General features: G+C 39.0%; 1 protein-coding gene and 1 long non-coding RNA gene across 4 annotated transcripts; one reads left to right on the top strand and one right to left on the bottom strand.

Annotated features, from left to right (window-relative positions):
* Nucleotides 1–16,931: 16,931 nt before the first annotated feature.
* Nucleotides 16,932–19,039, bottom strand: LOC125169522 (uncharacterized). Its single transcript, XR_007153715.1, has 3 exons — nt 18,026–19,039; nt 17,280–17,407; nt 16,932–17,188 (listed from the first exon to the last, which is right to left on the bottom strand). It is a non-coding gene; the product is annotated as an uncharacterized LOC125169522 (long non-coding RNA).
* Nucleotides 19,040–93,710: 74,671 nt separating this feature from the next.
* On the top strand, nt 93,711–143,066 carry KIF5B (kinesin family member 5B). 3 transcript variants are annotated; one of them, XM_047866416.1, is made up of 26 exons: nt 93,711–93,844; nt 101,230–101,317; nt 110,095–110,168; nt 111,057–111,161; nt 111,850–111,898; nt 112,445–112,500; nt 112,790–112,877; nt 113,038–113,162; nt 114,262–114,366; nt 114,669–114,814; nt 115,518–115,666; nt 116,112–116,305; nt 119,906–119,974; nt 122,348–122,554; nt 125,266–125,409; nt 129,950–130,138; nt 130,668–130,785; nt 131,317–131,378; nt 131,475–131,584; nt 132,594–132,695; nt 134,054–134,114; nt 134,226–134,297; nt 134,468–134,572; nt 135,864–136,080; nt 136,815–136,965; nt 140,435–143,066. In XM_047866416.1, exons 1-25 carry the CDS (start codon nt 93,719–93,721, stop codon nt 136,943–136,945), a joined length of 2,892 nt encoding a protein of 963 aa, XP_047722372.1. In that variant the 5' UTR covers nt 93,711–93,718; the 3' UTR covers nt 136,946–136,965; nt 140,435–143,066. The 3 variants fall into 3 exon arrangements, with proteins under 3 accessions (XP_047722372.1, XP_047722375.1, XP_047722373.1); XM_047866417.1 differs by having other exon boundaries at nt 93,791–93,844; nt 107,928–110,168; XM_047866419.1 differs by lacking the exons at nt 134,226–134,297; nt 134,468–134,572; nt 135,864–136,080; nt 136,815–136,965 and having other exon boundaries at nt 141,829–143,066.
* Nucleotides 143,067–144,179: the final 1,113 nt, after the last annotated feature.

Genomic DNA, 144,179 nt, shown 5'->3' with positions numbered 1-144,179 from the left:
TTGCTATATACTTCCCTTATGACCTCCCTTACTGTGTCCCAGAGGTTTTGGGCTGTGGTGTTATCATTTTCATTAGCTTTCATGTAGTTTTTAATTTCCTCTTTAACTTCTTGGTTAGCCCATTTATTCTTTAGTAGGATGTTCTTTAGTCTCCATGTATTTGTTACCTTTCCAAATTTTTTCTTGTGGTTGATTTCAAGTTTCATAGTGTTGTGGTCTGAAAATATCCATGGTATGATCTTGATCTTTTTGTACTTGTTGAGGGCTGATTTGTGACCCAGTATGTGATCTATTATGGAGAATGTTCCATGTGCAGTGGAGAAGAATGTGTATTCTGCTGCTTTAGGATGAAATGTTCTGAATATATCTGTTAATTCTGTCTGATCCAGTGTGTCAGTTATAGCCATTGTTTCCTTGTTGATTATCTGTTTAGATGATCTGTCCATTGTTGTAAGTGGGGTGTTGAAGTCCCCTACTATTATGGTATTATTATCAATAAGTTTCTTTATATTTGTGATTAATTGATTTATATATCTGGGTGCTTACACTTTGGGGGCATAAATGTTTACGATTGTTAGATTTTCTTGGTAGATAGACATCTTGCTTATGATATAATGCCCTTCATCATCTCTTATTACAGTCTTTATTTTAAAATCTAGATTGTCCAGTGTAAGTATTGCTACTCCAAGTTTCTTTTGACATGATAGATGGCTTTCAATCCCCTTACTTTCAATCTGAAGGTGACTTTAGGTCTAAAATGGGTCTCTTGTAAACAGAATATAGATGGATCTTGTTTTCTTCCCCATTCTGTTACCCTGTGTCTTTTGATTGGAGCATTTAGTCCATTGACGTTTAGAATGAGTACTGAAAGATATGAATTTATTGACATTATGTTGCCTGTAGAGTTGGAGTTTTTTATGGTGTTCTCTGGTCCTTTCCAGTCTTTGTTGCTTCTGGTCTTTTTTGTTTTGTTTCATCTTTTCTCCCCTCAGAGAGACCCCTTAAAATTTCTAACAGGGCTGGTTTAATGGTCACAAACTCTTTTGGTTTTGTTTGTCTAGGAAACTTTTTGCCTCCTATTTTGAATGACAGTCTTGCTGGATAAAGAATTCTTGGCTGTATATTTTTCCAATTCAGCACATTGAATATATCCTGCCACTCCTTTCTGGCCTGTCAAGTTTCTGTGGATGAGTCTGCTGTGAACCTGATCTGTCTTCCCTTGTAGGTTAAGGACTTTTTTTCCCTTGCTGCTTTCATGATTTTTAACTTGTCTGTGTATTTTGTGAATTTGACTATGATATGCCTTGTTGATGGTCAGTTTTTGTTGAATATAATGGGACTTTACTGTGCTTCCTGGATTTTGATATCTGTGTCTTTCCCTAGGTTAGGAAAGTTTTCCTCTATGATTTGCTCACATAAACCTTCTACCCTTATTTCTCTCTCTTCCTCTTCTGGGACCCCTATGATCAGGATGTTATCCTTTTTTAATGAGTCACTGAGTTCTCTAATTCTTATATCGTACTCTTTTGCCTTAGTTTCCCTCTTTTTTTCTGCTTCATTATTCTCCATAAGTTTGTCCTCTATTTTGCTGATTCCCTGCTCTGCTTCATTCATCCTTGTCTCCAGGGCATTCATTTGAGATTGCATCTCAGTTATATCATTTTTAATTTTGTCCTGACTAGATTTTACCTCTTTTATCGCCACAAAAAGGGATTCCATGCCTTTTTCAATCCCAGCTAGTATTCTTATTATCATGATTCTAAATTCCAGTTCAGACATCTTGCTTGTATCTGTGTTGATTAAAGCCCTGGCTATCATTTCTTCCTGTTCTTTCTTTTGGGGTGAATTCCTTCATTTGTCATTTTGGGGCAAGAAAAATAATAATGTAATAAAAAATATAGAAATTTAAAAAAATAAAAACAACACAAAAAGTAAAATAAAGGATGCTAGATTCTCAGTGTGTTTTGGTCTGGTTGTTGAAAGAAGCTTGACAGAATAGAGAAAAAAGGGAAAGAAAAGAAAAGAGAAAAAGGGGGCAGGGGAAGGAAGACATTTGAAAATTTTAAAAAATGAACATAGTAAAATAGAATAAAATGAAATGATGAAAGTAAAATAGAATTTAAAAATTACAAAAAAGTGGGCGCCTGGGTGGCGCAGTCGGTTAAGCGCCCGACTTCAGCCAAGTCACGATCTCGCGGTCCGTGAGTTCGAGCCCCGCGTCAGGCTCTGGGCTGATGGCTCGGAGCCTGGAGCCTGTTTCCGATTCTGTGTCTCCCTCTCTCTCTGCCCCTACCCCATTCATGCTCTGTCTCTCTCTGTCCCAAAAATAAATAAAAACGTTGAAAAAAAATTTTTTAAAAAAATTACAAAAAAGTAAGAAATATAGTAGATAAAATTAAAGAAAAATCTTTTTTATAAAAATGGAAAACAAAAATAATTTTTTTTCTTTCTGTAGTCAAGAAAAGGAAAAGAAAAAGAAAAAAATTGAGTAGATGGACTAGTGAACTGAATGAAATATGATTGAAATTACATCCAGTTTTCCTAGAAGTTAAACTATGAAGCACTTTATAGTCCGTAAACTAAGCAGGCAGAGAGACTTGTGATGTTCCTCTAGAGCACGGCTAGCACAGTTGGACGGGGCTTGACGTAACAGCTCCATTCTCCACTAGATGGTGCTGCTTAGTTTACTGGGGTGGATCATTAAGGCATGCTTAGGCGTGTATGCACATGTGCAGGAGGGGTAAAAATGGTGTCACCCAGCTACCCAGTCTCTAGTGTCAGAATTCTGCTGTCCCTGACTGGCAATCAAGCATCCCTCCTTTGTCTCCGGCTTTGTCCACTCCCCACTTCTACATTGTCCACAACCAAGCTGTCAGCCTGCCAGGTGGCAAGTCCCTCCAGAATTTTATGTCATATGGGGCTGTGTTTCCAAACCTCTCACTTCTGAGGGCCTGTGGCTTTGACCCGCTCAGACCCTCTGGGAGAGGGTCTCACTGAGCAATGGCCAGGTGCTGCCCACCACCAGGAACGTTCACATGACTGCTGCTACAGATGCCCAGAGACTGAAACTGGGTGCCAGCCTGCCCCAGAAAAAGTTCACAGGATCATGTAGCAGCAGTGTTTTAGGGATTATGGCAAATCACAACACACATCTGGTGCCAGTCTTCAACCTTAATGTCCTTGTTTCCACACCAGCAAATGTGACTGTTCTCCAGAGTCCACTGGGACCTTTGCCTGTGGGAAGGCCACAGCCTCTACCAAATGTCCTCTCAGCAGAGAACTGCCTCTCCCCATGTGGCCAGAGGATGCCTTGGACCTGGCTCCTCCTGAGGATTCACCCTTCCCACCAGAGTTCCTCCAGGTATGGAGCTGCAGAGTTTCAGACTCTGCACTCCCCTGTTTATGGAGTCTTAAAGGTATTTAAACCCCTTTCCTTTTTCCTTCTTGTTAAGTCTCTTATGGTGTTTCCACTCTTTCTCTTTCTCTCCAGCTGATTTTGTGGGGAGTGCTTTTCCTGTACTCTCCCACCTGTCTCTGTCCTCTCTCTGCAAGCAAAAACAGCTCCCTACCCTTTGATGGCTTCTTTCTCCCCCAGTTCCCCTCTCTGTGCCGTGTACCTGCCAAGTTCTGTGGTTCAAGTTGTGCAGATTATTGTGTTCATTCTCAGATCAGTTTTCTAGGTGTACAAGAAGGTTTGGTGTTGATCTAGCTGCATTTCAGGGATGAGAGAGGCAGAAAACGTCCATGCTGTTGCACCATCTTGGCCCCTCCCTGCAAGGATGGCTACTATTAAAAATAACAATAACAGAATAACAATAACAGAAATAAGTGTGGGCAAGATTGTGGAGAAACTGGAACACTTGTGCACTGTTGGTGAAAATGTAAAATGGGGTAGCTGATATGGAAAACAGTATGGTAGTTATGGTAGTTCCTAAAAAAATTTAAAAAAGAATTGCTATATGATCTGGGACACCTGGGTGTCTCAGTTGGTTGAGCTTCTGACTTCAGCTCAGGCCATGATTTCGCAGTTTGCAAGTCTGAGCCCCATGTCACAGCTCAGAGCCCGGAGGCTGCTTCAGGTTCTGTGTCTCCCTCTCTCTCTTTCCCTCCCCGACTCATGCTATCTCTCTCAAAAATAAATAAAAAATATTTAAAAAATAATTACTATATGATCGTATAATTCCTCCTCTAAGTATGTACCCAGAAGAATTGAAAACAGGTACCTGAAGAGATGTTTGTATAACCATGCCCACAGCGGCATTATTCATAATAGCTAAATATGGAAGCTACTCAATTTTCATCAATGGAAACAAATGTATGTGTGTGTGTGTGTGTGTGTATGTATATATATATATATATATATATATATATATATATATATAGGATTATCATCCAGCCTTAAAAAGGAAGAAAACTCTGACACATGTTACAATATGGATGAAACTTGAAGACATTATGTTAAGTGAAATAAGCCAGTCATTAAAAGACAAACATTGTATGACTCTACATATGTGAGGTAACTAAAGCAGACAAATTCATAGAGACAGAAAGCAGAATGTTGGTTGCCAGGGCCTAGGAAAGTAGGGGACAGAGGAGACAGTGTTCAATGGGTACAGAGTTTCAGTTTGGAAAGATGTTGGTTGCACTTAAAAATGGCTAAAATAGTACATTTTATGTAGGTATTTTACCACAATTTTTAAAAAAGAATAATGAGTTGGAAAAATGGTAGAAAGTTTTGTATTAAAATTGCCTTTCATTACCAAAAATTTTAACAGAATAATGTTTGCTGTAGGCTTTATTCAGGTGCTCTTTACCAAATTAAAGAAGTTTCCTTCTATTCACAGTTCACTACAAGTTTTTCCTTTGAATATATGTTGAATTCTGTCAAAGACTCTTTTGCACCTATATTAGAAAATTATATAATTTTCCACTGTTATTACCTTAGTACAGAAAATTACATTGATTTTTCAAATGTTGAACCCATGTTGCAATTTTGGAGTAAACATAAATTGGTTGAAAAAAATATAATACCTCCAACTTATCATTGGCTTACAATGAATAGTCTTAGCATAATAACTGGCACATAGTAAGTGCTCAATAAATGTTTTCAAACATTATTTATTACAAACTTTGGAGAAAATCCCAGTTTCCCCACAAAATCTTGTTGAAGTTCCTGTACTCTAAATTCTTAGGGAAAGATATCTGAATGATCTCTGGCAGCAAACTCTCCAACAGAATTATCTCAAAGAGTATATTGTTGCACATATGGATAATTTTTTTAAACATTTATTCATTTTTAGGAGTGAGAGAGACACAGAATGGGTCAGGGAGGGGCAGAGAGAGTGGGAGACACAGAATCAGAAGCAGGCTCCAGGCTCTGAGCTGTCAGCACAGAGCCCGAGGTGGGGCTTGAACCCACGAACAGTGAGATCATGACCTGAACCAAAGTCAGATGCTTAACTGATTGAGCCACCCAGGCACCCCTACTCTGACATTTTAAAAGCCACCATAAAATACAGATGGAGGGAACCCAAGAAATAGTTTAAGGTATGTATTTGTCTGTAGTTTTTAGACCAAAATTCTGCCATCTAGTGGCACAAATGATTAGCACAGATATAGTCTAACAGGTTGCAAGGAAAAGAAGGAACTAATATTTATCAAGTTGCATGCCAAAGATTGCAATAAGTCCTTTATTTCTTTACATCTTTTAGTTTCCTCTAGTCTTCTTTGTAATGAATATGTCAGTGTTATAACTCTTCACAAGCAGAGGATGAAAAACAAAAGAGAAGCTTCTCTTAAATTTACATGCAGGTACAATAGGAAAAAAACCAAGGGAGGGGTACAGAATTAGGAAGTTCAAAGACTTACATATGTGAGCACCTGTTTCCATAACCACGTAACTTAAATGAATCAACAGATGTAAACGTTACCTGGAACATAAGAACTCCATTAAGGGTAGCTATAATGATGATGATAATGCTAATTGTATTATAATGTCCCTCTACATTCCCTTGCAATAGGGAATTACAGCCTCCTGGAGGGCCAGGAATAAAAACATATAATTAATTTAGAAAAAATAATATTAGTATAGTGTTCTGTGAGGCCCAGACTTCACAGGCAATTAGCCCTGCTGGAAGTGCCCTGGAAGACTTTCTGGATGGGAGAGAGTCCAATCTAGGACTTTAAGGATGACAGTGCAAAGGATCAGTGTTCTGGGAAAAGAAGACAGCACAATACAAGGGCAGTGACACTATTCTGTAGAATATTATTATGGTAGATCCATGTCATTATCCATTATCCATCTGTCCAAACAAATGTGCAACATCAAGTGTAAACCTTAATGTAAAATTGGTGGATAATGATGGGTTGATGCAGGTTCATTGATAGTAATACATGTACTAGTCTGGTTATGGATGTTGATAGTGCAGGAAGTCATACCGGTGTGGAGGAAGGACATCTCTGTACTTTCTATTCAATTCTGTTGTAAACTTAAACATGCTTTAAAAATAAAATCCACTAAAACTGAAAAGTGTAAGACACTTAGACCCTTAAAAGAATACAGTTTCTTAAGTGAGAGGGGAAAAGAAACAGTCAATGATCACCATGTTTATTTAGTGAGCAATCAGTATGGCCCGGCGCTGTGTTAGATGGCATGAGGGATATAACTGATTGTTACAATAATATCCCTGAAGACTCACTCCTGTATCCATTCCCTGTGAAGTCCTCACTCTCGTTGATTCTGGGCTTCTCAGGGTCATTTGCTTTGACCAACTGGATATTAGCATAATGTGTTGCTGACAGAGGCTTGCAAAACTCTTGCATATTAGGCTTACACTCTTGGGCTTACAACTCTTCCGACTATGTGAGGAAGCCCAGGCTGTCCTGCAGGAAGATGAGACACTACAGGAACAGGGACTAGCTGTCCCGGTTGAGACCCTAGCTGAGAACAACCAGCCTGACAACACCCAGATATCAGGCAGAAAGCCATCCTAAGGTGTCCAGCCCAAGCTGACGTGCCAGCTACATATAATAAGCCAAGGCAGTCCGGTTCAGAATCACCACCTCGCTGACCTAGTATTCTGCTACTCACTCCTGCTCACTCAGCTCTAGCCACACTGGCCTGCTTGTCATTTGTTCCTCAAACTTCAAACATGCTAGGCATGCTCCCACCTCATGGCCTTTGTACTTGTTGTCCTCTCTAACTCAGATATCCTGCACATCTTTGCTTAAATGTGACCTTCAATAAGACCTGCCCTGACCATCAAAGTTAAAATTCAGTTCCTAGCTCCTGACACTTCCTATAGCCCATCCCTGCTTTGCTTTTTTCCAATGCCTTGATCAACTTCCAATAGAATAATATGATGGATTATTTTTTTTTTGTTTAGCTTCTGTTTTCTTCCACCAGAATCTTAGTTCCAGGGAGCAGGAGCTTTATTTTGTTCATTGCTATATCTCTAATATCTAGAACCATATTTGGCATTTTAGGTGATCAGTAATTATTTGTTGAATAAATAAATAGGAAATTCTGATCACTGCAAATTTAGAAATACCTCTGCCAGACTTTAACCAAATTATCATAAACCAATGTGGATGCCACTAAAATTATAAAACCAAGTATGGGGCTATTTAAATCCCAGAAAGCACACTGAAATTGGTAAGAGGAAAAGCATATAGAATTAGGGGTCAGACCCAACCCTTACCACTCTACTGTGGTCAGTTGTCAAGATCCATCATGGTTCCATATATTTTGCTCTGTTGTTTCTGCAAATGTACTCAAATTTGTCAGAAGAGATTCCCAATTTCTGGAAAATATGGTCCCACCCAGCAAAAGCAATTTTGCAAATTAAAAACTGTGACACCAAAGGAGACCCTGCTGGTAATATTCTAGAGGGTTTTTAAAGCCACGTGCAAGCCCCCAAACTGAATATACAAGCCCTCCGTATGCAGTTCTCCCTCTCTTCTTCTTTCCTGCTTCGTTTCTCCTCATGTCCCACCACATTTCGTGTGTTCTAGTCAAGTGGACCCACTGGGAGTTCTTAGAACACTTAGGGCATTTTCCTGCCTCTGGGCTTCACACACGCTCTCTCCTCTGCCTGAAAGGAATTTTCTACCTCTTAATGCCTCCATTGATTCCACCCCATGTTTCTGCCTTTCAGAACCAAGCTCAAGCAATGGTTTCTTGTGGACTTTCTCTGGCTCCCTCCAACCCAGTCAGACATTGTTCCTCTGTGCCACCTATACCAACAATGATTTGTACTGAGCCTGTTGATTTACTTGCTCATATCTCTGTGGACCATAAGCATCTTGAAGAGAGAGTCTCTGTGTATAAGACTTCCTTTTATATCTCCAAGACTTAGCAGAACAAACAAATATTTGTTGAATGTAAGAGTAAATGACCAAATATGGTCACATCATAGTAATTATGTTCAATGGATATGATATTGCATTCCTGGATCCTGAGAACATTAGATATAGATATCTCTTTCTAGAACTGACCTCAGGTTGGAGAGAAATGGGAAAGAGCAGTTCCCTTTAAAGGATTAAGCTGCAAGGTGGAAGCTTTATCTTTGAATTCCAGAGAAGTCCAAACTGATGTTGCTATATTTATTTGGTATGCAGACATGTAGACACATTTAAACTCATGTCAGCCAAAATCAACCAGACTTTAAAAGTAAGGAAAGGTCAAACACACAAAAAAATCCGAGTGAGTCAAGAGGGAAGGGAAACAAATACAGGGTAAGTCCAACAGAACCTTTTCTTTTCTTTTTCTTTCTTTCTTTTTTTTTTTTTTTCCATTTTAAGCAGGGAAAGGAAATCAGCAGGACAAAGAAATTAATTCCTCTGAGGGCAGGAGAAGGACAAACACTCCAAGAAAGGCTTGGGCCTGCACCCAGACTGCTGGGGAGGGTATCCAAACTGCCTCATTAAAATTAGCTTCTCTACTAATAGCAGATTCCCCAGGCACCTTCCAAGAAATGGTCTGTTGTCCAGCAGGGATGCAGGAAAAAACTTTTACAAAAAGAATTTTTGATCAAAGGAAGCAATAGTCGCAGTTATTTTGAACCCAAAATCATTATTCAGGTAACTGAATTACTCTCAATCTGACTTTTCTGACTTGATTTCAGAGCCTTGTAACAGGCTGGTGCTGGATGCCTGTTTCTCAGTTTATTCACTCGGTCAAGGGTGCTCTACTCCCTGCAGAGCTTTCCTGATCGTTGTATGGAGACACACAGTTTCCAGAAAGTGAACCAGGAGGAAAGAGTGGGACTATAAGCCAGGGCTTTGCTAGGTCTTTCGTCCTCCCCTGTCCACATGGCTGTTTCTTATTTTCATTAATTTGGTTCTTTTTATCCAGCAGCTCCACTTAACTTTATCTCAGAACTAAAGATGTTGCCTTAAAATTTTTTAAAGAAAAAGAACAGGTTTCTAGAAGTCAGTGGCCCCATAGCTGGAGTAGGGGCTTTGATTTTTGTCAAGTTAGGGTACCCCCGGAGTAACTGGGAAAAATGTTGTTCTCTCCTCAGCTGAAACAGATATTTAAGATGAGAAACGATTGGCCACAAAGTTCTTTGGTGTTTGTCCAGTGGCTTTGCTGATAGGTTGAGCTTGGGCTCTAGAAAGGAGATACTGGCTGGTGGGCTGCTTAGAGGTAAAGGGGAGAGAGGTAACCTGAAATCTTGTATGATTTCCTGTTTGAGCCACTCAATAAATATTATAGTTAATTAATTAAAAGGGACTCATCCTATTTTTTTTAACTAGGCAAAGAACTTTATTTTTTTTTTTATGTTTATTTTATTTTTGAGAGAAAGAGAGTGCAAGCAGGTGAGGGCCAGAGAGAGAGGGAGACAGAATCCAAAGGAGGCTCCAGGTTCTGAGCTGTCAGCACAGAGCCCAATGCAGGGCTTGAACTCACAAACCTTGAGATTATGACCTGAGCCGAAGTTGGCTCTTAAACTCACTTAACTGACTGAGCCACCCAGGCACCCTGCAGATAACTTTATTAACCTGTTTCAAACTTTATTCCCAGGTTTCTTCAGCTTAATTAGCTGCAAAGAATTAATTGTGTCTAAGCAAAAACTGAGCAGAGTTGCAGTGTCCAAGGGGCTTGGGCTTAGGGATCTGGATTTTGTCAGATGCATGAACAAAATGTTAAAAAGTAGTCATGGGACATCTGGGTGACTCAGTCAGTTAAGCATCCAACTCTTGATCTCAGCTCAGTTTATGATCTCACGGTTCCTGAGATCAAGCCCCGAGTCAGGCTCTATGCTGACAGTGCGGATCCTGCTTAGGATTCTCTGTCTTCCTCTCTTTCTCTGCCCCTCCCCCGCTCCGAATAAATAAATGTAAAAAAATTAAAAACCAGTCATAATATGAAATAGCAGCTCCTAGTAACTTCTTTAAGTTCTATCTTCTTCAGAGGTTGACACAACTCTGTTCCATTCTTGGAAGCTTCAAAACATTCTCCACGAGATCTGGAACTTCTCCTCTTCCTCTCTGGTAGCAAGTGGTGCTTTTCCATCCACAGATTGTGTGAGCAGAGCTTCAGACAATCTCCTGAAATTAGTCAGACTGTCTGCACCAAATTGGTTTACCATACTGGGTAGCATTTCTGTCAGATGCTTCCTCTCAGCATGGCCTGTAATGCCTGAACTTTAGGGTTGTTAAAGTGGATCAATACCAGAGGTATTGTTTACCCCCAACTTCTTTAAGGAGAACTGAAGTTTTTTATCATCTGCTGTAACCATTCTGCAAACTACCTCCTCTTTCAGGGAGCTGCTCCTTTCCCACCACTGCACACCTGTGCTTGCAATTTGGCAAATTTCTCCGGGTTCACACCAGTTTCTTTCTGCTCTCTTGTTGGAGCAGAAATGGGACCTCGAGGGGGTGAGGGCTGGCATTCAAGGGGTCTCTGGGGGACCAGCTGAGATTAGGTCATACTCACAGGGACACAAGATGGCAGTTACACAGGATTCACCATATTTTAAAAAAACATTTTAAACAATGTACTTTGAAATAACTTCAAGCTTGCCGAAAAGTTGAAAGTACAGTGCAAAGCACTTTTTTTTTTTCCTGTTCTACTTTGGAGTAGGTTGCCAATGATGCCCTGCCACTCCCAAATTCTTGAGTGTATATTTCCTACAAATAAGGACATTTTCCTACAGAACAACACAACAGTTACAATTGGGAAATTAATGATGATATATTACTATCGTCTGATCCTCAAAGCCATTCAAATTTCACCAACTGTCCCAATAATGTCCTTGAGAGCAAAAAGATCTAGTTGGAACCCTTCATTTAGCTATCATGTGCCTATAGTCTCTTTCAATCTAAAACATTTACTTACTTTTTCTTGACTTTCATGATTTTGACACCTGTGAAGATGATAGACCAGTTACTTCGGGGAATGTCTCTCAGTTTGGGTTCGTCTGGTGTTTCTAATGATTATATTCTGATTAAGCAATTCTGCAGGAATATCACAATATTGAGACCATGTTTTTCACATTGCATTATATCAAGTGGTTCATGATTTTGGTTTGTCTCATTACTGGTGATGTTTACTTTGATAAGTTGGTAAAGGTGTTATCTGCCAGGCTTCTCCACTGTAAAGTCAATTTTCATTCCCTTTATAGTTAATCTATATTTTGTATTATGCTGTTCCTCATACAACTTTTCATTTATTCATTTATTCATCTATATTAGTATGTACTTAGGAATTTCTACTTTATTCAAGGGTTTGTGATCTATTCCTATCATTTTGATTTTGATGTTCTCATCAATGTTTTGTTGAATGAGCCCCTTCAAACAGCTCCGTATATTTTTGACATGTTCTCATCATTTAAAAAAAAATGTTTACTTATATATTTATTTAGAAAGAGTGTGTGTGTGAACAGGGAAGGGGCAGAGAGAAGGGGAGAGAGAGAGAATCCTAAGGAGACTCTGTGCTGCCAGTGCAGAACCCAATGCAGGGCTCGAACCCATAAACCATGATATCATTACCTGAACTGAAACCAAGAGTCAGACGCTTAACCAACTAAGCCACCCAGGTATCCCAACATTTTCTCACCATTTTCTTTCTTTCTTTCTTTCTTTCTTTCTTTCTTTCCTTTTGGTGCAAAAATGTGGTTTTATTAAAGCACAGGGACAGGATCCATGGGCAGAAGGAGCTGCCGTGGGGTTGTGCAAAGTGACTATTTATATACCGTGTAGTTGGGAGAAGTAAAGTCAAGAGAAAGTTTCCTAAAAGGACTTCCATATGCTAAAGAGGATTTGCAGATTACTGGAAGCCCAGCTATTGTCAAACTAAGGTTGTTTATCCCTCTAGCAAAGCATTATCATTAAGATAGTAGGGAGTTCCTGGAGATTAGGCTATTGATGAGACATTTGTTTTTTGTTTGTTTTTTTTAATTGTCACATGTTTGTTTTTCAGATCTAGTATTTTATATATATATATATATATATATATATGTATGTATAATTTATTGTCAAGTTAACTAACATACAGTGTATATGGTGTGCTCTTGGCTTTGGGAGTAGATTCCCATTATTCACCACTTACATAAAACATCCACTGCTCATCCCAACAAGTGCCCTCCTCAATGCCCATCATCCATTTTCTCCACCCCCCACCGACCCCCCACCTCTTTCCACCCTTAGCTTGTTCTCTGTATTTATCTATCTATTTATTTATTATTATTTTTAATACAATTTGTTGTCAAGTTGCCTAACATACAGTGTATATATACAGTGTGCTCTTGGCTTTGGGGGTAGATTCCTGTGATTCATTGCTTACATACAACACCCAGTGCTCATCCCAACAAGTGCCCTCCTCAATGCCCTTCACCCATTTTCCTCTCTCTCCTGACCACCTCCCATCAACCCTTAGCTTGTTCTCTGTATTTAAGAGTCTCTTATGGTTTGCCTCCCTCCCTTTCTGTAACTATTGTTTTCTCCTTCCCTTCCCCCATGGTCTTCTGTTAAGTTTCTCAGTTTCCACATATGAGTGAAAACATATGATATCTGTCTTTCTCTGACTTATCTCACTTAGCATAATAACTTCCAGTTCCATCCATGTTGCTGCAAATGGCAAGATTTCATTCTTTTTCATCAATGAGTAGTATCTTATATTTTATATATATATACCACATATTCTTTATCCATTCATCAGTTGATGGACATTTAGACTCTTTCCATGATTTGGCTATTGTTGATAGCACTGCTATAAACATTGGGGTGCATGTGCCTCTGTGAATCAACACTCCTGTATCCTTTGGATAAATTCCTAATAGTGCTATTGCTGGATCGTAGGGTAATTCCATCTTTAATTTTTTGAGGAACCTCCACACTGTTTTCCAGAGTGGCTCTACCAGTTTGCATTCCCATCTACAATGTAAGAGTTTCCCTTTCTCCACATCCTTGCCAACATCTCATTTCCTGAGTTGTTATTTTTAGCCATTCTGGCCAGTGTGAGGTGGTGTCTCAATGTGGTTTTGATTTGTATTTCCCTGATGATGAGTGATGTTGAGCATCTTTTCATGTGTCTGTTAGCCACTTGGATGTCTTCTTTGGAAAAATGTCTATGCATGTCTTCTGTCCATTTCTTCACTGGATTATTTGTTTCTTGGGTGTTGAGTTTGCTAAGTTCAAAAAAGATTTTCTCACTATTTTTTGAGCACTTCTTTACTACTTTCTGGTCAAAAGGCTGTTCTAGGCTCACCCAGAATCAATAATTTTTTTCCACGAAGTTCTGGTCTTTTCCAGATCAGAAAAGTGTTTACAAACCAAAATCTGGGTACTAGGTGTGCTGGTTGCTTAAGGATTCCAAGGACCTTTCAGGGGACTGAGACTAAAATCCTAAGTACTGTTTCTGAAAGATTTACTTCATACTTATTTCTGTATTTACATGGAAAACAATGGATTCACACAGTTATCTTCAATTTCAGTCAATGCTCTAAGGTTAATTCTATTTTTCTCTCTTTCCATATTTATAATTCTCTCCTCCAGCAATGAGTAACCTGGCTCCCATTATCACCAATATATTTACTTATTTGATGAATCCCTCTTTGTAAGCCAATCTTCCCACTATTGCCCCCTTTTTGCCAGCCAAATGCTCTCCCTGGTGGGCTCTGCCACTCCAACTAGATCACTACCACCAAGGTGTGACTTTTCTCCCCATTCCACTTAGAATTTGACACCCTAACCAAGCCACCATCCTGAGAAGATTCCCTCCTCACTCCAACTGGGCTCCAATATCCAAACCAGGTCATACTCCCACGTGAATGTCTTTCTGTCTACATGAGTACACTCCTCACCCTGCTCAGACTCTGATACCATACACCAGGTTACCCTCAATACAGATGTTTTCATTTCACTTAGTCTCTGCTATTCCATCCTGGGCCACCCGGCTCTGCTCCTGCACCTCACTACCATCATTTGCCTTGATGGTCTCTACAGAAATGTTAGGGCAGGGGGAGCTCAAGGTGTGTCAAATTCATTTCTTATTGATTCCCATATGCTTATATTCTGTCTTGGATAGATTTGGGCTTTCAAAGCAGTCATATTGAAACCGGTCATTTCCTTCTGGGAATGGATGGTCTGAAAGCCAGATAACTTCCCCAATCTCTGTAAATGATAGTGAGGCCTACTCCCAAGTATATGTAGCTAAAATGGTAGTAATTCAGGTGTCGCAGGTGTCCACAAGAAGAGAGCAGAGGCAAGATTGGGATGAGAAGAACTGGCACACCAAACAGTGTTGTTGGACCCGGCAGAAAGGATGGGCTTCTGGGCAGCACCTCCATTCCAATAAGAAACTACAATGCCATACAGAGAAATCAAGACCAACATCATTATAGAGATTAAACGCATGTATTAGGGTGTAAGAAAGGCCAAACCATGGCTTGTTATACAGGTGCCAGATACCAAGTCTATGGCAATAAAGCCAATGCTAGGTATTCTATGATGACAGGCCTGAGACTGTTAACCTGGTCACGGTTAGTGTGATAAGTAAAAGTGTATCAGAGATCTCACAACTTCCCTAAGTTCAAGAGCTAAAGGGCTCACAAACTCCATAGTAAGTACTACTCACAGCTAAGATTTATTACACCAAGAGATACAGAGCAAAGCAACCAGTAATAGTTGTGCATTGGTAGAGTCCAGAAAGATCCAGCATACACTTCTGATGTCCTTCGTCATCTGAGAATCTTAGGAGTGCTCTTTCTCTACCTGGCAGGGAACTACAGGGACATGTGTGAAATGTCTCTGTCCAGGGAAACCTATTTGAATCTCATTGTCCAAGGTTTATATGGGAGGCTGGTTATGCAGGCATATGGTTCTAGCAACCAACCATAGCAACCAAAATTCTGTACCCCACTGACAGCCTGCGTACTCCTCATTAATCTTGATGTTCATGCAAAGCAACCCGATGGTCTGGTATTCTGAAGTCCATTGCTCCTAGTGTATGTGATAAAATCAATTGCTAGCTTCAAAAACTCTGCAAGAGTCACATTCCCAGGGGTTGGACAAGAGTCAACCATGGTCCCTTGAGACACCCAAAGAGTATATAACCAGACTTGCTTGTTAACTCTTTCCTCTCAGGAGGGCAACAATAATTCCAACTGGATGGTGCCAGAAAGTCAGAAGTTTAAAATATACAACTAAGACCCAGATTTGGTTAATTATGTTTTCTTATAAAATTGACTATCAACTATCAACATAAATACTAACTAATCTCTAATTTGGATTCATAAACTGATATGAAAGCCCAAACAACATTAAAAGAAGTGAGTATACTTAGGCACAAGTACTTACTTTCCTCATCCTAGAGAAATTATAAATGGAAGGCATTTTGAAAATGATAAAACAGGGGCATCTGGGTGGCTCAGTCAGTTAAGCACCTGACTTTGGCTCAGGTCATGATCTCATGGTTTGTAGGTTGGAGCCGCACATCAGGCTGGTGCTGACAGTTCGGAGCCTGCTTGGGATTCTCTGTCTCCGTCTCTCTTTGCCCTCCCCCCATTTATGCTTTCTCTCTTTGAAATAAATAAATAAATAAACAAAAAGAAAGAAAGAAAGTGATAAAGCATTATGTAAGCATGACTGCTGTTAATGTCCTGCAGGAAAGGCTCAGCCCTTCCCCTGAAAGAATGCAACTTCCCAATGAATGATTTCCGATGCAGATAAAGGCAGAGGATGGTGCTGAGATTCCTCTTGGTTTTCTTCAAGTCACTTTGTAGTTCATCACTGAATAAACCTCAGGTCAGCAGAAATCCTTCACCAGTGGTTGTCTTCCTTTTCTGCAGGATCCTCACTTTAACCTGCCAATAGGGCACCTCCCCTCACACCCTGTGGGAGTCTGAAAGACACATTTGCCATCCATAAAGAGGACATAAAACCTTATTTAGCTACACAAAAAAGCTACACTTACCTGCAAAGGGCTGGACCAGATCAGTGTTTTGTACAAGTGATGCATGTTGAATTCATCCAGGGGAATTTTTAAAAAATAAAGACTCCAGGTATACTGAACCAGATTCTCCAGGAGAAGCACTACTGCAGATAGTCAGTGAAGAGGGCTTTCCTAACCTTCAGGTCCCTCCTGTTCCTCCTTTGTGCCCATTATCTAGAAGGCTCTGTGTGTGTCCTCCTTCCTCAAGGAGAGCCAGTCTCCTTCCTGTCAATCAAGAACAAGCCTGGATTCCAAAAGATGCCCCCAGGGTCTCTCCTGCTCCCACTAGTTGGCCTTCCAGTCTGTTCAAGCCTTGACGGATGTCCAGGGGTCCTTTCTTCCATGATGTCCTCTGGGTTTCCTCTCCCATCCCTCTGTCCTGCCCTCTACCCCACCTCGCTCCATCTTGACCAGCCCTCATGGTCAAGGCCAACAAAGTTGGGAAGACCCGGCTCAGGCTCTGTCCTAGGAAGGCATCAGAGGATTCTTAAATTATTCAAAGTAAAGCTTTTATCACACACACACACACACACACACACACACACACACACCAGCAGCAGCAACTTTCTCTTGGCAATATCAACCACCTCTCACAGCATAAATAACTTCAAGGAGGCATTACCTCCCCTACCAGGTAAACCCTCATGGTGACGAGCACACCTCAGCTAGACTACCCGGGTTTGAATCCCTACTTACCCATGGTATGACTTCGGTCAGTCACTGAACTTTTCTACACCTCAATTTCCCCATCTGTGAAATGTGATTAGAATAGTGCTTATTTCATGGAAAGTTATAGGATTAAGCAAGTTAACATCTCTAAGGCCCTTGAAAGGTGCCTGACCCTAGTAAGTGCTGTAGAGCGCTGGCTATTTTTACCACCAGGAATGCAGTTCCAGGAGGATCACAGGCAGTGAAGGGGACCAAGAGCTCACGCCGTCATGTAGCATTCCGCCACTGTTACCTAGTTTACTGCAAAAAGAAGATCCAATTTACTTTTATTATGGTGAGTGGTTCATGGTTCAGAAGGCTTTGACCCCTTGCCCCCACTGTCCCCAAGTCTAAACAAGCCAGGTGGGGATTTTCTCTCGATAATTCTTTGGCCCAAAACCATCCATTCCCCGACCAACTCGCATTACCAGCTGATGCTCAGACAAGGTGCCTTTCTCAGGGAACTGCGTTTATTTTTCAGGAGAGATTTTTGGGGCAATTTTCCTTAACCTCACTATTACTATAGCCTTTTTCCAAATCCAAAACAAACATTACATCACTATTTCCCAGTTATATATTTAGCCACTCTAAACATGCAGATATTTGAAATGATCTAATCTGGTTTCCTCATTTTATAGGTAGAAACTGAACCCCCAAGGACAACTCATGTATCTGAGGTCCCACAACTAATCGTTGGTATCTGCCTCTTGGCCTGCAGCTTAATGCCTGCCCTATGCACCTCACAGCCTCCCCTAGAATGCTGAGGCCTGAGGGAATTGCTCTCCTGGGCCCCTCACACTGGTGCAAGAACAGGGTTCCACTGCATTTTAATTATTTATTGATAAATTTGAAATCTTTAGGGGTAAAATCATAACGTACCAGGGGTAAAACCAATACCAGAAGGTTGAGAGCCAGAATCATAAATTCATTTCACTAATTTTTGGAGCAGAGATTCTTCTTTAAAAAAGTATTTGAGAAGGGCAAATGAAGAGAGAAAGACAAAAAAGCTCCAGGAAAATTAAAGTCAATTAGTTTAACATCAGGCTGAGAAAATAAAATGTGCATTCTGTATTCACCTTGGTGGGAACATCATGAAATGAAGGAGGCAGCATTTCCCTCTGAGATGATAAATCGAGTTAAATTAACCAGATTTCTTTGATAAGATTACAAATGTAATACATGGAATATTATGATAAATGTCGTATTTCTGTATACAGTGGATGTATAAAGAAACAAATGCAATTCTCATCTTTTCATCTGAATTTCAGCTAGGGAACCTCAACTCAGTCCTAGATAGGAATTGCTTGTATTCGGGTGATCCTTCAAATACACCCAGACAGTCAATCATGCCAATGCTGGGTGAGTTAAGTGATTAGCAGAAATGAGGAAGCCATTTCAATTCTGGGTTGGGCTCCCATGTCCATGGCTTCATAGATGCAGTGGGAGAAGTATTCCCTTGGTGCCTGTGTCCCCAGCCCTGCAGAAACTGCTGGGGCTGTGGTTGTGTCCGTGGAGCTGAAGCTTCCAGCTGGCATCTTTCCACTCACCAGGGGCCTTTCTCCTAGCAACAGTTTGGGCTTATCATCCTGCAGATCCCCATGGGCTGTTGTGAATCATCCAATGTTATGAAGGTTTTATTGATGCGATCCAACAGTGAGCACTGCTTGAACAGTTAGAAGTAAACCACATAACGCTGGGCGTGGCATGCTGTTTACAATCCTAACATTAGGTTTCCTGCTTTCCAGGTCTCACAGGTAAAATACACAATGATAGGGGCGCCTGGGTGGCTCAGTCAGTTAAGCCTCCGACTTTGGCTCAGGTCATGATCTGGTGGTTTGTGGGTTCGAGCCCCGCGTCGGGCTTTGGGCTCTGTGCTGACAGCTCAGAGCCTGGAGCCTGCTTCAGATTCTGCGTCTCCCTCTCTCTCTGCCCCTCTCCTGTTCATGCTCTGTCTCTGTCTCAAAAATAAATAAACATTAAAACATTTTTTTAAAAAATACGCAATGATACACTTTTAGGTTTTCATTTTCCAGAAACCACAGAACTGTGGATCCTCACTTTTCTTAGAATCCTCTTTTTGTAATTTCAGAGAAAAACAAAATCTCCCCTCAGGAACCTTCAATGCATATTACTAAGTGAAAGAAGTCAACCTGAAGAGGCAGCATACTGTATGATTCCAACTATATGACAGTCCTGGAGACGAAAAAGGTATGTAGATGGTAAAAAGTTCAGTGGTTGCCATGGGTTAGGGGCTGGGAAAAAGGATGAGTCGGTGGGCACAGAGGACTTTCACTGTAGTGAAAATACTCTACATGGAACTGCAATGATAGATACACGTCATTTTGCATTTGCCCAACCCATAGAATGTACAACACCAAGAATGAACCCTCAGGTAGACAGACTATAGGCTTTGAGTCATTATGATTTGTCAATACAGGTTCGTCATTGGTAAAAAATGCACCATTCTGGGGCACCTGTGGGGTTCAGTCGGTTAAGCATCTGACTTCAACTCAGGTCATGATCTCTCGGTTCTTGAGTTCGAGCTCCACATCAGGCTCTGTGCTGACAGCTCAGAGCCTGGAGCCTGCTTCAGATTCTGTGTCTCCCTCTCTCTTTGCCCCTGTCCCTGTTGCACTCTGTCTCTCTCTCTCTCTCTCTCTCTTTCAAAAACAAATAAACATTAAAAAAAATTTTAACAAATGCACCATTCTGGTGAGTGATGTGAGTCATGCGGGAGGCTAGGCATGTGTAGGGACAGGAGAGATATGGGAAATCTCTGTTCCTTCTTCTTAAACTTGCTTAAAAAAATAAAGTAAAAACAAATCTTCCCTCCATCCCCAATTTTTTCCCCAAGTCACATGAAACACAACTAAAATCTGATCCTGACTGACAACCTCCCTGTTTTCCCTGTTTCTCTCTCTCCTCTCCTCTCCACCGGGTACATTTCCAGACTTGTTCTTTGTGCACAAAGGAACCATTTCTGCAGATAAGCCCAGCTGGTTCCCATGTGCCAGATCTATGCCAAGCATGTGCTTCTCCCAAGAAATATGCCACAGTGCCAGGCTCTCAGATTCCCTCTCCCTGACTCAAGGAGCCTCTTTAGCCTGTAGCCAGCCCTGACAGTGCCCCACCCATCTCTCTCTCTCTCTCTCTCTCACACACACACACACACACACACACACAGAAGCCTGCGCTTCTCCAAGAGCTTTTCCTCAGAGTTAAACCCCAGGACCACTCCCTCAACCCATAATAAATGGATAAATACCCCACCTTCCTCACCCCTAAGGGTGACAATTCTCAGCCATATTCCACAGCCTCTTATGTGTCCCCAGCAGAACTGAGCCTCCGTGGCCCATAGAAATCTGCTCAGCCACACACTTACATGCACTAATTGCACCCAGATCCTTGTCTCGTGGTCTGTTTGCAGCGAAACTCAAATTAAAATGGACTTCTTCCTCTCCTCCTCAAAAAACTTCTGACTCTCCATTCTCATCTTCCTTACCACATTTCCATAGAGGCAGTGTCCTGCACAAGGTTAAATGCTGTTCCTTTCCTCTTGAACCTGACTGGGAATGTCCTACCTCCACCTCTGAACCCGAGGTTGCCTCTCTTAGTAGTTCCTGTTCCTCATGCTCAACATACAAATAGACCAACGAAAACCAGCTCCACAGGGTATCTTGTTTCTCTCCCTCTCCTTCCCTCAACTATGTGGTTTAGTGACTCAGTCTGTTTGCTGTTCTTACTCCCCCCTGCCACCCACTTCCTTCCTATGTCATTTCAATCCCTGTTCCTTACTTCCTTCTGGAAACGGTTCTCAAAACCAGCCTTCTCAGCCTCGTGCCTCTTTGATGTCTCTGTGCACTTGGAGAGTCGATAATCCCCACTTTTCTTACAGGATCTCCTTTCTTGGCATAGTACTCCACATGTTTTCTCAGCCTATCCATTTTACCTCACCCACCTCTTCCCATTAAGAGTGTACTCAAACTCAAGGCTCAGCAGAAACCCCACCTCCTCCATGAAGCCTTTCCTGACCACCCTGGTAGAAGTGACTTTTTTCTTCTGAATCCATTAAGTGCCAAATGTCTTAAATTCTGCCTCATATTGTAGTCATGTATTTTATCTCCCTGTCTACATTACAAGTTCCTTGGGGTCAGAGACTTCGTTGGTATCATTGCATGTCACATACAAACTTAAACAAGAAACTCAATAAATTTCTGTGGAACAAAATGCCTGATTTGCTCTTGAGATAGTTCAACTCTAATAAATTTAACAAATAATATCAAAACTTAAAGGCACTTGTCAGTGTGACATCTTCTCATGTTCTCTTTCTACTCTTTTCTCTGCTGTGATCAGAAACTTGTGATAACATTTACATGTTAAGACTGTTCTTGGGGCGTCTGGGTGGCTTAGTTGGTTAAGCTTCCGACTCTTTTTTTTTTTATTTTATTTTTATTTTTTTTTTATTTTGGGGACAGAGAGAGACAGAGCATGAACGGGGGAGGGGCAGAGAGAGAGGGAGACACAGAATCGGAAACAGGCTCCAGGCTCCGAGCCATCAGCCCAGAGCCTGACGTGGGGCTCGAACTCACGGACCGCGAGATCGTGACCTGGCTGAAGTCGGACGCTTAACCGACTGCGTCACCCAGGCGCCCCAAGCTTCCGACTCTTGATTTCAACTCTGGTCATGATTTCACGGTTTGTGAGATGGAGCCCCACGTGGGGGTCCGTGCTAATAGCAGGGGAGCCTGCTTGGGATTCTGTCTCTCCCTCTCTCTCTGCCCCCTCCCCCCCCCAGGCTCTCTCTCTCTGAAAATAAATAAATAAACATCTTTTTTAAAAGATAACATTTAAAAGACTCTCTATTCTTGCCTGGCTCTCTTTGGTTTCTATTATGACTGTCAGTAAATAGCTCTATTATTAAGTACAAATCGCTTTCTTTCTCATCAGTCTCTGGCCCTGGAGATCTGGCTCTTCCCCTGGGATGGGAGGTGCCCGAAGGTGTGACTAGGCAACTGTTCAATTTGCTTACATCATAGGAGATGCCCCGGGGCGTAGGGCTGTGTTGATGTTCAGAGATGGGGCCTCTAAGGAGATTATCTTCAACCTCGTGTTTGCTCACAGCTCTCCTCTCTGGCTCTTGAGTCCCCACGATTCACAGTGTGTGACTGCCAAGTACATCCCTGTAGACCAATGGGCTTCCCTCTGCTTCACAACCCAGACTATCTCTAACCTGGAAAAGAATCTCCATTTCCTCTCCCTAAGTGTCTCTCTTCCATTCACATCACTGACAATAAAAACTTAAGCGGCACCTGGGTGGCTCAGTCGGTTGAACGACTGACTTTGACTCAGGTGGTGATCTCGAAGTTCATGAGTTCAAGCCCCGCACTGAACTCACTGCTGTCAGTGCAGAGCCTGCTTCTAATCCTGTCTCCCTCTCTCTCTGCCCCTCCCCTGCCGGCATGTGCTGTCTCTCAAAAATAAAATAAAATAAATTATATTTTAAAAAACTTAAGTCATTTTATTGCATAATTGGAGATGACTTTTCAAATGCCAACAGAACCATCTCAGGTATACATTTAAAAGAATACGAACAGCTACTGATTGAGTGCAGACAAAGAACAGTCAAGGAGTCTGGGAACACCAAACCCAGTCTTTGCTCACTGTGGGGAGAGCAGCACCAGGTTTGGTAAGGGTGTCACTGAATAAGTGAAGGGTCAGAATGAAGGGCTTCAAAGGTCAATTTGGGATTTATATCACCAAGTATGAACTTATGAGAATGAAAGCAGGATGAGAGAGGGCTCCATGTGCTGGGCACAGTCCCTTCTACCTCACTTCACAGCCCATTTTCCTCAGTGTCTCTCTCTCTGACTTTCCTCTCTCTCTACTTCAGTCTTGGGGATTGGCTTCCTCAAGGACAAACAAATGCCCCTGGGACAGCCGCATCCCTGGCCTCCCAGTTATCAGTGGAAGAGTCGCAACATCCCTCACCACCTCCTCCCCAAGAAAGATAGCAAAAAAAAAAAAAAAAAAAAAAAAGACAAGCAAATCAGTAATGGTTTCTTCAGTGGCTAGGGTCCCAGCTGTGCCCTCATCCCCCATGACTCAGGGGTGACAGGACCTCACAGAAACAGGTTTTAGGCAAGGTTCTGCGATGGTTTTGCTGATGAAAGTCTCCAAGGACTTTGGCTTACTTCAGCTCTCCACACACCTATGATTTCAGTTCCTTCAAAAGCAGTAATTAAACGCTTAGGCTCTGACACCAGAAACTCCTGCATCTGAGTCCTTATTCCTCTACGTACTATCTCTGTGACCTTGGACAACTGACCGACCCACTCAGCTTCCTTCCCTATCAAGAGAGGTGGTAATAATACATACCTCATTCACTTGCTGGGAGGATTGAATTAAATAATCCATTTAAAGTACTTGGCACATTTCCCGGCACATAGCAAGCACACAACATATCTTAGTAATTAATTATATTATTTAGATAAGCAGGTTGACCCACATTTTCCTTCAAATTTCATGAAACCATATTCATTCTAGAACCTATCCACTCACCCAAGCCCCTGACCCCACCATGCAAATTTGGGAATGCCTTTTGAATCCAGTTGAGGTCCTTTGACTTTCTTGCATGTCATGGAAGTATGACGTGGAACTCTTTTGAAATTTTGTTCCAGTGTCTGCTTTTTTTTTCTGATCAAGATAGTTGACCTTGCACAGGTGGCCTCATGTTCTCCCCCAGCAAGCCCAGGGGATAGCATTGCAGCTATGGGTTTAGGTAGGGGAGGAGATGGGGGAATGGGGACAGAGGGCTGATGCTTGTCGCAGCATCCAGCTCTTGCCCAGGAGGTTCCCTCAGGGCTGATGCAGTTCTGTTGGAGTGGGGGGCAAGTCTAAAAGAAAAATTTTTGAGATTGTTTCTGATGTGGCCTGCCTAAGCCAATTTGGTCACCCACAATTATTGGGTCCTTTTAAGGATGAATGGATATGGGTCACCACAAGGTAAGTAGGTTTGTTACATGAAACTACCTCTCTTTTGGGCAGTTTGTTACAAATGAAAGCAAGTCTCAAGAGAACTCTGTCACACCTCCAGATATTTACTAGCAAGCTGGCAAATAATAGTTGTAGAGCCTGTTCTGTAAGTTCCATGAAATGGCAGCTCTTTGCTCTCTCCAGCCTGCCATCAAGAATCTTGCATGAAAGGTTTGCTTAAGGTGCACTCAACAATGTCCTCGAAGCAGGATTCAGCAGACGTGGTCAGGACTGGGTGAGAGAGACTCCTCTGGAAGCCCAGGACCCAGGACTTGGGCACCATTTCAAAGTATACAGACAGCAGGCTTGCAGGGGTAGGAGGATCACAACAATGTAACAATGTTTAAAGCTTGTTCACACAGTTTAAGCCCCTGTCATTTCACCAGTGTAAAATCAGTAAAGCTAATGGTTAAATCCTTGGTGATGATCTGAGATAAGGCTAACTGAAAGGCCCAGACTTTTCCTCTCTGGAATATGGGCTCCAATATGGAATAGCTTTTCAAATGCCAACTAAACACCCCTAAATTGAAACCCCAATTAAGAATGGGAAGACCACAATTTACACACACACACATACACAACACCTTTGCTTAAGTACTTAAAAGTAAATTGCAGACCATGTTAACAGCTTACAGCCTTTCAAATCTCTTTTTATGTTTAAAATTTCCTTTTAATTTTTTTTAAATGTTTATTATTGAGAGAAAGAGAGAGAGAGGAGAGAGTGGAGGAGGAGCAGAGAGGGAAAAATACAGAATCTGAAGCAGGCTCCAGGCTCTGAGCTGTTAGCACAGAGCCCCACGTGAGGCTCGAACCCACAAGCTGTGAGACCATGATCTGAGCTGAAGTCGGACACTTAACAAACTGAGCCACCCAGGCACCCCTCTTCTTGTGTTTTAAAAGTAAATTACAAGGGTGCCTGGGTGACTTGGTTGGTTAAGCATCTGATTCTTGATTTTTGACTCAGGTCATGATCTCATGATTTGTGAATTCGAGCCCCACATCAGGCTCTGCTCAGAGCCTGCTTGGGATTCTATTCCTCCCTCCCTCTCTGCCCCTCCCCCACTCACTCTCTCTCAAAATATATAAACTTTTTTTTAAAGTTTATAATAAAAAGTGAATTACTGCCAGTGTAACAGCTTACAGCCCTTCAAATCTCTTTTTGTGTTATCCAAATAGAAAAACACTAGACACAAAGTCATAGAATGAAGATCACACCCAGGCTCAGTATTGTGCCCAATAACATAGCTGGCTACGTGCATGACCCTCAATCCTCCGTCTGCTTACCTGCCATCTCTCTAGGTTTATCCTTCTGTTGGCAACCCAAACCATCTGGGGAAAGTGCCCCTACAATTACTACATGATAAGATATAGAAAAAAATCAGAGTCTCTTTTTGAGAGAGAGAGACAGCACAAGTGGGGCAAGGGCAGAGAGAGACATGGCAACAGGGGATCCGAAGTGGGCTCCGCCCCGACAGCAGAGAGCCTGACACTGGGCTCAAAGTCACAAACTGAGAGATCATGACTTGAGCCAAAGTCAGACACTTAACAACTGAGCCCAGGTGCCCCTCCATTTTTTTGAAATGGAAAAAAACTCAGCGTCTCTTAAAGGGTAGATCTTGGTGCCCTGAGCATCTACTGCAAATGGTTCATGGAAAGGTTACAGGGCAGGGGCCTGGAAGATGTCCCTGAGAAAGGAACCCAGAAGGACACAGTCCCTGGTCATGGAGGAGCCGTGAGTGAACAGAGATTAGACACCTGGATGTGGGAGGAAACTGGAAATCGGAAGTCGGAAAGGAGAAGTGCAAGACACAGTTGATTACATACGACCTTGAACATGGAACATGAACAGATTAAGTGTCCATCAGCTGCCTTTGCTATTCATGACTTTCCAGATTAGCCAGTTCACGTGTGGGTGACTTATTTTTTTATTTTTTTTTTTATAATTTTTTTTACATTTATTTTATTTTTTTAAAGACATAGAGAGACAGAGCACAAGTTGGGGAGGGGCAGAGAGACGAGACACAGAATCCGAAGCAGGCTCCAGGCTCCGAGTTGTCAGCACAGAGCCCGTTGAGGGGCTCAAACTCACAAACCATGAGATTATGACCTGAGCTGAAGTCGACACTCAGCTGACTGAGCCACCCAGGCTCCCCTCAAGTGTGGGTGACTTTTTAGTAAGTAGTGCTGATTATTCATTCTGGAGAACTTTGACCAAGAGGTTCTCACATTTTAGTTCGGTTAGGCTCACCAGGGGAATTTATTTGTCATGCAGATTCCACAGCCCCATGCCCAGATGTCCACATTCAGTACGTATGGAGTGGGACCCAGAAACGTGTATTTTTAAATACCCCAGGTGATTCTATTGCACACAAACCAACGGGTACCACTGCCCTAGGTTTAGTGTGCTTTTTTTTTTTGCAACAAGGAAAAGATCTCTATTAATTATTTAAGTACCACATACTCCATGTAAAATTTGAACAATTCCTAAGAGTGTAAAGGAAAAAAAAAATATCCAGCTGAAATCCTAGCACCTGAGATGTTTGGTTCTCTTATGAACATTTTAGAAACTATCACCTCAGGAAATGTTTAGGCATCAATGAATATATATACTCTTGTATAATAAGTAAGATCATATATATTTGGATGCATACATATTTAAATGCATTCTTTTTTCTTTTGTTCTCTTTAGTTACCCTCCCCCACTCCTGCCCGCATCTCTACACCTGTGATTGTGTGTCCCTTCATATTTTTCTCTGTTTGCATAATCATAAAAAAATATCTACATGAGATTTTTGTCATTATTTGACCAAAATATGTGTGAGTGTGTGTTTTAATATTCACCATATATGTATATACATACGCTGATCTAATGATTCCTTTTAGTGGCCCCGGTGCACGGTACTCCATGATATGGCGCAACAGGAGCATTCGCTGTTTCCCGTATTTTGCCACCACCAACAGTGCTGTAAGAATCATGCCCTGCCCTCAAGGAGTTTCTAATATTTTAGGCTCAGCTGTTGTGTTTGGAGGCGGATCCATCAGCTTTTTGTTGTATAACACACCAAAACTCAGTGGTTTAAACTAATAATCATTTGACTCAGAGTGAGGCCAGCTGGGTGGTCCTCCTGCTCTGGGCTGACTCAGCTCATATCTGTTGGACTCCTACATGCATTTTTGGTCAGCTGGCCTCACTCACAGGTTGGCAGGCTGTTTGGTCTGGGGGCAGGAGGGCCTCAGCAGGGACGTCTTGTCTGCTCTGTGTGGGCCCTCCTCCAGGAGGCTGGCCCTGGTTTTTTTCACATGGTGTTCACAGGGTTCCAAAGAGCAGCAAGAGAGCACAAGGCCCAATGTGCAGGTCCTTTTCAAGTTTCTGCTTGCACTTCTGCCACATTAACTTTTCGCTCCCAAAGCAAGACACATGGTCAAGCTCAGAGTCAGTATGAGAAATGGCTACTGAGGGGGAGCAGAATTTGCTAGCCCCAAACATTCCACTTTGACATTTTCATCTCAAGGCAATTGAGTGGAAGCAGATACAAGAGAAGCCTCTCTGCCCTCCCCCTATTTGCCTAAAAGCAAGACATAAATTTGTACAGAAGTCAATCACCGACACCCCTAGCCCCTTATCAGCCCAGAGAGGGCATGAGAAGACTGTCTATAACTTTACTGGCTAGACCTTACCTTCCTTCGGTGTCCTATATATTTGTCTTTTCATAACTTGCTGCCCGAGAAACTCCCAGTCTTTTTGTTTTGTGTTGTCACTTCTCTGAAAGTTTATTATTTTTGTTCTGATGTTATATAAGCCTAAATTCTAGCCACCTGTTTGAGTTACTCATCTCTGAGTTTCTCCCATGTGTATATGAAATATACATGTTAATAAACTTGTTTGTTTTTCTTGTGAATTGTCTTGTGTTATAGAGCCCCCGCAAAGAACCCAGAAAGATAGAAGGAAAAAGACTTTCCCCTCCCCTATACTACCCAAGAGTATGGATTTAAGGAGGGGAATTATGCTTGCCATTCTTGCTGACAACTTACCACAGGGACTGTCTGCTAAGAGGTTCTACACAGTTAATAGAAAACCAAAAGCCTTGGGAAATTGGCGAATCACAAGAAAAGAACCTATCATTTCCTGCCCAAAGATTGGTTCCAACGATGTGACAAAGTCAGCACATTTCTGATGATCTAAGTGTTGCAGAACTTCTCACTCCAGGACTCCTGGGACACAGTCTCCAGAAGAGCTGATTGACACTTTCTGGTCTGTTCTCTCTCCCTCTACAAATGGTCCCAAAGGAGAGCTGTCCTGGCAGCTGCTGTCTGCACCTGCTACTATGAGGCCTCAGAAAAGTTCCTTTTTCCTTGGGGCTCATGTATCCTGGGGTTGTATGTGTATATCCTGTGGAGTGACCCATTTAGAGCAAGTCCTTAGTAGAACACCAAGCTCCCACTGGTATTATTTTTCTGACTCTGCACTGCTATCTCTCAGGGTCATCTCTGTTGCCCACTTTTGACTTTGGTCTTGGGAAACTTGGATTCTAGTCATGTGCATTCTCAGGCAAGTCACTTTATCTCTCTGGATTTCACTCCTTCTAAGAGAAGCGAAGGTCAAGAATGGTGCTTTTCAAGATCTAATGTGTATACAAGTCACCTGGAGATCTTGCTAGAAATGCAGTATTTCAGGCCCCACCCTGAACATACTGAGTTAGCACCTGCTCTTTCACAAAATCTCCTAATCTAAGCAGTTGTTCTCACTGTTGACTGCAAATTAGAATCTCATGGGGAAGCTTTAAAGTAAGGGTGCCCAGTGCCCCCTCCTACAGATTCTGATTTCATTGGTTGGGGTGCAGCCTGGACACCGAGCTCCCCTGGACTTGAAGGAATTGGGAAAGGAAGGACAAGCGGGACCTGGAGAGAGTGCTGTAGGAGAAGACTCAGCCTTTGGTAGAGGAGGTCAGCCACTGCCAACCTGAAGCCAGCAGGGAAGCGGGCAAGGGGGGTTAATATCACACCCCCTCATTTCCTGCCAGTGCTTCCCATTCATTGAACCCAACTGGATTCCAAAGCACAAGGAAGCCCAGTTGATTCACGCCATAACTGTCAGCCTAGTTGAATGGAGAAGGATGAACAATGGGTCTCAAATGGCAAATAGAAATTACTCAGCAAAGAATGTTTCTCTTGAAATGCAGATTCCTGGGCCCCATGCCAGACTCATTGCAGTAGGTCTTCGGTCTGGAGCTGAGACCCAGAAATCTGCATTTCTACAAAGTTGCAGAGATATACACACTAAATTTGAGAAGGGCTGGGCAAGATAATCTCTGAAGTTCTTTCTATGCTATTACTCCTTACCTAAACTGCTCATTGTTCCCTTATACTCACTGCTACCGTACTTTGCTTGGCTTTTCAACTTGTGTGTTCTGCATCTCAAAGTCTGTTCATTAAAATGCATATGCTTAAGGAAATAAATTATGTTAGCTTTGTTAGGTCTGCTTTCCACGTTTACAGTCTCTGAGCTGAACCTTGTAAGCGGGATGCTCTGGTTTGCTGTTTGCCTGGTCACATCGTGGAAGATTCAGCAAGCTGTAGCTGGACCACAAACATCCAATTGTAGCCCTCTGATTTTCAATCTAATAATCACAGGAAATGTCAGCTAGAACTTCTATGTAACTGTTCTCTATCCTTTTCTCACAGCCATGATGAAGAGTAGCAGGGTCTCACCAAACATAGAATCTCATTTTGGAAGTCTTCAGGCAGATATTCTCTATCTGTTTTAACACATAAATATTAAGAATGATGGTTTAAATGTTTACCAGAGGAAAATGGGAGGAGTATATTCTTGAGAAGACATTTGACTATACATGACATTAAAAATTCCTGAGGACTGAATCTTGTATCACCTTTGTGTAACCCAAACATGCTATGCTCCACCACCTGTAACTACAAACAGAAGTCACATTTTATGCTGATGCTCAGCTTCACACATCACAGTTCTCCATTGGCTTGATCATAGAAAATGGTTTTACCTCAGATCTACTCTTCCCCTCCCCGAGGATTTCTAGAGGTCAGGGTGCTTCCCACGTGTCCACAGATGTTCTGTTAGCTGCAGTCGCCACGAAGTGTTCTCTCTGTCCCTCCTTTCTGGTTCCCATGGGTCCATAGCTGCAGCCCACACCCTTTTGGGGAGAAGCTTCACCACCACCACTGCCCTCCTAAGAAGGCCGCAAGCCATACCCAGGATGCTATCTCTGGGTGCTTCCAAATTTCCAGTCCTTGGGAGTATTAGATTTGACTTGACTTTCACGAAGAGGTGGGGGAAATGTCCACCTCCCTGTCCTGAAACACAGTTTTCATGGCACAAACTGTTAATTATTTTAATTTTTTTAAATTTCATTTTAGATAGAAAGAGAGAATGGGGGGGGGGAGAGGCAGAAAGGAAGAAAGAGGGAGAATCCCAAGCATGTTTCATGCCCAGCATGCAGCCCATGTCAGGGCTCCATCCCATGATGCTGGGATCATGACCTGAGCTGAAATCAACAGTTGGACACTCAACCGACTGAGCCACCCAGGCACCCCAAATTGCTATTTAAAACCACTGGGAGCTTCTGCCCACTGCTGGAGGTGGAGTCTCTATCTTGCCATTGTTGAAGCTGGAAAACAGCTGTATGAGAGTTGGGAACCAGGTGTTGTATTCTAGGGTAGAAACTCTCTCTGGGCTTCAAGGAGGCCTTCCCTTTGTTTCAAATAAGGACAACTCTTGTCTCATTGTGGAAACCTCAAATCAATAAAGTAAATCAAACGAAGATGTTTCAGACTGAGACGTTAATTAAATATTTTCAACTATGTCAGTTGGGTGGATCTTCAGCAGCACTATAATTTTGCTGATATTTTGTAAAATATGTATTTTGACTGGACCGTTCCTGAAAAGTATTGGATTTTTTTTTTGAAAAGTGTGTGTATGCATGTGTGTGTGCATGTGTGCGTGTGTCTATGTGACTTTTCTGCTCAAGTATTTGCTTTCAGGACATCATGAGATGAGACCTCACCAGGCATATTCTTCTTTTCATCTCAACTGAAGGAGAAAGAAGGAACTTGCCGACACTGGACTGGGCTTAGGGCGGAGCCGGCAACACCGAACGGCTGGAATTCCACACCTGGTGTTACATAGGACTAGTGATTCAGACTGGGAGAAATATATGATCAGCGCTTATGCCTGCCCCACCTGGGCCACACACAACCATCCGACACCCTGTGTGGAGGCTGAGTGATATCCCACCTTCAATTATCCTTCTGCAGAAAAGGAGGGTGGGATCCAGGGCTCTGGGCAGGGGGCTTATGCTCTGGGGCTTCCTGGAGGCTGGGGGCTACAGAAAGCAGCAGCCAGTTGGAGACTTCCTGAGAGAAAGCTCACTCACAGTTTCTAGGAGCAGTGATGTCTGATACTAGATTTTGAGGTTTTGTTTTCTGCATTGTATTTTCTTTCGGTCTCAAGCCTTCGGTCAAGTTGTGTTACCATGACAACCTGGAGTTAGCTATACTTCAGAGTCATGCCTGTCCAGCACTCAAGAGCATGGTGACAGCAGCACAGTGACAAAGTTAGCAAGGAGCGACGGCAAAGAGACAGGGAAAAGGGCTCAGGGTGGAAGCAACAACCAAAAAAGAACATTTTCAACACATATGGACTCATCATAGACTCTCAGAAATATTGGGAGAAGGGAGCCCAGCAGACTGGGCTTTCTGCAGTGAGGCAAATGGCAAACTGGGCTAGTTGGGTGGAAAAGTTTACCACCCTTCCACTACCTCATCACCAAGGCTGAAGAACTTGACATCTTCAGCCATCCTTGTTTCCTCACGTCCTATACAGCCCTGCTTCTGCCTGGGATCTGACAGAACCCTTAAGCCCAATTTCATCATCTTCTCACCATTGCCCTCTGCCCTGAATCTCATAAGAAACAAGTCCATCCATTTCTAACCTCCTGAGCACAGTCCAAGGGACGAAAAAGGGAGTGAGTACAATGGCTCTCTCCCTCCTCCTCCACTTCCTACCATCTCCTGGGATTATGCAAAACTGTCCTTCCTCTCAGGGCTACAAAACAAAAGTCCTTGTGCACATAAATGGATTCACACAGAAGCAGCTAGCCAGCTCAAAACCTTGTGTTGCATTTATCACTAGCTCTCTAATGGACTCTTTTTGGTGGCCTCGAGGGGAACTCTAAGGGCAGCTTCACCCCTTCACGTAAGGTACATCTTTCTGCCCAGGAATGTGCAAGAAGAGAAAGACCTTGTGTGGCAATTTAAAGATGAATCGCAGGGACCTATCACACCAATCACCTGTCTCAGTATGGACACCCCCTTCTCAGGCAATCCTCGTCTGAGCACCAAGCAGCTCTTCCCAGGGCGTCCAGGCTTCCCTCACTGGGCCCGAATCTCTACTGCTCCCAATCCACGAGGCCAATCTTGCACTATCCTGTCCCTGGCCACCACCTTAGATGTCATCTCCCACTTTCTCTTCCCACATAGTCTCATCCCCATTCTGCTCTGTATTTCCTCTCCAATGACCCTTGCCTTCCCCTTGTTTCTTCAGGAAACCCTATTCCCTCACAAACAAATTCTTTCATGTGCTTACGTGTTAACCCATTTATGCAGTCAGACAGCAATATTTTTAGAGAGTCCATAAATGTAACAGGCATTGCCTTGTGTATTGAGAATATAGTGATAAATAACATAAACAAGTGTCTGCTCATGGGGCTTACCCTCTACTGGGGGACAAATAAAATAAATGAGTAACAGTAAATAAATGAACAAGAAACTTTCAGACAGTGATAAGAACTTTGATAATGGAATAGAGTGATTGGAGGCACAGAAAGTGTGCTTTCTTAGATAATTTGATTAGAGAAGGTCTTTCTAAGAATGTGATATTTGAGACAGATCTAAATGGCGGGAAGAACTCAGCCATGGGGCAGTTCCAGGTTGAAGTTCTCACTCTATAGATCGGCACCACTATACATTTGTCATTTCTAACCTTGGATGTGCCCTTAGAACATTCCGACAATCCTTTTATGTATGCTGGCCATACACTCCTCACATGCACTGCTCACTGGATATTCAAAATGTTCTCAGAATCATATCCATCCCTGCCTTCTTATCTCTCAAGAGAGTCTGTCTTCTACTTCACAGAGACAACTTGAGAGTGTCAAGGGACATCTCTCTCAATGTCCTGCCTCCCCGTACCTGCAGGTACTACTCCTCTGAACCCATAGTTCTCCTTCCTTCTCATCTCTGTAAAAGTGTCCCCTCCCCCCTTTCTACATTCATTATGTTCTGGATCCCATATCCTCCCATCCCCTCAAGGACATCACCAACCTTTGTCTATAGTTTCAACTTTTCCCTCTAGACTGGCTTCTTCCATTCAGCATGAAAGAAATGTTCACATCCCTCTCTTCTTAGCAGGAATACATTCTCTCATGAACTGCTGATGGCCGTGTAAGTTGATTAAAATAAAAATAACAACAATAATACATTCAACAAGCATTTTGCAATACATTTCAAAAAACTTAGACTTTTGCATAAATTTTGAAGTTTAAAAATTTTTTAATATTTATTTATTTTTGAAAGAGAGAGAGAGAGAAAGAGAGAGAGGGAAAGTGTGTGTGAGCAGAGAGGGGCAGAGAAAGAGGGAAATAGAGAATCCAAAGCAGGATCCGCACTGTCAGCACAGAGCCTGACTAGGGCTGGAACCCACGAACCTTGAGATCATAACCTGACTGAAGTCAGACACTCAATCAACTGACCCACCCAGGTGCCCCTGCATAAATTTTGATTCTGTAATTTCACTTCTAGAATTTATCATGCTTGGGCTCAGAGACATAGTAATAAAGAGAACCATGTGAGTGCTATTTATAATATTGAAAAATTATAAAACCAAAATGTCCAATAATAGGAGAGATTTTTAAAATAAAAATTATATAGACGTATAATGGAACACTCTCCGTTGCCATTCAAGATGGCGTTGTAGAAAAAGTAGTTAGGACAGTATATATTCATGACATATGGAAACACAAAAAGTAGCCTACATTAAATATTACCATTTTAAGAAGTATGTTCCTGTTTTTAAAAAGACCATATCATATATGCCAAAATGTTAACAGTGCTAATGTAGGAGAGAAGGGATTATATGAAGCAGTTCATATTTTCATGTCCCAAATGCATGTTCTAAATTTTCTATACTAAGAATATAAGGGTTACTAATGAGGGGTGAATTTATTTTCATATTCCTCCTTTGTTCCTCTATATCCCTTAATCACTTGTCTTCTTTCAGCGATAAGCTTTTCCAGTGAGTAGCTTTCTCTCATGTGTCCATTTCCTCCTCTGCCATTCTCTTCTCAATCCACTACACTCTGTCTTCTGACTCAACCATCTCCCTGACATTCCAGTTGCAAATTCAGTCATTCCCTTTGCTGTCTACATCTTCTTTCACTTCTGTGCATCATTTAATATCATTATCTATTATCTCCTTGAAATTCTAGCCTCTTCGGATTCTGCAGCACTCTTGGTTTCGATCCCTTTTTTCTGGCCACTGCTTCTCAGTCTCTTTTTAGGTCTCTTTTCAGACACCTACCTCTTAAATGTTAGCGTTTCCTAGAGTTCCATCTTTGGTCATCTATTCTCATTCAACACATTCTCCTGGGTAATTTCAAAGGCACACACAGCTAACCGTTCCAACCATGTGCCTCCAGGTGATGGCACCAGCATAGTGTAAGCAACTGCCCACCAGATAGTTTCACCTGAAGGTCCCACACATTCCTCAAAATCAACATGTCCCTAACAGAACTCACATTTCCCTAAGAGCTTCCCTCGTCTATTCACTATTTTGGATAATGACTTACCATCTGGTCATTCAAGTCAAAAATCTATAAATGGCCCCAGGCCCCTTTCTCCTACATTTCCCCAACCCTACACACATTAGTCTCTTTTTTAAAGTAGGGGTTCCAAACCATCACCTCTCTTTCAAGATGCTTACTCCATATGACCTCTCTCAGTAACTGATCTTGCCTTCTCAGAGAAAATTAAAACTACCAGTTAGAATTCCTTCACCTTCCATGCATTCTCTACAGTGCTAGAAGCTGGAGATATAAACATGAAAAAAGCACCTGGAGCATCAAGTCTATTGAGCATTGGGGATTTGTTTGAACATTAGGAAAGATTTTTTTCCCCAACTGGTGTACGTTATATTAATGTTTAGATAAGACAAGGCGTAACCTGTTTGGTCAGATTCAAGGATAACTTTGAATTGCATGATTGAAAATGGCTAAAAGTCAAGGCAATAAAATGTGGCATAGGTATCTGAAAAAGTTTCTGTAAAAATCTTAATCCCTAAAAGTGCACAGCTTGCAACTTGAATTCTAGATTGTTAATTTATATTTAAAAATCCTATCTTTGGATCCACTCATCTAAAAATACATAGCAAATCTGAGTTCAGCCTGTTTTCTGTGAAGGCACACAGAGACAGGCACAAACAGCACAATACCATTGCTATGATGGACGCAGGAATAGAGTTCAATGATCACAAAGATGTGTGAGGAATGTGAAGGGAAGTCTCCACAAAGAAGATATCATTTGAGCAGGGACTTGAAGGACACCTACAGTTTATCTACTTATAGCCTTTCATGTTCCCAAAAGGATTAATATAGTTTTGAAAACAAATGCAGGACTCTTACTTCCAGAAAGATGGGGTAGACATACTTTTCCCTATTCTTCTCACCGAGTACAGCTAACACCCCAGACATTACATGTGAAACATGTAAAGACTCTGAAAGGTAAAGATAAGAAGGCAGTCAGGGACCTCTGGACATGAAGAATGACAAGGAATGAGTTCCCTGGGTTTTCTTTTTTGCCTCATTATCCCAGGCTTGGTGCTGGAAAAACTGGCAACATGGAAACACCAATAAGAACAGAAGGAAAAAAAAACACCCAAATTCAAGAAAAGCCTGTTCTTTCTCCCCGAAGGACCAGGAAAGGGATAGCCTAGAAAAACAGATAACTTTCAGATGGCCACTCTCTTTCAGGCAAACACCACAGAGAAAGCTATGGCTCTACCTTCACTCCCAACAGCAAAGAGAGTAGGGAGCCTAGGCTGCCCCCTTCTCAGGTCGATAGTAATGAAGCATCTACTGGGAGTGGCCGAAGAAACCTATTGGAGAATTAAGATTTTCCCCACTGTACAGAGGTAACAAGGCCACCCTCCATGGTCTCATCAAGAGATATAAGTGGAGCAAAAAAAGCCATCCCTGTGCCTCCCATCCAGGGTGGTCTCAGTGGTGGCCTAGAGGGGGGCCTACATCTCACTTTTTGTTTGCAGTAACAAGGAGTCCCTGTCTCCCAGGTGTCAAGGGAGGCACAATAAGAAACCCAAACTTCAATCCTTATATGGCAATGAGGCTGAGCCCACCCTTTGTTGTCAGAGCAGTGTCAGAGTGGTCTGCTGAAACAAAGATTTAAATAAGATCCAGAGTTCCCCAACATAATACTCAAAATGTACAGGTTTCAAGTGAAAATCACTCTTGTGTCAAGAACCAGGAAAATCTCAAGTTGAATGAGAAAAGACAGCCAACATATGCCAACACCAGAATAACACAGACATTAGAATTATCTGGCAAGGATTTTAAAACAGCCATCATAAAAATGCTTCAATAAGCAGTTGCACACTCACTCTAAACAAATGAAAGAATACAAAGTCTGAGCAAAGAAACAGAAGCTATGAAGAAGAACAAAATGGAAATTTTAGAACAGAAAATAGAATAATGAAAATGAAAAACTCATTGGATGGTTTATCAGTAGAATAGAGTGACAAAGGAAAGAATCCAGGAACTGGAAGGTAGAACAATGGAAATTACCCACTCTGAACAACAGAGACAAAATGGATTAAAAACATAATGAACACAGCCTCAGAGACCTGGGGGAAGATACCAAAATATTTGTGTCATCAAAGTCCCAAGAGAAAAGAAAAAGTATGAGGCTGAAAAAGTATTGAAAAAATAATTACTAAAATTTCCTGAAATTTGGCAAAAGACATAAACCTACAGATTCAAAAATCTGAGGGATCCCAAACAGAAAAACCCCAAAGAAACCCACACCAAGACATATCAGTCAAACTTATGTACACTAAAGACAAGGGGGAAAAAATTGAAAGCAAGGAAAGAGAGATAACACCTTACCTATAGGAGAAAAACAATGTGATTATGTTTAATGGAGTCACTGAGTTCCTTAAGTCTATTCTTGTTTTAGATAATTCTTTTTTCTCTCTTTTGTTCAGCTTTATTACTGTCCATTACCCTGTCTTGTAGGCCATTAATTCATTCCTCCGTTTCTTCTTCCCTCCTGTTGTTATCAAACATGTTTCTCATTTCATTTAGAGCCCTTTATCTCTGCTATGTTATTCCTTATCTCTGTGTTAAGAGTCTCACTCCCGTCTTCTACTCTCTTCTCAAGTCCAGTGAGCATCCTTATAATCACTGCTTCAAACTCTCCATCAGGCCTGTTACATAAATCTATTTCACCTAGCTCTCTGGCCATGGCTTTGTCCTGTTCTTTAATTTGGGACAAATTCCTTTGTCTTCTCATTTTTTCTAAGTCTCTGTGCCTATATCTCTGTGTTAGAAAAGTCAGCTATGTCTCCTGTTCTTGAGGGTAATGACTTTATGAAGAAGAGGTCCTGTAGTGCCCTCGTTTGTATAGTGTCCCCTGTTCTCCAGGGCCTGGCACTTCCAAGAGTGTCCCCAGTGTGCTGTGTGCACTCTGCTGTTGTGTCCTGGCCACTTTATCCTTCAGGCCAGTCATCTGCAGAGGCTCTCTTTGCCTGTTGTGGGCAGTGTTCAGTCCCTGGCCTGAATGTGGTACATTTTAAATCTGCTTGTGAAATAAGACCTGTCACTGCTGCCACCAAAGATGAGGGCTCATAAAACTCCCAGGTCAGGTGATGTGGTGCTGGCAAGGGTTTAAGGGTTTGGACCAGTCTTTTGGCGGGGGGGGGGGGGGGGGGGGTGTCCACCTCGCTGGGACTGAGGTAACTGTGACCTGGAGGGGTTGTTCCACAGGAATGCAGGGGAGGGAAGGCAGGGCTTGGTGTAAGCTAATTAGGTATCGAGTGTCTGGTGTTGTGCTGTTTCCCACAGGTGGTCTTGGGCTTATGCTCAGGGGCAGTAGAGGGAAATGGCACTGGCTAGTTCCTTTGTTCCCAGAGGGTTCTGTCCATGAGTGCTATCTCTCTGGGATGCCATCTGAGATGAACAAATAATCTCCCCACTGTGTGCCCCAGATGCTCTTCAGATTGCTATTTCCATGCTATATGTCCATGGGTTGTTGGCCTCCCTTCTATCCTAAAGCAACCCCAGTGTCCTCCAAGCTCTTCCCAGAGCCAAGGAAGCTGACCTTCAGAACCCCACTGGTTGCAAGAACTCATGAAATTCAGCCCCTCTTGCTTTCAAGCCAATTGCTATGGAGATTCCTCTTCCTGGTATGGGTTCCTCCATGTGCCTACTCTGACTACTCTGTCCCTTCTCTGTGACTAAGGCTCCCTCCCCACCACAGCTGCCATTGTCCATTTCTCTCCCAAACCATGTCTCTTCACTTCCTACCTTCTTCAATGTGACTTCTTCTCTCCCATTAGTTGTGGGGTTTGTTCTGTCAGACTTCAGGCCGATTTCTGGAGTATTTAGGATGATTTGATAGTAATCTAGTTGTATTCATGGAATGAGATGAGCCTCGGGTCCTCTGACTCTACCACCATCTTTCCCTCTCAAGTCTAAGAGAAAAACAATTTCAACAACAGCAAATTTCTCATCGGCAACCATGGCGCCCAGAAGACACTGGCACAGCATTTTTCAAGTGCTGAAAGAAAAGGGCTGTCAAGCCAGAATTCTATATCCAATGAAACTATCCTTCAGGAACGAAAGAGAATCAAGACATCCTCAGATGAAAGAAAAGTATGAATTTTCAACTAGCAGACCTGCTCTAAAAGGGTGGCTAAAGAATGTTCTCTAAACAGAAAGGAAGCAGTAAAAGAAAAAATCTTGGAGTATGAGGGGAAAAAATAGAGTAAAGTATGGGTAAATTTCCTTCCCTGCAATTTTCTAAATTATGTTTCACAGTTAAAAGAAAAGTAACACTCTCTGGTGTGGTTCTCTCTCTCTCTCTCTCTCTCTATATATATATGTGTGTGTGTGTGTGTGTGTGTGTATATATATATATATATATATAAAGGATGTAAAGGGAGATACGGTTTGTATAGTTTACTCAAAGGGGTAAAATCTTGATGCCAGTACCAGTAGACTATGGTAAATTATATATTACACAGAGGTGGCACAAGAGAGATTTTTGAAATGGTGGAACAGTTCTAAATCTTGATTGCAGCGATGGTTACATGAATCTATACATGTGGTAAAATGACATAGGATTACACATACACACACACTTTGTACCAATGTAAATTTCCTGTTTTTGATATTGTGCTATAGCTGCAGAAGAAATTTCCCCATTGAAGGAAACATAAAACTTTACCTAAAAGAGTTAGGACTGTAAACATCATGGCTGGCAAATCATAGCTCTTGGCCAAAGCTACTCCACACCCAGCAGGTGAACTCAAAGAGCTTTCAGGGCTGTGTTTGAGATAAGAGTCAAAAGACCTTCCTGAAGTTTTGAAAACCTTTTGTGAAAATTCAAATCACCTTTTGCATTCAGAAACCTTAGCAATTTGAGGGCAGATGATAAACATGAATGACTAAATTTGTAGTTAGAGGAAAAACAAGGTGAAAACCATAGGAAACAGTTTTCACTTCATGGACCAACGTTCAGATAACCCAAAGCTGAATGAGAAAAACAGCTCAGAAATGAGAGAAATACAGGCAGAGAAACAATAACGAAAGGAAGAAATTGAATGGGGTGGTGTGGTATCATGCAAGCCTTTTGTCATTGAAGGAAACACTTGAAGGCTCTCTGGTGTCAGCTCAAGTTTAATCCTTGCGTCACACAGTTATTTGTATAAGAGAAGGCAAATGCTCCTGGACTGAGATCCCATCATCTTCTGTGAGGACACTGGGTGTGTGTTCCCAGCCCGCATATCTCCCGTTAAATGTCTTGGTAGAAGAGCTCTACTCACTTCCTCGAACCTGCCAGGTGTGAGGGGCTTCATTATGAACAGGGAGCTATAAAGCACCATATCTATATGATATAATAACCAGCAGGGTCAGTGACTTTCTCTTCGTTTTTGTTTCTTTGCTCTGAGCTATGTATTTAAAATACGAACATAAATAACAATTCGTCTGCATTTGTTGAGTGCCTACAGAGCACCATGCTAGAGCTTTTGAGGCAACACCCCCATGAAGTGGGTGATTAGTAGCCACCTACAGAAGAGGACACTAGGGCACAAAGCCACTGTTCAAACATGGCTCTGACTCTAGAGACTGCATTCTTTTTTTTTTAATGTTTATTTATTTATTTATTTTGAGAGAGTGTGTGCATGCACAGGCAAGCAAGGAAGGGGCAGAGAGAGAGAGAGGGAGAGAGAGAATCCCAAGTAGGCTCTGCCCCCTCAGCACAGAACCTGATGTGGAGCTCAGTCTCACTGAGGTCATGACCTGAGCCTATATCAAGAGGTGGATGCTTAACCAGCTAAGCCACCCAGGTGCCCTGGTAGAGACGGCATTCTTAACTTCTCCAAAGCCTCCTGATGAAGAGGAATTCTAGCTTTTTTCCCCAAGTGCAAGTGAATCTGCTTTTTCGCCTGGATACAATTGGCATTTTCTTGAGGTGGGAGGTTAATTAAGGAGCCCATCGCAATATATTATGATATTTTCATGCAAAATATAAGCTAAAGTTCCAGTGACTTGATGTGGGTTATCAAAACAGAGACTAACAGTCTGAGTCATAGAGTAATTTATTTCAAATTTGGCTTCAGCACCCATCGCTAAGTAATTTCAAAAGTAGGCCAGCGGCGTGGGAATGGCTAGAATGACGTCATGATTAGGCAATACGATTCCCACCCTGAAAGACTGAGGCCTGCATTCAGGCAAGGTTCTTGCCTCTTGCCTTCCCCCACCGCAACCACCCACCCATCCACAGTTCCGATTAAACGAGTTGCTCCCCGTTTTGTGGTTTTTATCTCCTAGCTATGCAGCTGCCTGATGTGCTCTCATCTTTCAGGTTGAGCTGCCAAGTTTCCATTCTGGGCTCCAGAATGAAGACAAAGAATCACCCTCCAAAGTGGTGCTGGAGCTTTTTTCCCCCTCCCTTTTGGCATCAGTGTTTTTAATGGAAACTTGATTCACTTGTCACCAAAAAAAAACAAAAACAAAAAAAACACAGAGAGTGCTGCATCAGAGGTGTTGGACAAAGCCTCCCCACTGGGATTCTATTTCAAGGGTGATCACTCTGCATGCTGAGAAGAGGGCTTCAATGAAAAACCAGAAAGCAGGTTCCTCCCGAGGGGTTGGGTGGAACTTTTCTGAGACCCCAGGGGATCATTTTGAGCAGGGGAACATTCTTGTGCCAAATTGTGTCAATCCTGGGAGGTTCTCCCTCTCTGGGATGAAACATTCACAATTTAATAAGTCAAACATAAAAACATTAAGATTCAAATGTTTTGAATACTTAAATACCATCTGATTGTTCTCAGAGATGGGCTCCACTACCCATGAACTGCTGGCCAAGCTGTAAAATGGGAAAGATTATAGAAATCTCTACTTCAGGGTTTGCTGGGAAGATTAAATGAGGTAAGGACACAGATTAGTGACCAGGCACACGGAAAGCAGTAGAGTGAGATATTTAATAGCAGGGACTCTGGACTCAATTACCTGCGTCAAAAATCTGTTACTACCATTTATTAACCAGGTGAACTAGAGCAAGTTATTTGATCTTTCAGAGCCTCCATTTCCTCATCCAAAATGGGGTGGAAGTGATAATAAATGTCTCCTCATAAGGTTGTTGTGGGTGTTCAGTGAATTAATATGTATAAATCATCCAGAACTATCATTAACATATGATATGTCCTTTATAAGTGTATTCAATCCTTACTATAGTAAGTGTCCAATAAATGGTTTGTATGGATATATTATTAGTTAATTTTTCCTTCTCTAACACTACATGCTAATATTTAGATGCCTATAGGTGGCTTTAGACGAAATGGTCATCCTTGCCTATATATAGAATAAACTTATGGCTACTAGGTCAGAGCTCAGAAAGAGAAAGATAAATAATATTTACTGAGCATCTACTATGTGCTAGATACTTCATGTGTATAGACTAATTCAATCCTCATAATCAACCTGAAGGTAAATGTACTACAGGTGAGGACAAATATGCAGACAAATAATAATTTACTCCAAATCACAAAGCAGAGGACAGCAAAACCAGGATCTAGAGACAGATATGGCTGAATCTAAGCCCACATCTTACCCCTGTCCTCCTGCCTTGGGAAGGAACTCAGATTGAGGTTTATCACCCCACCTGCTCAGTGAAACCCAAACTTACTTCTAACAGGAGGCAAGGTCTTTCGTTCCACTTTAGAATATAGGTTTGGAGACGCACACACCTCCTGCTGACAAAAATTCCCACTGACGTGTAAGCATCTGACATAAAATCCTTTCCTGATATCAGATTTGGTGGTGGCAGGAACAAAAGGGCACTCATCCTAGAAGAGGGAAGCCAGGTCAAATTTAGGTCATGACTTACTGCTGTCCTGGTCAGTTCTGCTTACTCTCGAGAACTCTAATTTTGTAAAATGTTTAGTTATTTTTGAGAGAGAGAGAGAGAGAGACAGAGCGTGACCAGGGGAGGAGCAGAGAGAGAGGAAGACAGAATCCAAAGCAAGTTCCAGGCTCCGAGCAGTCAGCACAGAGCCCAACATGGGGCTCAAACCCACGAACTGTGAGATCATGATCTGAGCCGAAGTCGGATGCTTAACTGACTGAGACACCCAGGTGCCCCGAAAACTCTAATTTTTAATGTCTGTTCCTGGTGGGGCTGCCAGACTTTAAAGCCTATATCTATATCATCTATATCATCTCTATCTCTATCTCTATCTCTATCTCTATCTATCTCTCTATATCTCTATATCTATATCTATCTATATCATCTATATCCATCATCTATCTATTTATGTATACTTTAGGGGTGCCTGGGTGGCTCAGTCAGTTAAGCCTCTGACTTCAGCTCAGGTCACCGACTTCAACTCGCGGTTGGTGAGTTCGAGCCCCGCATCTGGCTCTGCACTGACAGCTCAGAGCCTGGAGACTGCTTCGGCATCTGTGTCTCCCTCTCTCTCTGGCCCTTCCCCTCTCGAGCTCTGTCTCTGTCTCTGTCTCTGTCTCTGTCTCTCTCTCAAAAATAATAAACATTAAAAAATACTTTGTTATATATGTATACTTTATATTTTATATTTTTTAGTATATGAGTATGTCCTGTGCAATATTTGGGACATACTGAAAAGTTATTTGTGGGTTTTTCTAAACTGAAATTCAAATTTAACAGGGTATCCTGTGTTTTAGTGGCAGCCTTAGTTCCTTGACCTGAAAGATTTCCACTGAGTTTGTCACAGAGAGACAGAAGAAATAAAGATACCATCACTGAGCATCAGAGAAATAGTCCCAATGCCTTCCTAACCCACAAGCTTAAAATGAACTTTGGGCTGCACTCAGGAATGTCTGGTCTGGGCCTAGCAACAGCATTTTCCAGAGTACCAAAAAGGGCCTGTTGACTCAGGGAGTGGTTGCCAGGTCTGGAGTAGCAGCAATGAGATGATGAGGAAGAATGGACAAGATGGGACTTCTGTGTGTGTGTGTGTGTGTGTGTGTGTGTGTGTGTGTTTGAAGTTTGTTTTATTTTGACAGAGAGAGAGAGAAAGCGCACATGTGTGAGTAGGGGAGGGGCAGAGAGAGGTGGGGACAGAGATCAGGAGTGGGTTCTGTGTTGATAGCAGAGAGCTGGACCCAGGGCTCAAACTCATGAACCGTGAGATGCTCGACCAACTGAGCCACCCGGGTGCCCCTTGCTTTTGAACCCTTGTGTTAGTTTCCTGTTGCTGCTGTAATAAGTCACCACAAACTTACTGGCTTCAAACAATGTTCGTGTATTATCTCACAGTTTCTGTAGGTCGCATGTTCAGGTGGACTTAAACATATACTTTGCTTAGTGTCTCGCAAGGCTGCAACAAGGGGTTAACCTGCCTGGGCTCTCCTGGAGGCTCTAGGGAAGAATTTACTTCCAGGCTCATTCATGTTATTGGAAGAATTTAGTTCCTTCTCATGCAGTCACAGGACTGAAACTTTGGAGTCTTCACTAGCTGTCAGCTGCAGGGATTTCCAGCTTCCAGACATCACCTGCTTCATTGGCCCACGACTCTGTCCACCTTCACCAGGGCATCCAGTCCTCATGCTTCAGATTTCTCTGACTTCCCCTTCTGCTGCATTTCTCTGACTTCTGCTTTCCTCTTGTACTAAAAGTTCATGGGATTACATTAGGCTCACCAGATAACCCATGATTATCTCCTTCTGTTATGGTCAGCTGATTAATAACCTTAACTACATCTGCAAAGTCCCATCTGCTATGTGATATAGTACAGTCACAGGTGTAACACCAAGGAGCAAAGATCATGGGGTCAGAATTCTGCCTTGGAAGTTGACAACTCGTTCTGGCCAGGTCTGATGACTTGCCAAAGCAGAAGAGCAACTTCCCATAATATCAGGGGCTCCCTGTGTTCACTTGGCCACTTCTCGTGTGGTGTGAAATACTCAGGATAGAATCAGAAGACCTCAGTTCTGATCCCAGCTCTGTATCTACCAAACCAATCCAAGTGAACTTAGACAAGTCATTTTGTTAAACAATTCTTTTAAGTCTATTTATTTATTTTGAGAGAGAAAGAGAGACAGTGAGCACGAGTGGGAGAGGGGCAGAGAGGGAGAGAGAATCCCAAGCAGGCTCTGTGCCATCAGCACAGAGCCGGAGTTGAGGGTCGAACTCCCAGACCGTGAGATCATGACCTGGGCCGAAATCAAGAGTTAGAGGCTTAAGCAAGGGAGCCCCCCAGGCATCCCAACAAGTCATTTGAGGTCTCTGTGTCTCCAGCTACTTTACCTGTTAGGTGTAACATATGGGATAAGGCCAAACAGCTACATGTGGTTTTCAGGCCTGACCACCTGCGATTACTAAGGTTCCATCTGCCAGTCCTCAAGGGGGGAACCTGCCCTCCTACACACAGAAAGGAGTTGCAGTCAGGACCTCGGGTCCCCTGCCAGCCTTGCTCTTACATACATCCGCATTCCTAGCCCAGGCACATCCATCTGAAGGCCTCTTTATCAGGGAGGCTTTGGCAGAATCCTTCCTCAGGAGACTCTGCCAAGACCTCCTTATAGGGAAAGGGAGGAGAAAACTCGAAGACACTCTTTCTCTACGCTGACTTGGTATTCAGTACTTTTCCACTCCAGTCCTCCCCTCTTTGTTCCCCCACCCTCAGCCCAGCCCTGGGTCCATAAGCCTGGGTCCAGGAGCCTTTTGCTCAGGGCTCCCTCAGTAGGGAGACAATTTCCCCATCTGCGCTGATACATCAGACCCTTACTTAGTTCTATTCCATGGGGAAAATGAACAGGAGGAACCAGCACATTTCCCAATCTAGCTTCTTGCTGCTCATGCTAAGCAGCAAAGGCTTGACTGTTATTTCTTGTTGGCTTGTCGTCTTAATCGGCTACTCCAACACCTGGTAGTCCAGCTCTCTCCAGCTCAGCAGAGCACTTGACAACACTGGACTGCCTAGTTGCTTTAGCAGAGACATGAGTTACGTGGCTCATTCATTCATTTATTCAATAGCATTTATTCAGCACCTGTAATGGGCTGGGCACTTGCTAGGTGTCAGCGATACAAAGATGAGTAAGACCTGTTCCATCACGGCAAGAAGGTTACATTCCAGTTGGGGCATGTGACCGATTAATTATGACACAGTGTAATTAATTCTCTCATCAGGTATTTGTTGAGGGGCACCTAGGTGGCTCAGTCAGTTATGCATCTGATTTCGGCTCAGGTCATGATCTCACGGTTCATGAGTTTGAGCTCCGAGTCGGGCTCCATCCGCACTGGCAATGCAAAGCCTGCTTGAGATCCTCTGTCTCCTTCTCTCTCTGTCCTTCCCTGCTCATTCTCTATCTCTTTCTCTCTCAAAATAAATAAATAAATGTTTCTTAAAAAGTCTTTGTCAAAAGCCTAACTTCTCACTTGAGATCTCATAATGATTCTTTGAGATAAATTTTATAGTTATCTTTATTTTACAGATGACTAAATTAAGGCTTAGAAAATAAATATTTTGCTCAAAGTCCCACAGCTTGTGATAGATCAGGAATCAAACTCAGGACTTTTGATTTAAACATAATGCTCTTTCCTTTATCCCAGTTAGAGACAAGTTCTATAAGGACACAAAAGAGGAGACTGATTCTTCCTGGGGTTAAAGAAAGAAGGCAATGCTGTAATCTTCAGGACTTTGGAAAAAGTGGAGTGCTATGTATGGTGCTTTCTCTTATTATCATCATCATTTACACTCTTACTACTTTCAATACATAGACAAAATAAAAGTTCCAAGTCATCTATAAGCCATCATGCAAAGACCTGCCCTCTCTTGGAGGTGGAAAGTCCTCCAGTTGTCTCTGTCACAGACCTCATTCATAGTCACTTCCCCCGAGTCTGTACTGATGACATCTTGCTCATGCAAGGTGCAGATGGCTTTCTCCAGGAGGGTTTTGGGAAAGTCTGCCTTTACATAATGACCCATTAAACACAATGACTCTCAAAAACACTGGTTCTTTAATGAGGTCGTTTAAGGATCAGAGTTCTATCTGAACATAAAGGAATCCATTTATTCCATCTCACTGGCTTGAAGGAAAAAGCTAATCGTGGGTGTTTGCAGAATGCTGGGTAACAATAAAGGGCGAAGCACTCAGAGCTAGAAGGACAGCAAAAGTGAGCATGATGTAATGGTCTCCTCCCTAAAATATTTCCTCTCAGCTCCCCACGAGTATGAAGTTGTTGGCAAATATTTAAGATAAGTGCTCTTGTCTAGATCCACTCACTGGTGCTCTAGGGCTCTGTCCAGACGGAGATGAACGCCACGGAGCCTAGCCTAGCATATGCCCCTCCAAAGTGGCTTCTTATTTTCATTTGTTTATTTCACCTCCATTTCCCAGTCCTTCTTCTTTTCTAGGGTCCCTTAGGAAAATGCAGCAGGCCGTAGAGCACCAGAGTCCCTGGCCTGTGGCTTTGCATTTGCCCCCTGAGAAATTCTGCAGACACAGAATGAGTCCAATTTTCTTCTCTTGGGTCCCCCTCAGTGACTAGTTATGATACTCTTTTTTCCTCTTAGCTCCCAGGTCCTCCCAGGCAATAGAGCTTCAAGGTGAGAATAAGAAAGATTGACTTTAGTTCAGCCAGGTTTTGTAGCCAAATCATATCCTCACTCAACATAAGCCTTCCCAGTTATCCAATAAGACTAGTGTAAACATTTATTATCTGAAAGTTTATAAAATACTTTAAGTTCATTGGAGAAGCGTCCTAGAGAACAACAAAGAATCTTGCTGCTCTTCTTGGCTACTGCTTAGTAATAGTGATTGATCATTGGAGTCCATGTTCATTTGCGTTTCTTCCCTTATAAATATCTATTGAGTATCTAGTTACACGCAGAGTTCTCTGCTGGACACCCATCATGGTACAGATACACCATCTCTGTCCTCCCAGAATTTAGCATTTACTACTTAAAATGAGCAAAAAGGAAGAACTAAAAGGTGTCCTTGGTGGTGTGTCATGTTGTTCCAAGCAATATGTCACAAAATTGGACATTTGGAATAACCACACAAGGTTGATCCTGACACGGCTGGCTTCACTCATATGCTTCTCTAGACATCTGAGCGGCAAGCCCAGAATCCTCTTGTTGGGCTTAATGCTTAATGTAGTTAAGCCCAACAGAGTTAATTTCAGGTCTGTTTGTGAGCACTTTGGGGCTTTAAGTGCAGTCGTTTTTAATTCATGTGATTCAAAGGAGACCCTGAAATAGTTGGCTTTCCAGACCTAACAGCCGGGGGCATGAGCATTTTCTATGGGACTGGGGACACCACGCCTTAGTTGGGGCAGGGAAAGTGATGACTCACTCTGAACCACTTAGGTAGGGCAGGAAACAGCTGATTCTTTTGTTGCTGTTCTAGGCGGGGCCTGCATTCCCTGGGTGGACAGGTTGCATTAGGATTCTGGCCAGAGTTTTAACTGCTCCTCTCTTTCTTCAATTCTTCCTGGGGATCTGGGGGAAGAGAATTGAGCCATAGGATGAGCTAAACAAATAGGAAGGAAACATGGTGCTCTGCCAGGCCATCTGCTCTAAGTAGGTTCCAGCAAACCTGAACTGTGGTGCCTCAGAGGGAGGTAAGTGGAACCAGGAGGAGCACACAACAAACAAGTGATTCTTCGCACACTACTAGCTTGGAAGCTCAGAGCACCTGGTGAGCAATCCCCAAAGTTGGCACTTTCCAGGAACTGCCAGCAGCCTAAAGAGAGCCTCTTACTTGGGCACTGCTGGGTTGAATTTCATTGAATGGTGACATTAGCTTACTTCCATTCTTCGCATCTCAGAATCCTCATTTGTAAAATAAGATTGATAATAGGAGTCACCTAGAGGGTTGTTTGTGAAGATTAATGAATAAAAACATACAAAGCACCTGCATGGTTCAGAATTAAAGCTTAATAAAATTTGGCTATTTTTTTATGAGGGTGTCAAGAGGAAGACATGCATGGATCAACCAATTGGTGCAGACGCTGATTGTTAAATTATGGCTGGAAGCAACCTTGTGTTTTTCTTAGCTTTAATGAGCCATAGCAAAGAAATAGTGACTCTGCACCTTTGAAGCCCAACCTGGATAAAGGTCTCTCCTTCTAAACCTGGGGCCATGTTCCTTCCTGGTGTAGACCAGTACACTTCAAACTTGAATGGTACATAAGTCACCTGGGAGTCTCACTAAAATGCAGATTATGACTCAGTAGATCTGGAGGTAACTGAGAGTCTACATTTCTAACAATCTCCCGGGTGATGCTACAGATGCTGGTTCACAAACTCTGAGTACCAAAGATCCAGTCCCATAGAACCCCCTGTGATGGTGGAAATCTGCACTGTCCGATTCAGTAGCTACTAGTCGCTCACCACATGTGATCATGGAACATTTGAAATGTGGCTCTTGGAAACTGAAGTTTTTATTTAATTGAAGTGTAAATAACCACATGGGGTTAGTGACTACAGTATTGGACAGCACAGCTCCAGACCCAAATGCCCAGAAGGTCAAAGTCGTGGATCCTCGTTAGAGTCACAAACAAAACTATGTTCAGGACTACATTATATCTTAGATGACAATGGAGACTGAGCAAAAAAAAAAAGTATATAGCTCTACCCAATCCATCTACACACCCAGAAAATAAAAGGATATACTCTGGCACATGTAAATGTTAGTAAAATAACCTTCTTATTTGCAGATGAACTTCCTGGTAGAGCTGTCTGATCAACTTCCTTCTCTTGCCTCTGAACCTGGAGCTAGAACTGTTTACTACCTGCATGTTGGGAAAGAAAAAAATAAAAAGAAGGTATTTCATTAGTGATTAATTCAGTGATGTCCTCCGCTTCAAAATTTTCACTTCTTAGTTGTTTTGCTTGCATATTTTCAGGGTGAGCCCTTCATATCCATATATATCATAGAAATAGACATTGTCTGAACTTAAAAAATGGAAAGTTGAATGAACTTAAATAAGTAAAAAGATCTTTATCTGATTGTATTGAAAATAATCATATAAGAACTTGGAATGTTTAGTAAAGAATTTTGTCAGGTTAAAAATTATAATCAAGTCCTTCACTTTCTTCACAGTCGTTCCAAATACTCTTTGATTTCTACAAGTGCTTTCTTGGATGAGGTGGACGTGTCAAACATCCTGGATAAATAGTGATGAGACTTACACCCATATCAGTGACAAATAACTGAGTCTGATCCAGAGCACAGAGCTGGATTTTGAATAGAAGCCAGGGCCTGGTGCTTTCACATTGATATGAAGAGGAAGCCAGCCTCCTGTTTCACTACATCTTGGTGAAAAATGTGTTAATGTTATTAACTGCATTTGATATTACATGTAAGAGATCAATTTCAATCATCTCCAAGTTGCTGTACTGATTTGAGAAATGATATTTGGGATTTTTTCTGACACTTTGCATTTTTAGCATGTGAATATTTGGAACCATAGGCAACAGATAGGTACAACGTAAAGAGCTATTATATTAGCTCTGGCTGTATATTGATTATATAATAATATAACTATAATTATGAGAAACTCATTGCAACAAATATCAACTAGAATTTGATAACAATTAAGGATATAATGCTTATCTTTCATTTCATGACAATAGAAAATACTTTCTATATCCACATTACATTTTAAAAAATATTATAGAGATGAGATATATCAAGAGACAATCTGATATATGCCGCTATATCATGCTATCAAAATGTGTAGAGAATAATGAAAGGGGGACCTTTCCTGCCATAGAGAATAGTGAAAAGGGGACTTTTACAATCAACATTCACATAGAAATTAAAGTGGGTGTACATGAAATGCCTTCAACAATGGACTATAAAACGTATAAACCTTAGACATTTTATTATGACACAGCACCTAATAGATTCAAGGTTAACTCTCAGACGAGAAAGAATGCCAGTGGGTCAAGGTATACAGGAGTATTTTTCTCTTTTCTCTTCTTGTCACCTCCTCTCTCCCCTATTTTCCCTTTCTAGCTACCTCTGTTTCTTAACAACTTTTTAAAGTTTTTCTTTTGTCCTTTGTTTATCCCATATCTTCTTCCACTGGAGAAATGTGTCCTCATAATTAGTGATCAAAATGTAACCAGTCCTGTGCAAGATGTGACAGAAAGGCATAAAGAATACATAGAAGTTTCCTTCCCAGAGGCAATTTAGAACAATATCTGGAGACAGCCTTCATATATGAATCAATGAACATATAAGGAACATAAGTGATTGAAAACCATGCACCAATCACATAGAAAAGCCAAGGTGGTTACCACAAGAAGGAGAAGAGAAAGAAATGTCAATGGGAATTCACGATGTAAGGCTGATGGCTGGAAAGTCAAGCCAATATTGGGTGTCAAGCCAATATTGGGTAGGAGAATAGGAGAGGCTAAGAGTTTAGTTTGCAATGAGAATTCATTCAGGTAAAAGCAGTCTGGGCACACAAGGCCACCAAGGTGAGAGCTCCTGAAAGAAAACCTTCAGCAAAGCTTTTACTGTGCGCCTATTGGCCGTGGACAGGCTAGCTCTGGCTCTTCAGTGGTACCTGGACCCACAGCAGAACATCTGCCCAAAAGAGACAGAGAAGTACATATATGGATCATAAACTCAGGAGTAATGCAGGGATCTAGGAGTTGATGATTGGATCTGAAACAGGCAGAGCTGGGTCATCAAGATCTCAACCAAGCACTTCTGGGTGGTTTGAAGCTGCATGTTCCTTTTATCTTATTAATTGCCTTTCAGAGAAAGTGCTGGGTAATGTTTTGTTCATGTTTAATGATCCAGCCTTGACCATCAGCCTGGGAAAAAATTGGGCTGAACCTATGGTGGTTTTACATAGCACCTTTGGAGTTGAATCTTGTGAGTTGTGTTCTTAATAAAACATATTTACAAAAGTGTATAATCATGGAATTGACATAAGACAGATTGACAGGAGAAAAACAAATTTAATTTCATATGTCTGGGAACCCTGCAAAGATATGAAACTCAAAGAAGTAACCAAAGCAGTCAGTTTTTATACATTTAGAGAAAGAAACAATACATTTGTAAAGAATTGACAAGACAAAGATGTTTGTGCTTAGGGTAGTAAATTAGTGAAAAAATAACAAGATTTGTTCACATAGCCTTCTTGTCCTTAGATTCTCTATATCTGATAAGGATGCCTTCCATCCTCCTGATACACATAGAAGATTTATTTCCTGCTTTTAGGGGGACAAAAGAGCATCAGAGTGTCCTTCCACTGACTTTTATTAAATAACTTTAATTCAAAATAATCAATGTACCCAAATGGCATATTTTGGGATAGCATATCCTGTTCCTCTTCAGCAGCAAATAAAAGCCGATAAATAGTCAAGGCCTTAGGAAATACAGGAATTGAGGAATAAGAAACCAGAATGTGCCCTTGATAAATAATAAAACCATAAAGAATAAAGAAGATGGGGCGCCTGGGTGGCTCAGTCGGTTGAACGTCTGACTTCAGCTCAGGTCATGGTCTCACAGCTTGTGAGTTCGAGCCCCGCATCGGGCTCTGCGCTGACAGCTCTGAGCCTGGAGCCTGCTTTGGATTCTGTGCCTCCCTCTCCCTTCCTCCAACCCAGTCGCATTCTGTCTCTGTCTCTCTCTCAAAAAAAATAAACATTAAAAAAAAAAGAAGAAAGAAGAGAAAAAATTATGATCACTTAAAAAATTGTTTAATTCACTACTATAAATTAATGGGATCAAGTTGAAAATGACAGATATTGAAATATACAATAGCTGAGAGGTGAGGATATAAAAGCATGTTCTTAAATTCTTCAAGTTTGAGAACTAAGGGACATCAATGAGATTGCATCTACTAGCACCACAAACAGATTTGAAATATTAAAAACTCATACAATTATTTTCCTTACTCATGCAAATGCCTCGATAGTTGCCTTTTCCATTAAATTGATGAATAGACCTTTGTCTCAAGTGTCCTTGAGACACAGCCTTTGTTGAGAATTCCTGGGGGTTGGGTGGGGGGAGTAGATGAGGGAGGGAGAACGGTACTATACACTAGTTTAGAAGACAGGATAGTTCTTAATGCAACTAAATAGTTTTTTGTTACAGTCCCAGGACATCTCTGAAGTTAGGAAGCCATACCCAAGTGCGTGCTTCAGAGGGTGTTCTTGTCTGTATGTCAACCCCAAAGCTAAGAGCTTTTCTATGTACTGTCCACCCTTTTCATATTATAGTTATTTGTCCCTCTGCATTCCCATTGGCCGAGGGATTGAGTGATCATTGTTATTCTCTAGCTAGCTTAATATATTTGAAATGTGCTTTAAGAGGAAAAAACAGAAGGAAAAAGCCATCACAACTAGATTTGACTGTTGATTAAGGAGAAGAAACAATGGTACTGGTTTAGTCAGGATTCTTTTGGTTGGAGTGATAGGTCCCCAGTTCACACTAGCTAAAGCAAACAGGGGAGGTTATTCAAGGACATTAAAGTGTCTTATGGAGCCCAAAGAGAGCTGAGGCCGGGTCTCAAGAAGGAATGATCTAGCCTCTGAAAGGCTGTCAGCACCATCTTGTTCTTGCTGAATGTATATCTGGGTCCTTCCTTCTCTCACCCAGGCCCTGAATCCTACCTTAATCACAACCTTAACCTTTTAGATTTCTCTCCAGCCTGGGCACCTAGTAGGGGCTTAATAAGTATGTACCCAGCAGGTTGGTTCTTCACAAGGTGGACTGTCAAACCCCCCAGGACACCTCACACAAATTATCATGACATTGACAGGTCTAGGGATTGCCACAAAGAGTTTGTGTCGTATCATTATTTTACATCAAACAAGGAGGCAGCTATGATTGTTGTGGGATCACTTGAGTGCAGCAGTCAAGAAAGAATTCTGACTGGCTCAGCCAGTAGAGCATGCAACTCCTGATCTCGGGGTTGTGAGTTTGACCCCATGTCAGGTGTAGAGATTGCCTTAAAAAAATAAAATCTTAAAAAAGAAAGAGAGAAAGAAAGAACTTTTGAGACGTTTCACAGTGTAACTTAGTGAGTTTATTTAAGTAACACAGGGACAGGACCTGTAGGCAGAAAGGGGCTCTATGCTCTATGAAGCCGGTGTTTATATGCTTAGTGCTCAAAGGCAAGGGGATGTGCAGGCAGTATTAGATCATAAATGTCCTCTTCAAATTTCAGCTCATAAAACTACTTTTGCAAGATTTCCCTGGAGCTTATCATTCAGTTTGATATTAACAATCGCTGAGCTATACAGGCAGTCATGAGACCCTGTAAGAATATAGCAAGCAGCACCTATTTGATCCTTATCAAAACTATGCAGACTATAGGTCAGCCTTCTGGGATAAAGATGAACATTTTTCTGCTTCTGTCCCTCATCATAATGACATGTCAGTCCATATTTCTAGATAGAAAAAGAGATAAAGTAATGAATCCAAGTAACATTGAATAGACGCAGTGGTGTTTTATTTTCTTTTCAATGTTCTCCCTCATGTTAAATATCTAAGCACCAAGTTTTGCTCTTCCTTCCAAGTTTGGTTTGAAGTGGCTTCCAGTTTGACGCCTTCAAGGCACAGTTTGATCCCAGCTTGATCAAGAGCCACCTCCCTCTTTGTCAAACTTCAAAGAGTTTGGCAAAAGTTCTTCTTCTGAAATGCGTGTGTGTGTGTGTGTGTGCGCGTGGGCACACGTGCACGTGTGACCTGTGGCTTTCTAGGAAGAAACAAAGGAAGACAATCGAGCTCCAGCCTTTGATTCAAAATCTTCTCATCATCTGTGCTTCTGCATGACTGCAAACTGCTGTGTTCTGTCCTCTTCATTCTGTGCAACTTTCCACACACTCCTACCCAGAGACCAGCCTTCCAACAGGATCACACCAAGTTCCCGTAAGCTTAAAAGATTAATGAACAAAGACAGCCCTATATTATTCTCTTTCTTTTGGTCCTGCTCAAGGACTCCCTGGGCATGCTACCTTCTGCTTTGAGCTGCAATCACTATTGTTCCCTGTACTGAAGACTGTACTGTAGGTAGGGACCAGTAGTTTCCCTTCTCAATGCCATTGTGCTGAAAGAGCTCCCTTTTCCCTGTTGGTGCACCCGCAGTGGCCTAGGTACTGTTGGTTCCCAGGGGTCCATGGCACTGAATGCCTCACTTAAGGGGTGGCGCCTCTGTGGTGGGAACAAAAGTTACCTCTTTGCTTCTGACAACCAATGCCCAGATCATCCTGTGTTGTTTTGTGTTTAACAACTCAAGTTAAAATGCATTTTACCTCTAAGACAGCACTTTCAATATTATTGCACTTTGAAGATAGTATGTAAACACAATATAAACAAACCTGCAGTGAAGGAAAGTTTATGTTTTAATTTGGTGGAGTGTGTGTGTGTGTGTGTGTGTGTGTGTGTTTTCAGTTTGGTTAAATCACAATCTGCAGCTATTTAGAAAAGAACAAAAAGGAGCAGTTTCCTGATCCACTTGATAAACAATTCTGGGCCTCCAGTCTCTTTCATGGTCCATGGGATTGAATTTAAAAGCCAAAACACTAGGTTTAAATAGAAAAAAAGAATGCATTTAAAAAGACAAAGCAAGATTCTTTTTTTTTTTTTAATGAAACTTGAAAACTTGACTTGAAAGAGATTCCATGTGTAAAGTTGCCTGAGGAAGTTTATCAAACTTTTATTCTTTGTTTTATTTTTGCTTTAGGTAAGAAGCAATTCAGAATATGAATTTTGACACCATCAGTAGCTGGACTTTGTATTCTCTTTCATCAATAAGAAATTTCATTTTCTATATAGTTATAACTTATTTATAAAGAGAAGTTTTATGGAAAGCTTCACTTACCAAGCATAGCTCAAGAGTACTTCACACTGCATTTCTGGAAACCTCTGTTTTCTTTTTAAGACCTGCTTAAGAAAGCTACGTTGACGGATGTGAAAGACTTTAAACTTCATATAGGCCATTACCTTCATGGGAAAAAAAGACCATCGTAGACACAAAACAAGAAAGAGAACTTTCTATTGGAGTGATCGTATCATAACAAAATTATTTGTAGTTTAAAAGAGATCAAACATCACATGAACATGGAGTTATCTTTATTAACATTTTACCAATCTTGTCTGCAAATAGTAGTGGAGTCATTTGTCTATACCTGGCCCAACAATATCCACATAGATGACATTTGCATTTAGTGCCCTCCTAATATACTTTATAAACATTTTTCCCCAGATGTCCTATTCCGCCAAGGAACCCCCACCTTGGCACCTGCTCAGACCCATGAGAACCTGTGACTTTTATGTTTATTTATTTGCTTCAAATTTGTTTCATATTGACTTTTTCTTCCATGATAAAAATATGCTTATTAAAGAAAATATTAGAAAGTACAGACAAGCAAAATAAAAATCACTTGTAAACCCATTCTTTAGATTGAATGATGTGGTAGGTGAGCCTTCAGCTGTGACATGGTGAGGCTTCAGAAAGCAGTGTGACAAAGAGCAGGGTGGCCGGAGGGACTGTTGAGTCTCCAATTTACCTCTGGTGGGAGTGGAAGCAGCTGTGTGTGTGTGTGTGTGTGTAGAGGGGATGCTCAGTTCCTGATAAGTTGGGGAATTTGAACATTTAGAGAAGGGAAGAATCCTCTAGAAACTATGATCAGTTTGTCCGGAAGTGGAGCATGTAGTGAAGCAACCAACTATACAAACGGGACAAGAATATTTTTGTGCCCACTGGGGAGAAACAAGTTATTCTATGTGTCATTGTGCCTGTACAGGTGTGTGTAATTTTTACTGAGGGCAGCACATTAATTGGTATTCATTGCTATAGTTCAGGGAACTTCAAGCATGATTGACAGAATAAAGCAAAGATTTTTTTTTTTTTTTGTAAAATGGCTTTTCTGACCTACCTCTCAAGTATTGAACTATTTTACTGATATGCCAGGCCAGTTCCATTCTGTCTCATAATTGGTTGGATAGAAATAGGGAAAAAGCCTATAAAAGATATGCTGGAGATTTACTGAGAAAAGGAACTCCTAGAGGCAGGTAAGTTCTAAAAGTTCCTGAAGCCCCAAAGCCCTGAAATCTTTCCAGCCCAACTCCCTACCTCTACCATATGCCATTGGCCTGGTAGCAATTACAACCTCTCCTTAGTCACAAGGTTTTGTTTTTCGTTTTCCATTTTTTAAAATTTAGAAACATTTCAAATGAAAACTTCCAAAGATAAACACAAGTAGAAAGAACAGTACAGTTAACAGCTAACCACTGAGGTTCAAGAACTGCCAATGGCTCCAAAAATCACTTTGAAGCAAATTCCAGACATCACATCATTAGATAGATGATGATAGATAGATAGATAGATAGATCTTTAAAACAAGGTAGTTAGGGGATGACTGGGTGGCTCAGTCGGTTAAGCATCCGACTTTGGCTTGGGTCATGGTCTCACAGTTTGTGAGTTCGAGTCCCACGTTGGGCTCTGTGCTGACAGCTCAGAGCCTGGAACCTACTTTGGATTCTGTGTCTCCCCCTCTCTCTGCCCCTCCCATGCTCATGCTCTCTGTCTCTCAATAATATATAAATGTTTTAAAAAACTTAAAAAAAAAACAAGATAGTCTGCCTAGGCTGCCATACAGAATGCCACAGACTGAATAGCTTGAACAGGAATTATTTTCTTGCAGTTCTGGAGGCTGAAAGTCCAAGATTAAGATGCTGGAGGGCTGGTTTCCAGTAAGACCTTTCTTCCTGACTGGCAGGTAGCTGGCTTCTCACTGGGTCCTCACATGACCTTTTCTCTGGTGTACTCCTATGTCTCTTCTTCTTCTTATATAGACACCAGTTCTATTGAATTAGGACACCACCCTTATGATCTCCTTTAATCTTAATTACCTCCTTAAGGACCCCATATCCAAATACAGTCCCATGCAAGTTAGAGCTTCTATATATGGATTTGGGGGGAGAGACATAATTCAGTCCAAACACAGAGATTTCTTTTAACATAAATACAGTATAATTATCACACCTAAAAATAGTAACAATAATCTCTTAAAATTCAATATTTAGTCAACGTTCAACTTTATCCAATTATTCTTATAAATATTTTTTATAATGGCTTCAAAGTTTCATCTTATTTTTTTTTCAAAATTTTCTCTTATTGATGATAGTCTGCGGGAACATCTTGTTTTTATCTTTAAATCCATCAATAAGCATGCATTTATTAAACACTACTATATACTCAGCATATTTCTTTAAAAATTTTTATTTAAATTCTAGTTGGTTAACATACAATGTAATATTTGTTTCAGGAGTAGAATGCAGTGATCTGTCACTTACATACAACATCCGGAGCTCATTACAACAGGTGCCCTCCTTAACACCAATCACCCATCTAGCCCATCCCACCCACATCCCTCCACCAACAACTCTCAGTTTGTTTGCTATCTTTAAGATCTCATGGTTTTTTTTTCCTTTCTCTTTACCCCCCTCCCGTATGTTCATCTGTTTTGTTTCTTAAATTCCACATATGAGTAAAATAATAGGATATTTGTCTTTCTCTGACTTATTTCACTTAGCATAATACACTCTAGTTCCATTCATGTTGCTGCAAATGGCAAGATTTCCTTCCTTTTGCTGGCTGGTAATATTCTATTGCATATCAGGGCACCTAGGTGGCTCAGTTGGTTAAGCATTCAACTTTGGCTCAGGTCACGATCTCGCAGTTTGTGAGTTTGAGCCCTGCATCTGGCTTTGTGCTAACAGCTCAGAGTCTGAAGACTGCTTTGAATTCTGCGTCTCTCTCTCTCTCTCTCTGCCCCTCCCCTGCTCACATTCTCTCTCTCTCTCTCTCCCTCTCTCTCTCTCTCAAAAAGAAATAAACATTAAAAAAAATTTTAAATATTCCAGTGTATGTATATATACCACATCCTCTTTATCCATTCATCTGTCGATGGACATTTGGGCTCTTTCCCCAATTTGCCTATTGTTGCTAATGCTGCTATAAACATCGGGGTGCATGTGTCCCTTTGAATCTGTATTTTTTTTATCCTTTGGGTAAATACCTAGTAATGCAATTGCTGGATCATAGGGTAGTTCTATTTTTAACTTTTTGAGAAACCTCCATACCGTTCTCCAGAGTGGCTGCACCAGTTTGCATTCCCATATACTCAGGATATTTCTAAACACAATGAGGAGCTAAATATCCAGGTCAGTAAATGGTAAGTAATGAAGTCAAGGACTTGAATAGGGCCAGATGACAAAGAATATTAAAAAGCATTTTTAAAAAGCATAGCAAAGTTTAAACTTGATTCAGTTAAAAATTAGTTATCAATTAGTTATCAAATTAGTTATAGTTATCAAACTGTTGAGGATTTTTGAGCTTTGAGATAGCAGGATGAGCTTCAACTTCTCCAGTGAGTGACAACGCAACAGTGACAATTTCCTTCACCTCTCATAATGTCTGAATCCTCAGTTGGCTGAAAGATCAAGAGAAATAATGCTTGTTTTATACAAACGTGATGATAAAAATATAAAGATTATACTTAGTTTATAGAAAGTTGTCATTATAATCAACTGATTAGAAAACAGGAATCTGCAAAGTAAGACTCTAACTATATACACATATATAGCTACATTTTAATACTCAATAAAAGATTTTAATTAAAAACTATATGAATAATATAAACAAGAACATCCTTGATGGCCAGGAGAAATAGAATGAAAGAAATTAAATTTCAAGACTTAAAAAGTAAGTTTTTCTGACATTTTCTACCTTTGCATTTAAGTTTTTTCACTATATAAGTCAACCAATACTGTTAAGAGCTAAGTACATACACAGACAAATGCTATGTAAAGGAAATTTAACTATGGTTATTTTGAGCTAAATGGATTATAAAATAAACCTAAGCCCTCATTACAGGCCAAGTTTTTGCAAAGATATAAAAATTGAGCTGTGGTTGGCAGGGATGCATGTGATGGAGTTTTGAAACACTTGTAATCTATGAGTCAGTACCTCTGGAATGCTGGAGAAAAAAGAATGGCAGTAATCAATCCAAGAGGACACAAAGGCATGTGCTCTGTGAACTGTTCCAAGTCTATTTTAGCAAGTGCACATGTCTCCAAAATGAAAGATACTCTCCAAATGGTCAAATGACATCTGGATCATATAAGGGTTTTTTGTTGTTGTTGTTATTGTTGTTGTTGTTGTTTAGTCTTTTAAACCATTTCAAATTCAACAAGATTCTCCAAAATCCTCAGTAAAAAGAACAATTTTCAAAATTTAGAAAGGGCCTTAAGGAAAAGGCTTTATTGGGACTGGAGTTTACCATTAAAAGGATATTCCATAAAAGCACATAATTCTGAATACTAAAAAAGCAGAAAATAGCACAGAAATATCACAAAAAGTAGACTGTGTTTTGTTTGGTGATTTGCCAAAAGGATTCACAAGACTCAATGGCAGGTTATACTTATGGCTAAAATTTATTACAGCAAAGTATACTGAGCAAAAGCATCAAGAAATAGATGTGCATCAGTGGAGTCCAGACAGGTTCAGCACTGTCTTCCAATGTCCTTCCCCATCTAAGTCCGTACAGGAGCATTTTCTCTCTGGTAGATCTATCTGGGATATAGATGGAATGTCTCTGCCTAAGGAAGTCCATTTGAGTCTCAGAATCTGAGGCTTTTACAGGTATCTATGTATCACCTAGATACATTCTACTACACAACCAGCCATGGCAACCAAAATCAAGACTCCAACAATTAACACAGATGCACATCATCACTCTTGAGATTTGCACAAAACAATTTGACCAGCCAGCAGAGCGTGACCCATTGTTCCAAATGTATATAACAAAATTATCAATCATTAACATAAAAAAGATTCCAGGGACCACATTCCTAGGTGTTGGCCAAGGGTCTATTATGGCTCCTTTGGAGACATGTAAGGAATAAGCATACAGACCTGCTGTGATAACTCTTTAATCACTGGTATTTTGGTATGAACGAAAGGGAGCAAGCTTGCAAGTGATAACCCTGAGAGCATGCCTTGTATGCTCCATCACTCTTCCTTTCCCAAAGTTTCTCCTCCAGCAAGAATGTCTTCCACATCCTCTCCTGTCCTAATTTCCAAATCCCATATACCCTTCAAACTCCCAAGGGACTGGTTGATTCCCCAGAGACCCATGCTGAGCTGGTAGCCATTATCGTGCAGTCAGGACCAGCTACAGAATTTGCAGGGTCTAGTGAAAACTAAAAATACCGGGCCACTTGTTCAAAAACTATTCAAAAATTTACTATAGTAAAGCTTGACAGTGACAGTAAAATTTTAAATGAAGAGAAAGACCTAGCACAGACAGCCCTGTTGCATGGGTTGCACACCCATGAAGCCCATCCTGAGTGCAATGATCTTTCAAGAGGCCAAATTACCGATCAGAAAGATGACTTGATGATACGTTCTGGGTCCATCCATGTTGTCACAAATGGCAAGAACTCATTCTTTTTTAAGTCAGACAGAGAAAGGCAAATATTATATGATTTGACTTACATGTAGAATCCAAAAACCAAAGCAAATGAAAACAAGGAAACAGAAACAGCTCATAACTACATAGAACTGGTGGCTGCCAGGGGGGATGGGCAAAATATGTGCAGGAGACTAAGAGATACAAACTTCCAGTCATAAAATAAATAAATCACAGGGGCTCCTGGGTGGCTCAGTCGGTTGGGTGTCCGACTTTGGCTCAGGTCATGATCTCACGGTTCGTGAGTTCAAGCCCCACATCAGGCTCTGTGCTCACAGCTCAGAGCTGGAGCCTGCTTCAGATTCTGTGTCTCCCTCTCTCTCTCTGCCCTTCCCCCACTCACGTACGCGCGTGCGCTCTCTCTCTCTCCTTCAAAAATAAATAAACATTAAAAAAATTTTAATAAATAAATAAATCACAGAGCTAAAAAGCACAGCACAGGGAAAATAGTTAATAATATTGTAATAATGTTATATGGTGATAGATGGAAACTACATTTATCATGGTGAGCACTGAGTAATGCACAGGATTTTCAAATCAATATGTTGTACACCCAAAATGAATATAACACTGTATGTCAATTATATTTAAGGTGAGTCCTGCCCATCACTGGCAGTGTGACCTTGGAAAGTCACTTAGCCTCCCAGACTATTTCCTCCTCGATATAACAGGAATGATATTGACACTGAGTTCATGGGGCAATTGTGAGTGTTGAAAGAGATAATGTACATGGAGGCACTTTGTAAACTAAAGTGCTATGCAAATGTTATTAGCCTTCTCTGCAGAGATATTTCCTTCTAGGTAATGAATACTGGTTGTTATTTCCTATTCCCTGGATAGTACTCGAGATGCACTGGCAAATACTTTCTTTTCTGATCTTTTCCCCCAGACACTAATACTTCTCTCATGATAGCATTATAACATAACCTCATATTATGCTTTCCAAGTCATACAGTACAGTTGCAGTGATAGCTGATATGTCAGGAGAGACTGATACATTCATATCATCCCGGTTGAATATCTTCTATGGATGGCTAATCTTCTGCACCTGATGTTTTATTCCAATTAACTTCAAATTCATAGTGTCATTTCCAAAACTTGTCCTAAATTGCAGATCCATCATGCTATATAATGCCTGCAGTTGTCTATGAGCAAAGTACATTTTTCTCTCATAATCTCTTACCTTCTTAACTACGGCTATGTATACATAAAGATCTTGGTAAATATTTTGCCAAATGAATGAATCAGTAAAGGAATGAATGAAGAAAGGTTATAATCTGGAGATACCAAAAGATTAAATGCTGAAACTTGTTTATGATCACCAAACATGATTACCTTTGATGTCAGAAATAATTGTTTTCCTGATTGCTACTTAAAGACTTCCAACACATGGAATTGTATCCCAGGTAGTCACAGTACTCAATCCTAGGAAAGACACAGTCGTAGTGAGAGCAGCTGCTTGGGCTGATGTAGAGTAGAATGAAGTGAGATGAGCCACAGATCAGCTTATGCACACCAGCCCTTCCTGGATGGGAACAGAGCTCTTGCCTTGGGGTTCTGAGTCAGTTTCAAAGTTGTCAAAGGGGGCATCCTAGAGCCAGATCTGGAAGTCGGTGGCACTATTACTTCCTGACTTTCCTCCTTACTCTCCATCTCTCCCCTCTTCTTCCCCCACCACATAACAAACACACAATCAGGGCCACTGTTGATCTCTCTTAGGCCAGATTCAAACCATGAGTCAGCTCTAGGACTGTCCCCATCCCCATGGAGCACAGGAGTTGGACTGGTCCTCTTAGAAGAAGTATAGTGTGGACCTGAACTCTTGGCTCTGAAAGACTAGTCTAGCTTTTGGAAGGTGCTTACAGGAAAGAAACCAATGATTTTCATTCCAAACTTCTGTTTTTTTATATGTCTTTGGGTGGCATGTATTATCAAAACTCAATGTGTGCTGTAAAACTGAGTAGAACTCCCACTCTGGTCAGCTCACAGAAATGGAGAGGTCAAGTATAGAATGTGACTGTGATCTCTGATAAGTCTCTTTGTCTGAATATTTGGAGACTACCCAAGAAATTCCAATGAAAGTAAATTGCTTACTCTAAAAATGGAAGTGTTCAATTTTTAATGCCATGAAAGAAACAATTGAATGACTCAGAGCATTCAGCCTTTAGGATGATTAAGAAACCCCAAATTGTTACGACACTAAGTTCTTAAATGAAGCAGAATCCTCTTTGAGCAAGTTAAAATCTTTGCTGCCTGTGCTCCCAATGCCCTCGAAACAGAGTGAAAATAATTAAAGCATGATTATTGCAACTTTGACAGCACTCCTGATTTGGAGATGATCTTCAGCTTCAGAGATCACAGAATGCTTCAGTTATATACTGGCTCTATTAAATAGAATAGTAAGTCAAAATGTGTCATCTTGGAGGAGCTAATGTTTCCTAGGGGTGGATTTAGTGAATAGAATTTTTAGCAGTTAGAATGAGATTTTTTCTTCTTGCTATAAGAAGTGGCTTTTCTCAGCTAGACAATGATGAAACTCCCTACTATTGGAAAAGGAGAGAACAGTCACAAACTATGTTATAATGGAAGACTCAATATGAACTTTGGCTTTTAAAAAAAGCCATAATTTTCTAGCTTGATCACTATTAAATTTGCTCCCACCGCAACAGCAACACTTTTGCTCATTACAATTTTTGGTCCCTAACACTATTCTCTACCAGAAGGTGAAAGGACTCCTAGAGGGTACCAGATTCCATGTCTTGGGACAAGAAAAACCAGGATGGTTTTAGAAGATCACATCTTGCCAAAAAGCAAAAATGTCTCTAAGGAAGCAAGAAACAGGGCTAAAGGGCAAAGCAACTTGCTTGAACAGTCTCCTGCTGTAAAATAGAGCCTCAGCGAACAATAAATGTTATTGTTAATATAATTAGGACAACTTGAATCTAGGAGAGGCCATGACTTTACGATACCCCAAAAGAAACATTAACATAAAATTATACAAAAGGTCATTGTGGTACGTACACAAGTGAGTGTGAGGAAATATTTTATTTGTATTGATTTTAATAAATAAAAGTATGTGTGTTTTCTTTCTTTCTTTTTATTTTAGAGAGAGAGGGAGAGAGTGAGAGAGAGCACGTGCAAGCAGAGAAGTGGGGCAGAGGGAGAGACGGGGAATCTTAAGCAGGCTCCATGCCCACCACAGACCCCAGCATGGGGCTTGATCCCATAACCCTGGGATCATGACCTGAGCTGAAATCAAGAGTCAAATGCTCAACTAACTGAGGCACTCAGTTGACCCTTTCTTTCTTTCATTAAATTTATGCCTATTTATAAAGTATGGACATTACCATCACACTCTATCCATGTGAGTGAAAATAGTGAATACAAGCTAGTGGAAAGTCCCAGAAATTGTGGACACAGTACAAAGTACAGGACATTTCTGGTGGTCACACATAAAAACAGGGAAGAAAGTGTTTAACATGTAATCACTACAGATAGTCATACATAAGACAGAAAAAAAGGGTTCAACAGTGAAAAATGAACCAAATGCCCTAAAAGAAAGCTAACTATGCTTCTAGGTAATTAAACCTCTTGATGGCCCTACTAGTTATAATGAAATACCAAAAAGGAATAAAAATGGTTTTAATAATGGTAACAGATGAAGTGGACCTATCAAAATGGAAAAACATGTTATTTAATACTAGCCAGCCAGGAGTTTAAAAATAAATCATTTTGAAGAAAGATACCAAATTGTAAAAACAAAAAACAAAACACCTAAAACATATGCTAAAAATGATCTTGAACAGTTTTACTAATAAATGGAACTGATAAATGGAGCTGGACTGTACACAGGAACGTCCGCCCTATTGCCCACAGATTCACTCAGGTCTGACTCACATCAGATCCTGTGCTCTGACCAAAATTTAGTTGATCAGCTCCATCTTATAAATGGTCCAGTCCGGGAATATTCTTTTGGATCTGGTAAGATCACTGCAATCCTGGGAAAGTATCCCAATAATGTAATGAAAACCTTAGAAAGATATTGAAATAAGAATAGCTGTAACCCCCAAACAGCATAAAAACAAGTTTAGGGGAAAATGAAGAAATATGGCAGGGCCATTTTGATGATGTCTCGGAAATAATCTGAGTGTGATGATACACTTTATAATCATTTGTGTATGTTTTATCAAAAGATTTCAAATGTTTTTAAAAATCATCAATACTAATACATATACCTGTAATCATTTAAATTGTTTAAGGGAATTAATTAACTTGATTTTTAAAATTTAATTTAGAGAGAGAGAGAGAGAGAGCACACAAGCAGGGGAGAAGGGAAAAGGGAGAGCAAGAGAGAGAGAGACAGACAAACAGAATTTCAAGCAGGCTTCACACTCAGCACAGAGCCGGATGCAGGGCTTGAACCAACAATGTTTGGCATTGGGTGCTCAACTGACTGAGCCACAAAGGTGCCCCTAATTAAATTGTTTTTTAAATGCTCAAAAGAAGTTTTAGTTTTCAGTGATACTTACTAAGGTATATGAGTTTAACAACCCGAGCATTAAACAAAGTATAAATAGTTGTGAATATTCCTTTCCATGTCCCAAAGCATTAAAGAGTGTAAACATTAGGAGAGGTGACATGTGGCAGGAATAGCCTGGACTAATGACAATGCTTAATCAGGGAGGTGGTAATGCACTGGGGCAGGGGAACAGAAGGCCTTCCTTGTACCAGATTTATTATGTAGGCTTGTGGGTAAAGAGATGTTTATAACATTATACTCCATACATTCTTCTGTGCTAAAATATTTCATAAAAAAACAAATTTACAAGTGTAGTTGAAGGAAGAGAAACTCTCTCTGATAAGAAAGAAGGTCTTAGTCCAAAATGAATGGCTAGATTGGCTCAAAATATACTGAAAAGTGTTCACACCTTGTAATCTTAACTCCAAAGGCAGAATTTTTCCAGTTCAAAGCTATTTTAAGATATTCTAAGCAACGTATGACAAATGGTAGCTCCACTTGTGGTGAACAGAGCATATTGTATAAACTTGTCAAATCACTATGTTGTGCACCTGAGACTAATGTAACACTGTGTGTCAACTATACTAAAAAGAAAAGCCATTTTAACAACTGGTCAGGTTAGATAACTACATTACAATTATCTTGTATCATTTGATTCTAATGGCATTAACCAGTAAGCATATGTTAATATATTACATGTCTTAGATTTTTATGAGATTGTTTAACATAATTTCCAGAAATTAAGTCACAGTGCCTCTGCAGACTTTTGCTTCTGCTGTGCTTCAAAAACTGCATGTCTATGTGGGAAAACACTTACTGCACTAACAGTGTTTGATTTGTTGGCTTAAGCAGGCAAGTTAACAATAAGTTATTTTTAGCTTTTAAAACTCCAGTCTGGTTAATGTACAGTGTTATATTAGTTTCAGGTGTACAGTATCATGATTCAATAATTGTACAATTCAATTCAATTCTCAGTTTTCGTCATGATACGTGGACTCTTAATCCCCTTCTCCTATTTCCCCAATTCCCCACCCACTTCCCCTCTGGCAACCACCAGTTTATTCTCTATAGTTAAGAGTCTGGTTTTTTATTCATCTCTTTTTTTCTTCATTCATTTGTTTTGTTTCTTAAATTCCACATGTGAGTGAAATCATAAGGTATTTGTCTTTCTTTGACTTTTTTCACTTAACGTTGTACCTTCTAGATCCATCCATGTTGTTGCAAATGGCAAGATTTCATTCTTTTTTATGGCTGAGTAATATTCCATTGTGTATATATACCACCTCTTGTTTATCCATTCATCTACTGATGGACACCTGGATTGCTTTCATATCTTAGCTATCTATTGTTAATAATGCTGCAACAAACATAGGGGTGCATATATCATTCCAAATCAGTGTTTTCATATTTGGGGGGTAAATACCCAGTAGGAAAGTGGCTGAATCCTATGGTAAGTCTATTTCTAACTTTCTAAGGAACCCCCATACTGTTTTCCATGGTGGATGCCCCCATTTTCATTCCCACCAATGGTGCACAGTCCACATCCTCACCAATACTTGTTGTTTCTTGTGGTTTTTTTTTTTTTTACATTTTATTTTTTTTTTTTTTGAGAGAGAGAGCACAAGTGGGGGAGGGGCAGAGAGAGAGAGGGAGACACAGAATCCAAAGCAGGCTCCAGGCTCTGAGCTGTCAGCACAGAGCCCGACGTGAGGCTCAAACCCACAAACCGTGAGATCACGTCCTGAGCCGAAGTCAGTTGCTTAACTGACTGAGCCACCCAGGCGTCCCTCTTGTGTTTTTTATGTTGGTCATTCTGACAGGTGTGAGGTGATATCTCACCGTGGTTTTGATTTGCATTTCCCTGATGATAGAAGTTGTTTTTATATTAACTTTGGGAAGCAACAGCTATCATGAAAAACAAAAATACAACTAATTCACAGCAATAACCCATTAGTGCAATATAGTGGATTAACTTTACAAGAAAAGACAAATATGAAAAATGCAGGTCTAGTGACATTCTGTACCTTATGCAGAACTTTGCAGTGGTGCAAAGCTATCATTTCATAGTCTGAAAATTGTAGTCCATCTAGGACACAGAGAGGGCCATTGTCAGCACAGGGAATTTTGTTACTAAGATTCACTTAAAATGGGTTCTTTTGTAATAGTCTTCAAAGAGAAGCTCTGTATAGAAGTCATTGGCAGGCCTCATGTCTGAATTAAGAACTCAATAGCCAAATTATGAAAGAGCCCAAATGTCCATCAACTGACGAATGGATAAAGAAGACATGGTATACTCAATGTAATATTACTTGGCAAGCAAAAAGAATTAAATTTTGCCACTTGTAACCATGTGGATGGAACTAGAACGTATTTTGCTAAGTGAAATAAGTCAGTCAGAGAAAGACAAATCTCATATGATTTCACTCATACGTGGAATTTAAGAAACATAACAGATGAACATAGGGGAAGGGAAGGAAAAATAAGATAAAAATAGAGACAGAGGCAAACCATGAGAGATTCTTAAACACAGAGAAAAAACTGAGGGTTTCCGGAGGGGAGGTTGGTAGGGGGATGAGCTAAATAGGTGATGGGTTTAAGGAGAGCACTTGGGATGAACACTGGGTGTTGTAGGTAAGTGATGAATCACTGGGTTCTACTCCTGAAACCAATACTACACTGTTTAACTAACTTGAATTTAAATAAATAATTTTTTAAAAAAAGAACTCAAAATCTCTAGACTTTTCTCATGTCTGGAATCAAGAACTCAAAATCTCTACCTTTAGGAAAGATTACTTTTTTCCCATAGTTGCCCCTGAGGGTAAGCAGCAAAGTGGAAGCTGAGAGAATTCTTCACTCATTCCAACTGGATTGATTCCAACTGACTATCCTTAATGCATGTATACTAAAACTTTGGGTTGTAATTTCAGTTAATCAATTCTGTGTTTGTTGATCCCACAGTTTCAGAAATGTCAAGATTTGATGCTTGTTATTTGAATCCAGACTGGCTCTTAAACATTTTCTTTTTTCTTGGTAGCTTGTAATATTACCTCTCTGTTGTATCTTGTAATAATTACTTTTTTATTGCTAAACTCAACTCTAAGACAATGGGGTTTGGGGACATCTCTCCTTTTAATATAGTCACTATCTGCTAAAAGTGAAAGCAAATAAAGGAAACATGACACAGGTACTCACAGCACTGCCCGCAGGATGTCTCAGCTCTGCAAGGATCCTGTGGTAGAGGGGAGGCACCACCATGTGGTCCAACACAGCTGAGTTGGGCCTCTGGCTTCTGGCATTTGGCTGTGTGACCTTCAGCTAAGTATTTTACTTTTCTGGGTCATAGTTTTCTAAGTGAAAATGCCTAACAATACCTTTCTTAGTACGGATGTTGTATTCAGGGCCAGGATTAGGATGAAGTAGAATAAGATGGTTACATAAGCACAGAATCGGAATCTTTCTTTACTTAAAAATGTTGATATTTGTTACATTGTAGATTTCTTTGCATTAATTTTGATTTTTAAAATAGTGCAGGGGTGTTTGGGTAGCCCAGTCCATTAAGTGTCTGACTCTTGGGTTCGGCTCAGGTCATGATCTCACGGTTCGCAAGATTGAGCCCCGGGTTGAGCTCTGTGCTGACAGTGCAGAGCCTGCTTGGGATTCTCTCTCTCCCTCTCTCTCTGCCTCACACCCACCCCTCAAAATAAATAAAATAAATAAACCTTTTTTAAAAAGTCTTTAAAAAATGGTGTATTAAAGTATATTATTATTTATTTCCTTAACTGAATTTTTGTGAATCCCTCTTAATTTATGCCTGAGACATATGCCTCGTTTCCTCACTCTGGTCTCAGCACTGATTGCATTTTCTATCTTTATAATTTGCAACATTATCCAAGGCATAATTCTGGGAATAATCCCAGATCCCTCATTCTTAACCCCTTTCTGCATCTAAACAATTTGCAAACTTCATAGATTCTACTCTTCCTCTCTCTCATTGCTCTTCTGTTCTCCATTCCTACAGCCCTATTTGTGTCTCATCACTTCCCTCCAAGATGACTCCAAGAGCATCCTAACTAGTCCACCCTAACTAGTCTACCTGTCTTCCTTCCGATGCATCCTCCAAATCATTGCCAGTGATATCTTTCTAAAAGACAAATCTGATCACATCGCTCTCCTGCCTTCAAAGATTTCTCCTAGCTTTCAGAATAGCCTAAGCTCATTCCCAACCCTTTCATACCCTGGCCCCTGCCTAGTTCTGCAGCTCATTTCCTGCTGTAGCCTACATACACTCTCCGTACATTGTGCTGTTTCATGTCACTATGCCTTTGTACATACTGTTCCCTCTCTCTGGAATGCTCTTCCCACCTCTTTATCCAGCTGACTTCTTTTGTTTCAAAGTTCACCTCAAGAATATATCCTCTGGAAGGGCACCTGTGTGGCTCAGTCAGTTGAGCATCCAACTCTTGGTTTGGGGTCAGGTCATGATCCCAGGATCATGAGATCAAGCCCATAATTAGGCTCTGCACTGAACATGGAGCCTGCTTCAGAGTCTCTCTCTTTCTCTCTCTCTCTCTCTCTCTCTCTCTCTCTCTCTCTTTTCCCCTTCTCCCCAGCTTGCACTCTCTCTCTCTCTCTCATTCTCTCTCATTCTCAAAAAAAATTTTTTTTCCTCTGTAAAGAATTGGCTGCCTACACCATTGAATTTATCTACCTAGTTTCTGTGTTTCCAAAGCACTTCATGTATCTATCTCTATCTACTATCATGCTATGCTGAATTCATTGATGTACTGACAGTACATTGGACAGTAATGTCCTTTAGAACAGGAATCGTGACTTTTTATCTTTGTTTTCCATCTCCTAGCACAGTGCTGATGTTACTCAGTAAATATTTGTTAAATGAATGAATTATATGAAAGGCATAATTATACCCAGGATACAGTAGGTACTCAAAAGAATGGGTCTTCTTTTTTTATTTGTTTTTGCACCCAACCACCCTAATAATAAATTTAGAGTCATCGTTCTCAATAACCAGATACTTTTTAAGAATTGATACTTTTCTTAAATAAAGAGTCTCAAGGCATTTGTTGATTTTATCACCACTGGTTGGAGGCTTTGTTTGAAGTTATTTTAAGTTAACTGAACAAACTGGGTAATGACGTGTGCTGGTCCCTGCACCCTAAAGGATGGATAAGAAATGATTGCTGATCTCAAAGAATTTCAATTTAATACAACTCAGTATGACAAATACTCACTGTATGCTTCTATAAAGCATATTGCAATAAAGTGCCAGAGAGTGTCATACAGAAACTATGGGGATCACATAACTTGTACTTGTAGAATCAGTGGAGTGAGATGCTGGAAAGGACATTCCACATGGAGGGTACAGAGGTGTGGATGTGGGAAGCCACAGAACATTTGGAAACAGAAAACAGGTCCAATGGGGTACATGTAGGAGAACGGAGGGAGCAAAGGTCATTGAGAATATACTGCAGAGGATGTAAAATACCACAGTGAGGGATTCATGATTGACCTAAGGCAACAAGAAACCATAGAAGGTTGTTGAGCAGAAGAGTGTCATAACCAGAGATTTGCTTATGGCAGGTTACTTTGCAGTAATAGTAATAGTATCATGGATGTTTACCATCTAAAAGGGATCAAGCCATTGTGAATTACTTTAAAAAAAACTTACAAATACACTGAAAACTGTACCTCTCATTGAAAGACTAAATGTGAGAACTCATACTTAAAAAAAAAAAGGAACTATACACTACATTTGAGTAACCTAAAAGATTTTAAATTTAGGAATATTTGTGAGCAAAATATAGTTTTCTCAAGTTAGAAGGAAAGGTTGGTGGAAAATTGTTGCTTCTTATTTACTGAGTTGGTGGTTTTCCATTCTTCCTACTCAAGGACAATCTGTGGTCTGGAGGTCTTGCCATTCATCCACCTAGATCTAACAGTCAACACAGAAACTGGCTACAACTCATCTCTTCTCTTCCACATCTAACAAGACCCTGAGTGTGGCAATCTCCATGAAGAGATATGAACTAGCCGATTTCTAGAACCCAGAATAACTGTTTCTCTAGAACATATGTTCACAGTAAAACACCAGTGGTGTGCATAAACTATTTGAAAATACATGGTGTAAGTGTCACCTTAGGAAAATCTGATGTAGAAATGTTTGTGAAATCTGAAGACATAGATAAATAAAGGTGTGATTCTTCATCCTTATTTACCTTTGAATTTAACACAATTAGATGTATATACGGACTTTTGAGGACAAATGAGTCATGAGAAACCAAGTTTTCCCATACTTCAGCTGTCTTAAAAATCTCAGGTTACAGGAGTGCCTGGATGGCTCACTTGGTTGAGCATCTGACTTTGGCTCAGGTCATGATCTCACAGTTCTTGAGTTCAAGCCCCACATCAGGCTCACTGCTGTCAGCATACAGACCCTTCAGATCCTCTGTCCCTCTCTTTCTGCCTCTCCCCTGCATGTGCTCTCTCAAAATTAAATAAAACATTTTTTTAAAATCTCAGGTTACAAAGAATCAGGTGAAACAAGAATAAGGAGGCACAATACAAAAGCTACAAAGCTTTTGAATTATTATTACTCCCAGGAAAACAACTTCTGGAGCAACAGGGCAGTGGTGTTCTCAAACTGTGGTATAAATTAGAATCATGAAGAAGTTCTATAAGGGGCACCAGGCTGGCTCAGTCAGTGGATTGCATGACTCTTGATCTTGGGGTTGTGGGTTTGGGCCCCACATTGGGTGTAGAGATTACTGAAAAATAAAATCTTCAAAAAAAAAGAAGTTCTATAAAGAACTGTGTCTGGGCCCCATCTCTGGAGATTGTTTTGGTAGCTCTTGGGGAGGAGAGGAATCAGTTATCTGCATTAAACACACATATATAATTTTGATACCAGCAAAGTATGAGAACCACTAAAAAAAGGACTACTCAACCTCATGTCTCCCAAATCCCCAAGGGCCCAACTGTCTTTTTATATTTGTCTTTAAAAAACATACTTGTCTTTTTATATTTGTACAGTATTTTCTAAAGGGAATGCATGCTTTAAATCCTTTATGATTAGAGTAAAATTCTTCCAGATGGTTGAAATTCCATTATCTTCACATTCTTTCCATATTTTATAATGAGCTGACATAGGCCCATGGAAAACTAAGAGAATAGAAATAGAAATGCCATCGGAAGATGTGTTGGTCCAGATGCACTGAGCAGCACAGGCCAAAATGGGATTAAAATGTGCGAGGTTTTTATTAAGGAAAATGATGCTGTGAGGGAAAGTGGAGGCAGGACGAGGGGAACTAGGGAAATCTGGGGAGAACTCACCAGCCCCACAAATCTGGCCCCAAGTGAAGGAGGAAGAGAGAATGCTGGGCAGCGGCATCTTAGACCACTGTATAGTGCAAGGAAGATTCAGCAAAGCTGTCAAGGATTTCTCAAAATGAAATAGACCTAAGTTTTTAAAAAAGGATTTAGATTTTATTTCCCGATTCTTCCTACCTGTGTGATCCTCAGAATCAACCTAGAAAATGACCTTGAGAAATTAGTGGCTTTGAAGTTCATCGTATCTCCTAAAGAAAATTTCCAATTACCACTGAGATCTTGGAGTATTTTTTTAAATTAATTATTTAAACCTCACCCCTGGAGAAGGGAGAATTATCACCATTCCATTAGGGATTCTATATCATTCATTCATTAAATTAACAGAACAAACAAGATACTAGAAATAGCTCCTTAAATGCAGAGTGTTCTGATGTTAAGCACTTTCCACTATTCTGGCATTACCAATATTTTGGATATTCCTGTACATGTCACAGTCTTTGATTCTCAGGCAAATCCTAGAAAGACAGCTGGGTCAATAACAATGATTACTGGTGGCAGTTCCATAGAGTAGATCTTCATTATTTCAATTGTTTCCAAAGCATCCAGCAACATATTACGATCTGCCTAATCCCTACCATTTTAGAGCTTCCTTTCCTCATATGGCATCCATTTACCCTCCAATGACAGTGCTTAACATTTCAGTCTGAAGCTTCCAATGAAGTGCCTAAATATAACTTGTGTCTAAGAGGAAGGTTTTCCAATAGTAATATATGCAAGCAGCCCCCACTTTGTGTAGTTCCTGCGTGCCTGAATTTCAGTTACCATGGTTTAGGTAAACAACACTAGTTCTCCAACAATAGTTCAAATTTCAGTTACCATACACTCGACAGTATGGAGTAATTGCATTCAGTAATTGCTGCTAGGCCTTCAGTCCACAAATCTCTATGTAAATAACAGATGTGCAATACAATCGGCATCCAACACATCACTTCTTTCCAGGTCTACCAGTTATTGACCGTTGCACGTCTGCTATTCAGTTCTTGCACAAACAGCAAAGTGTGAAGTTGTGTAGACTTTTTGTCTCCCAGCAATAAACTCACGTGACATTTTACAAAAATGGGTAACAGAAAGAAGGAATTGGGCAACAGAGATGAGAATGCAGCAAAGAAGCAAATAGTGATAAAGCTAACAGTGAAACTTGAACAGAACACATGAGTTCTAGAAGAACTAACAGTGGGAATGGTGTCTCTGCTCCCGTGGACACCTCTAGAGGTACAGCCAGAGGAATTCAGTGAAGGCAACTTATCGGCATAAATGGGGAAAGCGGTCATGATGGGAAAGGATGAAGATATCCCAGAGGAAGTGAGGTTGGCAAAAAATTCACACTAAAGGAACTCACGGAGACACTACACCATATTGAAAGCACAAAGGATAAATGTCGGAAACTTAGGAATGTGACAATTCACTAAGGCATAGAGAAGTTGCTTGTTCCATATTGCAAGTTACATGACAAGAAGAAGGCAAGCGCTATCCAAATTATTGATAGCTTTTTTACAAAGAAATTAAACGCATTAATCTTTAATGTTTCTAATGTGTTAACTTATAATGTACTAAATGTCAGTTCTACTATTTTTTAATTTTTTAATTTTTATTTACTTATTTATTTAAAGTAGGCTGTATGCCCAGCATGGGGCTTGAACTCACAATCCTGAGATCAAGAGTCACATGCTCTACCAAGTGAGTCAACCAGGCACCCCAGGTTTGTTTGTTTGTTTGTTTGTTTTTCTATGCCTTTATAACTGACAGTTTTTAACGTTTTGAGAAAGTATTTAAGGGTCATAGAACAATTGTCATTTTTTTCCCACTAATAGTTAAGATTGTTTTGCATGTTTCCAACTTACACAGTCATTTTTACCGTCCTGCCCTACTGTGCAAAGTGAGGACTGCCTATATACATTTCAAAGGGTCAAAATATCAAGAAACAAAATCACAGAAATTTGTATCCAGTTGATAGTCTTCTGTAGTACTGAAACACACTTCTTCATTCTACCAATTGCAAATTGTCATTTAAGTTTTTATTTAAAAGAAGCAACTGTTTTTTAAAAAAATTTTTTTTTCAACGTTTATTTATTTTTGGGACAGAGAGAGACAGAGCATGAACAGGGGAGGGGCAGAGAGAGAGGGAGACAAGAATCGGAAACAGGCTCCAGGCTCTGAGCCATCAGCCCAGAGCCCGACGTGGGGCTCGAACTCACGGACCGCGAGATCGTGACCTGGCTGAAGTCGGACGCTTAACCGGCTGCGCCACCCAGGCGCCCCATGAAGCAACTGTTTAAAAATGTTCTTTGAGAGCAAAACCCATCACAAACCATGTTTGACGGAAAAACACAACTGTTCAAAGAGCCTCAGAAAAGTCACCCTTGAATACATTTTACTACACACACCATTGTAACAGTTACTGCATTATTCCAGATTTCCAACTCCTTTTTCCCCCAGTAAAGCTTAATGTTTACATTCAATGCCATAAGTCTGAGGCAACCAGGAAGATAGTTTCTTAAACAACTAGAGTTTGGAAGTTGCAACCTTCAACTTTCTGCTCTTTGCTCCATATATTCTCTGTTTTTCCCCCCACCTCTTGTGGAATCCAACCCCCCAAAATTACATTTCCAGCCCTGGGTGTTCCCTGGGCCAGCATTACTACACCAGCTGTACTGAGAACACCACTGTACTACTTAGAGGGACATATATTTTACATGTGCATACAGACAAACATAATTGAGTGAAGGAAGATATGAGAAGCAGATCCAGGATTGTGCTTCTGGACAGAAGGACTAATGAATTAAAGAGTAAAGCTGGGGGATGGGATTTGGGGGAATTAGAGGAAGGTGGTCAAAGGTAGAAACTTCCGGTTGTAAGACAACTAAGAACTTAGGGATGTACTGTAGAGCATGATGACTGTAGCCACTGCTGCTGTGTGACATATAGGAAAGTTAAGAAAGGTGATCCCAAGCGTTCTCAACACAAAGAGAAAATTTTCCCCTTTATTGTTTTCCTTTCTTTTCTTTTTACAGTATCTATATGTTCCCTGAATCTATTGTGGTCATCATTTCACAATACATGTAAATCAAACTGTCATGCTGTATGCCTTAAACTTATGCAGTGATGTACATCAATTATTTCTCAATAAAACTTGCAAAAAATTAAAGAGAAATGCTTTCTGCCTGACATGACCCTTGTGCTGTGAAAGAAGCCAATGGCTTGGCTAGGATGGAATTCCTATGAGGCCCCTGGGACAGTTGCCCTGAGGTGGGCTGCCAGGGATGAGTCACAGGGAGAACTGGGAATCTACCCTTCCCAGCCCCTCCTCTAAAGGATGAAACTTTGATGACACTTCAGCAGGGAATGCAGTTGCCAGAGTATGTGTGGCAGTGAAAATGTGTAACCGTAGTTACATCACTACCCTGATCTCCCACTGTGGGCGTCACCCACTCCTGGACAGTGCTGGATCTTCCCTGCTTCCTACTTCCCACACAACTTCCTATTCTCTCTGCTCTGGAGGCAGACTGGGAAGTTACACTTTCAAGGGAATAGGTGGTTACATTTTCAGGGCTTGGCAACCAAGAAGAATGGCAATTCCATATACAGAAGTTTCTCTTCTTACAAAGACATAAACAAAGTCATTTTTTCATGTTTATTTATTTATTTTGTGTGTGTGTGTGAGAGAGAGAGAGAGAGCATGAGCAGGGGAGGGGCAGAGAGAGAGGGAGTGAGAGAGAGTCCCAAGCAGGCTCCAAGTTGTCAGCATAGAGCTCGACATGAGGCTGGATCCCACAAACCAAGAGATCATGACATGAGCCAAAATCAAGAACTGGCCACTTAACCAACGGAGCCACCCAAGCTCCCCTAAACAACGCCATTTCTTAAGCTGTCCTAAGTGACACCACATCACTGATTAGTGATGGCAGCAGGGCACAAGTGATCTATTTTCCCCCTAGATCGGCTTTATTGGTCTCTAAGATGGTGGAAAAGCTGCTAAAACATGGGGCACTTGGAGATGACTGCTGGGAAGGGGAGGGGAGATGTGGGCCATGCCTAGAGGTGGCGTAAAAGATAAGACCACCAGGTAATGCTAGAGGCAGAGTGTCAAATTCACACATGAAGCCTCAGTCCCATACCTTAGAATGTGATGGTATTTGGAGATTGCGTCTCTAGAGAGGTGAGTAAGGTAAAATGAGGCCATTAGAGTGGATCCTAATCTAATCTGACTGGTGTCCTTATAAGAAGAGAAAATTTGGCACACAGAGAGACATCAGGGATGTGCACCCTCAGAGGAAAGACCATGTGAAGATATGTTGAGAAAGTGACCATCTGCAAGCCAAGGAGAGAGGCCTCAGAAGAAACCCGTTCTGTTGACACCTTGATCCTGGACTTCTAGTCTCCAGACCGTGATAAAATAAATTTCTGTTGTTTAAGCCACCCAGTCTGTGGTATGTTGTTATAACAGCACTAGCACGCTATTAGAGGCTTGATAGACCACAATTAAAATTAAGATTCACCTGAAATTTTTTTAAAAGGGAAGAACTGCCAAGGTCCCCCCAAACAAAGAAAGTCTGAGGAATTGTCACAGGCAAGAGGAGCCTAAGGAAATATGATGATTAACTGTAAAGTCGTATCCAGATGAAATCCCAGGGGAAAAAAGGATACTAGGTAAAAACTAAGAATATCCGAATAAGGCTTGGACTTTAGTTGATAATAATGTGTCACTATTTGTTTGCTAAGTGTAATCAAAATACCATATTAATGATAGGTGTTAGCAGTAGGGAAAAATGGGCAATGGGTGTGGGATTCACAAAAGCATTTTATATTAACTTCACAATTTTTCTGTAAATCTAAAACTTTGAAGTTTAATTGTTTTATTTATTTTGAGAGAGACAGAGACAGAGAGATAGAGAGAGGGTGCAAATGGAGGAGGAGCAGAGAGAGAGGGAGAGAGAGAGAGAGTCCCAAGCAGGCTCAGTGCCCTCAGTGCAGAGCCTGACACAGGGCTTGATCCCACAGATGTTGAGATCACAACCTGAGCTGAAACCAAGAGTCTGACGCTCAACTGACCAAACCACCCAGGCACCCTTGAAGTTTAATTTTTAAAAAAGAATGGGAAGCAATATATAAAATTCTAAGACTCTCTAGTGGCAGGAATGCCATCAGTAGTTGCCTAGGAGGGGCGTTTGGGAGAGAGAATCACCTGCAAAGGGGCAGTTGGTGGGGGGTAGAGGGACTATTATGGTGGTGGCTACAGAATTGTACACCATTAAGAAAATTCATCAAACACCTTAAAATGTGTGAATTCCATTGTATGTAAATAATACCTTCATAAAAGAGACAAAGGTAATGGAAAGATGTTAAAAGTCTCTTAAGTTGTTGTATAAGTGGTTGTGGAAAATCACTTTAGCAGCAGGATAGAGAATGTTTTGGGGATGAGATCAGCACCAAGGCAATTGCAGAAGCCCAGGCAAGAAGAACAAGCCAGAGTCTGAACAAAGAGCTAGTGGGTTGAGATGGATGATTTCAAACTACACTGGAGAACAGCAATGGCAATTTAAACAGCTAGTGCTCACACCCGTTTTCTCTTTTCTCCCAGCCCCTGAGAAGGAGAGGATATCATCCTTGCTTTACAGAGAAGAATTGACTCCAAAAAGTTAAGAAAATCCTAGGAGCTTGGAGAGATGTCACAAATGGGCTGCTGGCAGGTATCAGGACACTTCTCTTCCTGTTAGAGTTCACTGCAATTGATGTTTAGGTCTTAATATTGTCCTTGGTTATAATATTTGTTTATGCTATGGAAGGTGATAGCTACATAAAATATAGCAGTATAAGCTATCACTTAGTCTTCCATTTTAAAATTTATAGACCACAAAAAAATAAATAAAATAAAATGTATAGACCACAAAGCTCAGAGATTAATAGCACATTGCATACCAACCTCCAGATCAATAACACATCTCATATCTACGTTCAGGGAAAAGAAAACCAAAACGTGCCCAAGTCAGACATTAATAACAGGTTATTTATTTGTTTAATGTTCATTTATTTTTGAGAGAGAAAGAGCATGCAAGTGAGCAGGGGAGGGGCAGAGAGAGAGGGGGAGAGAGGATCTGATGTGGGCTCTGGGCTGACCGCAGAGAGAACCCAATGTGGGGTTCGAACTCACGAACCCCAAGATCATGACCTGAGCTGAAGCAAGACACTCAACCGACTGAGCCACCCCGGTGCCCCAATAACAGGTTATTTTTAAAAACACCTGATAACTGAAGGTCATTGAGTTCACACTTCTCTGTATCCCCCATAGTGGGTAGCACTGTGCACTATTCTTACTTGAAGTACTATAATTATTCCTTGATTGGTTTGTCTTGACTAGAGTCTTATTTATGTGATTTGGGGATAAATGAAGGCATTTCCCACACTGAGGCAGACTTTAATAATAACCACAGAAATTATTTTTTTAATAGATGACACTGTATGAATGAAACATCCCAAGGGAAATGGAGCTTATTTTCATTCACATGTGGTGACAAATAAAATGTATCTGTGCACACACATGATTGAGGGGACCACCTATTATATGAACCTGGAATGGATCTAATATTTACTGGATGCTTACTTATTGAAGTATTTGTTTTAAAGCCTTTATTCCTCACAAGAAGGGGCAATGTCTGCATTATTTGCCATGGTCACTGACAGGTTTAGGAATCAATAAACACCCATTGATTAAATGTGTTTGTTACTACATAATGAGGCAGGGATTTTGTGTGTTATTTCAGTGAACCCTCTCACCAGCCCAAAGGGTAAGAATCATTCTAATTGGGGCGCCTGGGTGGCTCAGTCAGTTAAGCTTCCGACTTCGACTCAGGTCATGATCTCGTGGTTTGTGAGTTCAAGCCCCGCGTCCAGCTCTGTGCTGATAGCTCAGAGCCTGTTTGGAGCCTGCTTCGGCTCTGTGTCTCCCTCTCTCTCTGCCCCTTCCCTGTTCATATTCTGTCTCTCTGTCTGTCTGTCTCTCTCTCTCTCTCAAAAATAAATAAAACATTTAAAAAAATGTTAAAGAATCTTTCTCATTAAACAGATGTGTAAACTACAGAGCTTCAAGGTTCTACAGCAAGTTAAGTGTCTACACCCAACAGGAATTTGAAACCAGAGGTACATAGACCTGCAAACGTGGGCTTTTCCACTGATTAAGAGTAGAGAGACAGGGCGCCTGGGTGGCTCAGTCGGTTAAGCACCTGACTTTGGCTTAGGTCATGATCCCACTGTTCGTGAGTTCCAGCCCCACATCAGGCTCTGTGCTGAAAGCTCAGAGCCTGGAGCCTGCTTCCAGTTCTGCGTCTCCCTCTCTCGCTGACCCTCTCCCACTCATGCTCTGTCTCTTTCTCTCAAAATAAATAGATGTTAAAAAAATTAAAAAAAAAAAAAAGAGTAGAGAACCACCTAGGAACCATGTGTGTGTACCTGGAAAAAGTACTCTTTGCTTTTGCTACCCTTTGGGTGCTTCCTCTAAAAAACAAATTAAAAAAGGCCCTACGTATATTACTATTTTCAACCTTCCATTGGATAATGATTATAATTTCACATTTAGATTTTCTTTAACTCATGAGTTATAAACCAGCAGTTTACAGGCTGAATCTGATCCTCCAATATGTTTTGTTTAGCAAGTGATTTTTTAAAAATTGAATTTTTGGGGGTGCCTGGGTGGCTCAGTCGTTGAGCCTCCGACTCTTGGTTTCCACTTAGGTCATGATCTTACAGTTCATGAGTTCAAGCCCCGTGTTGGGCTCTGCGCTGAAAGCACAGAGCCTGCTTGGGATTTCTCTCTCCTACTGGCTGCCCCTCTCCAGCTTGCTCTCTCTCTCTCTCTCTCAAAAACTAAATAAACAAACATTTTTTAATTGAATTTTTGCACAGCCCCCACCAGACCCTGTTGTCTAGGACCATGCTGTTTTGCTCATTTATGTTACCTGCCTAACCACTTGCAGGCAGCCCTAGAGGGGCTAAATTAAAACCAAAGCCCAGTTAAAATGCTAATGCCCCTGGCAGGGGTTAATACTTCTGTCACTAGTTTGTACCTTCCTGTGACTAAGTGTACACCTCTACCGAGGAGAGATTTTTGAGGGGGAAAGATCGAACATCTGAGTGAAGAAAGCAGAGGACATACTGGGAACTGGAAGAGCGAGAAATCAGAGATGGTCCATCTTCTCCCATAATCCTCTGCCTCCCTGCCTCCTGTCCACGTCTCAAAGCTTTCCTTTGTCCACCTGCTTAATCTCAAGTAGGAATCCTCAACCAATAATTTCCTGCTAGTTATCATTCGTTTCTCTGGAAAACTTAATAACCACAATAATTACCCAAGGCAATAATGTTCTGTAGTAATCTATAACTGAGATATGCCTACTGTCTCAGCCTTGCAAGAGCTCACTTCCCTTTATGCCAAAACATGAATAGTCTAAGCTTCCATCCTGTATGGAAGGCCAGTATTTTTATTAACAATAATTAACTTTTATTGAATATTTATTATGTGCTAAGTACTTTGATCTTAGTTTAAGCAAGAATATACCTTGTTTATATAAATCTTCATGAATAATCAATAATTTTCAAGGACAGAAGGAGCAAAACCATATTTAAGAAAGAAACATTATCTGAAAGAAATAATCTGCAACAATGTAACCCTCACAATGAAGACAAATGTTGGAAACATTAGTGAGGACAGTATAGCTCATTTTCTAGAATCATTTTTTTCAAGTTTATTTATTTTTGAGACAGAGAGAGAGAGAGAGAGAGAGAGAACACGTGGGGGAGGGGGAGAGAGAGAAGGAGACAGAATCCAAAGCAAGCTCCATGCCATCAGGACAGAGCCCAGTGCAGGGCTAGATCTCATGTATGAAGAGATCATGACCTGAGCCAAAGTCAAACACTTAATTGACTGAGCTGCCCAGGCACCCCTCTTGGATCGTTTTATTACAAAACAGTATCTTTACTAAAAAGTCAATCAACATGTTTTTTCCAAAAACAGGGGTGTCTGACTCTTGATTCTGGCTCAGGTGGTGAGTTTCATGAGTTTGAGCCCCGTGTCAGGCTCTGGGCGGACAGTGCAGAGCCTGCTTGAGATTCTCTCTCTCCCTCTCTCTCTCTTTCTGCCTCTCCCCCACTTATGCACCCTCCACGCCCTCACTCCCTCCCCTCCACTTTCGCCCTCCCACCTCCCACTCTCATCTCCCCCCTACCCCTCCCTGTCCCTGCTCTCACACTGTCCCTCCACTCCTGCACTCCAGAGCTCTCCCACACATGCATGCTCTCTCTCTCTCTCTCTCAGAATAAATACATAAACTTAAAAAAAAAAAAGACTTGCAGGAACAGAACTTGTGGCTATTTATTCTTCCTAAGGGTATTATAAGTGGGACAGGCGAATAGGATTTGGGTTGAGGGGAGCAAGGAGGAAATAACAATGCAGACATAAATGATTTAATATGAAAGTTACAGATTATATATATACAAAGTATATATCACAGATATGTGTATTATAGATGTATGTACATATGTTGCATATATGTATGTGAATATGTATGTGAATATGTATGTGTATAAAGAGATAGCAAAGAATTCTATTATAAGCTTAGCTAGATCTCACATTTTCCTTATAGTCCTGAAAACAGAGAGCAAGTTATTTTACAGTGAGTGAAATTTGGCAAAAGGTACTCTGAACTACTTTCCTATATTGATTTGAAGATTTTGTAGTCAGGACACACATTGTACTCTGATGCTGGCAAGTCATTTGCTTATTCTCAGCATACCAATGATAAAATGGAAAAGCTGCCTGTGAATTATAGATACCCTACCTAGAGTTTCCATTTTGACTTGCTAAATCAATCAAAGTGTATTTGATTCCATTTTATCACAAATATAGTGTTTACATTCTAGCAGAGTCTAACACTTTTATAAGTCTACCAAATCTTAAAAGTCAGGGAAATAACCCAAATAAAACTTGTCCACTTGTCCACTTGATCTTCAATTTTTCTCAATTATAACAACACATTTTCTTTCTAGTGGTTCCCCCACTCATCAATAGTAAAGCCAGCTCTTTGTTTTCCTGAACATCAGATCTATCAACTGCAAATGTGCTGCATACAAACCACTTTTAGAGACATCGAGCAATTACATCCATTCTAATGCTGCGAATAGAAGGTTCGATGCCTAATAGGTTCACCCAGCAGATGAGATCCAGCACTATTTAATTACTATCCATAAGTGATACATTTGCAGTTCCAGGATCTTGAAAAAGACCACAACTCTTATAACAGTTGTGTTTATACAGCTTTGACATAGTAAATAACTTGATTATGTTGCATTTTTGTGCAGCTGAAACCCAAAGGCGGGGCTGTAGTTATCCTGATTAAAGTAGTACTTTCTTGCAGAAGGCTTACCAGGAATGGACGTTACAATAGGATTAGGATTAGGATGAGAGAAAGCTCACCTTCTTAACTAAAAGGGTCTCCCATTTTATTTTATTATTAATATCATTTTATTATTTATTTGAGAAAGAGAGTGCTCCTGTGTTCAAGTGGTGGGGGAGGGGCAGAGGGAGAGATACAATCTTAAGCAGGCTCCACCCCCAGCACAGAGCCAGACTCCACCGTGAGATCAGGACCTGAGCTGAAATCAAGAGTTGGGTGCTTAACCTACTGAGCCAGGGCCCAAGAGTCTCCTACCTTAATCCTGTCTATACCTAAGATGCCTATGGTAAAATATCAGACCATATTGCTAACAATTATATTGCCAATAATACTTAAGCTCCTCAAAAATAAGAGAAAATTATTCATTACTTTCTAAATAAGCTTTGTCCTGACTTCAAATCTTGTGGATTGATAGTAATGAATAGAGTCAAAAGGCAGGTGGGCAGTGGTGACGCACATCCGGGTTCAAGCTTTCAAAGGTTCAGCAGCATTAGGACACACACTAGAAAGAGTTTATTATGGCTCTCTGTTAGAAAAGCTGGAAGGAAGTACCTGAACTTCCGGGTAAGTGTTCACTAAAAATGAATTTTAGGGGCGCCTGGTGGCGCAGTCGGTTAAGCGTCCGACTTCAGCCAGGTCACGATCTCGCGGTCCGTGAGTTCGAGCCCCGCGTCAGGCTCTGGGCTGATGGCTCAGAGCCTGGAGCCTGTTTCCGATTCTGTGTCTCCCTCTCTCTCTGCCCCTCCCCCGTTCATGCTCTGTCTCTCTCTGTCCCAAAAATAAATAAACGTTGAAAAAAAAATTTAAAAATGAATTTTAACTTGTCTGCCTTTCAATTCAGTTATTCAGGCATTTGCTTTCAATTTTATTTTTGGTAAAGAAAACAGCAGTGGAAGGAAGAACATAGACTGAAGTTCTTACTATTACAAATCAAGTCTTTGCAGGAATACACAGTATAGACTTCCTAAGTGCTCTGCAATAGTGGTATGGTGGATTTCGTGATGTGTCAACCAAGCTCCCAAATCCCCCATTTATGATGAAGGCTTGTGGTTGGCTCCCAGTCTCCCTGGGAATCGTCTTCCACAGAAGGGAGCTGCCTCACCTAAAATCAGGCCCCTTCCCCAGGGGTAGCCAACATCCAATGACCAGCTTTTTATCTGTATTAGAACGACTTTGATGGGCCATCCCTGTTCTGGAAAAAATCATTTCCCACAAAATCATTGGAGGCAACAATGCATCACACTGCCATTCCTCTGCTTAATGCTGCTTCGCTCATTTTCTTGTAGGTGGTGTTGCTGAGAGCACACCCCAACGAACCTCCTGCAAACAAATCTCTGCCTTCGAGACTTTTTCCTGTCAAACCCAACCTAAGACATATGGCAAAAGTTTTTGGTAGACCTAAAAAATTACTTTTATGTCATTGTAGATTATTACTGTATTAATTTGTTTTGAGCAAATGGACTAGCTGCAGTAAAATTCTTGCTGGTTTTCCTGTGCATCAGTCTGCTTATTCCTAAAAATATAAACATGGTTGTATATATGTTTATTTAAAAAGGAGTCTGAAAAAATCACAAATTGTAGAATATATACAAGTCCGGTTTAAAAAAAAAAGAATTAACAAGCTTGCCAAATCATAGTAAATACATGAATAAATAGGAAGGTCTTCAGTTTCTACTTTCTCAGTTATGGGCATTCTCCTTATAATGATTATAGTTAACATAATATATATTTAGTATTTATATATATGACATATATATTATTATATGTAATTGTTAACATTAGGAATAAGAATAAGAATGAATAAGAATAAGAATAAGAATAAGAATAAGAATGAAACCTTGGGCATTGAAGACATGACCGGAATGTACCTGGTCAAACCATGGTACATCCAACCCAGTGTTTTGCATGTGAGAGGCAGATTTGGGGCAAGATCTTGACTGTCATCCCTGATTTCATCTCCAAAATGTCAGGAAGTTTCTCCCAAATATCCATTCTTTATGCTCTCATGGCACTGCTTTTAAAGGACCTATCCCTGTGATTTATGTTTATTTTAACTCCTCCACTAGACTAGGACCTCCTCATTGAGAAATGATCCACATTTGTATCCTACACCATCTCTTGAGCAGAGCAACCATAATTAATAGTTACTCATTGAATTTCAATTTCAATCAGTATAGGATTTATTAGCACTTATGAGATCCTGAGCACTGAGCTAAACATTGTTGAAGAAAATGAGTCACACTTACTGTCCTCAAAGAATTTATTATATTCTTGGGGTTAAACATATTTAAACAGCTAGACTGGCTAATTAAGTATGGCAAGTTGAATATTCACATTTATCTTTGATCCCCCTGACATTCCACTAAAATAACAGTAAAGAAACACAAAAGTCCTAAAGCTACAAGTGGAAAGAAAACTTGAAAGATCATCAGCAAACAGGATTTCAGCAACATGTTGAAAATGTGTAACTGCCTACATAGGCTGGAGAATGCTAAAACCTAGGCTTGCAGGGCCGAAAGCCAGAAAGTAAGTCAATTCTTCACACAGAATGCAGAAAACCTCAGGAATTGTAGACACCAAGAGGCAGGGGTGCAAGGTAGAGCTGAAAATAGGTAGGTTTAGTGGAAAGATTATATTGGGGGCAGTAAAATGCAATCCCCTCCTACTCAAGTGCCAGAAGATTGCCCCATTCCTCAGCACAACAGAAGGAAGAAAACACTCTCTGAAGAAGCTGAACCAGAGACACTGTGGATTCAGGGACACCAGACACAGCTGAAGTTGTGATGAGTTGCCTTACTAAAAACAGTGGCTCAGTGGGTTGAGCACCTGACTTTTGATTTTGGCTCAGGTCATGATCTCACAGTTCGTGAGATGAAGCCCTGCATCGGGCTCCATGCTGACAGTGCAGAGCCTGCTTGGGATTCTCTCTTCCTCTCTCTCTGCCCCTCCCCTCCCCTCTCAAAAATAAATTTAAAAAATTAAAAAGAAATCCATTCGTTTAGAGAATAAAAATTTAGAAAAGCATATATATGTTTATATACAAACATATATATGTTTATATATATGTTTATTTCAGTTTGGGATCAGCATACCAAAAACATTAGCATATCCGAGAAATGTTATCACATATTTGTGTACACACACACACACACACACACACAAGCCAGCATAACAGTTAAAAATAAACATGACACGGGGCACCTGGGTGGCTTAGTTAGTGAAGCATCTGACTCTTGATTTCAGGTCAGGTCATGATCTCATGGGTTTGTGGGATCAAGTCCCACATTGGGCTTAGTGCTGACAGTGTAGAGCTTGTGTGGGATTCTCTCTCCCTCTCTCTCTGCCCATCCCCTGCTTGCGCTCACTCTCTCTTGCTGTCAAAATAAATAGATAAACATTAAAAAAAATAAGCATGACACACAAAAGCCAGAGATGGAAAATAAGAAAGACAAGAGAAGCATAGGTAAAAAGAAACTAAAAAAGCTGCCTGGAATAAAAATGCAGATCACACACAGATGATCAGGACTCAGAAGGAATCAGACTTCTCAACAACAACAACAACAACAACAGAAGCTGCAAGATGGTAAAAAGAGCTATACAAGTTAGGTAATATAATTATAATGCACAATTTAGCTAAGCTGTGAATGATAGAATGTAAACACTGTACAATAATTAACTAAAAATGGTGATAGAAATATGTTGGGAAGATAAGGGGAAGAAAATGTGTGTGTTGAGTCAGATGAGGGGCAAAATATAAATAAAATATATATAAACTCTGATATAAAAGAGTTATATTTTCCTTTAAAAAGAATAATAAATCAGGGGCGCCCAGGTGGCTGAGTGAATTAAGCGTCCAACTCTTGACCTCAGCTCAGGTCTTGATCTGCGGGTCATGAGTAGAAGTCTCATGCTGGGCTCTGTGCTAGGTGTGAAACCTACCTAATAATAATAATAATAATAATGATAATAATAAATCAAAAAGCAGCAATAAAGGAATGTTATGTTATTTAGGACATGGAGATAAATACCGGAAAAATTGTTAAAGAGTTAAAGTGATAGCTTTGAAGAATAGAAATGAGGACTGGAGTGGGTTGAGCAAGAATTTATGTGGTTCATTGTTGTAATTCTACTTTAATTATTTTTTAAGTTTGTTTATTTTGAGAGAGAGAGGGAGAGTACACAGCAGAAGAGGGGTAGACAGAGGGAGAGAGACAGAATCCCAAGCAGGCTCTGCACCATCAGTTCAGATCCCACATGGGGCTCAAGCTTATGAACTGTGAGATCATGACCTGAGCCGAAATCAGGAGTCCAATGCTTAACCGACTAAGCCACCCAGGCGCCCCGTAATTCTATTCTTAAACAATGGATGTGTGCTATTTTGATAAAAATATTTTAAAAATATTTTCTAAAGAATTAAACTGTGGTCTTAAATAGAGTGCAGGAGTTTTCTATCTGACTGTGAAAGAATTCTATTCTGAACAACCATTTGCAGGAGGTGGAATTTGGGGAAAGATGAATGGAGTTTGGTGGCCATAAGGAAAATTCAGGGTGAGATCACAAGACTTTGAAATTAGCAAAATATAAGGGGTCAGTGAAAAGGCCAGTTGCCAGGAATCAAGAAAGTAAGATGTTGAACAGTGAGAAAATCCTACATAAATAGGGGGAAGTCAGATGATAGAAGGCTTTGGACTCTAAGCAGAAGAATTTGAACTTGCTTAAGTAAGAAAAAAGGGAGTTGTTGTGGGTTCTCGAGCAATGCAATGATGTAATAAAGAAAGGTTTTAGGATATTTAATGTGAAAATTATTGTATGTAAAATAGTGGATATGGAAGGGAATTGTTTGGTCTCTTTCACCATTGTATCCCCAGAACCTGTCTCAGTGCCTGACTGGTAGTGGGAGCTCAACCCATACTTACTGAATAATCAAATGGAAAAGAGGCTGGGCATTGTCCTAGTAATCCAGGCATGTGGTAGTAAGGCTTGGGACTAGGAAGGGATAATAGAAATGGAAAGGAACAGGTGCCTCTTGTACACATTTCAAAAAAAGAAATAGTGTAATTTCCTATTCTAAATGTCCATTTAAAAAGTCATTTCACATTAAATATAAACAAATTTTCTCATAGTAATAATGTTATAAATAATGTTACATTCTTAGGCCCTCTCTAACTATAATTAGTCTAAAATATAGTCCAATCTAAGTACATATATTATGCTTAAGTAACATTTAATAGGGTCGTTTCTGGTAGATAAATTTTAAGTTCCAAGTTGTGTGTTTTCATACCAGTTGTGTATTGCCATTAATAAATTTTCAAAATTGAGCATCTTTAAACAATAACCATCTTATGACATCTCATGATTTTGTGGGTGAGGAATTTGGGCAGGCCTCAGCTGGGTGATTCTTCCGTTCCAAGGGTGTCACTTAAGATTACTCACTGATATTTATCTGCAGGGTGTACTGGTCTGGACAGTTCAAGGTGGCCTCCTTTGCAAGTCTGGAGCTTGGGTAAGGACAGCTGGAAGGCTGGGATAAGCTGGGACTATGGTTAGAGTGCCTACATAAACATGGCGTCTCTAGCAGGGTAGTTGATCTTTTTATGTGGCAGTTGAGACTTCTCTGAAAGAGTGTTCCAAGAGATCTAAGTGGAAGCTACAAGACTTCTTCCCACTTAGTCTTAGATAGCATGCAGTGCATCACAATTCTGCCACATTATATGGTTACAAGTAAGTCAAAGGGCCAGGAGAGAGGCCTAAATCCAGGGATGCTTGCTTTGTTGGAGGATCATCTTTGGTGGCTAACTTCCACAATGGAGATTTAATGTTCTAAGTTTGTATAGGTACTTAATTCCTATCCTTTTCAAACTTTTCCAAAAAATACAAGAGGAAGGAAAACTTCTGATTCATTCTCTGAGGCCAGTATCACCCTGATACCAAAACCAGATAAAGACCGCACAAAAAAAGAACTACAAGCCAATATCTTTCATGAATACAGATGGAAAAATCCTCAACAAAAATATTAGCAAACACACCCAATGATACATTGAAAAAATCATACACCACGATCAAGTGGGATTTATTCCCAGGATGCAAGGGTGGTTCAATATTCGTAAAACAATCAATATGATACATCACATCAATAAGAGAAAGGATAAAAACCATATGATCATTTCAATAGATGCAGAAAAATCATTTGATAAATTACAACATCCATCACAATAAAAGCCCTCTGCAAAGTAGGTCTAAAGGGAACATACCTCAACGTAATAAAGGTCTTGTGTGATAATCCTACAGCAAACATCATACTCAATGGAGAAAAATTGAGAGCTTTTCTCCTAAGGTCAGGAATAAGACAAGGATGTCCACTCTTACCACTTTTATCCAACATAGTACTGGAAGTCCTAGCCACAGCAACCAGACAACAAAAAGAAATAAAGGGCATCCAAATTGGTAAGGAAGAAGTAAAACTCTCACTATTTGAAGATGACATGATGTTATATATAGAAAACCTGAAAGACTCCACCAAAAAACTACTAGAACTGATAAATGAATTCAGTCAAGTCGTGGGATACAAAAACAATGTACAGAAATCTGTTGCATTCCTGTACACTAATAATGAAGCAGCAGAAAGTGAAATTAAGAAAACAATTCCATTTTCCATTTACAACTACACCAAAAACAATAAAATATCTAGGAATAAGCTTAACCAAAGAGGATGAATTTCTTTTATTAGTGTTTTATGGAAGATATTCACAAACCAAGAAACAAACTCTTAACTATAGAGAAATGATGGTTACCAAAGGGAAGAGGTGGGGGAATGGGGATTAAAGTTATACTTAACATGGTAAAAAAAAAAAAAAAAAGAAAGAAAGAAAAGAAAAGAAGGGAAGAGAAAAGAAAAGAAAAGGAATGCCTCTGTCTTTACTGTGCCAACGTTGTTTAAAGTTTTTTAAAACTTTAGCATTAGTAAAAAGATTAAATCTCAATCAATCTGTATAGGTACAAGTACCACTCACATTTTCATCAGAAAAAAGTTGTATTAATGAGTCTCAAACTGTGTCCTCAAGGAAACCTGTTTCATTGCTAATGTGGAATAATGCCAGTCTTTTCCATATTTGGAAGAAAAACTGGGATTAACCAATTTTTAAAAAGTCAATCTTTAGTTTCACTATGAAAATAATTCTTAAAGCCTATTGCCTGATACCACTATTCCTCACTGATGTGACAGGACATGTTTTTAGAAATATTTTGTTTTTCAAGTAGCATTTATCTCCTTCCTGGTCCTAGGCAGAGTCAGGTTCTTTATGCTCCCTTGCCCAGAAAAAGTGTGAATGTCAGATCCGAAAGCAGAAGGCTCTTGCAGACACTTCCCTTTCTGGATTTTGTTTTCATAAAGTCTGTGCTTCCAGAATCTGCTGTGCAGAAGGAAGGAAGAGGCAACAGTTGCAACCAAAGTGACTTAAACAGCAGATGCTTCCAGAGCTTAATTCCTTGGCCCTTCCATCAACCTCCTTTCCTGTCCCATACCCATGAGTCACCTGAGTCACCTTTTTGGAACCCCTACTCCACGGAGACTTTGAAAATCACTGCTCTAGACCAATCATTCCCCAGGTCTGAGGTGAAGACACAAAGGAATGGTGGAGTGGAAGTTGAGGAACTTCAGATACAAACTACCAGATTTCTCTTCTGCATGTATAAAGGATGAAGTAAACAGTGGAGTTAGAGGTACCTGGAACTTTTTCATAGCCTGAGTATGGAAGAATGCTGATACTGGTAATCAAACTGGAAAAGTTGAGCAGTTGAACTGAGTATTGGCAGGAAGCAGAGGATAATTAATTAGTCTCTAGAATGTCAAATGTAATGTTAAGGTAATGCATCCTAAACAAGGTGGCCTATAAGCTGCTAGAGGAATGGGAATGTCACACAAGTGAAAAGGTCAGGGTTGTAGATGAGAGTCTAGCAACTGTTGAAGACATGGGCTCAGAGAAAGAGCAGAGTGCTGAGGACAGGGTTGTCATGAAATCCTGTTAAAAAGATGGAAAACTAGTGGCCCACCTGCCACAACAACCTCCTTCTTTGAGTGATTGCTGCTCTCTTTCACTGAAAATTTTGTTCTCTAAAATTATAGACTATCAGAATCATTGTTTGAAATTATATCAGTAAGAATAAAACATCCTACTCTTTCTTCGAGGCTCTAAGACATAGAGAAGCTGCTTTGATTGACTTCCAAGACAGGTGCAGAGATTTGGGTCAGAGGTTTCTGAAGACAACTTTCCACATCTATCTTAACTTTGTAGTCCCCAAGGAAACAGGACCTTGGGTCCACTTGTACTCTAGACCTGAGGTCACATCTCTGCTTTGTTTGGAGCCTACTGAAACACAATTTTATTAAAATTTTACCTAAATGCCACACTTCCCCAGAGCCCTTTAACTCCATCTTTCCCTTTGTTTGGCGAGATGTCCCAGAGTTCCTCAGGTGTGAACTCTCCCTCATTGCTGTGGATCAACAAAGCTGCGTCTGTTGAAGTTTGGATTAATTTCTGAAGGCATTTGGATGGTAGGGCAAAGACTGAGCACTGGAGGTTTGTACAATCCAATCATTCATTTTTTACAAACCAGAGAAAGGGTTCCTGATTGTCTTTGCAGTTCTTCCACAGCACCTTAGAGAGACTTCCAGTTGAGAGTCATTATGGTATCCACCTTTCTAAAAAGCCACTTCAGCTTTTTAGCTGACATATAATCCACAAATTTATCCAGGTCTTTTAAGACCATCTTCAGACTCAGGTCAGTCATTCCTTCAGTGTTGAGATGGACGAGTTCCATGTATTTATTACCGGAGAAGCGGGACCTCCGATTGACTGAGGCCCTTCTCCCCAACCACCTTGCTCTTCCACATTTCTTCAGCAATCTTCTGCATTCCTTAAGAGAAATGTCCTTTTTCTTTCTTGTCTCCCCAACGCACTCTCTCAGTAAAGAGTAACCGCTTAAACCAGAGAGCCAAGCCCCACCCTTCGCTTCCAATCTTCCTTTCTCTGGGAAAGCGCTCTAAAAAGGTGGGCTAGGAACCAATTTTATCTCCAGACCAAACAGAAGGCAAGCACCTCCTTATTAGGAATACAGTATTTTATTTAAACAAGCTACAACATAAGGTAGTTTTAACAAATCCCTTGACCCCTGAAGAAGAGAAAACTAAGCGCGTCCGCCTTCGCTCTGGGAAATCGTGCGGCCAGAGAATTGCCCGGTCAGGCGGCGGGGCAACCAGAGGTACTTCTATAGGAGAGCTTCCAGTAAAACTCGAATCGGCAACCCCAGGGCGAAGAGTGGCTGCAGGGCGGCGGCGCGGCCCAGCGCGGACGCGGATTGGTCATCTCGGCTGGGACCCGCCGCGCGTGCGCCGTGCTCCGCGCGCACCGCCCATCCCGCCGCTCAGTCGCCGGTCTTCGGCCTCTGAAGTGGTCGGGCGGCTGCCGGCAAGCCGGCGATCAGACTGCCCGGCGGGCGGACGGCGGGGCCGGCCTGCTGTCTCCGAGGAAGAGGGACGTGGCAATTTTTCCGGTGTCTAGAATCCCGTCGGACCCGTGCAGTCTGCCCAGGCCGACGAGGGAGAAACTGAGGAGCCGCAGACTCTCCACCCGTGCCGCCGCCATGGCTGCCATGATGGATCGGAAGTGAGCCTCAGGGCGACTGCTACCGGCGCCGGCGCTTCGAGTCTGGGTTCCCGGGCCACCGCCGCCGCGGGAAGGGCGGGCGACGCGCCAGACTGCTGACTCTCTCGGCCTTCGCGACCCCTGTCCTCAGCTCGGGACTGCTTCCTTCCAGACTGAGAGGCGGGGAGTGGCTCCCGGTCTCCGGCCCCGGCAGCGAGGAAGATGGCGGACCCGGCCGAGTGCAACATCAAAGTGATGTGTCGCTTCAGACCTCTCAATGAGTCTGAGGTGAACCGCGGCGATAAGTACATCGCCAAGTTTCAGGGAGAAGACACGGTCATGATCGCGGTGAGTGACCAACGCCCCTACCCCCAGTCTAGCTCCTTCGGGCCTGGCCGGGCCCCGAGTTCGGGGAAGTGGCGGGGTGCAGAATTGAGAGCTAGCAGTGATGACCCCAACCCCGCCCCCGAGTAGAGTTTGCCGGTTCAGATAACCCTGGGGAGGGAGACTGCGCGGCTCCTTGGCTGTTCCTGGATCGCCCCTACCCCGATCTTAAGTGCCCAGAGAAGGGAGGCGCCTGGTCTCTGTCTGGGACACTCCCCCACCTGGGGCACTGGAGGAACTGTCCGGGGTGTAAGTTTAGTGCATATTTGCCTGTGTGTGTGTGTGTGTGTGTGTGTGTGTGTGTGTGTGTACGCGCCCACGCGCGCGCGCGCGCCCGCGCACAGTTACTGATGCTGTTGGTGTTTTGGACTACCCCAAGTTTACCATTTGTAACATGTGCAAGATTAAAGTTTAGCTAAGAACGTTGAGCTTTAAGACTAGCCCTATTGTACCTTAAATAGTGAAGATACTTAGTTTTATAGGAGATAAAGATACAACTATTTGCTGAACCGTATTGTTTGCCTCACGGGAGAAAGAAAAATTATCAAACAACTACAAATATACCTGTACCTCAAATGTTCACCCACCCATCCTTTGAGTGATGAATGAACGTTCATGTTAACTATTATAAATGACAAATTGAGGACTGTAAAGAGTGAGTTTTCTTTTGAAATCGGAGTGATCAATTTTGTTCAATTTTATAGTAGATCTAGCAGATCAGATTGGATCAAGTAAGTGCCCAGAAAAATCTGTAATCTCTTACTGGGTTTTATGGGGTAAGAGCATAGCAAAGAGTGTTAACTTTTTGTATTATAATTATAAAGGTAAGCCTTTTAAAAAAAATTAAAATTTGACCAGTAAGCTGGATTGATTTCTTGTTAGCATTAGATCTCTACTTCTGCCTTGAAGAAAAACTGATTTTGATAATCTTAAGGACGGAGAAATAGTGTCCTTTGTACTATAAAATATAAAACATAACTAGAGTTGGCTGATCATTGTCAGGGAAACCAGAATGTAAGGTTGGTTTTTTTGTGGTCTGATCTCTGGTATCAAAAGGTCCTCTGGAAATAGAATTTCCAGGTTAAGAAGATTAAAATGAGTAGCAGAATATTACATACCTAATTGTGACTAAAAATTAAATTTATCTTTCTTGGTAATGCAATTGTGGCAGAACTTTTTTCTACATTGCTATCATGGTACAAAATCTTAATGTTAATCTTTTCTCTAATGGCATTCCATATTTAGCATATTGTTTGCACAGCCTAATTTGGAAATAGGACAAAGGGTCACAGGAGATGGGACATTGATGATTAAGAGCATTGACATAGGAGATAGGACTGAACTTCTTCAGGAGTTTCTACGTGAAAGTTTGCAGAATTAAGCTCTAGGTAATGAGTGTCGTGTCATAGCCCTTTGTTGCTTGGTAGGCTTTTGGCAAACAAATCATTAGATTACTAACAACTGCCAACCACTACTGTGTAAAGACTGTACGGCTGGCTTTTTGTTAACAAGTTCATGAGAGAAACTAAATGATACCATGGTGAGACTAAGAAGTTAAGCACAGAAGTAGTCATCCTTTTCCTTTAGGATGGTATCTTCTGTGGAATCAGAGGAGGCTTGCAGGGCCTGGGTTGTTGACAGACTGGCTACTAGTTGCTCAGAGTTTTTGTGATTACTCAGCAATAACAGTGGTTGACACATTGAAGCTATTTCCTTTTTGATTTGTATTAAGAATGCCTCATTTCTGCAGATTTTTGTGTGTGTGTTTAAACAAATCTATAAGTATTACCAGGATTCATTTGTTGGAATGATAGGATTTAGGATTCACAAGATGTATTGAGAAGGCAACTTTCTGCCCAAATATGACATAAAATATGAGGACAGTTAAAACAAGTAATTACCACTGGAAGCACACATGTATTCTAGGTTGTTCCCTTTGAATAAAGTTCTTGGACGTTCCTTAACAATGTAAATAAATTTAAATGATAATAGAAATAATGAATAGGTGATTGAGTTGTGAATCTGCAATAACAGTTGGCCTTTAAGTAAACTGGTAAGCATTTTTAGTCTTTTTTTTTTTTTTTTTAAGTTTAAGCAAAAATACAACGGAGTCCTGTAGCCTTAAGAAATATAAGAGGACAGGTTTAGTTCATTATTTTCAAGAATTAATCTGCATTTACTGGGTCATTGGTTACTCTGAGGTCTCAATTTTTTTAATGAATTTATATTTTAAAAGGTTGGGAATTTATAAGGAATAGCTGAGAGAGTGAAATTTAAAAATTTCTAGGTAAAGTCATGTGTTGGTTTATTTTGTTCATTTTACTGGATCCTGATTCAAAAGAAATGGTTTTAAGAAGGAATTGCTGCAGTGTGTCATTTAAAACTAAATTATTTTAAACATGATTTAAACACATTTTGTAGTCTTCTGGTTAAATCAAGATTTAAAGAGTAAGTAGTTTATAATGTTACTGAATTATAGGTATAATCTGTGCTCCTTTAGAAGATAATTTTTAAGGATTCTCATTTTCATTGAAGTTCAATTTCCAATATATTGTCCAAACTTTTTTCTGTTACATCAGTGATTTTAATATAATATCCCATGGCAGGCAAATCTTGTAATCCTATAGTGTCTCTCTGTGTTTTGCAACTTTCATACAGATTTTTTTGGTAATTAAGCGCTTGTTAAAGAGGTATAAATATCACATATTGAATGAAATAAATGGATTATTTAAGGAAAACCTTTAAATGATAAAAATAGAACGTATTTGCTTTAAATAAGAGAACTTGCTATCCACAAAAAAAGGAGGACAAGGGAAACACCGTATTTAGTTGAAATGAGCCTGCTGAAAACTCCAGGAAAAAAAAAGTCAATAGAAAAAATTATTTCTTTATGCATCATAAAAGTGGAACATGCGTATGTGTATCATTAAGTATCTTTATTAATCATTGTTCCTTATATGGTATACTGTAGAGGCTGTCAGAACCAAAAACAGGCTGTTGCAGTTCATTGAAATTAGAGGAAAGTAAAACCTAATTAGATAATCTTGTCCAGTTCCTTGCTTATAGCTCAACATGATTTCTCTTTTCAAGTGAATGATGATTTGGTGTTTGATCCTAATTACCTTAAGAGTAAACATTAAAAGAGAAGAAGTCATCATCACACCTGTACAGTTGTGGAATCTTAGCTAACAGTCATTGTCAAACTAAGGAAAATCTGATAAGCTATAATCCCATGTGATCTGAGGATCACTACTCAAAATTTTAGAGAAAGGTATATATGCCTGCTAGGAGGGTGTCCTTTATAACCAGATTTGATGTTCTGCAGATACAAACAGGAACCACTTCACTAAGAAATCTGATGTATGGGGTGCCTGGCTGGCTCAGTCTGGAACATGCAACTCTTGATATTGGGATTTTGAGTTCAAGCCCCACGTTGGGTGTAGAAACTACCTAAAATTAAAATCTTAAAAAAAAAAAAAAAAAGAAATCTGAGGTATGGTTGCAATTCAGATAAACATTCCTATTTGGTTTTGTCCACTTGAAGCCTAAGTCAGATATGAATGTATCTTATGACTTGGGGTATCTCTGAAGGTTCATAGAAATAAGACTATATAATGTACATTTCAAGGCAAAGAACCAGGATTTTTAAGATAACGGATGTCTAGATTGTGAGTGTTCCTTTGTTTAATTCATTTGAAAGATTTTTAATTAAGAGATGTCCCTTAATTGTAGACCCATTAGAAGTTTTTATGTTTCATGTATCTTGTTTTTCATCCCAGGAAGCTATGGTCAGTTAGTAACTTCAGGTCTTGATCTCTAATCAAAACATTTGCCTTATTTAACAAAATTATAGTTTAGTTTTGGAATTTAAAATAAAACTTTTGTCAACTTAATGCTTATAAGTACTTAATTTTTGATTTAACAATGATCTAACATCTAAAAAAAATCACTCAATCCTAGCTTAATTATTTTTTAGTTTGCGTATTTGCGATAAGGAATGCTATAGTAAACAGCTGTATAAAAGTACTTTTGAGGCAGGTTTTACTATTATCCATTATTTTGGGTATATCTCTTACTAAGTGAAAGTTTAAGACCACTGTTTTTATTGATGTGATAATGGAGATGACTTAAAACTCAGTCGTGTTTGTTCTTTATATACATATATAATTTTTTAAGTTTATTTATTTTGAGAGAGACAGTGTGAGCAGGGGAGAGGGAGGGAAAGAGAGAAAGAGAAAGAGAAAGGATCCCAAGCAGGCTCCACACTGTCAGCGCAGAGCCCGACAGGGGGCTTGAACTCATGAAACTGAGATCCTGACCTGAGTTGAAACCAAGAATCAGACACTCAACCAGCTGAGCCACCCAGGCACTCCTGTTCTTTGTATTTTTTATTTTTATTTTAAAAATTTTTAAAGTTTATTTATTTTGAGAGAGTGTAAGTGGGATAGGGACAGAGCAGGGGCGGGGCGGGGTGGGGGGGGGAGTAGCGAATTCCAAACAGGCTCCGCACGGTCAGTGCAGAGCCCTATGTGAGGCTTGAACCCACAAACCTCGAAGTAGTGACCGGAGCTGAAATTGAGAGTCTGACGCTCAACTAACGGAGCCACCCAGGCACCCTTCTTTATATTTTCGAAATGTTTAACAAAATTGTATTACTTGACTTACTTTGGAGGATGCAATTGTCTTCATGCTATTACCTATTTTCTGTTGATTAGTTTGTTTCATGCAAGCAAAATTTGAATTAATCATTGTTTAATTCTTGTTTTCGTAGTATCTTTTATACATTTTTTATTAAATGTATATTTTGGCTAATTGCAGTCTGTTCTTGACTCTTTACCATGAGTTCTTTAATGCCAGATGCTGACTCCATTTCAATTCAGTTAACATTGCATGACCACTTACATTAGATCTTAGTATACAGCTTCTTACCTTAGTATTCAAGATTCTACCCAGCCTTATTCTCTGTTCTTTGAACTCTACAGTCTGTACTAGCTAAATAACATTTCTAAAACTCTGTTAATCATTTACGATATCTGATACCTGATAGGTGCTAAATGTTTGCTGGATACATACAGAGGAAAAGTTACTTTCTTTTTGCATAGGAAGAATTAGCATGGTTTATCTGTGGATGGGGATTGTTATTTTGATTGTACATGTGTTTGTTTTCAATCACGATTATGTCTTATAAAATCAGTAAAAGAGTAGATTTTTTTTTTTTTTTAGTTGCACCTGTAAAATTGAATGTTAATGTCTTTGTAGAACCTTAGTGAAAGGACATTTAGGCAAAGAATAATCAGACATTGAGATGCCTACTTTTAATTGAATACCAAAGTGAGGTCATCTTAGTATATCCTTTAGGAATGCTTTCAGCTGCAGAAGGAAAACAACTAATAATGGTTTAAATAAATATGAGGTTATTTTTCTCAAATATAAAAAGTCTGCAGATAGGCCCTTACTGCTCGACTACTTAATGACTCTGTTATCTGTTGTCATCCTTAAGTTAATTGATTTATCATGATGTTTGTAAGATGGATGCTACAGCTCCATCATTCCAGAAAGGAGAAAGGGCAGCTTCAGCTGAGATGGTCCTTTTTATCAGAAAACAACCGTTTCCCCGAGACCCTTCAGGAGACCATCACTTTATTTACAGAATCCAGAACTGGGTCATGTGTCCACTAGTTGCAAGGAGACTAGGCTATCTGGTGGTTAGCTTCCCAACGTATGTAGTGGAAACTGGCATGGGGAAGGGGAATTAGGAATGACTTTGGATAGCCCTTTAAGAGTGTCTGTTTTGTTGTAATTTTCATTATATTATTGCAGACTTTGGGGAAGGAGACTGGGATGTAGTTTCTAAAAAGTAAGGTCTTTTTTTTTTTTAGCTAAGGCCTGAGAAGTCTTCTGTAATGTTAAGGATTGTTTGGGAAGTCATGATTGTTTTATATTTTAGGGTCCAGTGTCTGTCCTTTCCTTTAGGAGCAGGTAGAAAGCAGGCATACACTTCCTTTCAAATACTTAGAATCCCCTTGCCCTCCTCTCATCTGTGCATGCTTACTTTTTCTCCTTGATTACTAGATTGTTCCTGCCAGCATTTAAACTTGCTCAGGTCTTACCCATCTTTAAAAAAAATTTTTTTAGACCTGTAGCCTGATTTCTGCTCTATTCAGTTATTTCTAATACTTTTTAAATCTCTTTCCAGTCTGACCTTTGTCATTGGATACTTTTCAGTTTTGCCTTGACCTCACAGCTATATTTGACACAATCAGTCCCTCCTTGATAATTCTTCCTTGACTTGCATGGACACTGATTTTTTTCATTTCATCCCTGTGGCTCATTCATCATACGATATCAGCAGTGTTCTAAATGAGTCCCCAAGATCCTTTCAGGGGACCCAGAAGGTCAAAACTATTTTCAAAATAACACTAAGATGTTATTTGCCTTTTTCATTGTGTTGTCATTTACATTTGATCTTTGCTCCTTAAACTTCCAACTTAACTTCTTTTGGCTTCCTGCATTCTACAAGCTTTCTGCCGTAGGATCTTTAAGCATCCCAATACCTAGCTAGGCTACTTCCCACCCTCACCCTCCCATGACTAGTATTGAAGAGACAGGTAGTGAGCTATTCTTCAGTTCTTAAACATCCCTTCTCCAGAGTCATTCCCTGCTATATTTCTGCTTTCTCCCAGACTTGGGTTCTTCTTTTATATGCTGTCACAGCACTCCATTGCATGAGTCAGATATCTAGTCATTTAATTATTTGTCTGATGCCTGCCCCACTATTACTTATGCTCCATTAAAGTAGAGAGTGTATCTATCTTGGTCATCATTCTAGTAAGATGTCTAGTATGTTAGGCATTCCATAAATATTTGTTAAATGAATGAATGATTGGAAAGCTGTTGCAGTAAAATGAAAAGCCTAATGGGAGTAGTGGAAGGAGCTCTGAACTGAACGGAGATTTGGATTTAAATTTTAGTTTTGTCATTAACACCGTTTATACCTCTCAGGATTCTAGTTTCCTTGTCTGCAAAATGATACTATTGAAAATAGAGCCTCAGTACTTGCCAGAGTAGACACTCATTAAATAAAAATTCACTCAACAATATTTCACTATCATAGTAGTGCTAGGCCCTGGAAATCTAACAAAGACATTTTTGGTTTTGTAAAGTTTATTCTAGTGAATTTGTACTTAGTGATCCCTAAGGTCCTTTCTACAAAGATACTATGACATGAAGTAATGCATAGTAAGTACTCTATTTCAAAGGTTAAATATATGATGACATCTTTAAAGGAGCTTAGAAGTGTCCATTCACCTTTAATTTGTGATGTTGACACCTTTGTTTCTGTTTTTCAGTCCAAGCCTTATGCATTTGACCGAGTGTTCCAGTCAAACACCTCTCAAGAGCAAGTATATAATGATTGTGCAAAGAAGATTGTTAAAGGTAAATATATTGCTATGTTGTCCCAGCAATAAGTAAAATTTGTTTGTGATCTTCTCCATTTACCCAACATTTTTTTTTTCATTTTAATTGCCCCCCCCCCCCGTTTTTAGTTAATTGTAGAAGACAGTTTAATAAAAAAGATAACATACAATTAGTAAACACACTGTTGCTCAAATTCCATGATCTAATTCATATACAGTACCTAGTGAAGGGTATTATAAGAATTTTAGTGTTAACACACCTATTCTAAAAGATGCATTTCTATTAGGTATTCCCAGGAGAGTTTCTAAGGTAGCAGTTACAGAAATACAGCAGCATGAGAATGACTACAAAATAGTTAGACAAGTTTCTAAAAAATAGTAGAAAATGGTAGCAATCTATCATTCTTCCATTCCATTGTTATTTCTTCCCCAAAGACTTCTCTTGTGTTCAACAGAAAAATGCTGGAGGAAGTGTGTACATTCCAGTTAATACTATTAATTTGTACTAAGATTTTCCAAGTTTATATTTTCTAAAACCATAGAACCCTAGAGTTGAGAGAGGGTATGAGTGATATCCCAGTGAATACTAGGATAGAGGGGATGGGATTCGGTATAAAAGTGGACAGGTTAGGGTTAAGTAGGAGCACAGACAATTCATCCAGTAACAGGAGAACAGGTAGAGTTTTTGGAGAGAAGTCTATAGGTGTGATGGAAGAAAAATGCAGATCTTTTCATATTCCATTTTGTATGTGATACAGGGAGCAAAGTCATCACAGAATGAAGATGAGGGGGAGGGGGTCCTAGGAAAAAGAATGAAGTTGTTTGGCAATAGAAGTGAATGGATTAGGGAAATGTGGCAGTATTGCCAGGCAGCATTAAGGGCCCACTTGAAGTTAGTAGCCAGAAGAGTTGAATTTACCTAGTTGGTGTTTTACCAGATGAGTACAAAAGAGGGAGAGAAAGGCAGGAGAATTAATTGAGGCTGTAGTCAAGAGAATGATGATAATAGTGAACCATAGAATCTACGGTGAGTGAGGGGAAGGAGAGCACAGGTGGGAGAAATGGGTTTGAGGGACATGAAAAGAAGCGGTAAGGTTAGTATATTATAGTCTTTGTGGGGTCAAAGGTTTGTTGGAATCAGGGTACTAGAAGGAATAATAGGGGGTAGATACTTAATTGGCCTTAGGGAAACAGTGTAGTTAGTAATTAAATAAAAGGTCTAGAATATAACTGTAGAATTGACATCTGAAGGAGTAAAGGACAAGAGATCATGGAGAAAACTAGGCCCAGGATCTGAGAGACCAGGGTATTTTAATAGGATCATCTACTAAATGGACACTGGAACCACCAAGAATTACAACAGGAATAGTATTGATGAGAGACAGTGGACTGGATGTTGAAATCTTCATAGAAAGATGGAGAACTAACTTGATTCTATAAATGATTACAATGAAGAGGAACAGGCAGTGTCCTCTTTTGTTTGTAGGCATCAAGTAATTTTCCAAATGAATCTGTCATAGAACACAATTACATTACATTCTTTGATTTTAACATACTTTTTTTAATCAGTACAGCCTAAGATTTTACATGAGCTTTTTTTTTTTTTTAATGTTTATTTCTTTATTTTTGATGGGGTGGGGGGGGGGTGGGGAGAGGCAGAGAGAGGAGACTGAGAATCCCAGGCAAGCTCTGCACTGTCAGCACAGAGCCCAATGCAGGGCTTGAACTCATGAACCTTTGAGGTCATGACCTGAGCTGAAATCAAGAGTCGATGCTTAACCGACTGAGCCACCCGGATGCCCCACATTCACTACTCAGTTATTGATTCATAAGCTCATGGGCAACTTAAATGTACAGATCTTTTTCACATCTCCTGTGGCCAACGTTAAACCCTCTTCCACACTTGAGTATTGGAGTTTTAAAATTTGACTATAGGGGCACCTGGGTGGCTCAGTCAGTTGGGCGTCCGACTTCAGCTCAGGTCATGATCTCATGGTTTGTGAGTTTGAGCCCCGCATTTGGCTCTGTGCTGACAGCTCAGAGCCTGGAGCCTGCTTCAGATTGATTATGTGTCTCCCTCTCTGCCCCTCTCCCTGCTCGCTTGCTCGCTTGCCCTCCCTCCCTCCCTCTCTCTCCCTCCCTCCCTCTCTCTCTCCCCCTCCCCCTCTCCCCTTCTCTCCTAAGTAAACATTAAAATAAATAAAATAAAATTTGACTATCAGCTTTCAAAGTGTGGATTCCATCTTATCATTTCAGCTCTTGATTATATTTTGAGTGTTGTTTTTATGGTTATCTTATTGGGATATATGTTGGCTGTCAGCGTATTTGATAAGTCTGATATGTCGTCAGGGACTTGGAATTTTTTTTTAAGCTTTTTATAGGTGTTGTTGTTTGAAAAATATGACTCTAAATCATTTATAAAATGCTTAACGGGAGGCGCCTGAGTGGCTCAGCTGGTTAAGTGTCCAACTTTGGTTTTGGCTCAGGTCATGATCTCATGATTTGTGGGATTGAGCCCAGTGCTCTGCCTCTCCCCCCACTCAAAGTATAGTAAGTTTTAATAAAGGCTTAATGGGCTGTGTTCCTTTGCCTAGTCTTCTGAAAACTAAATAAGGTTTTTGGCAGTTAATTAAATCACACTGGGTATCCATCCAACTTCAGATTCTCTTAAAAAGTTACCTAGTTCTTAGCTTGTCACATATCAACAAAAATTTGATGAAAAATTTGGATCCTTTTATGAAGTCATGGTACATGAGGCTGGTGTTTCCCCAGAGTATCAGTTGGGTGACCGTATCGAGACAGGAAATGAGTTTAGTTCAACCATAGCTTTTCCTTAGTGAAATTTTGTATACTTGTCTGTAGTTCCCATAATCTATCATTTTTCCTTTTTGAAAATGAGTATAACATTTACAAGTTAGTAATCTGCTGTTAACTTTTCATTCCCCATGGCTTTTAAAAATTAGCTTGGTGGCTGTGAAGTTTTTATCCATGGAATGTATTTCTCCTATAACTAAAAACCTGGGCTCATTTAAATCCATTCTCTGGATGTCTTATCCACTTCAGCCTTAAAGTCTTTCTTGGCAGTGTTTATTTTGTTGTTCCATTTTGAGGATAATTGTGTAGAAGGTGGTAATAAAATGGGAATACCTCTGTCTTATATTATCTGTTAACATTTTATTCTCTGGGCTATGCAAGTCTACTCATATTAGTCTTTTTCTGAATATTTTAAAATCTCTTTTTAGGGCCTTAACTTTTTTGTTTTGACTAGACTCACTCATTATGGACTTCTGTTTTTCTCATGCTATTCTAGTGATTTTTATCTCTTTTGTACATCCTTAATTAGTCTCTTAATAATAGTTTCATACTTAACTTTCTCAGAACCCTTTGTAATCTGAAGTCCTGAGGAACATGTTTCTATTACCTTCTGTTCTTTTTCATTACTGTTTACAATTTTAAGATGACATGATTCATTTAGTGCAATTTCCCTCCTGTTCTCAAAATTTGATCCCTTTTACTTCACAACAAATTTCTGTTTTACTGTTTAGAACTGAATTCTGAGAGCAGTTCATTTGTTTGCATTATGGTTAAGAACACAGGCTTTGGAATCAGACAGACCTAGATTGAAATCCAGGCTCTGCCACTTTCTAGCTGTGCGACTTTTGGCAAGTTACCTAACCTTCCTTTTTAAAAAAAAAATTTTTTTTAACATTTATTTTTGAGAGAGAACACAAGCAGGGAGGAACAGAGAGAGAGAGACACAGAATCCAAAGCAGGCTCCAGGCTCTGAGCTGTCAGCACGGAGCCCGACGCAGGGCTCAAACTCACAGACTGCGAGATCAAGACCTGAGCTGAAGTCAGCCACCCAACCAACTGAGCCACCCGGGCACCACTTTTTTATATATATGTATTTAAAATTTTTTTTTAACATTTATTTATTTTTGAGAGACAGAGACAGGTTACCTAACCTTTCTAAGTCTCCATTTCCTGTTCTGTAAAATGAGGGTACTGTGAATATTTAAAAAGATGATTCATGGAGGGACGCCTGAGTGGCTCAGTTGGTTAAGCATCTGGCTCTTGGTTTCGGCTCATGTCGTGATCTCACGCAGTCCATGAGATCAAGCCTCAAATTGAGCTCTGTAATGACAGTGTGGAGACTGCTTGGGTTTCTCACTTCTCTCTCTCTACCCCTCTGCATGCTCTGCTCTCTCTTTCAAAATAAATTAATTAAAAAAAAAAAAAAGATTCAAGAAAAAGAACTTCACCCAGGGCCTGGTATGAAGAAGCAAATACACAACAGATACCAACTGATGTTTGTTTCCTCTGTCTTCTAAGAGAGGAAATTATTTTATTAATTGAATCATCATAATTGTGCTTAGGGTAACTCAGTCTACAATATTTTCACTCTACAAAATTAAGCTTCAAGCAACTATTACAATAGAAAGTTCTGTCACTGTCTCTCTCCAGCTTCTTTGCCAGCTTGTAATTTGTATTAAGAAAGTATCACCTGGCTATGACTTGCTCCTTTTATCTTCACCCAAATGCTGTCTACCATTTTGGAGAAGGCTGGATATTGATAGTAGGTAGTGGGACTTGTCCTGGGCAAGAACATGAATGTGGCAGAGTTAACGATAGATACATAGATGTAAGGAGAGAGATGAGGTAGAGGTAGGTGGTGAGTGCCTGGTGAGGTATGAGGACAGGAAACCAATTTAAATACATGGCAGGTTGTCCTTGGGACAGTTATTGGCACACAAATCAGGTGGAAGGCCATGGTTAGAAACTGTTGGTAGGCAATAGTCAGCAAAATGATAGGTGAATTGGTATTTCTTCTGAGATGTGGATTTGATGAGCAAGCTGCCAAGGACGACCTGAAAGCAGCTAGTACTCTTTGGGCTCCTGATGGTTCACTGAAGCATTGTTTCATAAATTTCTGTACAAGTTTATGTTGTATAACTTTATTATGTACAAAGTTATTACCTTTTCCTTTCTATAGATTCACTAGGTAGGTTTTCTTTATTTTGAGCAAGGTTTACCCACTTGTATTCTCTCGTGAATTCCAAATCTGAGGGATGTCTCTTCAGTTCTCTGTATGAAGTAGTTGTCATTTATTCAGTACTTGCTATATGCTAGTCATCTTACCAGTCCTTAATAGATTTCTCTGTTTCCTACCGGAGCTTCCTGACCTGAACTGTTTGCCACTTCATTTACTTTTAATTTTTCCAGATGTGGCCTCCCATATATTTATTTCAGTTCCTGTGTTCCTTGATAATACAGTACAGGGGTCAAGAGTATGTCTTTAGAGCCAGGACTGTCTGGGTTTGCATCCTAGCTCTATCTTACTAGCTGTGGAAGTATGGGCAAATTAATATCTCTGTTCCTCAGTTTTGTTCTCTGTAAAGTAGGACTAAAAATAGTACCTTTCACAGGGTTTTGTGAGAATTGAATACATTATGTATGAAAAATTATTAGAGCCTGGCACATTTTATGCTCTCAGATGTTAACAATTTTCTGATTTGTAATTCTCATAGCCTTAAGCAGACATTTTGCTGATGAGGAACCTGAAGTTCAGAGAGAGAATTGGCTTTTAGAAGGTGTTATGCTGTTGTCTTGCTTACTAAATGTTTTTCTTTCTTTCTGTTTTTAACGTTTTATTTATTTTTGAGAAAGAGAGCACGCGAATGAGGGGGGGGCAGGTGGGGACAAGATCAGAAGCGGGCTCTGAGCTGATAGCAGAGAGTCTGATGAGGGCTGGAACTCACAAACTGTGAGATCATGGCCTGAGCCGAAGTCAGATGCTTATCTGACTGAGCCACCCAGGTGCCCCTAAATATTTTTCGTTTTTACAGAGTATGAAAGAAGTAATATTTGTCTATAGTTGTCCATCCCTGTTTCTCACAAGAACAGCAAAAGTGTATTTTAAAGGGTGAGGGAGGCATTAGAAAGATGCTGTGTGTTTGTAATGGTAACAATTATTCAGCAAGCATTCAAGTCCCTACTAAGTGCCAGTCACTGTGCTAGGAGTTAAACACAGTCCTGGCTTCAAGGAGTTTACAAGCAGGTGAGGAAGGTAGACAAGTTAATTGACTGTTGCAATAGAGGAAGGCAGACAAGTTAATTGACTGTTGCAATATACAGTAATAAGTATAATCTTTAAATGTAGATGCTGTAAGAACACATAGGATAAGCTGCTCATCCAAATTTATTTGGGGTGGTTTATGGTGTTGGGTTGGAGAAAAAAGTAAAGCCTAAGCTAGTCTTACAAGATGCACAAAGGGGCGCCTGGGTGGCTCAGTTGGTTAAGCATCCAACTTCAGCTCAGGTCATGATCTCACGGTCTGTGAGTTTGAGCCCTGCGTCGGGCTCTGTGCTGACAGCTCAGAGCTTGGAGCCTGCTTCAGATTCTGTGTCTCCCTCTCTCTCTGCCCCCCTGCTCATGCTCTGTCTCTGTCTCAAAAATAAATAAAAACATTTTTAAAAAAGATGCACAAAGAGTAGGAAGGAGAAAGACGGGTGCCTTGTGGGCAGAGGTGACATTGCATCAAGGCATACCCACCTGAGAAGAGCATCGTGAATGTGGGAAACAACATACATTATGGTATGACTGAAGTTGAACCATGTGAATTTGTCAGATTTGATCATTTTGACCACCAAAAGAGCATTGTGAGAGGAAGGATGATGGGAGCTGGAGCTGAAAAAGCAAACAAGAGCCAGGTCAAAAAGAGCCTAATTTTACCTGATTACAAATGTATGCTCTCCAGGACTTTTAAACAGATGAGTATTATTTTTTATTTTTTTAAAGATTCATCCTCAGGATGGGTACATTTCATTGTATATAAATTTTTTACCTCAAGGATGGAAACTGGAAAGTGAATCCTAGTTAATGATATATGCATAGTGAAGAATTTTAGGTGAAAGTGTACTGAAGTCTGCAGGTTACATTGAAATGCATTAAAAAATGAGATGGATGGATAGATACATGATTAAACAGTAAAATTATAAAATGTTACTGATCAGATTTTAGTGGTTATAGGAGTGTTCCCTGTAAAATGTATTCACTTTTTCTGTATGTTTAGATTTGTTGGGGGTAAGTCACTAGAGAAAGCAAAGTCAGGGCTGGATATGAAGGTAGGCAAGAATTATTTTCCTACCTATAAAGTAAGTTTATAAACTTACTTTAATTATAATGTGGTATGTCTAGAAATCACCTCTAATCAGTCATTGTTCTATCCCTTGCGCCCAGAGCAGAGCTTAGATCCTAGCAGGTGTCCAATAAATATTTGAATGTTGAATATTCCATAATCTCTGTAATCATACGAAATTTTTTAAGTTATGCTTGAAGTCCCAAATACAAATGTATTGTATACATTTGTTATCCTAGGTCCCTTCACATAACATAGTTTCACATAACCACAAATAATACTGTAATATTCTGTAGACATGCTAGTAAATATGATCTTGAGAAAGTCACTTGTACACTTACCAGTATTTATTAAGTATTTATTTTGGTGGTTGCTAGGTATTTGGATCATATCATGAATAGATATATCAAAAATTTGGATTTGATTAAAAGATATTAAGCAGAGAGTGTGACATAGACATACTGAGAACAATTATGTGTAAAGGAAGTGAATTGGAAAGGGTCTAGTACTTTTTTCTCTAGATGATTTCTTACTCAAAATTATACTGCAGTGCCATCCATTTTAAATGGGATAGAAGATCTCTTAAAATTTTCCCAGGGGAGTAAATACCTTCTTTTGTTGTTGTTGTTGTTGTTGTTGTTGTTGTTAATAAATGTTTCTGTAGGAAATCTGTTAATATCTAGTTAGTTGAGCCCAATGTTGGGATTGTTCTTTTTTTTCTTTTTTAAATAACCAATTAAAAAAAAAAAAATACAAGGATTGACTTGCTTCCTGATTTACCACTGTTGCCATCAGCTATTTCCAACAGAGTCTTCTCTTTTTAGTTTCCTCTAGAATACAGTGTAATCTCTTAGTACCTTTTTGTCACCAAAATAATACAACTAAATCCCTAAAAATTGAAAATAAAAAGGTCACCTTGTTAAATTTTCTTTTTTCCCTTCAGCCTAGTAAAGAAAGATATTTAAATTAAGGTTAATGGTAGATTTTGGAGTACATACAGGGCTAGAAAATACTTAATTTCATAGGAACTTTCTGAGAATTTATTTTTGAGTTAGAACTGGGCTTATTAAGCTTGTGTAAGGGAGACTGTTGTATGGGTTTGTGAGATTTAATCACCAATTAACCACTAATCAGTAGTCCTAGTTGTAAAAGTGAATTCATATCTCTATGTAAATTTGCAGAACATTTTTTTCCTTTTAGGTCACATAAATCTTTGGAATACAGGTATAATGACATTTGAGATATATGTACACTTCTATAAGAAATGAATATAAGCAATGGAATTTAAATTTTGTGTTTTATTGACCACAGAAAGTAATCTGGGCTGGAGAGAAAGTAACTACTCAGGTGGATTATTACTAAGAAAATTACTATTAATGTATTCGTATTTTTTTCTTTAATGTCTTTATAAATTTTTCATGAACTAAATTTTGTGATGGTATCTTTCATATTAGTATAAAGAAAATCTGAACCTTCCTTACTGTTCTTCCCACAAATATTTTATTGTGCAGATTTGATTATGCATGGATGAGGAAGAGGGTTAATATGTATGTGAATTTTTTCAGTGTTTTCTAACATTCTTAAGTAATTTCTCATGAAACTTCCTTAAGGGGAAAAATAAATGCCCTGAAGTACAAAATCTCTTATTTTCTCATAGATGTACTTGAGGGATACAATGGAACGATATTTGCATATGGACAAACATCCTCTGGGAAGACACATACAATGGAGGTAATATTTTATAATCTGTACTTGCATGTGGTTTGCAGAATAGAGGTGCATTCATTATTTGCGAAATGATTTTACTGTGTTTAAACAGCTTTATTCTGTTGCTTACTCTCCTATGAATAATACATAGGTAACATCACTGTTGGAATCTAATCAGTTCTGGAGTTTGAAATTATATATTTGAAATCATATCTAGCTTTGTTTTGACAGCATAACCACACAATTATAAACATTTTAGAATTAACAGGAATTTTCTTTATAATGGAAATTTGAAATCTTGAATGTTTTATGTTTTCATTTCTATTCAGAGCAATTCGTTCTCCTCTCCAAATACCTGCCACTTTTCTTTAATAGGAATGTGTCCACAATTGTCGGTGCTGCCATTATAATAAGATGTGGATCTGCCCAAACTTTGCTTCTAGAAAACATCCTGTATCTTATGCTGCTGCTACAAAGCATCTGCTTTTGTCATTTATCTGAGCATTCTGTATAAATGGCTGAGTATTTTAGTGTAATTCACATTACTCGTTTCCATAAAGTTACGGAGAATAAGGACATTTCTAGCACTTGCGTGGATTCGACTTGAAGGAACAGTATGAACTTACATTGGAAGAAACAAACTAAAACTCTTTCTTTAGAATATGTTCATTTCACAAGCATGGACAATCTAAATCTAATGATTAAATAAAAGGCTAAGATCAGTTGGTAACCCATGTTGTTGACATGCAGTATTTATGTAAAATTTACAAATATATTGGATTTTTTACATATTTGTAGAGCCATTTCACAATAAAATGGCAACAATTACAATTTCTATCCTCTATTGGCTGTAAATTGTAGATTGGAAGTTTCTACTTTTAATTCATACTTAAAGTCTCATTTTCTGTTTAGGGTAAACTTCATGATCCAGAAGGCATGGGCATTATTCCAAGAATAGTGCAAGATATTTTTAATTACATTTATTCTATGGATGAAAATTTGGAATTTCATATTAAGGTAAAATCCGTGGGGTATTTTGTTTTATATTAGAATAATTTTATTCCAAGAAATAATAAATGCTCTTTTGTTTTAAAAATACTTTTAAAAAGAAAGAAAAAAAAATAGAACAAGAATAAAGAAAAAAAAATAAAAAATAAAGAAAAAAAGAAAAAAAAATAAATAAAAATACTTTTAGTTATTTTATGGACAGTTACAGTGGAAAGATCATTAGAGTTAGTAAACTGAGGGTTCTTAATCTGCCATTAGATGACCTTAAACAAGGTCATAAAGTCTCTTTTGTCTTAGCCTCCTCTGTAAAGTGATGGAGTTTATTACTGAACTCAAAGGTTCTTACTGCTCTCATGAGTCTAATTCATTGAAGATGGAGATATGTAATAGAAATTGCTTTTTAGTTACATGAGCAGTTTAGAGAATTTAGATATTCCTGTTAGAACATGAGCTGTGACTGAGTTGTTAACTCTGTCCTCTGGTATAAATGGTACTTGGCACTCAAACCCCAATAAATTTAATGAACTAATTATAAGTTATTTTATACTACTATAGTAGTATAAAATAGTAATATATTAGTAGTATAGTAGTAGTAGTATAGTACTAGTAGTATAGTAGTATACTATTATACTACTAATAAATTATTTTGTAATTTTAATTAGTTGATCTTTTTTTACTTTATTTCTTTGCCCTTCAGGTTTCATATTTTGAAATTTATTTGGATAAGATAAGGGACCTGTTAGATGGTAAGTTAAATTCTTGCTCTTTTATCATTTTAAAATAGCACATGTTACTTTTTTTAATAGGTGTGAGACCATTTCTAAGTAACCTCTATGAAATTGACTTAAATTACAAGAAACCGATTTTAAAGTTCTTTTAAAGTTAGTTGAATTTCTTTTACACATTGAATAACTTATTTAAAGCACATATTTATGGGTGCTTGTGTTTCTTAAGTAGTCATTAGAGAAATGGATTGTAGTTAGAGGTCCTGAGTCCTAGTCTGCTGCCAGATACATTGCCCTTGGGCAAACTGTTCAACCACTCTGGCTTGTTATTTCCAAAATGTGGGTGGTAGAGGTTGCATTGGACCTAAAATTCTATATTGCTGCATTAAGTTTCTATTCAGATCTCCTCTGTTTCTACAGAGTCTTTTTTAATAGTGATGTGTTCATATTTTTAAAATTTACCTATTATTAGGCCCCTTGGGAAAGGAAACAATCTATTGAATTAGCTATTTCATGACTAGTGTTAGAGTTTAGGAGAATGTTGCTGATATTATTTGTCTTTTTCAGTTTCAAAGACCAACCTTTCCGTTCATGAAGATAAAAACCGAGTTCCCTATGTAAAGGTACTTATAAAATAATACAGAATGCTTGTTTAGAAAAATCCTGTAATAGGGGCGCCCAGGTGGCTCAGTTGGTTAAGCGTCTGATTCGGCTCAGGTCATGATTTCAAAGTTCATGAATTTAAGTCCTGCGTTGGGCTCTGCTGACAGCTCAGAGCCTGGTGCCTGCTTCAGATTCTGTCTTCCTCTCTCTGCCTCAAAAATAAACATTAAAAAAAAATTTTTTTAAAGAAAAACCCTGTAAGAAAATTTTTTAAGGTTATTGACATATTAAAAAAAAATTATTTTATAGGGATGCACAGAGCGTTTCGTATGTAGTCCAGATGAAGTTATGGATACCATTGATGAAGGAAAATCCAACAGACATGTAGCAGTTACAAGTAAGTAGAATGTTTATTAACACGAGTTAAGGTACAGAGCTGCCTTAAAATATCTTTATCAAGTTGGTTAATTGTAAGATTTATGTAAAGTGATGCTTTAGAAATTATTAGTAAGGGAAAGCCATGTTTGTTTATAGTTGTTTGTTTAATTTCATTGCAGATATGAATGAACATAGCTCTAGGAGTCACAGTATATTTCTTATTAATGTAAAACAAGAGAACACGCAAACGGAACAAAAGCTGAGTGGAAAACTTTATCTGGTTGATTTAGCTGGTAGTGAAAAGGTAAAATCTTTATATTCTGGTAGATATTTAAGCATTTTTATAAACTTTAGCTTGAATTTGGACTTAGGCATTATTCATTGTTAACATCTTGAAAACTTATCAAATTGGATTTGGTAGTATTTTTGAGAGTTTAAAAGCATTGATGCATTGCCAATGACTACTTAAACTGAAAAATCAGTTGCAAGTTACTATCATTTGTGCCATAGTCCAGTTAAACCAATAGGTGTTACCTTTTACTTAGGGTATATGTTTTTATTGAGAATTAGTTCAGCATATATTGTTATCAATTTTATTAGTTATTCTTTTCCTAATTTTTGGTATCTATTTTATCCATATTGGCAGTGGGCTCCCTGTGAAAACTGATAACTATCCATTAGTCTTTTCTGGTTTGGTTGTACCTATTTTCTTTCCTTTGGATGATTATTTAATTATTACAGACTCTACTGTGGACTATCATCTGATTATAATTTATGTGAAAATCAAAATAAGTTCAAATATTTTAATATTGATTCTGCAACCATTTTTGCTGTTTCACTAATTTGTTTCTTCTGATTAAAATGACATACCTACTCCCTTTTACTCAAGCCTTAAACATATCCTTCAAAGCCTGTCTTTAATTTTGTGAATTCTGAGAGGCTGTTTCTTCAGCCGACATTGCTAGTCTACTATTTTATCCTATCTTTAACATATGTATTTTATATCTTTTTTAAAAGCAGGTTTGCTTATATATTTAAATTCAGTACATAACAGAATATCAACCTTATGATTTAGCAAATTTTAAAAGGTTCCTCTTTAATGGAGCAAAGGGGATTAACAAATAGTAAATTGCAAATGTACCTGAAAATTTGTTACTTTCAAGAGCACAAACTAAAAATAAAATTTGGGATCTCCTTAATCACATTCTTGTCATGGACCTATAGTTGTCAGAAGACCAGTACTCAAGTAGTGATAGCTTAGAGTAAATAATTGACAAAATCATGAAGCTTTTCATTTTGTTGTTTGCTGGTTATTGATGACCTCTGAACTTTTTAGAAAATTCAAAGAAAATAATTCTTAAACTTACAGTTTTGTTTTCATTCTTTTGAAATCCTATGCATAGGTTAGTAAAACTGGAGCTGAAGGTGCTGTGCTGGATGAAGCTAAGAACATCAACAAGTCACTTTCTGCTCTTGGAAATGTCATTTCTGCTTTGGCAGAGGGAAGTGTGAGTACACACGTCTTCTCTTTCCCTATGGTTATCTTATGGGGAATTACTTAAATATCAGTGTATGTATATGCATGGATGTTTGTGGGGCCAGGGTGGAGCGGGCATCTGGTGTTTTTAAGTCAGTATGTGTAAATTAGTTGTCTTTAGGAATTTATAGTAGTATGTATGTTCCAGTGCCCATCATAATATTATCAGTTAAAATAGCCAAAATCCCTTTGTAATTTACTTAGAGTATTTATAAACAGATTTTATTCTGTAGAAACCCATTGGTCTTTGTTTCTTTTGTTTTTGTATTGTAGACGTATGTTCCATATCGCGATAGTAAAATGACAAGAATTCTTCAAGATTCATTAGGTGGAAACTGTAGAACCACTATTGTAATTTGCTGCTCTCCATCATCGTACAACGAATCTGAAACGAAATCTACACTCCTGTTTGGTCAAAGGTTTGTTGTTAAGAAAATACAAAGTCTAAATGTAGATAGGTCTTTTGTTTATTAAGTCTAGGAAAATAAAGGTAGATATTCAAATCAGTGCATATTGTTAATATGACACAACTTTTTAATTGAGAGATAATACAAGCAAGGTCCATTTTTAAAACTGCTTAGATTTGAATTAAGTTTTAGTACATACTGAAATCAAATGTTAAATTCAGTCAAATTTATAGGAGAAGCTTTAATTAAACATTAAAGAAAATAAGTATTTGGTCAGATAACAAAGAAAAGCTTGACAAATCTAATTCTATGTTAGTCTGTTGACAGGTTCAAATAATGAGATAATATGAATTGGTTAACCTAGGAAAGTCAGTAGTGATGATTTTATTTTTGACCTTCAACAATAATTTTTTTTTATTCAGCCTTGCAAAAGAATTAGGAAAATATGGGCCCCTTTTTTTTTTATCCTCCTCTGGTGGCTAATTTTTTTTGTCTTTAAGCTATTCACAGATTTGGGGACTGACCCAAATTTATTTAGCTTGTTGAAGAAGCACTGTAGTAATTATGGGTCTTTGTATTTAGTCTAAAGATAATTAAACAGTCAAATTACTCAGCCATATATGCCATACATATATATAAAAAACAGAGATCTATAGATAGTAATTGAAAATAGTTAATTTTAGTCACACTTTTTTCCTGCAATTACTTCTTTTAGGGCCAAAACAATTAAGAACACAGTTTGTGTAAATGTAGAATTAACTGCAGAACAGTGGAAAAAGAAGTATGAAAGAGAAAAGGAAAAAAATAAGACCCTGCGGAACACCATTCAATGGCTTGAAAATGAACTCAACCGGTGGCGTAATGGTAATAATTTGTAAAATCTGTCATTTTGAGTTTGTTGAATATGAATGTAAAACTATTTTATAAATTTGAGACTGACACGAATATAAATAAGAATAGCAAAGCGTATCCATTTTTATTTTTTAAGTATTAGAGATCATCAAATAAAAATGACTACAGTCTTTTAAATTCTGATTTTACCTGAAATAATAAATAGAGGCATAAAGGCCATCTTGGGAGCTATAGCAATCAAGGCACAGATGGCAAGTTTCCTAGATTAGGGTGGAAGCAATAAAAATTACAAGATTTGGTGACTGGATTTAGAAGATGGGGGTGAGTGAAAAGTAATTGTAGTTTTTTAAATCTCAGACTGAGCAGATAAAGTTGGTGAGAGCTGCTGAAATTGAATAAAATTGTCATTAGTTTTAGACAGGTGGATGTTTATTAACTATCTGTTGTCTTATTTTAGGAGAGACAGTGCCTATTGATGAACAGTTTGACAAAGAGAAAGCCAACTTGGAAGCTTTTGCAGTGGATAAGGATATTACCATCACCAATGATAAACCCGCAGCTACGATTGGAGTTACTGGAAACTTTACTGATGCTGAGAGAAGAAAGTGTGAGGAAGAAATTGCTAAATTGTACAAACAACTTGATGACAAGGTACGTATTGTTCACATTCTATTTTGTTTTAGAATGTTATGACGTACAGGTATTTTTATTATCTAATTTTAATATTGTGTGTCCAGGTGACCTGTGTATACATCTTTCCTTGATTTGTTAACCTTTTGAAAATCGTAAAGTTGACCCTCAGACAACACTGGTTTGAACTGCATGGGTCCACTTAGATGTGGGTTTTTTTGATACAGTACAGTAATATAAATGTATTTTCTTTATGATTTTAATAACATTTTCTTTAAATACTATATATAATATAACATAAAAATATGTTAATTGTCTATATTATTGGTAAACCTTCTATTCAACAGCAGACTACCAATAGTTTAAGTTTTGGGGAAGTCAGAGGTTACATGTGGATCTTCAACTCCATGGAGGGGTCAGCACCCCTAACCCTTGTATTGTTCGAGGGTCATCTGTTTTAATAAAAAATATAAAATCACAATTTCTGTTTCTGTGCAGAAACTATGTATGAGACCTAATTTTTTCCCCCTCTTCTTTAATTTTCTGAAGGAAATTGAACATTGGGTCATTGGAGAGCCTTAATGAAATGATCTCTTAGAATCAGGGGTCTAAGGACTCAATAATAAAGGTGATGCAAGAGATTAGAGAGGGAACAGAATAAAGTGGTAATAGTGTTTTCCTGCTTTGATTATATCCATTAGAAGTGTGAAAAATAACAAATTACAAAGCAAATAGGAAAGGGAAAACGAGAACAGTGAAGAGACTAAAAGAAAATAGTTCTGGTTTTGTTTTTAGGTGGAATTTTATATGTGTTGTAGGCAGATATGGCAAGTTTGAAGTAGCTGAATGGCCTTTCTATCTTTCCTTCTTTCTTATTTAAATTCAAGTTAGTTAACATATAGTGTAGTCTTGGTTTAGGAGTAAAACCCAATGATTCATCACTTAATATAACACCTGATGCTTATCCCAACAAGTGCCCTGCTTAATGCCCATCACCCATTTAACCCATCCACCCACCCACCTCCCCTCCAACAGCCTTCTCTTTGTTCTGTGTTTAAGAGTCTCTTACGGCTTTCCTCCATGGCTTTCCTCCCTCTCTGTTTTTATATATTTTTCTTTCCCTTCCCCTGTGTTCCTCTGTTGAGTTTGTCAAATTCCACATACAAGTGAAATCATAAATCTGTCTATCTCTGACTGATGGATTTTGCTTAGCATAATACCCTCCAGTCCTATCCAGTTTGTTGCAAATGGCAAAATTTCATTTTTTTTTCATCACCAAGTAGTATTCCAGTGTGTGTGTGTGTACCACATCTTTACGCATTCATCAGTTGGTGAACATTTGGGCTCTTTCCATAATTTGACTATTGTTGATAGTACTGCTGTAAACATGGGGGTGTGGAGGTGTATGTGCTCCTTCGAATCAGCATTTTTGTATCCTTTGGATAAATACTGAGTAGTGCAATTGTTTGATTGTAGAGTAGTTGTATTTTTACTTTTTTGAAGAACCTCCATACTATTTTCCAGAGTGGCTGCACCAGTTTGCATTCCGACCAACAGTGCAAAAGGGTTCCCCTTTATCCACATCCTTGCCAACATCTGTTGTTTCCTGAGTTGTTAATTTTAGCCACTCTGACTGTTGAGGTGGTATCTCAGTGTGGTTTGGATTTGTATTTCCCTGATGATCAGTGATGTTGAACATCTTTTCGTGTGTTTCTTAGCCATCTCCATGTCTGCTTTGGGAAAATGTCTATTCATATCTTCTGCCCATTTCTTCCCTGGATTATTTGTATTTTGAGTGTTGAGTTTGATAAGTTGTTTATAGATTTTAGGTATTAACCCTTTATCCAGTGTGTCATTTGCAAATACCTTGCCTTTTAGTTTTGTTGATTATTTCCTTCACTGTGCAGAAGCTTTTTTATCTTCATGACATCCCAATAGTTCATGTTTGCTTTTATTTCCCTTGCCTCCAGAGACATGTCAGGTAAGAAGTTGCTGCGGCCAAGGTCAAAGAGGTTGTTGCCTGTTTTCTCCTGTAGGATTTTGATGGTTTCCTGTCTTACATTTAGGTCTTTCATCCATTTTGAGTTTATTTTTGTGTATTGTGTAAGAAAGTGGTCCAGTTTCATTCTTTTGCATTTTGCTCTCCGGTTTTTCCAGCACCATTTGCTGAAGAGATTGTCTTTTTTCCATTGGATGGTCTTTCTTGTTTTGTTGAAGATTAGTTGGCCATATATTTGTGGGCCCATTTCTGGGTTCTCTGTTCATTGGTCTGTGTGTTTGTTTTTGTGTCAATACCATACTGTCTTGATGACAGCTTTGTAATACAGCTTAAAGTCTGGGATTTTGATGCCTCCAGCTTTGGTTTTCTTTTTCAAGGGTACTTCAGCTATTCGGGGTCTTTTCTGGTTCTATACAAATTTTAGGATTGTTTGTTCTAGCTCTGTGAAGAATGCTGGTGTTATTTTGATGGGGATTGCATTGAATGTGTCTTGCTTTGGGCAGTATTGACATTTTAACAGTATTTGTTCTTCTTTCTGTGAGCGTGGAAAATAGTTTTCAGTGTACAGATCTTTTACCTCTATGGTTAGGTTTATTCCTAAGTATTTTACGGTTTTTGGTGCAGTTGTAAATGGGATTGATTTCTTGATAGCTCTTTGCTGCTGCTTCATTATTGGTGTATAGAAATGCACCAGATTTTCTGTATATTGGTTTTATATCCTGTGACTTTGCTGAATTTGTGTATCAACTCTAGCAGTTTTTTGGTGGAGTCTTTCAGGTTTTCCATGTAGACTATCATGTCCTCTGTGAAGAGTAAGAGTTCGACTTCTTCCTTGCCAGTTTGGATACCTTTTGTTCTTTTTGGTGTCTTGATTGCTGAGGCTAGGACTTCCAGTACTGTGTTGAACAACACTGCTGAGAGTGGGCACCCCTGTTGTGTTCTTGATCTTAGGGGGAAAGCTCTTAGTTCTTCCCCATCGAGGATGATATTAGCTATGGGCCTTTCATATGTGGCTCTTATGATGTTAAAGTATGTTCCTTCTTTCCCTGTTCTTTTGAGAGTTTTTATCAAGATGTTGTATTTTGTCAAATGCTTTTTCTGCATCTATGGAAAGGATCATATGGTTCTTATCCTTTTTTTTATCACATTGATTGATTTGAGAATACTGAACCAGCCCTGAAGCCCAGGAATAAATCCCACTTGATCACGGTGAATAATCTTTTGAGGTACAGTTGAGTTCAATTTGCTAGTATCTTGTTGAGAATTTTTGCATCCATAGTCATCAGTGATGCTGGCCCGTAATTCTCCTTTTTAGTGAATGGCCATTACTTTCAATAATAAATTTAAACATGTTTATTATTTTTTAGCATTTAAAGTATTTAATGAATAACTTTTATAAGTTTAAGCTTTTTTAATTGCATGGTAAGTGTTATAATTATTAATTGAAAGACATTCCATCTCTTTCAACATTTTTTTAGGAGATTGAAATAAGCAATGTTAGACTTGGAGAAACAGTTTTGAAATACCTTGATTGGGGGAATAGTAACCTTATAATTCGAATTAGAAAATAATTAGAATCAGATTGTGAGCAATTTTGTTAACTTGGTACTTTAAAATTCTAGGATGAAGAAATTAATCAACAGAGCCAGTTGGTAGAGAAACTAAAGACACAAATGTTGGATCAAGAAGAGGTAAGTTGAATACTTTACATACTGCTTTCAGGAGAGCTTTATAATTTGTCGTTATTATTTGAACATAAAAAATGAACCTATAGATCTCAAAATATACTAGGGTCCATTTAAAAATGTTTTGAATGTGACTGCTTCTCTGTGGGTTGTGCTCTCTGTGCTATCATATGGGTTGAAGCAAAGATTGATTTCCTCTTAAAGTATTTGTTTTTATTATTATTTTTTTTAATGTTTATTTTTGAAAAAGAGAGAGACACTGTGTGAGGGGGGAGGGGCAGAGAGAGAGGGAGACACAGAATCTGAAGCAGGTTCCAGGCTCCAAGCTGTCAGCACAGAGCCCAACGCAGGGCTCGAATTTGTGAACCTTGAGATCATGACCTGAGCTGAAATTGGACACTTAACCAACTGAGCCACCCAGACACCCCTAGGAATTTGTTTTTTGTTTTTTGTTTTTTTTAAGTTAGAGTTCTAACTGGAGGGGAGAAGATAACAATTTTCAGTATTATTCTTTAACATATTTCTAATGGACTTTTTAACTCTGTCTTCTTCTTTCCTTGCTTAAAATATGGTGCTGTTTTATCTCCTTATTCTCCCCAAAACATTTCTTACTGATTCTTGAGAAAGACTTACTACACTGGACTGGGATAACTTCAGACTCTCCTTCCCTTCATGGAAAGTATTTCCCCAAGGAAATGAAGGAAAGAATATAAAAAAACAGCATGTTTTATTATCATTCACTTAAACACACAGAGTTTAAAGGGATGATTAAACAAGGAAAATACTGATTTCTGAATTACTTTGACCTGTCTTTAATAATTGCATAATTTGAGGTATGACTTATTGTGGGAATGAGAATATCAGTGAATGAAATCCTTTGGGACTCCTCTCTCACCATGTCTACCCTCATTGAACCCATTCATTTCTGCCTTCTTTCAAGTTTCTCTTTAGTTTGTCACCTAGTTTGGACCGTCAATTGATCTTACCTGGGAGAGCAGGGGGATAATTGAAAAATGGTACATCATTTAAGGTTTGTTTTAGAAATGTGGGCAAAAACTCTATAGCTTCAATAAGGAAAAGATAGCCACTGTCTGCCAACTTAATCCTGGTCACGTCATCTTTGCACTTATTTAAATTATAGCATGTTTTCTCAAAAGGGGCACTAGTAATTTGCATAATTTTTCATTATATTATTCTGTTTTGTATGTTATAGGACATTTAGTACCCCTGGTCCCTACTTCTAAGTGCCATTAGCATTCTGCCCCATTAGAAATACTCCTACCTGGGGCGCCTGGGTGGCGCAGTTGGTTAAGCGTCCGACTTCAGCCAGGTCACGATCTCGCGGTCCGGGAGTTCGAGCCCCGCGTCAGGCTCTGGGCTGATGGCTCAGAGCCTGGAGCCTGTTTCCAATTCTGTGTCTCCCTCTCTCTCTGCCCCTCCCCCGTTCATGCTCTGTCTCTCTCTGTCCCAAAAATAATGTTGAAAAAAAAAAATTAAAAAAAAAAAAAAAAAGAAATACTCCTACACATTTCCAAATACCCCTTCTTTAAAGCCACTGACCCTGGATGATTACAGTGTTCTCCAGACAAGTGTCTTGGTTTCTCTCCAGTTCAAATTTTATTTGTTGATACTAAATTTTCCTGGGACATAATTTACGTGTCACCCCTAGTTGCCGAAAGAAAATCTGAAATCTTCTAAACATCTACTAATTTCCTTGTTTTTCTCTGCTCACCATTCATGAACCTAATATGCCTGTTCCTTTCTATTACATTCATTTACACATGACTAAGATACCTATTCTAGGGGCATCTAGGTGGCTCAGTGGGTTAAACCTACAATTTCGGCTCAGGTCATGATCTCATGGTTCGTGAGTTCAAGCTCCATGTCTGGTTCTGTGCTGACAGCTCAGAGCCTGGAGCCTGCTTCAGTTTGTGTCTCCTTCTCTCTCTGCTTCTCCCTCACTTGCATGCACATGCACGCTTTCAAAAAATAAACATTAAAAAAAAAGTTTTTAAATGCCTGTTCTAGCCTCCTTCTTTGTGAATAACCTACAGAAATACCTACCCTCCTGTTTTAAATACTACCAAGTACTTTTTATGTGTTATGTCCTGTTGCCTCTTTTATGGCTCTTAACATTCTATCTCATGCGTTTATTTATGTACCTGTGTTTCTTGTACTAGATTCCTCAAAGACAGAGTCATTTGATTTCCTTGCTGTCTCCCGCAGTGTCTAGCACATTGCCTGCACATAGTAGTTAGTAAATCTGTTGAATGAATAAATACTAACAGCTAATTGCATCCATATTTTATTCACTGTATATAGCATATGATGAAGCAAATAGATTTTTTTAAACCTGTATACTTTTACTCTTTCATGTAGCTTCTGGCATCGACCAGAAGAGATCAAGATAATATGCAAGCTGAACTGAATCGCCTTCAAGCAGAAAATGATGCCTCTAAAGAAGAAGTAAAAGAAGTTTTACAAGCCTTAGAGGAGCTTGCTGTCAATTATGATCAGAAGTCTCAGGAAGTCGAAGATAAAACTAAGGAATATGAATTGCTTAGTGATGAACTAAACCAGAAATCGGTAAACTATGATTTTGTTTTCTTAATACTTTATTATTATTTTTTTTTTTTAATTTTTTTTCAACGTTTATTTATTTTTGGGACAGAGAGAGACAGAGCATGAACGGGGGAGGGGCAGAGAGAGAGGGAGACACAGAATCGGAAACAGGCTCCAGGCTCCGAGCCATCAGCCCAGAGCCTGACGCGGGGCTCGAACTCACAGAGCGCGAGATCGTGACCTGGCTGAAGTCGGATGCTTAACCGACTGCGCCACCCAGGCGCCCCTATTATTATTTTTTTAATGCTTGTTATTTTGAGAGTGAGAAAACATGCATGCGTGGGAAGGGTGGGGGAAGAGAGAGTGTGCGAGAGAGAGAGAGAGAGAGAGAGAGAGAGAGAGAATAAATTTCAAGTAGGCTCCACTCTGTAGCGCGGAGCCCGGCATGGGGGCCAGTCTCAAGAACCATGAGATCATGACCTGAGCCGAAATAAAGAGTCGGATGCTTAACCAGCTGAGTCTCCCAGGCACCCCTAATACAAGTATTCTTAATTGAAATTATCTCAGTAACTTCTTTCTATGTAAGCCCAAGACTGATAGTATCAATTCTTAAGGAATTCCAGGTCTCAACTTCACTTCCTCCTTTATATGAAGCCTTAGAGGTAAAGAAGAAGGCTGTTTTTTTAGTTCCTGAAAGTCTATTAATGGGTAATTAAAATGCCATTTTAAGACTTGCTGACTATTCTTAATATTCTGATGTTAAAGGGGAAATAAGTTAGCTTCTAGTTACTAGAATAACTTCTAATAAAGTTATTAGATGATTGTTCAAACTGTAAATTGAGAAAAAGAAAAATATGTAACTTCATATAATTTGGGTTTTGTTCACTGTTACACTCCCAGCCCCTGGAGCAGAGCCCACCTGGCACATCTTCTTTGTGATTCCACAGTAGATAAGAATCTTTGTCATCATTGCTATAGAACAGGATTTGCCACCCTCCTGGAGTGATGCTGAAGATAATAGATAGCTGTGATAATGACTGCTATACTTCCAGCATCACCGTGGATGAGCTTTCTCATTAAGGATTTATTATTGCTAATGCTAACTTCTTGTCTAGAAACCACATCTAGAGTTGGACTCAGGATCAGTGTTCACTGCTTACTTCCCTGTCCATGTTCATCTATCTAAAGGAAAGCAGTCAACACTATTTCTAAAGTTTTTGTACCCCTGATAAATTCATTTTCCCTTTCTAATCTCCAAAGTTACAGTTAAGCTGGAAGTTACAATTTCATAGCATTGAAACCAAGGTGCCTTTGTAGCTCTTACTGAGTTGCATTATTAGCAAACCTAATTACCGTTTGGAAGAGCAGTAGGAATTTCTTACATCTCTATAAGCTGTAAGTTGGTCTTTGGTCACCTATTTCAGTCTTTAAGACATTTGTGTCTGTGTCCTAGTTACGAAGCTGAATCTGTCAGCACTGTATTGGTAATAGGAGTTAGAAACCTTATAGCGTTCTGCATCTTTGTATATGCGTACAATATTCCTGCTCAGTTGTTAGAGAAAATACCTGGTGATTTAAGCATTAAAGCTTACTACCTGGGGTTCCTGGGTGGCTCAGTCAGTTGAGCGACCGACTTCGGCTCAGGTCATGGTCTCACGGTTTGTGAGTTCAAGCCCCGCGTCAGGCTCTGTGCTGACAGCTGAGAGCCTGGAGCCTGCTTCTGATTCTGTGTGTGTCTCTCTCTCTGCCCCTCCCCCCACGCATGCTGTCTCTCTGTCTCAGAAATAAATAAACATTAAAAAAATAAAAAAATAAAGCATACTACCTTATGAGACTTGAAAGATACCTGGTATTTTATATTAAATTGGGTGAGTACACTACTGATATTCAGAAACTTAAGGAAATGACCATAAGAAACAAAAAACTGAAATGATGGCATCTTTACTCATTTATTTTTAGTGCAACTTACTTTTAGTCAGTATCTGACTTGTGCTATAATGATTAGTTTTAAAGTGGCCAAAATGGTTGGACTTTTCAAAGCTGTGGTGACTTTCTTGTTGATAAACCAGCTATTATTTTAAACTTAAAGTAATTAAATTCAGTAATACTATTTCATCACTATCTCCTAAATAACTTTATATCATGTAGTAGTAGTAATTATCAGGTGGATTCTTTCCAGTGACTGTGTATGTAGAAAGTATATAAAGAAAACCTACAAACCATCTAGAAAATTCAGTTCTAACATTAATTTGCTCAGACGCTGTTTCCAAATATAAGCTATACTGTGGAAGTAAAAGAAAATTCAATCTAATTAATATGGAAATTTCCCATTTCTAGGCAGAAAATATTACCCAGTCTCAAAAATTAGTGAAATGATACAAACTACCTGCTTGTAATGGAGCATAATATGGCTATTTTATGTAGTCTATTAGGTCTGAAATATTTTGTAAGTTTGAACTGAGAGCTGTCCCAGAACTCAGTAGAATAGTTAGTTCAAAAAACTGAAAGTAGAGGGGCACCTGGCTGGCTCAGCTGGTTGAGTGTGTGACTCTTGATCTCATTGTTGTGAGTTTGAGCCTCACGTTGGGTGTAGAGAATACTTAAAGTCTTAAAAAAAGTCGGAACTAGAAAATAATGCTTTTGTAAGTACCGGGTGAAAACTTGGGATGTGTCAATATTTGAAGTAATATTTCATTTAATAGATTTAACTGTGTCTTTTGTTTGGATTATGTTAGGCAACTTTAGCAAGTATAGATGCTGAACTTCAGAAACTTAAGGAAATGACCAACCACCAGAAAAAACGAGCAGCTGAGATGATGGCATCTTTACTAAAAGACCTTGCAGAAATAGGAATTGCTGTAGGAAATAATGATGTAAAGGTAAGTAATAATAATCAAATATTAAGCATAATTATTTGTACACCACTCATACTTCTGTTTACTACTAACTTTTTACAAATTTCTTTTCATACCCATTATCTCATGCACAACAGCAATGCATAGTAGATGGTAATAGGTGAGAAAAGAATAAGGGGCACTCAGAAAGTATATTCAGTAAGTATTTATTTGGACCCCATGTTTGGTTCTTTACTATGTATGTTTGCATTTAGGAATTATGTTAGTTACAGTACTTGAAAGTATGTCACTGGGACAACAGTGAAGATTAGCTCAGGGAGTAAACTTGTAAATGAATTGGCCTGTGGTTTGTTTTAAATGTTTGAAAAGATAAAAGATGGATATGCTTATTAATTTTTTTAAGTTTTATTATAAAAAATTTTAAACAGTAGAGAGAATAATACTGTGAACCTCAGAGTTATTATCAAAAATTTGCCACACCTATTTTATTTATGCCTTTTTTCTGATAGTCTTTTTTAGGGTACTAACATTGGTTATGTTAGCATTAGGCACGTGGTAAAAAAAAACGTTTAGTGACCTGGTTTTAAAACTTAGACCAGAAAAGGACACTAGGACTCTTAGCTGCAAGCACATGCACATAATATGAAAGATTTGTATGTTGCACTAGGTATTTGTTTGGATTTTATCTTCTTGATTAAAGCTTAATTTTGTAACAGAGAACAAACTAGGGTTGATAGTGACAGCCTACTAAGAATAAGAAGCCCAGTTTAACAAGAGCTTGAAATGAGTAAGTTTGCAATGTGGAACACACATTCCTTTTGTCAATTGTTATTCAAATTTGCTGTTTGTTGATGGAGGCAGGGATTCATTCTCTTCATATATTATTGTTTAACATTGTCACGCCATTGAAACAGAGGAAAAATGTTATTGTTAAATACTGGATGACTTGTTCTCTCTTCACTCGCTTGTCTTTTCACTCACTTCATCACTCGCTCCTGTCATTCATTAGGGTGGTCTAATGTGAGATGATAGAGCTGTGGGAATCTTTTGGGATAGAAAAGTAAATTTACTTAATATCACTAAACCCTAGAATGGTGTTCAAAATTTGCTTTGTAGATTTGCAGCTTCTTTTTAGAAAAATCTTCCCATTTTGTGTTCAACTAATCTTACATGAAAAGGTGGTAAGGATAGGGAAAATAAGAGTAGAAATTTCGGCTTATGTTCAGTGGTAGAGCCAGTGATAGAATACAGGTTCCCTTACTCCCAGACTGCTTTTTTCACTATACCATGATAGCATTTTGAAAACAAGTCAGCCTTGCAAATAGCTTCTTTTTTTTTTTAATGTATGGATTCTCAATATTTTTGTCATTTGTATGTAATTCTTTTCCTCTTAACATCACCAGTAAGTACTGCTTGTGTTTTTTACGTTATGGTTCACTCGTGTTGTACAATTTTGTGGATTTTGACAATACATAATTCAGATCCACCATTACAATATAATAATGTAGATTACCTAACAAATCCCTTTTTACCCTATTCATGCCTCAGCCCTGAACCTCTAGCAGCCAGTGATCTTTTCACTATGTGTGCAGTTTTGCTGTTTCCAAAATATCACATAGTTGGAATTAGACAGTAAATGTCCTTTTCAAACTGGCTTATTTTTCTTAGCAATGTGCATTTAAGGTTCTTCCGTGTCGTTTTGTGGCGTGATAGCTCATTTCTTATATCACCAAATATTCCATTGTATAGATGTACTAGTTTGTTTATCCATTCATCTGTTGAGGGCCATCTTGGTTACTTCCAGTCTTTGGCACTTATACATAAAGCTGCTATAAACTTGTGTACACGTTTTCCTGTGGACATAATTTTTCAATTCAGTTGGGTAATACCTAGGAGCATGATTGCTAGATCATATGTTAAGATAGTGTTAGCTTTGTAAGAGACTCCCAAGGTGGCTACAGCATTTTGTATTCCAACCAGCAGTGAGTGAGAGTTTTTGTTACTTCACACCCTCACAAGTATTGGTGTCACAAGTATTGGTTTTTTGGTTTGAGATATGTAGTGTTATCTTGTTTTAATTTGCATTTGGGATGTTTTGTTACCTCGAGTTCTTTGTATATTTTGGGTAACAGTCCTTTACCAGATATGTGTTTTGCAAATATTTCTCCAAGTCTGGCTTTATCTTTTCATTCCCTTTAATTTTAATGACGTTCAACTTGAAAATTTTTTCTTTCAGGATTGTGTTTCTGGTATTGTATCTAAAAACTCATCTCCAAACCCAGGGTCATCTAGATTTTCTCCTATGTTCTAGAGGTTTTTTGGTTTTATACTTACATTTAGGTCTATGATCCATTTAGAATTAATTTTTCTGTGAGATAAAAAGGGTCTGTCCAGCTTCATTGTATTACATGTGGCTGGATAGTTTTTGTAGGACTGAGTCTTGAAGATCTATCTCCAGGTTACCTGGGTGGCTCATTCGGTTAAGTGTCTGACTCTTGATTTTGGCTCAGGTCATGATCTTATAGGTCTAGAGATGTGGGCTCTGCACTGAGTGTGGAGCCTGCTTAAGATTATCTCTCTCTCTTGGGGCGCCTGGGTGGCGCAGTCGGTTAAGCGTCCGACTTCAGCCAGGTCATGATCTCGCGGTCCGTGAGTTCGAGCCCTGCGTCAGGCTCTGGGCTGATGGCTCGGAGCCTGGAGCCTGTTTCCGACTCTGTGCCTCCCTCTCTCTCTGCCCCTCCCCCGTTCATGCTCTGTCTCTCTCTGTCCCAAAAATAAATAAAAAACGTTGAAAAAAAAATTTAAAAAAAAAGATTATCTCTCTCTCACACGTGTGTGTGCATTTGTTCTCTTGTGTTCTCACTGTCGCTCTCAAAAAAAAATCTCCATTGAATTGCCTTTGCCCTTTTGTCAGAGATCAATTGACTGTATTTGTGTGTGTCTGTTCCTGGGCTCTCTTCTGTTTTAGTTACCTGTCCTTTTGTCAGTACCCCACCATCTTGATTACTGTAGCTTTAGTAAGTCTTTAGGTTAAGTAGTGTCAGTTCTTTGTTTTTCTTGTTCTTTAGTGTTGTGTTGGCAATTCAAGGTCTTTTGCCTTTCCCTTTAAACTTTAGAGTCAAATTTGTTGATAGCCATAAAATAACTTGCAGGAATTTTGATGAAGTTTATGTTAAATCTATAGATCAAGTTAGGAAGAATGGACATCTTGAGTCTTTCCATGAATATAGAATATCTAACATTTATTCAGTTCTACATTGATTTCTTTTGTCCTATTGATTTTATACCTATTCTATTACATTTATGCTTAAATAATTCTTTTTTTTTTTATTACAATGTCAGTGCCACTGTGTTTTTAATTTCAAGTTCCCTTGTTCATTGCTGGTATATAGGAAAGTGACTTTGGTATATTAATCGTATATTCTGCAATGTTACTATGATAGTTTATTTTAGGAGTTTTTTTTTTTTTTTTAAACAATCCTATCTGCAAACAAAGACAGTCTTAATTTCTTCCTTTTCAAGCTCCACTTAATTTTGACACTGAATATTGTACTGGAATTTTGTAATGAAACTTAAGGAATGTACAGTTACCACAGTTCTTTTGGTGAGCTTAAGAGTCATCCTTCCTCTGCCACCTACACATCAGTATTTGTAAAGTTTTAATTTGGACTCACATATGATTTAGGAATGAAGAGGAAATCAAAAATAGAAAGAAGCAAGTGTCATCAGTTTTGTTTGTTTTTAGGTTGCATTTTTTTTTTTCTTTTGCAAGCATGTATTAACATTAAGTTTTAGAAAATAAGGAAGGCAAGGGACTCCTTGGGAGGGTCAGTTGGTTAAGTCTCTGACTTTGGCTCACAGTCTGTGGGTTTGAGCCCCACGTCAGGTTCCATGCTGACAGCTCAGAGCCTGGGGCTGCTTTGGATTCTGTGTCTCCCTCTCCCTCTCCGCCCCTCCTCTGCTCACCCTCTGTCTCTGTCTCTTTCTCTCTCTCTCTCAAAAATGAATAAACATTAAAAACATTTTTTAAAAAAACAAAATAAGGAAGGCGAGGCGTCTGGGTGGCTCAGTCAGTTAAGCGTCTGTCTTTGGCATAGGTCATGATCTCCCAGTTCGTGGGTTTGAGCCCCGTGTGGAGTTCTGTGCTGACAGCTCGGAGCCTGGAGCCTGTTTCAGATTTTGTGTCTCTTTCTCTTTCTGCCCCTCCCTCCGAGTCTGATTCTCTCTCCCTCCTTCCCTCTCTCTCTCTCTCTCTCTCAAAAATAAATAAATGTTAGGGGCGCCTGGGTGGCTCAGTCAGTTGAGCATCCGACTTTGGTTCAGGTCATGATCTCACAGTTCGTGGGTTCAAGCCCCGCATCAGGCTCTGTGCTGACTGCTTGCTTGCTTCAGAGCCTGGAGGCTGCTTTGGATTCTGTGTCTCCTTCTTCCTTTGCCCCTCCCTTGCTCCTGTTCTCACTCTTATCTCTCAAAAATAAATAAATGTAATAAATAAATAAATCAAGCAAGCAAGCATGCATTAAAAAACATTATTGTTTTTAATTTTTCTTTTTTTTTCTGACAGCAGCCTGAGGGAACTGGCATGATAGATGAAGAGTTCACTGTTGCAAGGCTCTACATTAGCAAAATGAAATCAGAAGTAAAAACAATGGTAAAACGCTGCAAACAGTTAGAAAGCACGCAAACTGAGAGCAACAAAAAAATGGAAGAAAATGAAAAGGAGTTAGCAGCATGCCAGCTTCGTATCTCTCAAGTATGTATTATTATAGAACAAAGTTTAAGGAAAATGACCTTCTATAGGTTATTTTGGGTAACAATTAAAAGGGTAATGCAAGTAGTTTTTTCCTAGGTTCACTCCAGTATAGCAACATGAATGAATTTAACTGGGTTATGTTTATTGACATGTATAGAAATTTATTAGAAAGCTGTAACTGATTTGACTATTGAAGAATTCTAGGGTAGACAAAACTGCAAGACCCGTTTTCTGGCTTTGGCAACTGAATGGATGAGGTCCTTCACCAAGATAGGAATTATGTAAGGAGGGAAAGAGAGTAGTATTAGATGGAGATAATAGAGTATTATCTCATATGTCAGCTTTCAGTACCTTAATGTGCAAATGTTATAAGTTAAACAGGTGACCATTTCAATGATTAAATTCTTTATTGTTGCAATATATATTTAGATACATAGATAAAACCTTGCTTTCTGTTAACTTTATCTGTAAAATGTGCGTGTAAGATTTTTTTGCACTTCATTCATATCAGTATATTTTTTCCCAAAAGCATGAAGCCAAAATCAAATCATTGACTGAATACCTTCAAAATGTGGAGCAAAAGAAAAGACAGCTAGAGGAATCTGTCGATTCCCTCAGTGAAGAACTAGTCCAACTTCGTGCACAAGGTATTAGCTTTCAGTGTTTTATGACTTCTTGTCTATATTCTTCCCTTAGTATAATTGTAGTAAACTTATATTCAAACTGATAGAAAATAGTAGGAATATGGGTAATTTGCAATAGGAAACAAATAGTACCTTTTAATGTGGCTTTGACACATATTTTTGCAAAATTGTGTTTGAATGTGGAAGTGGTCAATCTAGGAATTTCCCACAAAGTCATGAGGTTGTATATATATGTATAAATCGTAATATAGGGGATGTGGTGGAAAGCTATCTCATTCCCTACCATTCCCTAACCAATCTGTTCCAGGATTAGGCAAAGAAAATAAAAGAAACTGTAACCATAATACTAACACAATGGATATAACTAAGAGTCAAAATGTTCTGAACTTCAAGAGCAAGATTTACTGTATGGCATTTGGATAAAGTCAAGTACTGTTAAGCAACAGATCCCTCATTAAACCTATTTGCTCCTTGGTTTATAGGAAGAACTTTAAGGCTTATTTCTTCTCCTGTTTTCTCTCTCTACCCAAACAGAGAAAGTGCATGAAATGGAAAAGGAGCACTTAAATAAAGTTCAGACTGCAAATGAAGTTAAGGCAAGTTTGATGTAGCATTAGATTCTAATGACTTGAACTCGTTATTCTTATGTTGATTAATCTTACCTTAACATCCTTTTCCCCCAATAATTTTAGCAAGCTGTTGAACAGCAGATCCAGAGCCACAGAGAAACACATCAAAAACAAATTAGTAGTTTGAGAGATGAAGTTGAGGCAAAAGAAAAACTTATTACTGATCTTCAAGAGTAAGTAAACTTTTCTTCCCTCTAAGATATTAGAAGTAACACAGAAAGTTGGACTATTTAGCAAGAGGCAATAATAAATTATTGATGGACAGTATGTCCATTTTAGAAACCTGCATTTTTCATCGATACTGTCATTTTGACTTGAAGATAAAGATTTTTTTTAGCTTATGAGCATAACTTCTAAGTTCCAGATGAAATTTTTAAAAATTAACTTCGTCTTTGAAAATTTCTTAACAGAGAAAAAACTTTATTGGAAATTGTGAGGTTTAGAAGTTTTTAAGTTTTTATTTTATTTTAATTCAAGAAGTTTTTTGGTTTTTTTTTTTGTTTGTTTTTTTAACATTTATTTATTTTTGGGGGGACAGAGAGAGACAGAGCATGAACGGGGGAGGGGCAGAGAGAGAGGGAGACACAGAATCGGAAACAGGCTCCAGGCTCTGAGCCATCAGCCCAGAGCCTGACGCGGGGCTCGAACTCACGGACCGCGAGATCGTGACCTGGCTGAAGTCGGACGCTTAACCGACTGCGCCACCCAGGCGCCCCAAGAAGTTTTTTTTAATAGTTGTTGTCATCTTAGTTTTTCTAGAAGAGGTTTTCCCTATTTCCATAGCCATATGCATATATAGCCTAGAATTTATAGAAATTGGAGGTCTGCAACCAAATCATGATTTGAGTAAGAACCAGAGGTGACTAACAAAAAATGATAAATTTTGACATGTGGATCTTAATGTTAATACCTAATTGATTTAGGGACAAGGGTTCAGGGAAATGATGAATATAGAATGAGAGTCATGATTTCAAACCAAAATATGAAAAATATTATATGACTGAAAGTAGTAGCCATGTGCTCTTCCTTTCTTTTCTCCCTGCTGTGAGGACAGGATAACAGGTAGTCTTGAGTATTTCAGTGATGAGATTATAGAACTAAAGAATTTGATGAAAACATTTTAATGGTGCCATTCAGAAAACAATGCTGTTGATACTGTGTTACGTTTTTTTCTTTTGTCAGCCAAAACCAGAAAATGATGTTAGAACAGGAACGTCTGAGAGTAGAGCATGAGAAATTGAAAGCTACAGATCAGGAAAAGAGCAGAAAACTACATGAACTTACGTGAGTAAATGTTTTAATTCAAGTTTAAAAATAAAAACTAGAGGGGCGCCTGGGTGGCTCAAGTCGGTTAAGCGGCTGTCTTTGGCTCAGGTCATGATCTCACAGCTCATGAGTTCGAGCCCCGCATTGGGCTCTGTGCCGACAGCTCAGAGCCTGGAGCCTGCTTCGGATTCTGTGTCTCCCTCTCTCTCTGCCCCTCCCCTGCTTGCGTGCTCTCTCTCTCAAAAATAAATAAACATTAAAAAAAATAAAATAAGATGAAAACTAGGGGGATATTTGGGTGGCTCAGTTGGTTAAGTGTCTGACTCTATTTCAGCTCAGGTCATGATCTCATAGTTGGTAAAATCGAACTCCAAGTTAGACTCTATGCTGACAGCATGGAGCCTGTTTGGGATCCTCTCTCTGCCCCTCCCCTGTATGCACGCTGTCTCTCAAAATAAATTTTAAAACTGAAAAATTTTTTAAAAATAAAAACTAAATTAGAGGATTGCAGATATTATTCTTGCTATATCCAATGAATACATTTTTCAGTTTGTATAGGTTAAAGGGTATTTTTCTTAAACCTCTGATTTGGTTTGATTTATACCTTAAAACTTGGCAATAATATACTATATGTTATTGTAGTTTAGCAAAGGCAAGACTGTATTTTTCACTGATAGTCAAGATTCAGATTTCTGTGCTACCATATTAGTTGAAGATCCATTGTAAAAATATACCTTATATGACATTAAGTCATTTCAAAGATTTCAGGGTCTGCCAAAAAAATTGAATTTTGTCAGATTTGATTTTGCATAAAAGACGATTATTGTTTCGGCCTTGCCTCTTGAACAGAGGTTTTCACCATTTACTTTTTTCCTAACATACTAAAAATATAGTCTGTACTTATTTTTCTAGAATCTGAGCAGGTACAAAACACATGATTATAACTTTTCCTATCTTGAATTTATGAAAGACGATTTGTAAGTGGAACTGCTGTTATTAGGATGGTCACAGATCAGGATCAACTCAGAGTTGGTTTTATAAAAACTAGCGAATCTCAACCATAATTTTGTTTAGAATAATTCTAATATAAAATACATAAAATGTTTTAGTCTTCAATAATTTATAATCTCTAATTCCCACTTAATAGGAATTATTTTGGATAAATAGCAGTGTGTTCTATGTGGCACTAAAATATCAGAACCACTCCTTATTCTTTGAATTCTGCTGCATTTTATTTCATCTCTTCTGCTATAAGGGGTTTTTTTCCTAATAAACTATAGATTTAGAAGGAAATTATAAGGCATAAAAATTTATTTGAAAATAAAACTATGACTTTATGAAATTCAACTTGAAAATTATGTATATTCTTCTGTTAGAGTCATGCAAGATAGACGAGAACAAGCAAGACAAGACTTGAAAGGTTTGGAAGAGACAGTGGTAAGAAAAACTTGAAAATAAATAAGATAGTGGGATGTTTAATGGGTTTCCCCTGGCTTATGACTAAAGTTAAAGACCAAATTCCAAAAACATTGCTGTTCTTAATTCAAGGCAAAAGAACTTCAGACTTTACACAACCTGCGTAAGCTCTTTGTTCAGGACTTGGCCACCAGAGTTAAAAAGGTAATAAAATAATGCTGAGGTGGGTATTTATATAAGTGGTGTTTACTATGACTATTTATGTTCATAAGTGAAATAATTTTATATTATCAAAACAATTTCTGTGTAGTTAAGGTTAGATTTTTTTTTAATCTTTAATGTTTTTGTAGTATTCATTGACCTTCTTTTCTTAGAGTGCCGAGATTGATTCTGATGACACTGGAGGCAGTGCTGCTCAAAAGCAGAAGATCTCCTTTCTTGAAAATAATCTTGAACAACTCACTAAAGTGCACAAACAGGTAATAGAGAGTGTATTTTATGGTAGCTGCAAATTAAGAAAAAAATTGAGGAGTGTTTATATATTTCAGAGCACTAAGGAATTTTCATACCCTGAGCTGTTCCATTATTTTAATCAAGCAATTATATAAATAAATCACTAGCAGTTTTTAGGGAACTTAATATTTTTAACAACCCTTTTATCAAGAGGCCATTGAAAATGGTTAGTATTATTTCTTCTCTAGGATTTTAAGTCTTGTCAGTTTTTCTCAGTTATTCATGGTAATTAAGAAACATTTTTTTATAAATTTTTTTTAATGTTTATTTTTGAGAGAGAGAGAGCATGAATGGGAGAGGGGCAAAGAGAGAGGGAGACACAGAATCCTAGGCAGGCTCCAGGCTCTGAGCTATCAGCACAGAGCCTGATACGAGGCTCAAATCCATGAACTGCAAGATCATGACCTGAGCCGAAGTCAGATGCTTAACTGAGCCACCCAGGTGCCCCTTAAATTTTTTTTTGGTGTTTTATTATTTTCTTAGTGCACGAGCAGGGGAGGGGCAAAAAGAAGGAATTCCAAGCAGGCTTTTCACTGTCAGTACAGAGCCTGATGCAGGGCTCAAACTCACAAACTGTGAGATCATGACCTGAGCCAAAATCAAGAGCCACTCAAGTAAACTGAGCCACCTAGGCACCCCTATGGTAATTTAAAAATCTTCAATAGATAGGTCTTTGTAGTTACAAATACATTTTTTTTGTCTTTTGTCTTTTTACATTTAATGCCCCAGAGTGTGAAATAAATAAAATAATGAGGCAGTTCATTTTTTTTTTTAAATAATGCTTTCACATTACCTAAACTATGTGGGTTTTTATTGTTTTGCTTTCTGTGCCTTGATATGTGACTTAATTATTTTTAAAGTTTCTTAGTGCACTCAATTGTACATTTCGTTATTGTAGACCTGATGTTTGCACCAGAGTAAAGTTAAGGGAATTTTAGCTTTTTTTTGCTTTCAAAACTTGATTTTAACACTTAACATGGTATTTACCAGATGTTACAATTTCCCGTCATTGGCTAGTGGGGAGAAAGAACCCTTTCCCTCAACCCCTCCCAAAATTAAATGAAGTTATATTTTGTGAGACACACATATGGATCTGTATGGATGTATGTATTCTTTGCTTATTGCTGCCTAAGTTGTTAGATAAATGGAAAACATTAATATAAAATGTAGTTTTCTTTTCTAACGAGAAGTTATGAAACATTCATATTTCTTCATCTTGTTAAAGCTAAAATCCTTATTTTCTTTATGTACTTTTAGTTGGTACGTGATAATGCAGATCTTCGCTGTGAACTTCCTAAGTTGGAAAAGCGACTTAGAGCTACAGCTGAGAGGGTAAAAGCTTTGGAGTCAGCACTGAAAGAAGCCAAAGAAAATGCATCTCGTGATCGCAAACGCTATCAGCAAGAAGTAGATCGTATAAAGGAAGCAGTCAGGTCAAAGAATATGGCTAGAAGAGGACATTCTGCACAAATTGGTTAGTAGAACACATTAAAACCTTTTAACCTTGCTTACTTTGAGTGTTTTTATTTACTTGAAAACATAATCTGATTGACAGATTCTGTGTTGTCATGGTTGTACTTGTCTTTATTTCTAACTTACCTAAGAGTGGCATTGTTGAGAATGAAGAGCAAACTGAGGAATAGCCACATTCACAGGAAAAAAAGATAAATAAGAACTAGACTAGCATGCAAAAATGGTCAGGAGGAGGTGAAGCTATAAAAAGAGCATTTTTTTTTTTAATGTTTATTTATTTTTGAGAGGGGGGGGGGGGCACAGAGTGTAAGCAGGGGAGGAGCAGAGAGAGGGGGAGACACAGAATCCCAAGCAGGCTTCATGCTCTAAGCTGTCAGCACAGAGCCTGACCCGAAGCTTGAACTTAGAAACCACAAGATCATGACCTGAGACCTCAGCTTAACCAACTGAGCGCCCCTCTATAGAGAGCATTTTTAAAGCAGAGAGACTAGCAGGAATATGCAGTCTTTTAGCAACAATATTACATGTTTTCAATAATTATTGATACAGGAATTAGGTTCTTAAGAGACTAGGGATTGTATAGGTCCTGGAGAAAAGGCTATAACTGAAAAAAAGAGAAGAATTCTCTGAGGAACAAAAAGGCAAAGAAAAACCACATTTGGGAATTGTTGTGAATAAAGAGAAGAGTCATGTGTTAAGATTTATGCTAAAGTCAGCTTTTGTTTTTCACACTAGCTAAACCTATTCGTCCTGGGCAACATCCAGCAGCTTCTCCAACTCATCCAAGTGCAATTCGTGGAGGAGGTGCATTTGTTCAGAACAGCCAGCCAGTAGCAGTTCGCGGTGGAGGAGGCAAACAAGTGTAACCTCTACACATTACCCACAGGTTTGTAGTTTATATCTGGCTTTGAGTCACAGCTCTACATGGAAATATTCAGCCATTGGTTGTTAAATACTGCTTTTTTGGATATCCATATTGGGTTTTTTTTTTTTTTTTTTTTAATGTATGTGATTATAAAAGTAACTTGGCATAATTCCTTCTAGTCTTTTATCATAGTTTAGATCTCATACTTTATATTCAAGTTTGTGTTCCTAACATCTTTAACCTTACATACTGGAATATTTTTAAAAGCTCTTGTATTTTGTCTAATGGATATACCATGGCTTATAACTATTCCCTTTATGGGACATTTAATTAAATTAAGCATGCTAATTCTTTTTCTATATTTACTATAAAAAGATGTCTCACATTTCGAATTTCATATACGGAAATTTCAGTTTGGAAAATTTCAAGTGTGAAATATCTTTTTGTGTTCTCTTACCTTTTAGATTATTTTCAGAAGATTCCCAGAAGTGGAATTACAAGAAAGCAGGAATATTTTTAAAGTTCTTGATACATACTAGTACATTGCTGTCTAGAAGGACTAGGCCAAATTGCGTCATAGCCAGGGATACTGTCTGTTTTGTTGCATCTTTGCCAGTATTGAATATTAATAGTTTTTAAACTTCTGTTTTAATATAAGCATCTCATTGATTTATTAAGAAGTTGGATTTTTTTCATATATTTACCGGCTCATTTATATTTCCCTTTTTTTTTTTTTTGAGTAATTCCTGTATGTATCCTTTTCCATTTACCTATTGCAAGTGATTTTTATTTGTTTCTAGTTGTACAGGTAATGTCTGTTCCTTATAGGAGAGTAAAGAATTCTCACAAAGTAGAAGATACATTTCATCCAGAGATACCACACAATTTATTGTGTGTATCTTTCTGGTGTTTTCTTTACATATTATAATTTTTTTTTAATATTTATTTTTGAGAGAGAGAAAAAGCATGAACAGGGGATGGGCAGAGACAGGGAGACAGAGGATTTGAAGTGGGCTCTGTGCTGAGACCAGACAGCCCAATGGGGGGCTTGAACTCACTAATCATGAGATCATGCCTGAGCTGAAGTCAAACTGACTGAGCCACCAGGTGCCCACATATTTTAGTTTTTAGATTAAAAATTTCTAACTATTGATAAATACTCTAATAACATACTGCTCCTATTCTAGTACATGTTTCTTTGTAGCCTTCTTTAACTTGGCAATGTGTTCTGAACATTTTCTTCTACAACATGATTGACTAGTTAATAAGCTGCCTAGTATGTCATCATCTAGCAGAAACACAGATTTTTGTTGTTTAGAAAGTCCCAGATGTATACATGCTTTGGGTACTAAAAATACCAAAATTATTACGTTACCTATTAACACTTTCTGACAAATACTAACGTCCACTTATTTGCATCTTGCTTATTTTTACTTTGACACATTGGATAAGAATGGCTCTCAGTTTGAGTAGAGAATTAAGCAATAGTCTGAAGGATTCAAATATCCCAATAACTCATAAAAATTTTTTGTCCACAAAGTATAGGATTTAAAAGAGAGTAACATAGTGAAGAGTACAGACATCGGAGTTCCATAAGTTTGAATCCTGAGTTTTCTACTTTTAGGAACTTCAACAAGTTACTTTTTTTGTATATAATTTCTTTCTTGTTTTGACTCCTTTTAAATTTCTTAAGTATGAAAATAAATTATGTGTTTATGATCTAAAACTAATGTATCTGTAAACATAACATTTTTTTCTATAATCACAATAGTATCACACCTAACAATATTTTTAAACATTGTCTAATACCAGTCCATATTCATATTTCTCTAATTGTTATTTTTTTCCTAAGTCCTTTATAGCTGGTTTATCTAACCCAGTCCTTTATAGCTGGTTTATCTAAACTGAATGCTGTTTACATTCAGTTAGACCTCCTTAGTCTCTTTTAATCTAGAAAAATTCTCCCCTTTTTAATGACATTGATTTACTGAAGAGACTAGGTTAGTTCTCTTGAGCATATGCCACCTCTGGGTATGTTTGTTTCTATGTATAGTAAGTAGCTTTGTTCCTCTATTCGTTGTAATGAAAGCATTTATTAGATTGGGCATAAGTAACCATTCTTAATGAGATTACCACATAAAGTAATAATGTGTTTAATATTAAAATTGTATTGCATTAATTTAATATTAATATCGTATTGCATCAGTAAAACAGTGGTTTTCCTGCCAATTAGAGGTGGCCTCTGTTTTTCTCCATTTGGAGTAATTAACTTGTTGAAACCCCTTTGCCACAAGAATGAAAGTCATGCTTGAGAATTCTACAAGTTAAAGTGTTACCTAGTACACAACAGTTGTACAGTAGATGCAAGTTGCCTTTTCTGGAAGTGTAGGTAGGCAAAGGGATTTTCAAAGCATATATATACATACAGATAAAAGTTTATTCTTTTTGGGTATTGTCCTCACATCAGAATTCATGTGTAAACTTTGCACTATCATTCATAGACAAGATAGACCATGGCCTTACTTAAATATAACTAAGTTTTAGCTTGAAAGTAGAATGGTGATCCCAGTGTAATGACAGCAGTTTAGCACATGAGGGAGATAGCTAACCTGTCCAGATGAGGTTTGCAAGACTTGAAGTTACTTGAAAAGTGTAGTCGTTTGCAGGTTTGTTTCATTGCTGAGCCAGAGGATAGTGATTGTTATTTTTTAAAGCCTTGCAGTCTTAAACCATGATTGAGGAGTATACAAGCCTCATAAGTGATAAAGTGTTGAAAAATTAAATAATATGTAGAGAAATTTTTAATTATTAAACATTTTGAGACACTGGATTTATTTCTGGGAAAGACAACAGTGTATTAATACTGATTCTTTTAGAACCCAGTTTTACGTGGCTGGTCTTGTAGTTTGCATAATACTTTCAACAAGTTGAGTTTTCCTAAACACATAGGTAAAGAGGTAGCTTAATACAAGATGCCTCCAGGTAACAGCAGTTGGAATTGTTTATTTTAAGGTCACTTTTCCCACTCCATGTATCTCTTGTATATCCCTATTCCTGTCCCCAACCCCCACTTTTTGTTTTTCTTTTCCAGCTACCATGTATAAAACTTTGCTAGTTGATGATCCTTGGCTTAAAAATGTCATGGATATCGTCTACTGCTCCCATTTTATTAACCATTTGTTTCTTTTTACAAAAAAATGTAATTCCTTCATTTGCTCATTCATAACTCTCTTGGGGAGAATAAAGGGCTGACCTTTTAAGCACTGTACTGCTTATAAACTACCCTGTTTAAAACTTACGTAAAAGGAAAAGGAATAAAATCATTTAATATTGCCAGTCTTTTTAGTTTGGGGGAAAGTGGTTTAAGCTGTTGGCTAAAATGTTTTTAAACTATTGGTGTATTTTATGAACTTACTTCCATCTTTTTCATGATTGTTTGGAAACAAGTTTTGTATAAATAAAAATATTTTCTGTTTTCATCTATTTTCAGGCATTGAAAGTAATTGAATATGAAGAGGACATAATATCAAGCAGAGTCTTTCAGTGACTATAACCTCTACCCCCTGGGAATTGCAGAATTATAACTTTTTTTTAATGTATAAATTATACCTGGCTTGTACAGCTGTTTCCTACCCACTCTTCTTGTAAACTCTGCTGCTTCCCAACACAACTAGAGTGCAATTTTGGCGTCTTAGGAGGGAAAAAAAATGACAGTTTACAACTGTGGTCCTATTTATTACACAGTTTGTCTTTTGTGTCTTAAATTTAGTCTTCACTGTGCCAAGCTAACTGTACCATATAGGATTGTGCTTTTTGTACTTTTTTTTGTGTGTGTGTTTATTTTTTAATCTCAGTTTAAGTTACCTAGCTGCTACTGCTTTTTATTTTGCTTTTCTTATTACAATGTCTTCCTTATTTAGGGAAAATGGAACATTTAGATTAAATGTCTTAAATTTTACCACTTAAAACACTACATGCCCACAAAATATATCCAGTCAGTACTGTACTTTAAAATCCCTTGAAATGATTTCAGAGTTAAAATTATTTGTATCGTCTCTGAAGTTTGCTTCTGAAAACTACTGTTTGAGCACTGAAACCTTAAAACTGCATAAGTAGGCATTTGAGACTGAGCAATGCTACTTAATTCTCTCATGAAATACCTGTTGCTAAATTATCTTGAATAGAAATATTTTATATCAAAAGCAGTCTCACTTTAAGAAAGAGAGTTTGGAGACTCTTTCCAGTTCTGTAATCCATATGGCCTGATGGAATGAAAATACCCTGCTTCATTCTGGTGAGCCTGCTAATTAATATAAGAATTGGACAGATTAATTTATCATCTTAATATAGTGAAATGAATTAAGATACTACACGATCAAACAGCATTTTATATTGTTAGTGCTGTATCGATTATTCTAAATTTATAGTCTGTGAAAATTAGAAAAAGTATGGAAGAACAGGACAAGTATATGGTGGACTTACAAACACGTTAATTTTGGTCTGAAATCCTTGAGGTGTTTTTAATCTGTTAACACCAAGTCATACACTATAATTTATTTCTTGTTTAGTCTAGAAATAATAAATTGCAAGTCACTAATCCTCAAATTATTGTGTTGGCTATAGCCCCTAATTTTGTAATTAGTACTAATTGTACCTGTTTTTGCCATTCTTCTCAGCTGATTAGGCGACGTCAGGTTTATTTTCAAAAGCTATAAAAGTAATAAGGAAAGAGGTTTCAATATTTGCTTCATCTGTGCGTGGGGTGACTGCAGCTATATTAGCAGAAATTTGCAGAGGATGAGGATTTAAGGTTATTCAGTCAGTAAAGAAAGTTGGAGAGTTCTGTGTTAGGATCTGGCTGGCAGAATTAACTTTTTGAAAAAGTTTTATACACAGATATTTGTATTAAATTTGGAGCCATAGTCAGAAGACTCAGATCATAATTGGCTTATTTTTCTATTTAACTATTGTAATTTCCACTTTTATAATAGTTTTGATTTAAAAGATAAATTTATTTATTTATTTTTTTAACAGTCAAAAATCCTTGCTGTTGTAGTATGCAACCTTTAAAATGATTGTGTTGCTTTTGATCAAAGAAACACTCCAGAAATTGAGATGAAACCTTGGTGTGCAGCAAGATTGAAGTAATACAGTTAACTTTAAAAAAAAAAAAAAGTGCTATAGCCTATTTATGATGATAGTTTTCTAAATGGAGAAATATTTGGCTGCATTCACATAGACATTTATATTTTGTTTTCAAAAGAAAGCTTGCTTCTTTGGCAGTACTCTTAAATGAAGCAGATTTTTTTTTTCTTTTATCTGAACATGGTAGTTTCACTCTTGTTAGATGTATCACGGGTATTGGTGCTGTGTAACAAACAATTGTAACTAGCATGTGGTTCAGAATACACAATGTTAGGGTTTTTTAATATTGAAATGGTTCTTTTCTATTTATAATTTCAAACTTTCACAAAGTGTACAAAGAATTTCATAAATTAGTTTTCAGTGAACTGCTCTATTTGCTACGGTAGGTCATTAAACAGCATTTACTCTTATAAATGAAAATTTCTGATCATCTGGAACATTGACGCTTATTTCAATTTGCGGTGTCTTTTTTTTTTTTTTTTTTTTTTGACAATATCAACGTTCCTCTGAATGGTATTGATAAATGGTTCAGAAGAGAAACTCAGTGAAATAAAAGAATAATATTTATTCATGGTGAGCAATTAAATTATTTGCCTAACTTAAACTACTATTTGTAACTTTCAATTTGATATGAGGTGACAGAAAAGAGTCTTGAGTATACCTGTGGAGTATGTGGGTTTATTTTCAGTGCTTGAAGATACACTCAAAGATCATTGGTTTGGGAAGACGCCATATAATTTTAAGTTAACCTGCATGCTGTAAATGTGTTTTATGTTTAAATAAAGAGGAAAATTTTTTTGAAATGTAATAACTTTCTTAAAACTTAGTTGATGAAGTATTAGGTTGATTTTATATGACTAAGAGGCCTTTTGTCTTGACAGAATAGTGACTAATGTGTCATTATATTCATGTATATTCTGTTTCCTAATGTATTACTTACTCTTTGGACAGTGGGTATTAAATATGTAGGCTGAAAACTTCAGAGCCAGAAATGAAATCAGTCTCACCCATGTTATTTTACTTTAGCCTACCTACATGGTTCTGTTCATCTGAGCCTGATTGTTTTATTAACCTGTGTAAGAAGTGTTTGTTTTTCAGTGCTTACTCGGTGGTCCTCAGTGATCATTCAAGCCTAGCTGGAGAAAACTAAAGAAAGACTGTTCTTAAGTTCTAGTGGTGATTTGGCTTTTTGTTGGGGGGGGGGGGGTGTCGGGGTGTATAATATTAAATTCTTTAATAGAAATGTTTAATTACATATAAAAGCATACAGTAAATAATGAACATCCAAGTACCTCAACAATTTTCAACTCAGGACTAATTCTGTTTAATCCATAACCCCCACTCATGTGCCCCCTCCCCCATATATACATTAAAGCAATCCTGGATATATGCATTTCTTCATAAAATTTCAGTATATTATGCATATTAAAATACATGCTCATTAAAGCGGTGCCTGGTTGGTTCAGTCTCTTAAGCATCTGACTTGATACTGGCTCAGGTCGTGATCTCGCAGTCATGAGAACGAGCCCTGCATGGGGCTCTGGACTGAACGTGGAGCCTCCTTGGGATTCTCTCTCTCTGCCTCTCCCATTTTCCACACTCTCTCAAGTATGTACTCCTTAAAACATACAATACCAGATACCATTATCACCAAAAAAATGAATAATTCCCTAAACAAACTCAATTTTATAAACAATTTGTTTGACTCAAGATCCAATTAAAATCCATATATTGCAGTAGCATCCACTTCATTTCTCTTTCTCATTTGTCCCCCTGTAATTAGTTTATAAGCAAAGCAGGTTCTTTGTTCGGTAGTTTACCAAATTTTGCTGTTCACATTCCTTTGATACTAACTCCTTGGTCCTTTATATTTCCTATAAATTTATCCTGGATCCACAGACTTCATCAGGTTTAGCTTTTCTGTTGAGAGAGGTGCAGCATTGCTTCATAGATGCTGATATTCTTCCATCAGGTGGCACATAATGTCTATTCTCTTCCTGGATTATTATTTGCCATTAATGATCAGTGCCTTTATCCACCAATTATTAGGGGTTGCAGAATAGAAGTAATATGTGATGATGCTTTCATTT

Source organism: Prionailurus viverrinus, chromosome B4, assembly GCF_022837055.1.
Source record: "Prionailurus viverrinus isolate Anna chromosome B4, UM_Priviv_1.0, whole genome shotgun sequence".
Classification (NCBI taxonomy): Eukaryota; Metazoa; Chordata; class Mammalia; order Carnivora; family Felidae; genus Prionailurus; species Prionailurus viverrinus.
This window is presented reverse-complemented; position numbering and strand designations above follow the sequence as displayed.

Bases quoted from the DNA above. Each gene is read 5' to 3' on its own strand.
- KIF5B (XM_047866416.1), top strand. From the start codon at position 93,719: ATGGCGGACCCGGCCGAGTGCAACATCAAAGTGATGTGTCGCTTCAGA. The intron at 101,318-110,094 runs GTAAATATATTG...ATTTTCTCATAG, and splicing joins TGCAAAGAAGATTGTTAAAG to ATGTACTTGAGGGATACAAT. The intron at 110,169-111,056 runs GTAATATTTTAT...TTTTCTGTTTAG, and splicing joins GGAAGACACATACAATGGAG to GGTAAACTTCATGATCCAGA.